The sequence below is a fragment of the Pithys albifrons genome, chromosome 5 (genome assembly GCF_047495875.1).
Source record: "Pithys albifrons albifrons isolate INPA30051 chromosome 5, PitAlb_v1, whole genome shotgun sequence".
NCBI classification, from domain to species: Eukaryota; Metazoa; Chordata; class Aves; order Passeriformes; family Thamnophilidae; genus Pithys; species Pithys albifrons.
In genome coordinates this window covers 28,423,458-28,557,113 of record NC_092462.1, presented here as the reverse complement: position 1 = coordinate 28,557,113, position 133,656 = coordinate 28,423,458, and the positions used below count along the sequence as shown (strand labels likewise).

The 133,656-nt window shown below is 39.8% G+C and overlaps 3 protein-coding genes across 4 annotated transcripts; all 3 read right to left on the bottom strand.

Moving 5' to 3' along the window:
• Positions 1-21,145: 21,145 nt before the first annotated feature.
• Positions 21,146-50,614, bottom strand: CENPC (centromere protein C). Its single transcript, XM_071556044.1, has 19 exons — positions 50,539-50,614; positions 48,210-48,256; positions 47,219-47,280; positions 46,798-46,895; positions 45,645-45,735; positions 45,327-45,543; positions 44,233-44,436; positions 43,158-43,660; positions 41,679-42,507; positions 41,086-41,124; positions 39,808-39,881; positions 38,728-38,796; positions 37,524-37,628; positions 36,629-36,727; positions 33,930-34,028; positions 33,484-33,638; positions 32,969-33,059; positions 31,464-31,533; positions 21,146-21,379 (listed from the first exon to the last, which is right to left on the bottom strand). Exons 1-19 carry the CDS (start codon positions 50,548-50,550, stop codon positions 21,337-21,339), a joined length of 2,907 nt encoding a protein of 968 aa, XP_071412145.1. The 5' UTR covers positions 50,551-50,614; the 3' UTR covers positions 21,146-21,336.
• Positions 50,615-54,832: 4,218 nt separating this feature from the next.
• On the bottom strand, positions 54,833-85,888 carry UBA6 (ubiquitin like modifier activating enzyme 6). Of its 2 annotated transcripts, XM_071556043.1 has the most exons (34): positions 85,792-85,888; positions 85,405-85,530; positions 83,155-83,217; positions 81,615-81,709; positions 80,775-80,803; positions 79,933-80,027; positions 79,300-79,411; positions 78,175-78,255; positions 77,504-77,626; positions 75,199-75,322; positions 73,861-73,964; positions 72,921-72,983; positions 71,806-71,882; positions 71,093-71,159; positions 70,538-70,681; positions 69,809-69,876; positions 69,471-69,549; positions 69,194-69,274; positions 68,745-68,822; positions 67,301-67,482; positions 66,608-66,713; positions 65,939-66,028; positions 65,752-65,832; positions 65,048-65,176; positions 64,112-64,163; positions 63,945-64,008; positions 63,033-63,102; positions 62,310-62,381; positions 61,019-61,136; positions 59,937-60,130; positions 58,685-58,812; positions 57,874-57,961; positions 57,400-57,494; positions 54,833-55,117 (listed from the first exon to the last, which is right to left on the bottom strand). In XM_071556043.1, the coding sequence occupies exons 3-34, from the start codon at positions 83,193-83,195 to the stop codon at positions 54,982-54,984; spliced, it is 3,066 nt and encodes a 1,021-aa protein (XP_071412144.1). In that variant the 5' UTR covers positions 83,196-83,217; positions 85,405-85,530; positions 85,792-85,888; the 3' UTR covers positions 54,833-54,981. The 2 variants fall into 2 exon arrangements, with proteins under 2 accessions (XP_071412144.1, XP_071412143.1); XM_071556042.1 differs by having other exon boundaries at positions 85,405-85,869.
• Positions 85,889-91,659: 5,771 nt separating this feature from the next.
• LOC139671853 (transmembrane protease serine 11E-like) lies at positions 91,660-132,831 on the bottom strand. Its single transcript, XM_071555142.1, has 10 exons — positions 132,614-132,831; positions 124,355-124,476; positions 123,562-123,680; positions 110,871-110,938; positions 107,446-107,609; positions 98,402-98,440; positions 94,848-95,043; positions 93,800-94,059; positions 92,885-93,027; positions 91,660-91,979 (listed from the first exon to the last, which is right to left on the bottom strand). The coding sequence occupies exons 1-10, from the start codon at positions 132,766-132,768 to the stop codon at positions 91,818-91,820; spliced, it is 1,428 nt and encodes a 475-aa protein (XP_071411243.1). The 5' UTR covers positions 132,769-132,831; the 3' UTR covers positions 91,660-91,817.
• Positions 132,832-133,656: the final 825 nt, after the last annotated feature.

The following is a 133,656-nucleotide window of genomic DNA, read 5'->3' as shown; positions in this document are numbered from 1 at the left end:
GCAAAATAAAAATCGATCAAAAGTCATGTGAATTAATCCAAGGTTAATCAGACCTGTTATTAAATCCAACTTCCCTGCCCCATACCTTCAAAAACAGGGATACTGCCCATGTTTTGTCCTCAGCCAAAACCAAATTTAGCTGACTTATCTGCTTGGAATTTAAACAACCGAAGTCTAATCATGATCCTGAAAAAATATCATACAGCTGTTGCCTACACACAGGCAACATGTTAGATGGCCAGAAAGTTTCCAGATGTTCCAATCTTGCTCTCCATGCTGGAAAAATCAAGGCCAAGTCATTGGATTTCAGCTCTCACAAAATCCTAATAACATCCTCAGTGGGTACCTCACCCAATTCCCTTGAGCTAGCTCTGAGACCTTCTGTATCCTGAGTCTTCATGCCAAAAGCAATGGAAGCTGTTGTTGAGAGAAAGAGATGCAGTTTTAGTCTTTCTCTTCTTTTGCTGGATCTGGACCCTACTGACCAATCTCAAAACCAGGAAAGAGCATCGTTGATCCTCCTTCCAAATAGTATAGTTGTGCTGGAAGAAATTTAAAATGCCTTTGACCAGGCAGGTAACCAGAACAATTCTTTGCTCCCCCTTCTATTCCATAAATAACTGTATGCATTGAAAAATAATGCATGGTTGGATTGACTCTTTCTAGCTCATTGGCTGCAGAAAAGTATTTTGAAAATTACTTTAATACATATATACTCAATGGACCAGAATGATTCATTTTGGCACATGAATATTCCTTATTAAAAGCTGCTTACACACAGGTTACTCAAACCAACCATTTTTGTCAATTCTCCGAGGCATGTATGAAATACTATGTAATACATGTAAGTCTGGGGGACCCTTTATTTCTCTTATCTTCTGCTAGTGAAAAGGGAGTGCCTTAAAAAGAGCAGAATAAAAATGGTTACAAAGGAGTGTTGCAGATGCTATGAACTGGCCGAAGAATGTCTGTAACTGGAGCTGAGAGATCACAGAATCAAAAAATATGCTGAGTTGGAAGGCACCCACAAGGATCATTGAGTCCAACTCCTGACCCTGCACAGGACCATCCCCAAGAGTCACACCATGTGCGCAAGAGTATCATCCAAACGCTTCTTGAACTCTGTCAGGCTTGGTGCTGTGACCACTTTCCTGGGCAGCTTGTTCCAGTGCCCAACCACACCCTGGGTGAAGAACCTTTTTCTGATATCTAAACTAAACCTTCCCTTGACAAAACTTCAGGCCATTCCCTCAGGTCCTGTCACTGGTCACCACAGAGAAGAGATCAGTGCCTGCCCCTCCCCTTCCCCTTACAAGGAAGTTGTAGGCTGCAGTGAGGTCTCCCCTCAGTCTCCTCCAGACTGAACAGACCAAGTGCCCTCAGCTGCTCCTCATACGGCTTCCCCTCAAGGCCCTACATCACTTGCATTGTGCTTCTTTGAATGCTCTCTAAGAGCTGAATATCGTTCTTATATTGTGGCACTCAAAACTTCACACAATATTCAAGGTGAGGCCGCCCCAGTGCAGAGCAGAGTGGGACAATCCCCTCCCTCAACCAGCTGGCGATGCTGTTCCTGATGCCCCCCAGGACATGGTTGGCCCTCCTGGCTGCCAGGGCACTGCTGACTCATATTCGACCTGCCAGCAAGCAGGAACCCCAGGTCCCTTTCCATAGCACTGCTTTCCAGCATCTCATTTCCCAGTCTGTACAAACAGACAGGGTTGCCCTATCCCAGGTGCAGAATCTGGCACTTCCCCTTGCTGAACCTTGTATAGTTGGTTATTGCCGGGCTGCCTAATTTGTTGAGGTCTCTCTGCAGGGCCTCCCTGCCTTCAAGAGAGTCAACAGCTCCTCCCAGCTTTGTGTCATCTGCAAACTTTCTTAGTATCCCTTCCAGTCCTGTGTCTAAGTCATTTAAGAAAATGTTGAAGAGAACAGGGACTAAAATGGATGAGCTGGCCTGGGGTGGCAAGCTGGTACCAGGGTCTGTTGTGATAACACAAAGGGGAATTGCCTTAAAACTGAAGGAGGGTAGATTCAGACTAGAAATAGGGAAGACATATTTTATGAGGAGGGTCGTGGAACACTGGCACAGGTTGCCCAGAGAGGTGGTAGGTGCCCCATCTCTGACAATATTAAAGGTCAGGTTGGATGGGGTTTTGAGCAACCTCATCTGTGTGAAGTTGTCACAGCTCATTGCAGGGAGGTTGGACTAGATGGCCTGTCAAGGACCCTTTCAGCTCAAACTATTCTGATTCTATGAATCTGATTGTTCCTACACCATATAAAGCTTCTTGCAGAGGGTGCAGCCCCTGAGGGTGCAGAGACCTTTTGCAACATGTTCCCAAAAGGATCATTTTTCAATGGGATAAGAAAACCTATCCATTATCCTCATCCTCTGCGACAGGTCAGCCCATCCGCTACATGAGACTGCATTGTTTTATGCACTGGGGCCAAGTAGCACCCGAGCAGCCTCAGGGAAAAGTGCCTTAATTGCTGGTAATGCAATAGCTCCACTTAGCACCCACAAAGCAATTAAAAAATGGAATCAAACATTTTCTGGACACACATTTAGGGAGCAGCCGGTTGTGTTGGCATGTTACTCCATTACTTAACCACTGGGTCATATATCTGTAACTACAGATGGCTTTTACATCCGCACCTCTTAAGCAGCATCTGATACCATGACCGAACACTGGCCCAAAGGGAGGGTTGCATTCATTCTGACCAGAAAGACTTTTTTCTTTAAATTAAACAAATCTCTGGCAAGGCACCAAAAAGGTTTTTCTACAGCTTCATTAGACACATGGAAGCAGCCTTTCTCATCTCCAGTGCGGGAAGCACTACCTTTCTGCAATTCAGCTGCACCTCTGTCTTGCAAAGTCCAAGGATTGGCAAGTAAAACAATGTTCTCCCATCAATCTCTCATCAGTGATCTAGGACACCCTCACTGCTTTCCACAGAGTACTTCTAGTGATGTTTCTTTATGATATTTTTCCTCCAACCCCCCTTCATCTGAGTCTTTTCTTCCAGGCATCTCCAAGAAACCCACAGCCGCCATGGGTGGTTGCAAAAAGATCACCAAGCAAGTATTTGCAGTGAAAATCTGCTGCGTTTAATGCTGACACAGCTAGAGTTGCTTACCTGTTGGCTGCACAGGGAAGATAACACAGAAGATCAGTAAAAAGTGCTTTGCTCTACCTGAGCCAATATACCAGCAAGGTCAGTGATAGCACCAAATATGAGAGAGAATTATCTTACAATCAGATCCAGGAGGCATCAACTTACCAAGTATCAATACAAAAGTATTCACATTATGGATCCTGCTGTATGCAAGGCACTCTGTGGCACTGAGAAGAAATGAAACTTTTAATTCCATATTTGAGGACAGGCTTTTCATATTCTGAAAGCAATTGCTCCCAGCATTAAAAACTGGGACATCTCTTTATTTCTCAATTTTCACCATGTTTTCATACACTTCTTGAAAATATCTGTCCTTTCTTTCAACCAAAACTGCCTTCAAAGCTCAGGACGCATTAGAACATAGAACATCAACTCAAGCTGCACCTTTTTAGCAAACATAGTGCTCCCTCTAGCACGGGTGACACATACATGAGAAGGGTTTTCCTTCCTTCCCATACAAATATTCAACTGGCTCAGACTCAATTTGCCTGCAACATCAAGCCTTCTCTTCTCTTTGATTACTCTGCTAACTTCTTGTTAGTGCTGAAGATCATCTCCATACCTTTTAAAAGAAAGTTGGAATAACCTTGGGAATAGAGCAGTATTTAGTGGGGAGAAAGAGGAGCAAGGCTTTAATGTTGAGAACAAAACCAGTTTGAAATCTTCAGTCTAAAGCAGTATGGGAAATGGGGAAGTTCCTGGTATTTTTTTAGAGTTCACTACCAAACATTTTTTCCTTGAAGCTGTGAAGTGGGCTATCTCTAACTTCAGTATGAGGTTCACAACAAACAAACAAACAAACAAACAAAAGGCTTAAGAGGATGCAGGTTTTTTTCAAAGTAGGAAACAGAGCAGCAGTTAGCTGTTCGAAGACAACTCTTGCTGGGCAATGTACAAATCTGTCCCTTAAGTAATACCATATACAAAGTGTATCATCCTTTGCATGACTCTTTCGGTGCTGTGTCCATGGGATCACATATTGTCCTACCACTTGCTAAGATTTTGCAAAAACATAGACAGGACATGGTGTCCCAAATCCCAGTGCAGAGAAATTTCCAAAGAGTCGTCTCTGGTTTGAGATGTTTGTCCAAAAAGAAGTCATTTTGGCCCAGCACTGTATGCTGATCCTTCCCAATGATCAAAGTCAGAGCTGTGTCAATATGCCAGTGGAAGATGGATGAAGGTGATATACTCCTAATATGAATTTGGGGGCTCAGAGGGGCATGGTAGGATGGACTCAGCTCCAAACTGCTGCTCAAAACAGGAATTTTCTTCTCACTGCATCCACCTTCATCCTTAAACAGGTGTTTTTCTCCAAAGCATCAACCATTTTCATCTTATTATCATGTAGAGTTAAAGCTTGGCACTTGGCATATTTCTTCGATTCTTAAATCTGACAAAATTCATCATAGTTTGCAAGAACTGTATAGAAAAGATAGAGAGACACTTTTCCCTAAGATTATAGTTAAGATAGTTTTGTTCAAAGTAACACATTGATCCTCACAGCACATGCTGTGTCTCGGTAGTAAACATTAAAACAAACAAATAATTTAATTTCTAAAATAAAAAAGTCCTTCTATGATAAGATTAAAAAGCAGGTAAGAAACAAATTCATTTGGAAAGACAAAAACAACGCTTAAGGTTTTAGGAAGAAAGCTTGATCTTAGGGGATACATGTGGTCCTGCCTGATGAGATGGTGCTGGATGACTTATCTGGGGCTCATACAAAAATCCTTGGTCACCAGTATCCTCAGTGCCAGCATGAGTTGGAGCCATGCTTTAATCGAGAGCTCAAATAAAGAGCGTGTTTTCCATTGGGGAATCTGTACTCTTAACAGGTTTGAGTCTCGAGGGCAGGCATGCTCCCATTGCAAGCACTTTTCCTAGGGGTAGATAAAAGCCTCCCATAAATAAAGCTTTGAAATCTTCCAGGAGAGGCTAGTAGTACAAATTTGTTCACATGAAGCTCAGCGTAAGCAATAATTCCACAGATTTTTACTAGAAGCAGATATATGGGAGCAAAAATGCATGATAAATCAACATATCTGCCTCTTTACTGGCTTTTATGATAGGCATTAGCAGTAGTGACTGTCACGGAGATCATAACAGCTTTATTTCAACCATGTCTGTAAGAGAAAATCAAATACAGGCAGTTGATATGGTTTTTTAAATATAAACTCTTTCCTCTTGCATTGAAGTGATGATAAAAGTGTTCTGGTAAGGAAGGAACAGGGAAAGGGAAAGGGAAAGGGAAAGGGAAAGGGAAAGGGAAAGGGAAAGGGAAAGGGAAAGGGAAAGGGAAAGGGAAAGGGAAAGGGAAAGAATGGTGCTCTCACTTTGGTGTTTTGGGAGGGTTTTCTGGGAACCCAGGAGTCAGCTGACATGCCTTATCCAGTGCAGAGCCATTGCAGCATCCTCCTGCCAGACAGGGTGTTTTGGGGCTGCTGATGGGAGCACAGGACCCGACGACCTGTCCTTTAGGCTTCTGGAGTGAGTTTTGCTGTTGCAATGTTAATATCACCAGCAAAACACAGTGTTAAATCTTTCTCTGTTGATTCCTTGAATAAATCAGCTTACATGTAATCTGATTATGCATATAATATACACTTATAAATTAAGCAGATAATTGGTAAATATGACTTTGCCAACAAATTATTTTAATACAGGGTTACAGAAGCAGTACTGTCTTAAAAAATGTATCTCTCTTTCTAGGGTAGGATTTAAAATACAACTAAGAGTTTTACACTTCAGCCTAGATCTGTAAGAGTTCATAACCGTTATTGACTTCAATAGACCTGTGGGAAACCAGGCACTTGGCTCTGACTGGGAAGTCCCTGGAGCCCTTTATAAGCTTTGGGAAGAGGAGATTATTTTGTTGGTATCAAAATGTGTCCTTGCATCCTTCTTTAACTGCTTGCTCAACATGTACCATGCAGTGGACAACTTGGTGAGTTGAATGCCAAATAGATGCTTTACTTTGAGCTACCCTTTTTGATTCATATTGTAGGCAAGACTGAAAGCAGTGCCATGTAAGACAGTGAAAGTACACAAGGTGAAAAGCAGTTTTATTCACCATTTCATCTTCCATGGCCATATTCATTGCAATCCCACCTCTTTCAGATTCTCTTGCCTCCCATAAAACAACCCATGGCTACCCTGGAGAATAATCAGACACGTAATTGCAATCTTCCTCTTCCTTCTTTGTGGTTAGTCCTGCAAAATAGTGCTTGGTCCATATGTTGCTGCTGACACCACAGAAATGGTGCTATGGATTAATTACAGCAGGGGACACTTGGAGGGGGGAGCTTCGCATCCATTGCTCTCCCATGAGGTGTGCAGTTGCAAAGCAACCTCACACATCTGCCAGGGCTGTCTAAGAAACTATTAGCCAGTTGCTACCTCCTGTGCTCAAGAGCTGCAGGCAATTTCACAGTAATAGCTTCTCGGCTTCTTTCACGCAGGCAACCGTGGTGCAGAGACACCGACTTAAATATGTATCACGGAATGGCATCCTTAATAGAGGCTTTACAGGAACAAAATGTATATGGGTGATCCACTAAGGCTGGTTGCAATTGACAGCTTTGTTATTGCTCTGAAGATGCATGGCAGGCACTGTGTGCTGGGAGCAGCCACAAGAGTGGACAGCTTTGATTCGTGGCTGAGGAATGATTCCTCAGCCCACCTACATGAACTCAGGGGTCAAATCAGAAGCAACTATGCAGGGAACCCTAAAGAGTGTAATATTATTTGCATGTATGAGGTTTATGTGGCCAGGCTGGGGGTGGGGGATATGTGCTACAAGGGTGGCTTCTGTGAGATGCTGCTAGAAGCTTCCCTTATGTCCAGCAGAATCAGTGACAGTCAGCTCCAAGACAGACACATTGCTGGCCAAGCCCCAGCCCATCAGCTATGATCAGCTGATGGTAGCACCTCTGGGATAACAGTTTAGGAAGGCAGAAAAAGTTACTGCTGAAGAGCAACTGTAGCCAGAGACAGACGTGAGAATACATGAGAGAAACAGCTCCGCAGACAATGAGGTCAGTGGAGAAGGAGGGACAGGAGGTGCCCCAGGTATCAGAGCAGAGATTCCCCTGCAGCCCACAGTGCAGATCATGGTGAGGCAGCTGTGTCCCTGCAGCCCTTGGAGGTCCATGGTGGAGCAGAGATCCACCTGCAGCCTGGGAAGGACCCCATGCCAGAGCAGGTGGATGCCCAAAGGAGGCTATAGTCCCATGGGCAGCCCATGCTGGAGCAGAGTCCTGGCAGGGACCTGCAACCTATGGAAAGAAGAGACTATGCTGGAGTAGGTTTTCTGGTAGGACTTGTAATCCCTCTGTTCTTGAAGGACTGCACCCCATGGAAGGGACCCATAATGGAGCAGTTTGTGAAGATTTCCAGCTCATAGGAAGGACACATGCTGGAAGAGTTCATGGAAGATTGTCTCCTGTAGGATGGAACCCATGCTGAAGCCGGGGAAGTGTGAGGAGTCCTCATCCTGAGGAGGACGGAGTGGCAGAGACAACGTGTGACAAACTGACCACAATTTCACCCCCCTGCAGTGCTCAGGGCACAGGGAAGAAATTTTGAAGTAAAGTTAAGCCCAGGAAGGATGGAAAGTGGGGGAAGATTTAGTTTTATTTTCATAACCCTCCCAGTTACATCTGTTTTCCCTGTGATGGCAATTCCTGAATCATCTCTTCCTGTTTTTATTTCAGTTCATGAGGCTTTCAATATATTTCTTCTTCCCTGTCCAGCTGTACAGGGGTATGATGGAACAGTTTTGATGGGCACCTGGCATCGAGTTGTAGAGAAATAGAGGTGAGTTTCTGGGAACTTGGAGCACTCTGGCTTGCAGAAAAGACCATGAGGCAATTTATTCCACAAACAAAAAAAAAAAGAAGGGAGACTTCTATGAAGCAAAGCTGGGCCAAGTATGCAAGTCACCTACTACAGTCTGACATAAAAATTCATAATTTGCCTTTTTTTTTTCTTACTAAAAGGGAAACAACTTGAAAGCAAAGGCAGTTTGGGTATGTGAATGTGCAGAAGTAAGTTTAAGGTTCATCAGACATGAATGAGGTAAATCATTCTGGTACATGTTGAAAAGTTGATTTAAAACATCCAAAAGCTTAAATGGCACTTAATGCCTTAAGAAAAATACCTGAATCCTCAGAGAAAGGGCAAGCTTTAAATTTTGACAACACCATCAAGATGTGTATCCAGTGCCCAGAGACATCTCCTCCTGCACAGCTTCCCCTTCACAGTATTTGCTGCCCAAATGGAGGCCAAAAAAAAAATCCACTAAAGAACTGGAGGAATGCATTAGTTTGTGTTATTTTCCTGGTCGTCAAGTTTCAGTGATTCAGAACAAGTTGTGATGCCTTTCTGTATGTCTTTAATGGCGTTTGCTCTCAGAGACATAAGCCATAGGAAAGGACAGGGCTGTAACTTTATTTTAAGCCAGATAGGCTATAGCTAAATCTCCTGAATCCCTTTCAGCTTTGGAAATGGCTTTCCCCTATCTCTGCCTTCTACCTGGTGCCTTCACATTGTTTGTGCTAAATAGGGAATGATACTTTTAATCTCGAAAATGCCTTTGGAGCTTTGGAGTGGATCATTTTAAAGTCAACAGGGTTTAAAACACATTAATGAGGGTACTCACCATAAAACAGTTTTATTTCTGTGCGTAACTGATAAACATGAACGTGACAAAGTATAAGGGAAAAGAGGTGGGGAAATAGTCAGGCTTGGAAATGCAAACAAATTGTGGATCCACAGTAAAAAAGGTATGGATTATTATAACACTAAAGCCAGCTGTGAATCTTCCAGTGGAACATTTTTTTTTCCCCATGGGAGAATGCTTATTTGTCTCAACTGAAACCAAATATCCTCAAAGCTTTTAATGACATCTTTCTGGAAAAAAAAAAAAAAAGGCAAACTTTTTGACAGAGCATCCACCTGTATCATGAGTGATCTTCCAGGACTGAGGGACTGCACTGTCCTCTCATCAGGATGCTGTGGCTGCCCCCTTTTCCCTTGCTGCTCCCAGACTGGCTGCTTCTCACTTTCAGGAAATGCCAGAGTATGAGAAGTACAGAGAAAAGTTTGTAATAAAGTGGTAATAGGGTATCTTTCTGGGTATACTTTAAAAATTTTAATTAATTAAATGGGGAAAACAAAGACAGTATGTTTACATTAGATATTAGGAAGGAATTCTTGACTATGAGGGTGGTAAGACATTGGAAAAGGTTTTCTAGAAAAGTTGTGGATGCCCTACCCCTAGAAGTATTCCATACCAGGCTAGATAGGGCTCTGAGAAACGTGGTCCAGTGGAAGGTGACCCCGCCCATGGCAGGGGAGTTGGAACTAGATGATCTTTAAGGTCCCTTGCAACTGAAACCATTCTGTGATTCTATGAGTAAACAAGTTTCTACCTAGAGCTTTATGGTGACAATTTTGTGGCAGGAGACACATGCGCTTTTTTTAATTATATTTTCCTACCTAACAATTTTGAGTGTAAGTTCATGGCTCAGCACTTTGCCTAGTTTATGGAAAATGATAAGTAGTTAGACTAAGCTATGAGAATAACATTATCTTATTGTATAAATTTTTTAAAACAAAAACGGTTGCTGATGCTTATCATCATGGCTTATTACTGTGCAGGCACGGGTAGTGCAAAATAGATGAGGGCAGCAGCAAACAGGACTGTTGCCTTTTAGCAGTTAGAAAAATTAAAACATTTTAAATGGTTTAAAAATTAAGAAATTAGCAGGTCAGGTTAGTTCTCAGGCATTTTGCTTTGACATTTGCCTCTATCAGGGTAGAAGACCTGAAAGCCCAAATACAAATTGCATGCCTCTTAACGGTAGTAAGTAAGTGCTATCATCCGTACTGCACAGGGAAAAAAGAAATTCAAGTCACTCATTTAAACTGGGCACTTGTTTGGTTCTTAAAGATGTACAATATGATTATCAAACAAATCAATAAGCTTTCAGACTTTCTGAATGTCATCACAAATGATTAGGTTACATGAACAGATCTGAGCTCACCCTGCTCTGACCCCAGGGAAAACCAAAGTGCCGCATTTAGAGTAAATGAGGTGCACCTGGCTCAGAAGGATGAATTTTGGTCATCTTTGCTGTCCCCCAAAGAATGTTTATGAAGAGGAAAAGTGGGTAGAGCTGTACCACATATCACCATAGTGATACTCTCCTTTCAACATATGTAGAAATCAGACTCTAAGAGCATAAAGATGCACATGAAAATGTGTTGGCTCTAGTGGACATTCCTGTGGATTTGGGGCTTGTGTAAATGGCACCCACAGCAGGTGCACTGGAAAGGGGAGCCGTGCTCATCCTTGCAACTGACTTCAGAAGTAATTGTCATCCTCACTGCCTTTCAGGCAGTGTAGAGACACTCATCCTGAGTGCCAGAATCTGACAAAAGTTGCTGTCTTCTTGTTGATCTGGCCTTGCCAATCTGAGTCTCCACCACATGGGTCCACTGCAGCTATTCAGGCCTGTGCAAAGCCAATTAATTTTAGGGGCAAAGAAAGCCCATCTCCTCCCATCCTGGTAGCTGCTCTGTCACAGGACAAAAGCAAACATCACTCTGAGTTAGGGATGAACTACAGCTCTCACCAGAAAGTAATTAGCATTAGTACACTAGCCTGCATGTATGGATTTTCTAGATCCCAGGCAAGGAAAGTCCACAGAAAAGCAACGCCTAATATGGATTCTCCAAAAGGAGAGAGGCACTAAGGCAACAAAGTCAGTTCACCTTCATCCCCATTTCAATCTGCCTTAGGACAGTATCAGTGATGTAACTCCTCTGTAGAGAGGTTACTCGAAGTATACCAGAAAAATCAGTCCTGCTTAAAGAAAAAGCAGTAGAAATAATTGCATGTACTCAGAATGAAGGCAAAAAATTATTTCTTGCATCTTCCACTTATTTCTTCATGAAAAATGTTGAAAATAAACTTTGTCACATAATCTTATTCTCTGAAATCAGACACACACAATATTGACCCACAGAAAATCAGGGCTTGAATACTTTATATTTGACCTTTGCCCCTCAAAACATTTTGAACTTTTTTCTTCCTCTCCTGAATCTGTTCAGACTACATTTGTCCAAACTACAGTTTAACAAACTCAACTACTTTAATTTTCTTCTTACAAAGAACCCAGGAGCTATCTGAGTTGCAGCAACTACAACAGTCTTCTGATGGGTGATATGGAAGAGCTGGATTCCACAGCCTCTCCTCCACCAGCCTCCCCTGAAACACTGATGGGTCCCATTAAACCTGACCCAACCAAACCCTGAACACTAAAGTAAAGCACAGCTGTGTGCACATGGCAGGGAGACGTGATCCTCCTGTTGCAAACAGAGCCAGGGCTGGTACCACACCACTGTCAGTCACTATACAAGGGCAGAGACCAAATCCCAGCTGAGATCTGACTCTTTTTCACAGATCTCCAGACTAATATACTGTTTTGATGAGAAAGCATAAAGAGGTGAACTGGGTGAATGTGCCACTGTGTCTCTCTACATGGCAAAACCAAAACTTCTAATCAACCTCACATGAAAAAAGATACACCAAATAAACCTTGAGGCATCAGGAATGAGATGCACTTACTCAATAACTCCAGCAGAATGACATCCTAGTGTCATTGAACTCAACATTCTTTTTGCTATTGAATGTGATGAGATCACAAGCTTTCTTGTTATCATTTTAACCACACTTTGCTGGGGCTGGCTTTGGAGAATCACTGAAATATTACAGTTAGATGAAGAGTGAATTCTTTTATATCTCACTTGAAAAAAAATAAAATAGAAAAACTGGAAGTTTAAAAACAAGATTATTCCATTTCAGCCCTCCAAACCAAAAAGAAAAACAGTTCATATTCAGGAGGTTCTGTGTATATTTGTCAAAACTACTTTATATAGAGGAGGCGGGGGAACCACAAAGAGAAAGAATCACCAGCAGCTTCTCCCAGACAAACTCTCATTTCTGATTAAATCTATTTCTGATGTGCTGGAGGATGAAACATATCAAGTCTAGGAAATAAGTGTGTGAGCAACTTCAAAGAGTAATCAGGATTCACAATGACCTTTTATTCTAGGCAAGCAATAGCAAGCACTATGATGGATAAAAAAAACCCCAAACTAGTGAGAAACAAGGAAATTTGCATCCAGGACCAGCAGGAGCAAAGGGGACACTGAACTGTGCTCACTTTACACAGGGGGTTAGAGTGCCCTGTTATTGCAGACAAATGAAGGGCTTGCATTAAAAATGCATAATTTAATCAAGAGAAAAATTACTAATCAGTTCAAAATATGCAGACCTAATATTGGTTTTTTTATATTAGTGTTATTAAATTCTGCTAGAGTTTCTTATAGAAACACCCAAATGTAAATTAATATAAACAGTTAAGAAAATTACAGAGCCAGCTCAAATATTCCTGCTCATTTGCAAGCATCTTGCTGACTTGCAATATTGGGGATGGCATAAAAGGATTAGTATAAAATACTACCAGTGCTGATCTAATAGTACTTTACCCCATCATAGCAGCTTGAAATGTGCCCTGACAGAGTTGTTGGCTCCAGCTGAATGGGAGCTCAGGATTGGTGCCAGCATATCTGCCTTGGCCCAACACAGAGCAGCCACTTCCATGTACCATAACCTGAGCATATCCAGAGGGCTGCCAGCTCCACCTAAATTCAGTCCATGCTATAAGGAGAAGGAACTTATTCTCTGGACATAATCAGCCTCTAGAATTAATACTTGCCCCAAGAAAAAAGGGTTGAACATTCCTCTTATTTAGCATATTAAAAAGCATTAAAAATATTGTTCTTTTGGGCAGATGCAGATGATGTGAACAGTCATTGCCTCCGCTCAGAGTTTCTTGGATTTGTGGCACCTGGCTCTTCCATCACCAGTGCTAAAGCGTAAGTTTCCCAATTACCATTTTACATGAGGATGAAACAGCAGGGCAGAAAGGGACTGCCACTTGCCAAGGGAAATAGCACTTTGGAAATTAAGTTAGGAGAGTAGTCCAACCCCGTTTTTCATTTGAACATTTCTGATGTGGCAAACTTCAGCAGAGATGTTCTTGTTTTGGAACTTCACCAAAGAACCGGGGGCTCACATTTCTGACTACACACCTATTTTACTCTACTTGAGTTACAGCAAGGGAGTCAGCCTATAACACCAATCTTCAGAATATAAAGAATTATTAATATTAACTTCATTTATAAGAGTGTCTAAAGGCCCTGGTCTCACTGTTTCAAGGAGCATAGAAACACCAGAAAAATTACACTTATATTTTTTCCCCTTGTCAGTTAGAACATAAACACTGTAAACTAGAGATTGTCTCTTTTTGTTTGCACAGCACCTTGTACCCTAACATCGTAATCTTTCAGGTACATCTGAACACAGACAAACTGGCTCACCAATCCACTTCCATCATTTACCATCCATCCTGATTAACTGGGGAGGTCTCAACTGACTGGAGGTTATCAAATGAGATGCCCACCTACGAAAAGGGCAAGAAGGAGGATTTTAGCAACTACAGACCTGTCAGCCTGACCTCAGTGCCAGGGGAGTTTGTAGAGATCATCTTGAATGCCACGACACAGCATATACAGGACAACCAGGGGATCTGGCCCAGCCAGTATGAGTTTATGAAAGGCAGCTCCTGCTTAACCAATCAGATCTCCTTCTGTGACCAGATGACCTGCTTAGTGGATGAGGGAAAGGCTATGGATGTTGTCTACTCAGACTTTGACACCATTTCAGTAAAGCCTTTGACACCATTTCCCACAGCATTCTCCTGGAGAACCTGGCTGCTCATGACTTGGACAGATGCACTGTTGGCTGGGTCTAAGATCACTGATGAACTTAGAGGTCTTTTCCAAACTTAATGATTCTATAATTTTGTTCTAATACAGGTACTGAGCATTTAACATTAACAATGACTTTCACTGACACTGTATTTCATATCCACACATGACAGAAAGAAAAGATGCCCAGTAGGAAAGCAAGAGAAATTAAACAGCATGTGTGACCAGTAATAAACAAAACTGTTCATTTTGCAAAAATAGCTGTAAACTTTTTTAGACTGAAAGCTGATGTATCAGTCTCACTTCCCACTTATTTTTCATTTGGCGTTTTATACTGTATGAGTGTTTCTGACACTGGTCGCACCAGGTGATAAATAAAGCCAAGCTAGATTCCCTCTCCTTCCTTTTTTCCCCCATTTTTGCCAGCTGCTACCTTTTCCTGACTGTAGGTCCTGCACGAACATTATACCATAGCACAGCACACACACGGCCATCAGCAGCATCAGTTAACAGCCAGGAAGCTGCTGCTGCTCTTGGTTCCCTGCTGTGTTACATCAGTGTTAATGAGGAGTAAATAATAATAATAAATCAGCTTCCTTCAGTGGACAGTAAGATGTTCAATACTTGCTGAAGCCACTGGCAACTCAGGGGCGGTTTCCAGAGGCCCCTGCCTTGAAAATGGTGTAATACTGGAAACACCATTTATTCTGGAAGAGCCAGGAACCATACCCTATAGTATAAATTTCAAAGCAGCCCATCCTGCCAGATTAGTAAATCCACTGAAGATGGCAGTGAGGGGACACTCACCCTCAAGGTTTACAGCCTGTCTCATGCAGCACATGCCTGGGTTTGACCTCACCTCTCTAACTAAAGAAGTGCTGCAGCAGAGCCCTTCTGGCTTACAGGGTGGATCAGGGCCTTGCAGACGCCAGTAAATCTTCACGGGCTCATGGGTGTGCCCCAGCTCAAAAGGTTGCCTTAAGCCATGACACCACGTGATTAGAACTGGCTCAGGCAACCCTCTGAGTTCCAATCCTGCCTTAGTTTTGCTTCCTAACATAGCAGCATATCCTTCAAAAGGAGAAGCCCAACTCTCTCTGAAGTCAGGTTTCCCACAAACCCCAGAGAAATCTTGCAGGTTTAGGAGCAGCAGCCAAAGCACAATGCTATAACCAAGCCCAGCAGCGCAGCCTAACACATGCCACTCACATGAGAGCCCTGCCATGCAGCAGAATCCTAGCAAAGCTTCCAAGCAAATACACCAAGCAGCACCTTTGTCTTGCTGTAAACATTTCTGGATTTAACCAATATTTGAGGCAGTGTTATTCTTCACTGATTTGAAAGGGAAATCATGGGGTAGTTCCTAAGCCAACAAACATTGTCCCAGATAGCTTCTCCTGTCTGTGACACAAAGCTGGCACCACCATTCTCATACTTGAGGACTTATGCTGGTCTGGCCCTCCCAGTAGCTGTATAATAGAGCAGTGGTATTACCCAGGACTGAGTTATGACCTGAGGAGTCAGGAGACAAAGGTACTCAGGCAGAACAATCTCAGAGTGGGGGACAGGACCCCATTCATCAGCTAGAATGGAATATCACTGGCTTGGTCACTGGTAAGCATAAAATTTAGGAAGCTCCCCAGTAAAACATAGTAGCTAAAGATGTATCATTTCCCTAAATTCTGAGAAGTCCAAAGCACTGATATTACCCATTGTTTCCATTGCCTTTTGGTTGTTCCTTTATTCCATGGAGGTTGCTACATAGTTAACAGCTAGGAATTGAAAACGTGGAAGGAATATGTAACAGCAAATCAAGAGGACAATTCTTTAACTTTTTGAAGGTTTTGGGGGAAAAAACACTGGAAAGAAGACAGCAATTGAATTTCACTTCATTAGAGGAATAACCATTTCTAAAAGAAGATATAATCATCAAGATGGAAATACAACAATTCAGCAACAGGTCTGAAAGGGAAAAAAGGATGGGGCTTTCTGCTGAAAGCCTTGCAGCAGCCTTGTCCTGTGCTTCATTGGCCTCTAGTGGAAAACAGAAGCTATGTCTTCCAATCACAAAACTTAATTTACAGAGTATAGAGGAAATATACCACTCCCCATGTAGCGCTTAACAACATACCTGATCAAGGAATGTAAGGCATGCGATGAAAAAGGAAGACTATTCTGCATCAGCTACATACAGAGCCATGGTTTTGCTGTTATTCAAAGAGACTGAGTTACATATTAGTTCTTTCCTACATATGATGCTATTCAAGCAACCCTCTTAATTGTCTGCCATAAAAGAAATAAAAGTTTTACCTGCAGAGGCACTAAGTTTGTTGACTTTTGCGCCAGATCAGCACCATTCTATGTGCTCACTGAAAGTTAATGCTTGGAGCACTCAGATTGTAGCAGTTTGGCTATAAAGACTCTAAAACAAAGATTTCAGTTGCTATCTTTTATAAACACAGACTCTCAAAATAAAAACATATGCCTGCATGGAGCAGGCAGTGACTGCAACAGCAGTTCTGCCTAGGTATAAATTTAGCAATTCAAACCCCATGGTTCCAGTTTCCATGGATATAAACAAGACAACACCTCTTCTCAGTTAATTAAAATACAAACCATAATCAAAAGAAAGCACAATGCAGGATCACAGCAATAAACCTCTAAGAAGGTAAGACAGTGGAGGGCAGTAGGCTCAGCACAGAAATACTGGATAACAGACAAGAGCAAGACATCTGTTGGGCAGAGCAGAGCCCTCAAACCAGAGCCAGCTAAATCAAACAGTGCCCCCAGTAGAACTGCACACCAGCATTGAGCAGGTACCTCCTGAGCAGTGCAGGGATGCAAGGTGCCAGCAGATGCTGGCCCTCTCCAGCTGAGTATAAATCTCTGTGCATACCTCCAACAGCTCTGTAAGCTTGGCTTTGGTTTCCTCCCTCCTCCTTCTCCTTTTGGAGTCCAGCGTGACACAGCAAGGTTTGCTCGCTGGGAAACAGCATCTGTCACAGTGGCCTGGAGATGGTGGAAGGCAGATGGCACCACCATCCTTGGAATGGGCTACTTGGCTGGCCTTCAGTAGAGGCACAATCCTACAGTCAGCTCCAAGGATGTACCTTCAATCCTGTGCAGAAGCTTGGCCCTCGGGAGCCATGGCACACAGGAAAAAGGGAAAGAGCAACAAGCTCTCTCAAACCTAAGAAAAAACTTCTTCAAAACACATTTTCAGTATATTTTGACTGGGGTTTGTGTCCTGCATTTATTTTAGCAGCTTCTGTGCTAACCAAGAGTACAGGGACATGCTTACAAACTTCTTTGGAGGCTGAACCACCAACAAAAGTGCAAAGAAACCCCATGCTGAAACAACACAGCACTCATTCATTCAGAGCAAGGTGATGTCAGTTACACAACAAATCTGAAAAAAACTACTCTTGAAAGCCAAGTGCAGTCTTCTGACTTGTTTTGGTCAAATTACCTGCTTTCCCTTCAAGGAGAGAAGGGAAAAGACATCAATGTCCAACAGCCATCATGCTAATACTTTTTGAGTTCAGAAGTGTTCACATCCCTCCTACCCTGTGTGTCTGTGAGTGTGAGGGAGAAATGTAACCAGCAGCAGGGAAAGCCTAGGCAGTAAATACCAGGCTACCTCCTGCATGAGTTTCCTTGGCTCAGTGCTGGTTCCAGTCCTTTTTTTTTCTGCAACATTTAGCAGAGTAACCTAAAGAAGCCTGATTTTAATACCATAAACGTAAAACAATCAAGCATAGGACTTCAAGCCCATGATTCTCAGGGCTGGCTGAAGTCTCCTCTGCAAATACGACAGTTTAGTTAGATTTACTTCCTTCTTGAGGAAAGAAAAAAAAAAGGAAAGAAAAAAGATTAAATACAACCAGCCTGAGCTGAAAATGGGCTTCTCTCTGCCTCTTGTACAGATTGGGATCTCAGAGCAGTAGAAAGCAATATGATGGCAGCAGGACTGGTGCACGGCAGAGCTTCACCAGGCTAGGGCAGCACCCGAAGCGAAGCAAGGATATTGTGGCACAGGAAAGCTTTCCCCAGTGCACAGAGAGGCAGCCAGGAGAGAGTTCTGCACCTTGTCCACTTTTGTCTAAATTTCTTAGGCTGAAAACCATTTGTCACTGGTTTGATATATATTCTTTCAGTTAAGCAGGTGTAAGGATAATACCAAGTTCAAAACAGACAGAAAAACTAAAAGTCACCTGATACTTAACAGACAAGTTAAATCTGCTTATCTACAGAGAAAAGAAAATCGTTTTTTAGTAACAGCTGAATGCCATGAGAAAGCAGTCACAGTTGTGCACCAGCAGACCACATACCAGCGTGACCAAGTGGCTTCCTGCAGGAGAGAAACTGTTTAACTCAAGATGCTGAAAATACATAAGGGACTCAAATTGCAAAATAAACACTGAGCTGCCAAAGATGTATAATAAATGTGACTTTTAATAATCTCTTTACCACCACTCGACAATGTGAAGCTTCTGTGGCTGCTTTCAAGTCATGGGTCCAAGCGTTTGCCTTTGTGTTGAACACATCTTGGGGCACAAATGAGCATACAAGCTCAGAACTGGTTTGGTAATCGCCGGGCAGTGACTGTGGCTTGCAGCACGTGCTACGCCCGCAACTGGGCTACAGTGTAACCTAACCACCAGCACCTTGGCTTGGTTCAGGCCTCTGGATAACCTACCTCCTGCTCCTGTGCAGTGGAGAAAGCCAGATGGCTTGGATTAATTTTTAATACCAGTGCTTCCTTTTTATCCTCCAAGATGGAAAGATTTTATTTCTCTAACATGCAAGAACAATTCAGCTTCAGCTTCTGTTGTGCCCCTTATGAACTGTGCACCTTGCCTATCACTTCTTAGAGCTCCTTTACCTTTTCAGACCTTCCAGTCACATGCAAACTTCAAATAGTAGAGCTATGTAACAGACAAAGCTCCTTGTTTCCAAAAAGCTAATACTGGGTCACTGTGCAGATTTTACTGGAACTGCCCTCCTCCTGTGAAGTTATGTCTGAGTCTAATTGGCATAGGAAGGGCAAATGTTCCAATTCTTCCTGGTCAAGGCAGGTAAAAGATGTATTAACAATCTTCCTATCAAAATACAGCTCATGATCTATGTGATTATTGTGGTTTCTGTCCAATGCATTAGTTTGAGCCAATTAACAAGAAACTGTGACAGACTGTTCTGGAATAAATGCTGCAAAGAAGAAAAGCAGTAACCATTCCTGATTCTGCTTGTCTGGCCACGAGTGCAAGGAGAGCATGACCCTGTCTGAACAACTCAGGGTAAGGAAAAAGAAACCCCGGATCCAGGTCCTGCTCAAGGGATCCCATAAAGCAGTCTACACAGCTGCTGACCAGAACAGAACAGTGCTCAAGGCACATCAGGTTTGGGCTCTCTGGAAGACAGCACTGCCCTCCCCTTCCCATTTTGCACAGCCCAAGGACACAAGTAATGTGGACACAAGGCATGCACTCACCCAGCACTCAGGAAAGGCCACAGGCAGCTGAGCTGTAGAGCCAGTCTCTGCTGCTTCAAGTAATGGTAAACACTTACTGGAATTAAGGTAGGGCTTCAAGAACGATGAAAACTGCTGCCCTTCAGCAAGGCTATTGCTAGCAAAATGCTAACCTGTGCTCCTTGGGCACAGCTGACAGGAATTAACATGATAAACAGAGCTCCCAGAACTTTCCAGGAGTGGAAAACCCCTCTTGCTCCCTTTCTCTGCAATGTTTACATAACTTAATATACTATCACTCATAGCATAGTATGCCGTTTTTCAGAAGACTTTTTCTTCACCCTCTCACCTCCAGGAATTGTTTTAATACTCATCCAGACTCCCCAAGTTTTAAATGCTGGGAACATTTAAAAGTACATTTAACCCTACACCACTTACCTTATAACAAAAGCAGTGAGTGCAGATGAAGCAAAGACACTTTAAACCCACCACTACCAAAATGAAACTCAAAACCAACCACCCAGCCCTATGCATAGGATGCTTGAGTTTAATTTGGATATTAAGTAATTCCTGGGGAGACCTACTTTTACTACTCGCTGTAAAGGTTTTTGAAAAAATGAGCTTGTTGCTATGGAATTAATAATAGATCTATGCAGACTGGTATCCCCAGGAGAAATAGGGAAGGCAAAAATATTAAAAACTGATGCTCCTGGCAAATGAAAAACTAATGGACCACTTTTTGCTGAAGGGATGGGAGGTGCTTTTATTTTATTTCACTGAAACATCATCTTCAGCTACATGGAAACACCTTGAAAATTTCACTGAAAATGTGGAGGAGAAATCCATCACATACCAAATATCAAGAGCACTGAATGATCGCAGTGCTGTAGCAGAACGTAGCTGGTTATGATTTACTTGAAAACCAAAAGAATTCTGCACCAACCAGAAACTTCTGTACAAGTTTGGCAGGAACACCAGGGATTTAAACTGCAACAAAAGCCACTTGTCAACTAGGAACTTTGTTTTTTTAAATCTCATCCGTACTGGCATCTGAGGTTCAACAGGGCTAAGTGCTCAGGGGAGACCACCTAGCTCTTCTCAACTACCAGAAAGAAGGCTGTAGCCAGGTGGTGCTTGGTCTCTTCTCCCAAGTATCAAGTGACAGGACAAGAGCAGATCGCCTCAAGTTACACTAGGGGCAGTTTAAATTGGATATTAGGGAAAATTTCTTCACTGACGGGGTGGTCAGACTTTGGAACAGACTGTTCAGGGAAGCGGTGGAATCACCATCCCTGGAGGTATTTAAAAGACGTGCAGATATGGCACTTGGGGACGTGGTTTAGTGATAGACTTGGTAGTGCTGGGTTAACAGTAGGACTTGATGGTCTTAAAGGTCTTTTCCAACCTTAACACTTTTATGATTCTATCCCATGAAAACTATTTTACTTTCCCACTCCTTTGAAAGTTTCAATAACTCCAAAGAAATAGCTGGAACCTTTGAATTAGTGACATCTTTGAAGCAACTCAACATAACTCACATTACTTATAAATATTTACAAGTCAAACTCATGCAATTACCTGCATTTTCAAAACCACATGGAGTGCTAGAAAATTAATTCTAAAATTATTTAAAATCAAAGACATCAAAACTGACTTTGCACTAAATATTTATTGATACAAAAGAAAATAATTTGTAACAAACTATGTATTTACTATTTACACAGAAAAAGATCTTTAAGATCAATGAAACGACATGCCCCTAAAACTGGGATGTCAGATGAAAACGTTCAGTGTTCTTTAGAACTCCTTTTCATTAGATGATCTCCAATTTTCAGGTGAAGTTATGCGGAAGAGGTATCCAACAACATACTTCTTGTTTTTTCTCTAAATTATGAAAAGAACAGAAATTAGTTCAAATTAACACAGTTAAAAATAGGGCTATCTGTGCCATAATATTGGGGAGATACTAGACAATGAAGTGGAACACCTGTAGTGTACTCACAGCAGCAAGGACATCAGACCATTTGTCTACTCTGGTGGCAAATCAATAAAAGTATTAGTATAATTTCAATTATGCTCAAAAGAGCACATTAGCCTAATTTAATTTAACTAACAGTGGTCTCTGACAAACAAGTTTATCTGGGCAAAATTCAGAGCTGTCAAAGGCACACCTGGTTGTGGAACTAACACTTGCTCTGCGTGCATTTTCTTACGCTATTTCTACTTCGAAATGTTGCATTCTGTAAAGGACTAAGAGGCCTCAGTAGTTAATGTGCATGTGAGTTTCATGTTGTTTTTGTAAAAATCTTCTGTGTATTTTAATTCATTTAAACTCAGGTTTACACAAACAGTCCCCAGTCTCTGGTCCACGGTCCTGAAGGTCACACAAAGCTGCTGACAGTAGGGAAAAATAACCAAGAATTAAAACAGTTGCTGACAGAATAATGTCTGATACAACTCACCACATCAAGTGACAGCTGAGGACTGCTATTCCACATGGAGTTACATGGGAAAAGCAGCCACTTGAAGCCTGGACTGCAGAAGATGCCAAATTTTCAGCCTGGTTTAAAGCCCACACACAGAATGAAGACTGCTGTTAAGACTTGTAAGTGAAAATAACAACCCACTATCAAAGTATCTTATTGTGAAATGCTTTGGTGTGTACGTGCCAAAGATTGTTAGCTAATTCCCCCAAACTGAACAGCTGAATTCTCATCAAACCCAGGTATGTGGGTCTGTCTTACAGGGACTCTTTAGAGTAAAGATGATAAAGAGAAGTCAAAGCTGACAGCCGTAACATGACTCAGTGTGCACGTTTTGCCCTTTACTATGGAAAAAGGGAGAGCAGTGGCTGGTCAACAGCAGCCAAGTGACCTGGCACACCCCACACTCTCGTTGCCACAGGGATGGCCTGCTGTGTGACATGGAAAAGGCTGCTCTCCACTTGAGGTGTACAGCATAAGGCTCTTCCCAAAACAAGCATGAACTATATTTATAGAAGGGCAGCTTCCACAGCATGGGAGTCTCCAAATTCACAGGATGGCTGAGGTTGGAGAGAACCCTTTGGAAGTCATTTGGTCCAACACTCAAGCAGGACCACCTAGACCCAATTGTCCTGGACACAGATAAGCTCTTTCCCCATATCCAAACTTCAGTCTCCTGATCTCTTCTGTAGCACTTGTCCTCTCCACAGCAACCACACCAATAATAAGGATGCCAAGTATGTACACAAACATTCTGATGTGCTTTGCAAATACACACTCCCTCCCACGGCACTAAGTAGGGTAGAACAGAGATTACATGTTCTGAACTATGTGGACAGAGCTGTTCCATATGGAAATATACGTCAAATGAGCTTGGCAGTTCTCAGCTCCATCTTGAAGAGAAATGGATGAAACTGATCCTGAGGGGCCACCCCAGCTTTACAGCTCATTCAGTCTACACTCCCTCTTAGACACCACAGAAACATCAAAACCAGGAAGATTACCTTCTTCTGGCACTTACCAGAAAAGTAAAGCAGAAACAGGGTGTGAGAAGGCACTTACATCCACACCCCCCATCAGCAGCAGTGGGCATGTGCTGCCATGCTAGACCTCTGCGCCAAAATCAGCTGGTTGCCTAATGGCATTCCCACTGGTAAGAGGAATGAAGATATAAGAACAGGTGAATGCCTGGACTAGCCTGCCAATACAAAATCAGGGTATGGCATGGTGCCTAAGTGATGGCAGAACCACAGCAACATTGTGCCAAGGCAAAGGAAGTCACTAGCACACTGAATTAGTGCTACAAGAGGAGCAAAAATAACAATGCTACAATGCTCTGGGGTAAGTCTAATCATGGGGAACAGTGCTGGGATGGATTATTTCAGTGCTGCAAAGCCAGCCTCAACAGATGGATGAGGTTCAAGGGCAAACATGCACGCCTGAAGAGGTCCTTAGTACTGCTTCTGCAGCCATGAAAATGGCAGATGATGACAAAAACAAACACCTTGCCAGTGACATCCTAAGTCGACTGATGCAGGAAAAGTTTTTGATTTTTGATTTTCACATTTTATAGATTTTAGAAGTACTTGTAACTGTAGTAAAATCTAGATTTAGTGTGCTAATATTTCTAACAGCTTAAGTTCAAGGTTTATACATGCCAACCTCTGCCACATATCAGTAGCTCAAATTCTGTTACTTGTTTAGACTCTCTTCAAGGTAGAAAGCTGAGGAATATCAGAAAGGCCTGCAGAATGAGACAAACATGAGCCAACAACCTTGGGTCTAAGAACACTGGAAAAGCTCCAAGAGCCCTATGTGTGCTGAGGAAGAAGAGAATGATGAAGACAGGGTCCCACTGATCCCTAACTCAAATTCTGAGGTGTGACCAGGGGCAGGACGGGGCTGGACTGAGAGATGTGTGAACTGGGGATTGGGTAGACAATATTATAAAAACCATAGAAATCAGTGTTTGGAGCACACGTTGATATGTATTCCTGTGGGCCCTAGGCCTGATATTAAAGGACTTTCACTTTTTATCTTATCCCACACTAACTTCACTCAGAGTCCTGCTTTGCTGGGGTCTCTCACAGCATCATGACCTTCTTGGGAATTAAATCTACACAGAAGTTTTTCAAAGAATAGAGGCCAAAGAAAGTTTTGCATCACTTCTTTAAGAGTGAAAATTGGGAGCTTTGCCAGACCCTGTACAAAACTAGCAGAAGAGGTAGCAAAGGAACCTTCAGGCACAAGAACACCTGGAACTGAGTTTAAAAAATTACTCAATCCTTGCAAGCAACAAAAAGACAGAAACCTTTGAAACCTTTGGTAAGGGAAATGCATCCAAATAGGGCAAAAATAAATAGTTTAGGCAGCAAGATAAAATATGAAGGAGCAGACTGAGACTTAATACAGCAGCTGAGGTGAAACAGCAGCAGGTGAATGCCACATTCCACAGTCTGCTCCAAGGGGAAGGAAGTAGGAAAAAAAAAAAGAGGCAAAAGTGCACATTGGACAGATATTTCAAGGAGACAAATGCCAACTCGCATAGAAGGACACAGTGCGTCACAGCAGCAGCATGTACACATGGAACACCATGAAGAAAAGGAAATTACTATTAATGCTTTTATTAATACTTAAGGAGACCCCTTAATTGTAATTTCTGAAATAATTCCAGTTCCAGATAACCGCACCAAAAAAAAAGTGGACATTTAAGCAAATTTTTAGCCCATGCTAAGTCAAATTAATTGAGAGAGGTTCTACACTTCATTAGCATCGCGATTCAATGGAAATGAGCAAGGAGGGATGCAGGAGGTCTGGGGCACGCACCTCATTTACAACCCTCAGCATCCCACCAGAGATTAGCTTTGCAAGCTTCAGTAGTCCTTCAGAAGAGAATCTTAATTATTTTCAGTAAAAAAAGATACTACTGTTACAGGTCCCTCTTTTTTGATCACAAACCACAAGTATGTAATGCAGCATGGGTGCAGGACTGTGGTGGGTGGACCCTGGTGGGATGCCAGGTGCCCACCAAAGCTGTTTTATCACTCCCCTCCCTCAGATGGACAGGGAAGAGAAAACATAGTGAAAGGCTCCTGGGTTGAGATGAGAACAGGAACAGATCACTCACCCATTACTGTCACAGAATGCAGGAGACTCTCAAGCTCCAGTGCCAGGAGCATTTCCACCCTCTCCTTCTGCACTGACCTGGGTCTCCGCAGGGCTGTTTCTCTCACATATTCTCACTTCTCTCTTCTCTGTCCATAATTACTTCTGCACAGTAACTTTTTTCCTTCCTATATACAATATCACAGAGGCATCACCACCATCTCCGATTGGCTCAGCCTTGGCCAGTGGTGTGTCTGCACTGGGGAAGACCGGCATTGGCTCTGTTGCACACAAGGGAAGCTTCTGGCAGTTTCTCACAGAAGCCACCCCAGTAGGCCCCCATCACCACTATCAAAACCTGGCCATGCAAACTCAATACAAGGACATAAGCAACAGAACCATTTCATGACAATGTGAAGATTTCTGTGAACTTCAGTGATGTGAGCAGAAGAACAAAATTAAGCTATTCTAAATTCTTATGTTTTCCTCAATGTAATTTGTTTGGAATGTTAGGTGCTAATGCAGACTCTGTATGCCACAAAATGAAGCAGCAAATAAAGAAAATGTTCAAAGTTAGTTTGTCTTTAAAACACAGTGGGGCTTTTTCAGTACCCAAAATATTGTTCCAGTCTGTGTTCCAATTTATTCCTGCAGCGACCTCTCTGCTATGAATTACCTTAAGAGTGTACAGTAAAGCTCAGTTGCTCATAAGGCAAATGTCTGCTTCTACTAATATGAAAATCAGCCATAATGAAAGGCAGACAGCATTTGCTGGATGCAAAAAGGTCTCTGCAATTATCACTTAATTGTCCTTCATGGGCAAGTACTGGGTATCTCATACTTTCCCCTTAAGGTTGCTCCCTTCTTCAGCACTTTTCTTAACTGTCTACTTAATTGGTCTTCCTACTCAGGCTTAATTGTAAATTTGTTTTGATGAATTAGCCTCAGAGCTGACTTGGCATTAACTGAAATACAGGAGAAGTACTTGGTTTCTTCAGTGTATAGGCTACTGCATCCTAGGGGAGCTCGTTCTTCATCAGCAATAAAATTCCAAGTTCAGATTGTGTTTGGTAAAAACTTATTCATTTCTTGGTATTACCACCATTGTACTACAACACAAAACTGTTGCTAATATATAAAAAATTATAAAATTCAGTAAGTTCAGGCCTCTTTTCGGGGGATTATACATCATGCTCATTAGCTGAATCCTGTAGCTTTACATAAGATGACATAATGCTTTTAAGCCCAAGTGATCATATCAGTACTAGAATCCCAAACCAAGAGTGTAGGTTACCAGCAAGACACCTGTGTTTGCATGGCACCAACAGCAGAAAATGTTTCCCACACCAATTCCTTTCCAAAGTTATAAGCTTCATTGAAAACCCTTTGCATAACCTAGACAAGCCAATCTGCAACACCTTTGCACATTAATATAGGTCTTCATTATGTTTGCACCTCTCATATCACTCCTTTCCTCTCCCTCCTTACAGCATGTTGATTCCAGAAGATACCCACACAGCATTATCATGCATCTGCCACCTTGTTCAATCCTCATTTCAGATACTGTTACTGAAAACACAAAAAGGCAACTTTAAACACAAAAAGGCAACTTTAAACACCAGGACAATGAACAAATTTAATAAGCTACATGAAACAATGTACGTTAACAACTATCACACCTACTTAAGAAACTTCCTAAACAGCTGACAAGAGTACTGGAATTCTTCAGTTTTTAAAATTTAAAGTCCTTAGCTATCAAGCTGCAAAAAGAAGTTAAAAGTCTTATACTGGACATTAGTATTTTTTCCTGTGAACGCTTTTAGACTTGCATCTCAACAGTCAGACTGCCAAAGTAAATACTTTGCTTCTTCCAGCTCCTTGTTTCAATCATTGTTCCTCTTGTGCTCCAAACAAGAGACAATTGCAGAAGAAGTGTAAAGTACATGTAGTTTTACAATCTTTTTTGTGCACCTTTACTTGGGCACAGAATGTAACTGAAGCAGATCACATCAGGAGCTTTGTGGGTGGGCTTAAAGACACAGGGCAGCTCTGGAAGCACACCTTTCAGTGTATTCCTTTCCTAATAATCTGCAGCCAACTGTTTTGACTGATCATCAACCACTGTTTTCACAGTAGAACCTAGGAATCACTTTGGTTGTCAAATCCTACATGAAGCTTGTCCATACAACCTGAGCAAAATTTGGCTTTGAGAACTCTTCTGATTGCATTTGTGAACATCTATGAAGTGACAGGATATTTTGCAAAGGAAATGTACCAGCTCGGAAAGACTAAGATATTCAGTTACAACAGCTGTCAATACCATTAAAGAGGCACGGTCCATGCTCTTCAGTTAGATGTATCATCTGCAATCAATCACCACTTAAAGTAAATCCTGTATAACAAAAGACATCATGCAGAGTCTATACATCAGTAAAAATGTGAGAAATATTCCTGTGAGCTGAAAAGCCTTTTCAGCTATTACAATATGAGGAAATAGCTCTTTAGGTTTATTGCATTCTCCAAACGTTAATTTAAAATCATTTACAGATAACCAATTTAGCTGTGTACTTGAAAAAGAGAAGGAGCTGTGTATGTGCCTCAGTAGTTTGTTTTATTGGTCCTCTTTATTCTTTTCTGTAATTACTCATCTTGCTATTTCCTATTTTATGTTTACAGAGTTGTACAAATATGCATGGGCACATGCATCTGACAGTTCTGCAATCATTCTGCTGCTGCTTTAAGCTGCTGTTTAATAAAACAGGAACAGTTTTTTAACCAAATGAAACTACAATAAGATAGATTTGCAAAAGAACCTACTAACCTGTAATTTTTTTAAAGGGGAGTCAAAGCTTTCAAAATTCTGACATTTTATTGTGGTGGGACTCCTCAGTTGAACTCCTTAAAACAAACTTTGGGATGTTACCACAGTATCTCCTATAGAACAAACGTATCTACTAACATGAAGCTGAAATATGACTTGGTTTTTGTTTTCTGCTCTCTCAATTACTGTTGACAGAAAGCAATGAATTAATATACTGAAACAGGGATATCTTCCAGGAACAGTAGGTACATCTCACAGGCAGCAGAAAAGGCTATGTCCCTTAGACAACAACGATCCCAACTTCTCTCCACAGCGGGTAACACTGGCAAAACAGTGTCAGCCTAGCTTAACAAAAACCTGGCTAAGCTACAGTAGCCAGTTGAAGCGAGATTACTTGCCAAAGTAGAAAATACATTGGAAAAAATAATCACACATATGCAAGAAGAAAAACACTATTTCTCACATTTTAAAAAGGCTTTTTTATTTGCAATATCCAATTTGGCCTGATGTACACAAAAATGTAGCCAAAACAAGACCAGGCAGAGGTGAAACATCAGCTACTGCTTCTGACTAGCAACTGATTACTGACTGGCACACTGCACAACTCAGCAGCCAGTCCTGGAATTCAGAATATTTTCCTGCACCTCCCGACACTATATTCAGGCTGATAACACAGAAGCAAATTTCATACAAGTGTCAAGTTGAAGAATAAAATTTTAATCCAGACCAACAGTGAACATTCTAGCTCAACTCAAATCCTGTATTGCACTAATATTTTAAAAACCAGCTCTGAGCAAGGAGCTGCAAATAATACAACATCCCTGTTAACAAAATTAGCAACATTCAGTACCAAATCCTACTGTATGTGGCAAGTGTTTTCATCTCCTTGCAACAGAATTCAACTGAATTTATCTCCACTTGTAACATACTCTTCTTCCTCCCTTTCAAAAGCCAGACCCTAATGAACACAGAGGCCGAGAACAAACAGCTGTGCTTGAAGCCCCATCTACTGACAAATAGTAGAAGTGTTGTTTAACTACAGCAATATTCCAGAGAACATCCCTCGGCACAACTGATAATGCTTCTGAAAAAAGTGAAACACAAACATTTTGAGATGTACTCCAACTACACACTTTTCTCTGCAAGTTACACAGGACTTTTCTCCCAAGAAAGGGACTGGCCAGAAAGCAATAAAACCATTCAGCCTAAAAAGTTACATACTTTATCAAATCCACTCTTTTCTGCTGACACTCCCAGACATAAAATTAGGAAAACACAAACTGACATACTGACCTCAAACCTGCACTTGAACATCTGCACTTTTCCAGCCTGTGTCAGGAAAAGGTCTGCATGTTACTTCCGTTAAAGGAAGCATCCTGAAGGACATATTTCTCATCACTTACTCTTGACCCAAAAGAAAACACAGTCAAAACCTTGCTTTCCAGTTGAAGTATAGTGCAGTGGGGGAAGACACATCAGTGCCTGACATGACATTGGTAATGTATCACTTCTCATCTGAGCCCACCAAATGAAAACAGGTCACATCACTGGCAAGCAGCAGTCTGTGGAGCTCTGTCACATTATCATCCACACTTTCCTTTAGGGCCATGAGCTCCTTAGTCCACATACACTGACTAACCCTGAACAAAGCATTCATCCTTCTGCTACCCAATCTGCAGACAGGTAAGAGAGAAGAAAATATGCATATTTTTGTTTTGAACTCCTTGGCCTTTAACACAACTGAGAAATTTTCTTGTTCTGACTTTCAACTGGAACCAATAAGCTGGTGGGACCAGAGACCATCGTATCCACGGCCTGACCACTGAGAGACATGCTTGGGTTAGAAGCAGAGACTTTGGTCTAATGCTGGCCCTCTACTATTTTTCCAAGTGGCAAATTTCCATACCTCAGCAGGCCTGAGGAATTGGAAGATTTAAAAACTAAATGTTTTAATGTGTGTAGGATCCCTTCAAACAGTGGAGACAGCATGTGTGCCCATCTGGTAGCTGGTATGGCTCCAACACAGAAAGGCCAGTATTTGAATCTTACTGACCTTGAAGAGACCAACCCAAGCCCAAAAAATCAGAAAAGCTGCCAACATCAAACTCATATCTAGTAACAAAATGACTTTTTTTTTAACTCAAAACATTTACAAAAGTTGAGAGCAAGAAAAGAAAGTCCCTCTCTGTACTCTGAACTCTATCAGTAAATAGTTTGTATTAAGACAGAGACAGAACTAAATGGCAAGAGACACATTCCTGTTTCATCTTGTCAGAGGTACACACAACCTAGCCATGAATGAAAAGATATCACATATTTTCTACCAAGTATTTCCATTGTCAGTCTATATGTGTACAAGCCATAGCAACTACTGCTTGAAAGAGAATGACAAGAAGTATTATCTGAAACTCCCCGACCTAAAGAGTTTTTCACAGAAACATGGTAACCAGGACCTTTCACAGACACACAAAGTTAGTGGGCAGCTGAAAGCCAATTCCTTTTTCCTGCTTTAATGTATACTCTAGACTTAGCATAAAGATTATGGCCAAGACTATTTACAAGATCAATACTGAATCCTCAAGTCCTTAAAAGTTCTTGATTTCCATTCAATTTTCCTTATCTCTTTCTCTTTGAGTACAGCAGCAAGCTAGAAAAAGCATCCTACCAGAATAGCTGTAGTTTATCCTTATCTTCAGCCAGAAGGAACCTTAAAGAGCTTTGGAGACAAATGCTATGTATACCATCTGCTGTCTAGACTTGGCTTCTGGAGTATACAGTATAATTACAGCTTTCCCAAAGGTCCTCATTATTATCGAGGAACACAGCAAGGAAATCAAAAGGAGTTATTAAAGTAATACGTTTGGCAATGACCTATCACTTACACAAAATAAAGCTATCGGCAATGATCAGAGCTAATCAGGCCACAGCTTCCATACAAAAGACACAACTGAAAAGTCCCGACTTAAGAGCTCCTATTTCACTATTGGAACTGGAGGCAGGAATCACACAGCTGCCAGGCAGAGAAGAAACACCTGTCATTAACATATTTAGAAGGCAGTTGGACCCCAGCACACAAACATTTCAGCAGCCCATCTCCCAGACAACAATAACTGGAATGCAAACAACAGGTTCATCATTTAAATAGAGATTATTCTAAGCAGTTTGTATCAGGCAGTTGTTAAGACTATCTATCAGATGTTAGCTCGAGATGTCAACGTTTTTTTCAAGTGCTAAGCATCTTCAGAGAGATTAAGCATATTGATACAATTTGGAACAATAATACACCTACATATTTCATGCTTATATCTTTCTGTCACTAGATGGCACAAGAACAATAACTGCTGCAGAGTGAGGCCCTTCAGTACCTCATTTCAGTTTGACAGCAAACTGGAGTTCTTTTGGTTTTGTTGTAAACTCTTTTTATGTTGATTTCAGCTGCTCTGTATCAATTTGCAAAGTTAAGGTGGGAAAACTCCAACATTTTTTGTATGTAAAAAGAACTTCAGAACATACAAAAGCTTGACAAGCGTTTCAGCAAACTCTAAAGAAAGTTCTTCACCTGACTTTGAGTTGTGTGAAGACAAGAACACTTTCTTCATTGAGAAGATTACGGATGTTGTATTCATTTCCTACAAATAAAAACAGGGTAAGTTTTTCTTTAGGAGCCACTAGCAATTTTTCAAGTCCTGCCCTATCTTCAGCCAAGTGTATTTTCATTTTGTATATTTTAACAAAAGGAATATTAGCTCCTAATCTAGGATGTCATTGTTACAGGCAGGTCACTGCATTTCAAAGAGATTCAAAGGAATACACCTGGTGTCATCTATTTTAACCTGTAGTAAGAATAAAGTGCATCTTGGCTTAGAAGATCTTTATTGAAAAGAATGTAACAGGCTTGAGCCCTCAGCAATCAAAACCCACAATAAAACTTTAAGGTGAGGGAATTTACTTTAATTTATTCCTATATGAACTATCACTAAAAATTGCACATGAAAACTTAACTGCAGATCTTCACTTGAGATTTGCTCACTAACATGCCCAAAAAAATAGAATCATCTAATAGGCTTTGAACATTGGGACTGAGCAACATCCTAACATTCACATAGAGCCACACAATGACTTACGGAGATCACCTGCCACAAACACTGCACTGCTGATCCAGTCATACTGAGACCAGCCATGAAGAAACAGGCAGGAATGGAGATAAAGTATAGATCCTTATGGTCATATGAAACTTTCAGCATTTTATATAATCCGCTTTCTCAAAAAGCAAATGACAAAATTGCCTCTGCACACGCCCTAAAGTTTTAAAATTAAACACAAAAAGAAAGCTTCAATTGAACAATGATTGTTTAATCAGGATGTTGTACTGAAAAGTTAACAGAAAAGTGGGCTCATTTGTAATTTTCTAAGACAGCCCCTTCACAAGAAAGCAGTACAAAAGCTGTCTACTGCTTCATTAATAGCTTACCTTACAAGTACTAAAAAATCTCCTGATTAGAATCTTAACCCACTGATGGACAGCTTCTCATATGGAATTCGTGTCACTTTTATATCAGAAGTACAAAATTAGGTCTTCAAATTCTCAACAACCCATACGAAGTCATGACTCATTCAGCAAGACATTCTGTACCTTCTATATATCGAGCACAAAGCATGTGAACTGATCCAAATGGATTTTCATAATTTTACATAGAAAAAATCAGCAAGCAGATGATGACCAAAACAATTAGCTCCCGCTATATTAAGCTGCCTGTCTGTGATGTTTCCCCAACATTACACCTTGTGACAGAATCAAAATACCAAGAGAATTTACTCTTAGAACTTGGTAGTGTCATCAAAACTTTGAGGCCAATGTATACAAACACGCAATCTATGAATCTGTGTTCAACAATTAGATTATCATATTCATTGTTGCACCACATTCTGTTCTCCATAATCCTACACTTTCCCACTCTCTATTCAATCTTCTCTCTTTAAATCATTCAGTTTGGTTTTGATTCCTAGCATGTTAATTCCGTCTCAACCATCTCCAACAAATTGGTTTTAGACACATGTACTGACCTGCTGGAACATAGAAGGAGTCCCCTGTAGTCAGATAATACGATGTCTTATGTATTGTAGTGATAATTTTGCCGCGGACAATATAGAAAGCCTTAATGAAAGCCAAAGAGTTCTAAGATTAGCAAAGCTTCCTTTGCAAACATTTGCACACATGTTGTAACAAATATATAGACCCAATTCAGCTGGCAGAGCTGCAAACCCTTTTTTCCCCACACTGCTGAAAAATATGATGCACAACTCAAAAGGGGGATGGAGTCATCTTACTTATTTTGATACTCCCATCTTCCCTGCAAGATCCAGACAGTAAGTGCACATGGACATACAGATTTATCATGAAACAAAGCAGGGCCATGTGCATGTGAAGTACCTCTAGGAAATGATTCATTAATATTTATTTGCATTATGGGAGGGAAAAACCCTGAAAAACTTGTCACCTTTGTAGGTTACTTCCAACTGCTCTAAGATCTCCTGTCTGCATAGCCCATTTTATAAAAATGACAGAAAAGCACACTTACTATTGTATCCATGTGGACAAACTGGTATCCCTTTTCTTTAAGTGGTTTCAAAATCAATCTACCAGTTGCAAAAATGGATGTATTCAACTTTTTATGTATTTCTACTGCTTCATCTTGGAAGAAGCAAGCATGACAGTCTCCAGTGTTAATACATTCTACAAAAAAAGTCCAGGAGATTAATATTAATACTATCACATAATTGGTCTTGATACTTGCTCAGTGCATTACATATTGTTTCAGTGCAACACCTCCAAAAGCTGGATTCAATATTTAGCTGAAAAATCACAACACTTTGTGTCTCACTCAGAACTTTCTCCAGAACTGCAATGAATATTTGAATGCTCACCTTTTTATGCCCAATATGGCATGAACAATTTTTTTTCTTATCAGTCTAAACATATCCTATGTAATTCAGAAAGTCCCTTGGTCACATCCCTTCAACTCACCCAGAAGTACCTCCTCATTTGTTACTGGGTCCAGTACAATGGTTGGCTTAGAAGTATCAGCTAGGTTGTGATCCAAACTTGCAGGTATGTCTCTTTCATCTGAGGAAAGAAAAGAACCAAAACAAAACCAGAAAAACAATCACTATGTTTTAAAAGCTTAATTATTTAGGCATAACTTTTCCACAATTCTAATGTCACACATTCTGTACTTGAACTTGTTTCAATAAGTGACTAAACTGACTGAATAAACTTCCTTCAAATAAAAGGCAACCATCCACAATAATTCCTTGAAAATGCATTTTTTATTGAAATAATTTCTCTGTGTAATAGATGAAGGCTCTCTAAATCCTAAGGAATTTCCCAGGAGAATGTCAACAAATTATCCTATGCTATTAACAACAGTATTTACTCAAAAGTATCTGTATTTTCAGCGAAGTGCTTTTCCAGCAACAGATGCTGAGAGGATATGAAATACATGATGAACTATGAAGAATAAATTTGTTTGCTTTTACTTCCTGCTGACTGGCATCAGGAGACTTAAGAGATAAAGCATTCAAAAAACTAAGTGCATGTCCAACTTTCCTTTTCTCAAGAAATACCATTACAGGAATCTCACCGTAAGTTGTCAGTCTGAGAACTATTTCTATAACAAAAAGGATACAATAAAAAGGATTTTTCCAGAGAAGGAAATAGCCTAAGAATTGATGATAACCTTATGCTTTTCAAATAGAAAAAGAGACATTGGAGAATATTCACAACAGAATAAATATCCCAAACCTCTCTTGCAGAGTTCTCTTAAGCAGATAATTTTAGCTCTAAGTGCACAGGAAATTTCTTTAAATGCAGTCAGAAGCAGCATGCTAAAGGCAAGCTGTAGAACTCTGTAGGCACTCATGGCTGCTTAAATACCCTTACACCAAGACAGTCAGGGGTAGGAAGAAAGTTGCTGCATTTGAACAGCTTTGTTCCAACACAACCATCTCTCTCTAAAAAGAAGTAGCAACAGGTGTAACTCTATAGCTATAACAATAGTTTTTTTATTGTATCAATAACACCTAAGAATTTGTGCTAGAAGCTGACAGTCCTTATATGCAGCACTAAAATTCAAGGATGTGAGCGAAAGACTTCTCTGAGGATGAATGTTTGTTAGAGAGGAAATCAATCACTTCCAGAAGACAGTTCAAATGCACCTAAAGCAACCAATAGTTCTTGTAAGATACAACAGGAACAGTCACTACCAGTTCAGGTTCACATGGACTGCAAATGATTATATTGTAACATAAAGTGTACTTAGATCAATAATTGATCTAGACCAGGATCTGGTCTCCCATCAGTGGCTGAAAGCAAGTACTCCTTCCACCCCCAAAAATGGTGTAACAGAGCAATGGCACTTCCATGGTACACCTTTCACTTCTAACCTGGAGCTTACAGACTTTATATAGAGCTGTTAACAGTTAAGTCTCCTGTTAATGTATCTAGTTGTTGTCTTGAATCTACATAAATATTTTTATCCACAATATTCTGGGGCAGGAAGCACATAGTAAGAATGGCCACCTTATTCTGCTAAAGAACCCAGCTCTCAGTATCTTCCTGCCACATCTTCTAGTTCTTGTGTTTAAACAAAAAATCCCTAATTTATTTCTATTCCCCTTCTCCATGTCACTCGTGATTTCATAGGCCTTTCTCATCCCTCCACAGTACTCTCTTCAGGTTTAAGGATTCTTCACTATGTAGTTGCTACTCATACAGAAGTCCTTGCATGTTTTTGATGAGCTTTCCCTGAACTTTCTCCGGTCCTACCACTTTTCAGTTAAAGAATAAAATTCACATAAAACACTGCAGAAAATCAGAAATTTGTACCAACAGTGACTGTTTTCCTTATTTCCCTGATGATGATTTCAGCCCTGATTTGTTTCAAAACTGTTAGAACCATATGACATTTTCCATGCTTGTTAGCATTTGTTTCCTTAGTTCTATAACTTCACAGGGAAATACTTCAGTTTCAAACATAAGCTCTAGAGACAGTCCCCATAAAGAAAGGCTCTTTAGCATGAAAACATCTTCCAGATTCCACAGCAAAAATAATATGGCATTTGAATTTAGACTCCCTTTTCTGAACACTCCCTACATTACATATTTATTTTCTGGTCACAGAGGCTCCAGAAAAGCTTCCTGCTCCTCATTTTTTAAACACAGATTTAGTGCCCACTTTGAACCATTCTATGCACTGTTCTTAAAGCTCTCTCTTCACCTACCACGTTGTGGTTTTGTAGTTAACCTACAAAAGCTTGAGACTCTACTAATAGCATATGCTGCCTTTTTAGATGTGATATTACAGGTATGAGTAAAAATGACCACAAGTTTTCACACCTTAACTGTGCACACCAGCATCATGATCTGAACACAAACAGAAGTACAGTTTATTTCCTTCTACCTTGCTTTAAAGGCACAACACTGCTTCCAGGTATGTCCTGTATTTCTATTAACATTTTTACAACAAGAATATACAGCATTGTTATAGATACAGTAAGAACAGGGTTTTCCACATCAGATCACATTAATATATTTGGTTATAAATTTATTTTCACCCAGAGAGAGAATCAAATGTTTACAAGAGAAAAATCTTACAGGAACAGAGTATGTGATTACAGATAACTACTCTTTTTAAGTATCCAAAGGAAAAAGGTCTACGTTCATACTTGTTTTAATGGTTTTCTTCTTGTGACACTCCTTCCTCTGTTTACTCTTCCAGGGAGATTGTGTTTCTGGATGCACCACTCCACTAATCATAAGCCTCCCTGAAAAAAAAGGAAGTTAAACGAAGTTCACTAACTCACAGTAACTTTAAAAGAATGCAAACTTACACAACCAACAAGCACTTCAAATGAGAATATACTTCCTTGATACTGAAAATTTCAGACAGGTTTAGAAAGTCAGAGCAAACCAAAAAGCTTTTCAACATTAAGTATTTTGGAGCGCAATGCAACTTGAGATGTTTTGAAAATAATTTTATCAAATTTCAGTCACAGAATATTTCAGAAAGCCATGACATGAAAGTCATTCTTTAAAACAAACTATCAATTTTAAGAACACAAAGAAATACTATTTTCAAGCAAACTAACTGATTAGGAAAATAGCAAATTAGACTGAACTGTCAGAAAAGAAATCCAAGAGAACAAGATGTATTTGTTCCCTTACAAAATTTAACACTGAGACTCGAAAAAATATTACAGTATCTCCTCTGGAAAATAAGGAGAAACACTCCAATGAAACAATCCAGCAGATTGATTTATAAACAAATCTGTGATGTAATAAACCTACTAGTACAGAGAAACCATTCTGCTCCTTTCTACACAGTGAAGGTAAGCGTAGGTAACATGCTCTGTTGATACTGTTTTCAGCTGACACAGGTGTATCAGGAGAGAAAAAGACTACATGGAAAGGTGACTAAATAGCCAGAGAACAAACTCCTTTAAAAAAAAACAAAAAACACAGTAGTAAGCATCTCAAAGCTCTCATGGCACAAGATCAACCCACAGACTTGACTTTACTAACCCATCAGAAGGAAGCAAAGAAGTATTTTGGAACTAATACCTGAAGAGCTCAGAGTATAGTTTATGCGCTCGCCTCTCCAGTATTCCAGAGGTCTTAGACGTATCCTTTTTGTCCGACGAACATTAGGTGTGTTGGAAGGCATTACTAATTTGAAAGATGAAATAATTCCCATTAAGCATGAAAGGAAAATTTAGAGATGGAAAATACTAAGCATAATTTCCTGGTTTTCTGTATCACAAGGGGATCAGCACTTCCCAGCTGATATTATATCACATTGCCATCATGACAGAAAAATGGGATCTAAATATTGCCAAAAGCCTTCTTTTGCATACATCACGATATCATTCTCTCTTTTCTTAAACAATCACCTTACTGACTTTACGTTAGATTTACTTCTGTGTATCTTAGTGAATCACTGAGATCTGGATCTTAGGAGTTCAAGTACAAGGACAGCAAACATGCTACAACTTTGAAGACAAAGCTCTCAACAAAGACTAAGGACCCTGCCTAAATCTAAGGGATTTTATTAGCAACAGTGAAAAGGCACTGCCTTGGTTATGGCAAGGAGAGTGTAAAAGATCGTATATGCAGCCTCTTCTCTTCCCGATTCAGGAGTCCCATTTTCAAAGTCCAAAAAAGCAGCACTTCTGCCAACAGAAACTCCACACATTTCCAATATTTCTCAGATATTTATCTTCAGACGCACCTATGACACAGTCTCACCTTTCACGTTGTCTAAGCTGCCATATGTGAATACACTAAGATATGATATGTTAGTGTTGGTAAAAAAGAATAAAAGCCCTTTAAGGGCTAAGAGCAAATTAGTCAAGAATATTTGAATGTTAAAAACAGTCAATACAAAAAACTCACTGAAATAGTTTTTGAAGGCAGGCAACTGAAGCGTTGTGCATAAAATAATAATGAAGGCAATAAAAAAAACAATACAAAACAGACAAGCATGGGACTACAATCAACTGCATGCCCATTGTTCCATCCTATCAGCACTCAGATCATCACAGAGGGCAGGTTATTTGCACCCTCAATTATACTACGTAAACCTTATTCAAACTCTTACTGTTCTCACAGATCTGGAAGCTTGTCTTGACTCAATTGCTTAAGAATACATACAGTGAAGGTAGCTCAATGTACAGCTGCAGTGCCAGTCTCCTTCAGCAGTTTACATTAAGCTGAAAATGCACTTGCATTTACACATTTAGATTATAGTATTTTAAAATAACCTTACCTACTTTCTGCCTTGCTATGTCGTCTGATAACAACTCTCTCAATTTATAATTCAAGTCTTCAGAATTATCTGTAAACACATTCAAAAACCCACCATCATAGGCATTTACTATTCCTGACTTTTATTGAATATTAGAAGCAATCAAAGGTAACAAACTGAAGCCCCAACGACAGTGTTCCCACTGAAACCTTTTGCTATAAACATATATGAAACCCAATGTAAATAAACAGTATATCTAATCAGTTTTAAAACAGAGTAAGCTTGAAAATTAATGAAAAATATACATTCAAGTAAATATTCTTCAGACCTACTTCTCTTGATAAAACAAACATTGGCAAATTATAACTATACACATAATTTTATTGATCAAAGTGCAAGCTCATTCAGCTTTATATCACTCAAACCTCACTTCCAACCAAACTTCTTACTGGAACAGGCACAAAACCAGGTCTCTAAAGAAAGCATTGCATGAACTAATAACTTTGACATATTCACTTTTGGCTCTAAAACACTAATGAAAAGACTTTTTATCTCCAGGGTTGATGTTCATTATTATACAACATGAGCAACTAACTCCTACAGTGAAACTTAAAACCAAAATCAAATGAATAAAACAAACAAACACTAAAAAAACCCACAAAAAGTCCCAAAAATAAACCACACAAACCAATCCAAACAAACAAAAAAACACCAGACCAAAATATTCTTAGGTGAACAGGCCATGACTCCATCAGGCTCTACAATGGGTCCAGGGTGGCCTGAGGTGACTGCATATAGTACCGTCACATGGCAACATATCAAGCTGGTACAAACTGAGCCTGAAAATTTTGTTCAAAGTATTTCTGAGGGATAACTTTATCCTGGTAGGTCTGATGCCAAACCATGGAGGGCTTGTCCTTCCAAAGCTAACACAACCTAAAGCTGGCAATCCTGTACCACTTGGACAGAAACATAACCACAGCCAATAAATCTGCACTTGTTCTGGACAAGCTGAATACAACAGGTATTACTGAACCATCAGTTACAGTTTATAAGAAACTTATACATAAAATGTAAGAAAGTACCAACTTTAAACAATACCTGAAGATGCATCATCCTGTTCACAAGACTTACTGCTGGAAGCAAATTTATCACAGTGTTCTAGAACAGGCCCACTGCAAAGGAATAGAAAATATACCTTCTTAAACGTGTTAAATGTCAAAGGAACATCACAGCATTACCAGGAATAGCAAATTTAAATTTTTATCAGATCATATGGGCTGGGTTTTATTTTTCTTTTAAACACCTGTCTATATTGATTAGACACTAAAGCAAATGACTGCTAGTTAGAAATCACAGGCCTGAAATTTGTCAACTGATCCTCTACTCAGTCATCAGGCAGAAAAATTAGTGTTCACATCTCTAAACAGATTTCACTAAGCTTTTTCTTTTTTTCTCCCTTCCAGAATAAAGAGATCTTCTTCTGTAGCATTACCTTTCAAACTGTTTTCCATATATCATAATTACAGAAGTGCTATAAAGAAATGTTTTGCATACTGTAAGGAACGAATAGTAAAACAGTTTTCATCTGTAATGTGTATTCTGTCACAAAATCTGCCCCATAATATGACAATAATCTACATGTGTAATTCCACCAGACATTCTCTAACAATCAAAGCACGGGTAACAGGACTTCTCTTACAACCTTAGCATCAGTAAGTACTCTTAACCCTTCTTCTTCCTCCACCTGTGGCTGCGCTTCACTGCTTTTACTGTGCCACTGAAGTTCAGTTGTTATTCAACTAAACTCCAAAAGATGCATTTCAATTATCTACATTAGCATACACAACAAATTTGTCCAAATCTGCAGTAGGCTCCCTTATAACTAAACACCCCAAATTTTTCAGCAGAATGACTGATTAAGAATTCAATAAATTTACAGATTGCCACTCCTGTTTGCTTTGTTATTAAGTTCCCATTCCACAAAGGGAAAGACACATGTCCATCCACGTTCACTAAGTTTGGATTGTAGATACAGTTCTATACCCCACTTAACAGCAACTTCATTAGTACAGCTTTTACTAGTTACAGGAGCACTGGCGTTTCTGTTCCAAAATCACACACTAATGTGGAAGGAAGCCTCAAAGGAAAAAAATCCCCAAAGGCAAGAAACTTACTATGACCCCTTATTCATAACAGGAAGAAAAATTTTACTCATTTGTTAACTGTATTAGCATAGTATTTAAAACTCTCAAGCATGAATCACAATCCTTTTCTACCAGGTGCTTCATTGGTAGAGCAGTAGTATCAAACTGTTCTGTCTCAGAGGGTCAGAAAGTGGGATTAAATTCAAGGTTTTCAGACAACTCAAGAAATTACCTTTCATAATTCAGAGACTCCTTAGCTGCAAAAGAATCTCTAGAAGAGAAAAAAGTGAATCTTAGTACATTTAGTGTTAAGTCAATTTTACTTAATGAAGGGAACCTTTAGGTCAATAAATTTTACTTGCTAAACAAAATCATAAAAAGACACTAAAAAAAATTAAAGAGCAATGCAAAGAACAATTATTATAAACTAGTTTTAGACTCCTTAAACTTTGTCTTTAGATTGCCAATTATTAGAAAGTTACTTTCACAAAAATATATACAGCTGAAGAATTAAATTCTGTATTTTCTAAATTTAATTTAAAAAAGTAACAAACCTGACAGTGAAGGTACTCTGTGGGTGGTGGGATTGTGTTAAACTGGATCTGCTATGCAAATCTCATGAGGACAGTTTAACCAGCACAAGCTTCCTCATGTAAGTCATTAGATTTGGCACCCACATTTGAGAATTGGTTTGTCTGTTAACAATTCAATGTCTGAAATTATCGCATAGTTCAATTGGGCCATTTTAGCTTAAAAGTTAACAGAATGTGTTTAATTATCTGCCACGTTATACCACACTTGTAAGGAATCACATAAAAAGCTTACTCTGGTCCATGTTGCCTGTTAGGTTTCCTTTTGTTATTTTTGATTTTTACATCTGATAATTTCTGGGTTTTATTTGCCTTGTCTTGTACAGAAGAGCTATCAGAATCTGTTTGAGACTCAGTATCCTCAGGGCTTGGGCAAACAGCTTTATTGGTTCTGCGACGAACCTTTTTGGGTATCTTCCCTGAATACTTAGCTGGCAACCGTTTCTTGCCAGAATTCTTCACACTGTCCATGGGACTCTGTGGTGCTTTTACAGGAGTTTGGTTATTTGCACCATCAGGTGACTCCAATGCGTGCAATACATTTTCACGCTTTTTAGACACAGTCAACTTCTGATTCACAGGAGTCTCCAATCTCTGATGCAAGGGTGTGGTACACACATCACTCATTTTTACAGGATCTCTTTCAAGCTTTTCTTCACCAGGTTCATTGCCAGAACTCCCCCTTCTTTGTAATCGAAGATTTTTATTACTGCTTTTCTGGAGAGATTTTTTAAGCCTCTTCTTTGGACTTACTGCCACTTTCTTAGCTACTTTAACTTTTGGAAGTTTCGGCTTATCTAAATGCTGAGAAGCTTTTGAAGGTGACTGCAGATTCTTGGAAGACTTGAGAGACTTTTTTGGAGACACAGTCCGCTTTTGCTGATGCCCAGATGAGTTCACAGACAAATCTTCACTTGGCAGCATCCTTGTTTTACACTGTCCTGCATCAGATACCTCTCTTTCCAATCCAGACCGTGATATCAGTTCTTCAGCTTCTGATTCCCAGGATGTGTTCTTTTTCTGGTTTGGAGAGTCTTGCCAAAGTGCACCCTTTTTAGTCTTTCCTATCAATACACAAAGTATTTGGACATTAATACCTTTCCCTATTAAACCTGAAGTTACAAATTGACATCTGAATGCATAAAAATAAACCAAAGAATCAAAATAGGAAAACAAACAAAAAAATGTATCACAAAACCAGGTTTTTCCCTGATGGCTAAAAGGCTTTCTCTGAACTACAGCGTATAAAAAACTTTTTGGTGTACTTCAGTATTTCCTAACAGAAATAAAGGGGGACAGAAATGTTTCATTTAGTTTGCTTTCCAGTTTTCAGTGTTTCCTGCTACAAAACCTTCACAAATAATTCCTAAAACCCAATCCCTTTCAATTCAAAGCACATACTTTAACCTACTTTTTACAGAGAGAAGAGAAAAAGTTTGTGGATACTCATCTTCTATGCCTGCTCTTAAAAAAGGTGACATTGCTAAATTAATTTTTATGTGCTAACAGGAAGGGCAAAGGGGGTGGGAAAAGAGTGAAAGCACTCTGTCTCACTGCTTCATATACATCCAAATCTAACTGTGCAACTGAAACATCAAAAAGGAATCCAATAATGTCTCTCATCTATTTTATTATAATTTCCTAATAAAACACCACAAAATAATCCAGCAATATTAACTGGAAGGAAAAGTCTAAGAGCTGTTAAATAACTTACCTGTGTAAGTATTCTTTTTGCTTTGAGATTTAAGAACATCTCCTTCACCATCAGAGACTGGATCCGGTTCTGACACTCCTTTGAAGTCAAATGCTCCAACATCCAAATGATCCAGTCTCAGTTCAAGAGCTTCAACCTGTGCTTTTCTGTTCTTGCCTTTCTTACTCTGTGTCTTCTTTTCAGAGGGCTGAGATTTAGAACGAGGAGTTGCAGAGCCGCCTTTCTTACTCTGTGTCTTCTTTTCAGAGGGCTGAGATTTAGAACGAGGAGTTGCAGAGCCGCCTTTCTTACTCTGTGTCTTCTTTTCAGAGGGCTGAGATTTAGAATGAGGAGTTGCAGAGCCATCTTTTTTTGATTTTTTGTTCTTACTGGGTATTGAAATCCAAGAAGTAAAAGATGCACCACCTGATTCATCAATTAAAAATTCACATTCATTTTCAATTTCTGTATCTTGGTCTTTCACAGGAGGAGGTGGTGATGGGGGTGATAGCCAGGTTGAATATCTACAGAAAGGAGGGACAATGATAAATGATTTTGGGCGGTGGGGTAAACTGACTTTCAATCTTTCAAATCAAGTAGTAACTCCAGAACACCTAAACGCAGTACAGAACATTCTCTGGAAGAATTATTATGAAGTTCATCATTTATTGCTCTTTAAGGTTCCAAACAGAGCACAAGGCCTGCTTCTTGCTTTGGACAGATGCTGGACAGTCAAATTCCTATGTAACCAGTCAGATCCAGATTAGCTGAAAAAGACTGCTTGCTCTCTGAAAACTTCAAAAGCACACAAGGTTTTCCTGAATCCTCCAGCCCACCAATCAAAACATCTCAGGCTCAATCTGAAACACGATTCAGCATACTTTTTTACTGGCAGGCAAAACCAAGAGCACTGTTAAATCCTAACAGCATAAAATTTTGAAACAACCAAATACTTTCTCAAGTGGCATTTTTAAGTAATGTTGGACTACTCCAAAACACGCTCTCAGACTCTGTAGATAAAAGAATGTTGTTCCAGTATTCAGACCCAGGTTATTTTAATAGCAAATCATGTTCCATATTAAGTCTCAAAACAAACCTCTGTCGACATGTTCCTGTTGCGACAGCTGCTAAGAGAGCTGAAGAGAAAGTCTTCTCTTTCTGCACAGAAGACGTAGCAACAGGTTCTGTTCCTCGTGCAAGAACAATCTGCTCATCTCTCCCAGTCTGAGGTCCTTCCAAATGTTCAACTTCCCCACAGCTCTTTGCTGCAGGAGGCGTATTCCATCCATCAAAACACAATCTGTGTATGAGAAACAGCATTCAAACATACTGCTATAAATCTTCTGTGCAAAATAAAGTATGGTGAGGATGAAGAGATGCTCCTGCTGACAGTGACTCACTTTTTATGAGTGAGGTCCCCTTTGGTAATTTGCTGGAACACAGTTTAGAGCTGTGGTACTTCCCAGCCTAGTAGCAAATGTCCAAAGGCAACAGAGTCAGCTGGTGATTCCTGATCAAAGTGACGGCTGCTCAGCAAGACAAATTCCTAGTTTTAGGAGAATGTCCTTCAGAAATTGTCAGATTTCCTAGACCGAAGATGCAATGTCTTCCCAATCTCACTCCACCAATGGGAGTCCATGGGATCAGTGTCAGTCCATCTCTATGATCTACCCCAGACATTCAGTCCTCCAGGACAGCAGAACTGTGGCCAGGACCACTGGCCAGTACAGCAGTTGGCCTTCAAATTTTCCAGTGAGGAGATAAAATCACAATTCAAGTTGATCTATTTCGTATAAAACATTTGTATATTCAGAGCAAGAAGAATGATAACTGCTCATTTCTACTTTGAAAAATTCTTGTTAACTTCCAAGGTCAACATTATCAATAGGATTCACTGAAAAAGTTTAGACTATTTGAGAAGCTGATACTTTGGTGAACTTTTCAGCAGAGTTCAAGTCTATTTTGACAGACTTCTACACTTGCATACTCCAGTTATCACCAGAATATTTAATAAAAAATAATTCTGCCCTTTCTAAACCCAGATATGGAAATTTTCTAAAAAGCTTGGAATTATTTTTTATGAGTTCACAATCCAAACTCATAATTTATCAAAACCACTGTGGTAATTTACCCTGAGGTGGGGGGAACACAGGCATTATAACACTCACAACCATGTTCAGCTCTACTTACTTAACTACAGAAGAACTTTTTGCTTTCTCCACAGGAAAAGGTGATCCAACAGACCTGTGATCATCCTCAGGGTCCAAAAGCCTGGCAGGACTTTGGCAGAGTGCTTCAACATCTTTTAATGTACTTTTTTTGCTTTTAGACACAGGAGACACTGTTTTTTCAGGGGCAACTACATTATCATGCGTTGCAGTCTTCAGGGGTGATTCGCATGGCTGTCCTGCCATATATATAGAACAGGTTTACTTCTACTCAAAACCTTACAAAAGCTCAAGAAATAATTACAAAAAAAAACTTTAATTCAATAAGAGCAGGACCAACCTCTGCTGCTGACTGGTGTTAGCAGTGATGTAGGTGAGGGTTCTGGAGAATTACAGGCTCTTTTCACAGAGTCGGTTGATCCTGCCTTTGACTGTCATAGTTGATAATGAATAATGAGATAAAGTAAAACATTTGATGAAGCAACAGTATTTTGACAGGATTATAAATTTCTATAGAATATGATATTATTTCTTTCCCTTGATTCATACTCATGAGAATCACTGTTCTACTTTAACTAAACACTTCAGCTTTCTGTCATGCACGTCTTTCTAAAAGTAACTGTAAATTTCAAACAACAGAAAAAACAGTGCATATAGTAAAAATCTACATGCAGCTTTAAACAGACATCCTGCTAGTCTCCAGGCAAGCTATTTACTCTTTTCATTAGAATGAATTAATTTAAACAACTTAATTCACCTTTATGAAGACAGATTAAGATTTTGCAAGAATTGCTTTGACATTATATGGTATTCTAACATTCAACTAAAGTAAACAAAGACCATCATAAAGGATCCCTGTTGTAAATCCCGACATTAACGGAAATCCTATTTAAAAAAAAATAGAAGCAAAACATTAAAATTAAATATACAAACTAGATTGCTGGCATCATTCTCCCAGCAAACTCATAAGACCTTCAACTTGTTTCCACTCTTCAACAAAGATACAGATATACAAAGTTAATGCACAGATAACTATTCATCAGGAGTTAACAAGTTGCTTTTATATAAGCATCACCTTTCCATTTTACTGTCCAACATTTAGCTAAGAACTGTGTCCGTATATCTAGTAAAGTGAACAAAACCAAGTCCAGTGGAGTCAAAGACAGCCATACCCACCACCAGTAATAAGGCAGAATGCTCCAGTCTGAGATCATGAGAAATTTAACTATCCTGGACAAAAACCTGAAAAGCCTTTCATTAGAAAAAAAAAAACTAGAAAATAAGCTATAAAAAAATCTAGTTATGGAATATTTACTGTTAGAACACAACAAACTAAGAAAAAAATATCAACAACAATTACAGATGGTTAAATGACAGGCTGTATACTGTTACAAGTAGCATATGGAGCTTATTCAATGTTCACACAGAACTAAAACCTACAGAACTAAACATGTACTCAATGCTCCACTGTGACACTGCCATAACTAACTTACCCTTTGGCTCTGCACTGAAGTCCTTTTCTCATTTTTGACAGAATGAGTTGAGAAACGGGTTACATTTGGAGAGGTTATTGTAAAATCATTGCTGCAACCTATGAAATAAAAATGATAAATATGAGAATCTTGAAATTGTCCAGTTCTCATTTATTTTAACAAGTTGCTGAGGCTAGTTAAGGTCACATAAATCCAAATAAGAAAGGAATAAGCTACTCAGGAAAGATTACCTTTGTAACACAGCTAAGATACAGTTTTAAGCAGGTAGGACAGGGGTGCTCCTACAAATCCAGAGAAAGACTTTATCTCTTTTATCTCTATTTTTAATTGCTATTTACTTCCCACTAAATATGATACAAGGAAGAAATTGGTTCTTTTTCTTTTACCTGAAAATTAAGCAAAACATGAAATAAGACCTTACTTTCAAAACAATCTTGTATGAGTTTCAGTACGTTTTGACCTGGCTGTACATCAATCTTATTTCTAGAAAGAAAAGGGAAAAAAAACATTTTAAATCAAGATATCCAATGTTCCTATCCCAGAAATATTAAAGCAGCAAAGTTCTTACTTCCCAATATTTTAGATCATAATTTCCCCCAGCCCCAGCTCTAATATATTTTTATCTACCATTTTCATGCATAGATATCTGCAAAGAAACTTATCTAAATCAGAATACCAGGGAAAAAAGCCTCACTACCACAGATTATGATGAGTATGAAGAATTCTCTCCACACACAAGAAAACACACAACTACTGCAACAGCCCTGAGGTAAGAGAGCTTTGGGATGAATAGAGTCTCTCTTGAAATAATTATTTTTTTTAGGCAGAAGTGAGTGATTCACTAGGCAGACCATATTGATCAAAACCAGAATAACACTAAAAAAGCCATGGAGTGTTACATCATTATACACCTTTAAAAACAGCTAATTTAGTATATTTGGTAAGCTCATGAAATGCAGGTCTAAAATTAGATTCCAGTAACAAAAAGCTCATGGACTTCTGACATGCCTTTAAAGAGTGCTACAGCTCTGCAAATACTCCACCTCATCTCTAACATTTACCAGGCAAGGCCCCAATATGCTTGAACTCTGTGTGGGCTTCATTTCTCCATTTCTTGAAAGGCAAAATATCTGCACAGAATACTCCTTCCATACTCAGGAAGCCTGGCTAGGGATACCTTAAGTATAGGTACACCATAGTTTGCTGCCTCAGCAAAGGAATGCAAAGGAAAACCTTGGGGGTTTGTGCCCCAACAGTTTGCTCCCTCCCACCACTAAGAAATACAAGAAACTTGGGAAACATCACATGGCCAGTTTAACAGGATACACCATATAGCTTTGACATTATGCTCACAGATAAAAATCCACATGAGCTTTCCAGAATCGAAGAATAAAATTTTAAATGCAAATTACCCTCCTCCATGGCAGAATCTTGCTCTGTAGTCTTTTTTTAAATGATTCTGTGAAGAAATAAGAATCAGTTTTTACTCAGCATAATGACACTTGACAGAAAACCAAGAAAGCAGATCTCAGGGATTCTCAAACCATCTTGAACTAGGGGGAGAGTGGGAATTACTGCAGCCCTCTTTTTCTTAGAATGCCATAGTAGCTATAACCCCTGTAACAACTGCCAGAAGTTCAGCTTTCCACAAGAACCATCAGAGCATCTGTTGCTTTGAAAGTCAGAGAGTCTTAGAGGAGACTTCCATGACAGAAATCACAGAGAATCTAAGGATTTGGTTAACATTTACAAAACTGTAATGACTAAAGAAATGATCTTTTAAATAAGGAAGAGAAATGAACTACCACAAACCAGGCTAGGACATAACCCTACAACACATCTGCTGTTGTGTGTTAACTGCTCACATGATGATTCTTACCCTATGTTTGTCACAGACATGACCACACTGACAGGCAGTGAGAGCAAATTGCTGTGCCATGGTAGAACTACAGCCTCCATTAATTCCTTCTCATACACTTGTAACCTGAATGTAATCAAAGTCACTCAAATATCAAACGTGACTCCAGTCAACTACTACCACAACTAGAGCAGGAATAATTCAAACGGCTGCATATTATCAGTGTTACCTTCTGTTCCAACAAATGAAATATAGACCCGGACTTGGGAATAGGCAAAGGCTATTGAGAAAAAAAACAGGAAGAAAGGGCAAGAAAAATTCAAGAGCTAAGGAGAGTGCAGTATTTCACACATGTGACAGGAAAACATCTCAAAAAAAGTAAATGTTTAGCTGAATTAAGAAACAAAACTAACAGAATACAACAAAATCTTTCCTTTTATTCAGTGCTGGGAACATGGGGGATAATTCCACCAAAGACATGTTCAAGGAGACTTCTGTGTTTCCAGGTTTATATACTTAGTTACAACTGAAAACTCCTCCCCAAAGTTAAGCACTGTATTTTAAGTGACTCTTTAACAGCTTTAATGGACTGCTCTTATCTCTGCTGCTCTGTATTTAACTAAAAAATGTTACAGCTTCAAGCCCCAACCTAGACAGCTTTTCTGATTTACTTCTTACTGCTCAGCTTCTAATCTAAACATGGCTTTTGTTTTACTTCTTAAAGTTCATCTTACAGCTACAGGGTTAAATTCCTCTTTGTCTTTTTCATGGTTAAGATAATTGACAAACTTGCTACAAGCTAAAATCAAAACTTAATACAAAATCCCATATGATTTTATGGAGAACGGATAAAATCCTTCTTGAAGGGTCCTTGTATCATAGCCAAAATAACACCTATGAACTCCTACTCATTCGTGTAAATTTTAAAAGTGAGTGTGTGGAGATTATCTAGTCCTATCACAATAGAATTCAGTACATTTTTCTAAAGTTTGCCATAGTGACAGTACTTTGCACTTCTTTGCGATTCCTCTTTGGATACTACTTCTGGTAACAAAAATAACCAAAACCACATATGGATTGATTCACTGCAAACTTTCAACATAAGCTTAACATGGCAGGAGGAAACTCCAGGTCACACGGGAAAACAACTGACCAAAAGCCATCACCTCAGAAACTGTACAGAACCACAGCCCGCAGTCAGTCAGGCACTCGGGCATAAACTTCTTCCCTGGCAGCAGAGTGCAGCACAATCCGCTGTCTGGCAGCCTTTCGCATTAAAGAGATTAAAAACTCCTGCAACGGACCTAAAAGTGCTTTCAACAGTTCGTTTTCATTGTTCTCGTGTGGCGCTACACATGCAGTTTTAACACCTAAGAAGAGCACGACTCTCGCATGCCTGGACGAGTGTCCGGCTCTTCACGGGCCCCCTCGCTCGTGGAAGGCGGCTCCCCAGAGGCAGCCTGAGGGGAACGGGATCCCGACACACCAGCCCTCGGAGCACAGGCGTCTGTGCCAGTAGCCCCGACCCCGGGGAGCGCGGAGCAGCAGCCCCGGCCCCGCTCTCCTCAGGGAAAAGGGGAAGACCCCAGAGTGAAGCGGAAGGACGGCCCCGTCCCTCACTCAGGAGCGCGCCGTGGGCCGCGCCTCCGGTGCTACGGAAAGGACCGGGCGCTGCCCACACCACACGGACACGGACACGGACACACAGACACACACACAGACAGACAGACACTCTCACACACACAGACACACACACACACACAGACACAGACACACACACAGACACAGACACAGACACACACACACACACACACACACACACACACACACACACACACACACACACACACACACACACACACGCCGCTCCCGCGCTCTCTCACCAAGGCCGCCATCCCGGCCGGGCGTCCGCGCACCCCCCACGCGCCTCTTTCGAGCGTCCCGCCCCGATTGGCGGCGAAGGCCTCCGTTTTTGGCGCGCGCGCTGCGGCGCCTGCGCAGTAGGAGCGGCTGTCCCGCCCCGCCCTTCCCTTCCCTTCCCCTCCCTTCGGACACTGGCCCGGCTCTTTCTCCACTCGCGGGAATCGTCAGTTTAAATCCTCAGGTTTTCAAACGCTACAAAGCATCCACCGTCACCAAAGGCGCTGCAATTCTTTCTTTAAAACGTTAGTGAAGAGCTCGACTATGAGCAAAAGATCAGGGGCTTGAGACCATGAGGCTGCAGTGCCTCAGTGCCTGCAAAACGCTGCCCCAAGATACAGGGTTTAACTGCTGCTTTTTATCTCACACTTGTGACTGGAACACCATCCCTGTTCTACCTGACCACCTAGGGGAAAGCCCACAGTGTTTATAAAAGTACAACATAACAAGTTTGTGCTTTCTTTTCATGAAAATACTTAGCATCACTTTGTGAAGCTGGTGCTGCTCCACATACATCAGGTTGGAATTGCAGCTTTTCCTCTCTATGGAATTGAAGCTTATGTGTTGCTACAAGAAGTGGGAAGTTAATACTTCTTTGCTGTATCTCACTTTTGCCATGCAATATGACTGACTGCAGAGCAAGACACTTCTGCTGGTGTTACCAATGCTGTAACTCACCACACCTTTAAGCTTAAGTCTTTCTTCTCCATGGATAAACACCTGCACTAGCTTCTTCATCAACCACAAAAAAGATACATTTGTATGAACACTCCAAAGCTCTCTGGTCAAAATTTATCAACCTTTGGACAAAGTTTTATACTGATGCACTCTGCTGCACATATGCTTTCTGTAACTGTACAACCAGTGATGAGCTAATTTCAGCTTTTGGCTGAAATTCAGCTCTTTTCTTCAAACAGCTGCCCTACAGCTACATTGTTTCAGTCACAAGGTAAAATTGACAACATGAAGATCATGAACTTAACTAAAACCTTTGCTTGTGTTTGATAAGTCAGACAGACACACAAACACTTTGCCTACCTCAACCCACGTTATTTCAGGATGGGAGATGCCATGATGAGGTAACAGGGTTTCCACATTCACAGAGGCCCAGCTAGTGCCAGAGTTGTTCTTTCTATGTAGTCACTGCTCTTGAATAGCTTTTTCCTTTTTTTTCAATAAACATTCACATATTCATCCTCCATAGGAAATGGGTGCAAGAATAAGATGGAAACATCTACTTTTTACTCATGGTGTAGTAAATAAAGCCTTAGATGATCCATCAAATCCACCAAAGCAGTCTTGTTAACAGTAGCAAGATCTTCACACCAAATCCTTACTTCTCCTAACACTAAAAAAACATGTTGACTAACCACAGAAAACAGCTGAGCTGGGTGCTAAATGTACAAACATGTACATTTTGCACGTACAATGTACAAACACATACATTTTGCATATACAAACATTCCTGCATCTATGTTAAGAATGCTAGAAATTCAGGGAAAGCTACTGTAAAGATGAGCAAATTCTTCAAGAAAGCATTTGAGTAAGAAAGTTCTTCAATGCTGATATAAAACTTCATCCCTGCAAATCAATTGCTTTCAAAGAATAACATTTTGAAGGAAAGGTATTCAGAGTGTTCTAGTGGAAAGACAGTTCTTCAGTGTTGCAGGAAGACTGCTAGCTCTAGCTGCTCCACAGGTACAGAGCATCAAATGGTCCTAGACAAACACAAGCTCTTGTTACAATGAAAAAACAAAATAACCAACCAAAAACCCCAAACCAAAACAGAAAAACACCAAAGAAAAGAAAATGGTTCTCAGATTCCAAGAAATGCTACAAGTCTGTAGCTTGGTAGCACTGGTAGTGACAGTGCTGGAAATCTGGAGGACCAGCTCCTGAAAATTCACTTGCCCAGTTTGATTGAGCCCTTTTAGTGTCATCATGACAAGCATCAGCTGAGATTTTTGATAAAAAGCAGGAACAGATTGAGAAAAGGGCTGTATCAAACACAAATTCACACTGAATCAGCTCGCTCCACTGCACAACCTTCAATATAAATACATTCACTCTCCATATCAACAGTTCAAAAAATGTTTAAAGCATGAAAAAGTTTTAATGAGCCACTTGACATGCACAGTTCTTCTATATAAAGTCCTCTTGATGTTATTAGTTTCAAGATTTAACCTAGATAATTTATATCCAAAAATTTTAAAGGTCTGCTAGCAAGTACCTAAAGACATTGTGCATTTCCAATTTTTCCACAAGCAACTTTTTAACTGGGCAGAAACCATCCACAGAGCAAACACCGATTCAACAGATACACGCAATAAGAACAGCACAGGGATACAGCCATGTCTGTAAATTCTGGCTGAGATCCCCACCAGCCTTGACCCACACTTTTTGACAAGGGTCTCAAAGTTGTATGTGTTGTCATTAATAAAAGACATTGTAACCATTATATCTGAATGTTTACTTTAACTCCTGAGGAGAGTCATATGGAATTCTAGAAAAGTACTGAGACTTTACTATTTTTATATGCTGCTTATTTCAAAAGCATAAGCATGATGTCAACACCACACTAATGTACCAGAGTATACTTACTCTTAGTTTTGTTTCCCAGTCTCCATTTGTGAGAAGTGACAGTGTTTTCAACTTGATCTAAACCTTTAAGTGATACTCAGCACTAGTGACTTCACTTAAGAGTTCAGATTCCAATAGTGGCACAGTGAAACACATTTTAGTTGTTATTTAGAAGTGGAAACTTGTTGTCTGCTTGTGCCTCCTCTGCACTCTAAATTTAGCCACCTTCTCCTGTTTCACAAAGTTTCTCTAAAAGAAGTTCTTAAAAAACAAAATGTTGGGTAGTTTAAAAAACAATATTATTAATACAGAAAATTATATCTATAAAGTAGACCAACTGGAAAATTATATACACCTTCCAGAAGACATCCCACACATAAGACTGAATCCAAAATATTGAAATAATTGTATTGATTCCAGCTATTCAGTTCTGTACATCTTGGTGTACAAGTTCCCAACCTAACAGGTGTTATTCCTGACTACAGCTGAGAAGGGGAAAAAAGTAAAATTCTGACCAACAGTGTTCCTTAAAAGTGAAGATATCCATGAAGCTTTATAAATGATGATTGAGAATAAACACCCAAGTAGTTAATAGCTTTTGCAACAGCTACAGGATACAATGTGCAATTACAGTCTCTAAAGCTTCAACACATGAAAAGGTTTTCCAGTTTATAGGTTTGTATTCTAACCTTGCCTCACTCTACCATAGTGGGGAGGAAAAAAAAACCTACCAGCTCAAGTACCCACTGTTTAAATGATAGAGTTAAATGATGTTTCTGTAACACATCTCTGCATCACTGTAGTAACAAATCTAGTCCCTAATGACTTCTAGTTAAACAAGATCTTTGACTTCAATATCCCAGTAACTGACCAATGATGATAAAAACCTGTGTTCAGCGCAACTCCAACTTGTGCTGTGGGCATGTGTACAGCACAACCATTCACTACAAGAAAATGATGCCAAAAGGAGTTTGGTGTCACAAACATCCACAGACATTTGCTGTTTCCTTCCTTTAAAGTCATAATGTGCTACAGTGATTTTAATTTGGCAAGGACAGAAAGGCTTGACCACATTTTTTCTTACTTGAGGACAAAGTTTTATTGTTGAAAGTGTTAATTCAGCTCTCTAACAGGCTTTCACTTTCCCCATATTGCAGTATTCTGCAAAGAACAGTCTCAGTGCAGATAATCAACAATCGCAACTCTGGACTTCATGGGAGTTTTGACAATTTACACCTGCTCCGTGTTTCCATGTTGAGACTGACAAGATAGCTGCTCTGGCTACAGCACCACTAACCACCAACCACACAATAAAGCAGTTTGTCTGCTCATAAGTGGAAGTTTAAGCCTTTTGAATAAATTAAATCTCATACAGATGGCAAGAATGAAATTCTTGTTCGAGAATTAAGTAATGTGAAACAGAATTGAGATGTTCTTAGAACACCAGGAGTATCATAAAATGGTGGTTTTCCCATTTTTTGCTCTCTTCTCCAAGCAGTGCATAATTTGCATAAAGGGGCCATTTGTCAGGTTCACCATTCTTGTCTTCAACTCCCCACAAATCAATACAAACCTTGTCTTTAAGGTAAGGACTGTACTGGACATTCCATCTCACAGATTGACCAATCCTCCTTTGAGCAAAAGGTTTGAAGAAAACAGGAGCAGAAGAAACATAAATCCAGTTTGTCTTCAGTGCAAACCACTGATTTTCACCATTTAATTAAGGCTTCACCAAAAAGAAATACATAGTACCATCTTTAATAGCTGAAAATTAGCACACTCCTTCGAGAACAAATAGTCCATGCGTGACTTTTGTGTCTCTACCATCAATTGTCTTCCTGAACAAAGTAGTATCTCACTGGGGGCCCTGGTAGGTCTTCCTCTCCATCGGTCTCTGGAGCAAATGATACTGTCAAATCCACATACTTCTTATCAGCTGATGGTTTCACAAGCTTTTGCATCCTATAGAGAAATGAAGAAGAGTTTGTTAACACACCAGAAGGAGAACTGGCACTGAAAATTTAGCGCCAGACTAGGATGAATTTCAGTGCCAGCAATATGTACTGGCCCAACATATTACAGACTAAATTAAAATGGAGAATTAAGGCATCTTTAAATTTTGACATAAAAGCTGGATCTCCATCTGAGATCCAGTAAACCATATTCCGTTTTCCTAACAGATGTTGCCCATTAGTGAGCTACTGCATCATTCACCAACAAGTGACCAGTACAAAAGAGAAGAGCACATGGCCAGTTTCAGATGGGAATCCTCACAGATGTAATTTCTCTTTGGCATCCTACACAGGCACAAGGCCAAGTTAGCTTTCTGTATAGGATTTCAGTCAGTGAGGAGGAGTAAGTTTTCTGTCCAGCATAAAAGCTCATTTTAGTACAGCAGGAAGAAACATTCCACTGCAGGCACCAGATAGTAAGTTCTGATGGAAAGTACTTCTATTGGGGTTATGATGTTAAGTCCTTGAATTTCAAAGGTGAATAGGGATGAGGGGGAGAAAAAACGCCAAGAGCTGGGACTTCTTCCTTGAGGATCACAATGTGAGTTAGAACTATTGTAGGCATGTTACGTATTAGTGCAACTTCTGCCCTTTGCTCTCTGCAATCTCAAAAGCTTCAGCCATTGCTTGAAAGTTGCACACTGGAATACCGAATAGGTCAGCCAACCTCACTTCCATCACATATCTGTAGATTGCTCACAATTATTTTCCTGCTAACTTGGTTAGCATAACCTAACTGGTTCATGAGACCAACTCAAATGCTAGGAGGCTGGGGGAGTACAGTCACTCATTTCTATTCCTCACAGGTCACTCAGAGAAGGATTTCCCTTCTGAGTATGCTTTAGTATGCAGGTCAAAAAGCTGCTTTTCCCAAAGTACTTGTTTCCTTGCAAAAACACAAAGTATTATCCTCTTCTCAGCGGAGATAATGAGATCATTTTCATTTGCATGAGGAAGCCCTAAGCTACAGAGCAAAGCAGATAACTATGTTTCTAAAACTTGCTTTTAAGGAGTATGCCACCAGTTAGTGCTGCAATTCTGAAATGAAGAATGAGTCTGGTAATGCTTGTCATATTACAGCAAGATTTTAAGCAACTTAAGAGAAACATACACACAAGAAAGGGTTTGCTGTGCAAATACCTTTTGGGACTGTTTGTAACAGAATCCCAAATTGCTGCTACTACATGGAAAGCTTGAACCAAGCCTCAGGGTAGTAAGAAATCCTGATATTCACAAGAAGCTTCACACCATACCTTTGGCTTCATTACACACCTCACTCATTCAAAATTATTTATACAGCTGTAAGATAAGGCACATAAACAACTTCTTTTTAAAAGGCTGTAAATTCTCATCTCAGTATGGTAGGCACTCTAAAGGTAGCACTAGCTTACAGGCTCTTCTTGGGATTTTGAAGTGGCTTGCTCATACTATTTTGCCTTATACTGCATGCTGGCAGACCTTCGAAACAGATCTGAAGTACTGATCAATGCATCCACTTGGTTCAGCAAAGCCTGTGAACACTGACCAGCATACATTTCACAGGATCTGTAAGGAACACATTTTGAGCTAAAGTAGTTTAATCAACAGGTTTAAGGCAGAACTAAACCTGGGTGAGATTCGGCTGGTAGTCTGCAAAGGCCTATCAGTCAAAAACCAATGCCCTGCCCTCACATCCTGCCAAGCTGCCAGTCTGTAATACCTCAATCTCTTGTCAGTGAGCAGCACTGCAAAGCCTTGTGAATGTTGTCATTTTTAAAAGGGCTGAGGTGATACAGAATCTGAATGAATTACTATGAACAGAACAGACTTCCAGAAATCTTAATATGCAAGCAATATATTAACTCCATCAGAGCTAAGTTGCTAAATATCAGCATTAGTTTTAAGCCAATTTCAAAAGGTTCTAAATTGTTCCACTTGAACCAGAGTATGTTCTTTCACCCCCAAAAAACCACCTTACTGTCAGACTTCTTTAGTTTTCTCATTCTAGTATTCCTCAATTAGAACAGCATTTTGGAAGTCTCCTGTCTTCATTTATAGAAGTTAATTCACTTTCTCTTTTTTATTTTATTTTCTTTTTCCAAATTAAAGAAATTATCTTTTTTCTTTCCAAAATATTGATGACTAGCAACCACTCTGACAGAAAACACTGCTGTCAGACACACATCCTTATGATACAACCAATAATTTGCATGTGCACTTGCATCCCTCGACCCATTTTCCAGTTATACTCACGTGAACTTTAATCTTTTTATATGGCCTGGCATCACAGGAACATAAAGCATTTTGACTCCTTGTACAACCATAGTTGGTTCAATTCCGTATTTCTCCTGGAATTCACAAATTGAAACTTCTTAAAGGACTAGAACAGCTGCTCAAGCCAGCAGATACTGCTGCTGCTAATACTACAGCTAATTATTCAAATCCACAGGATCCCAACCAGAAAACTTGCTAATGCATGGACAGTGACAGCAGTTTTATTAAGATACATGTGAGCCAAAAGAATTAACAAAGAGTTTGAAAATAGGCTTGGATGTGCCTACTTAGAGATACTCCCATTGACATTAATTATTATTAAAACTATTCTAGTTTGAACAGTAACTTGATGAAACAAAAAAAAACCAACCCAACCCAACCCAAAGCAACTATCCAAAACAAGAAATCTCTTTCCTCTTGTCTTCTACTAATCCAGTACAATAGATAACTTACTCTGACAGCATTTATGAAGTCCAACAAAGTAAAATCCTCTTTCCCATAAATTGTCCACCTGTCCCAGATGGTAAATGAGATCCCATTTCTGTTTTAAAAAGTGAAAGGTTGCTTGTTACTCTAGCATGTGAACTCAGGCACTTCCTTTAAATGTGTATTGAAAAAATGCCATGTCTCCAGCAATGTGCTGTTTTATCTTGAGCAAAAATCTCTTCCCTCTCTGCTGCTGTTTCTCTAGCCCTCTGACCTTGCTAAGCACAAGACACAGTAATAGCTCTAAGTAAACATGGTACATGCCAGTGAAGTTATGAGCTTTCAGACCTACTGAAGAATGGTCGTGTGTTGAGTAAGATGCAAAAGTGTGTCCAGGATGTTTCCTAAGAACAATGCCACACATCTAACTTGTCCAGATTTTTAAAGCCTCACAAGTGAAAATGAGGACAGATGAGTATGTGCTGCATTTTCCAAAGTTCTTGAGCAATGCAGCATTAAGAGGATCATTTACACCTTTAGCAGTATATAGTAAATGGTAACAAGAGTTTGATGGCAAGCATGGAGTGATTCATCATCTTTCAAGTTTAAACAACAACAAAAAAGTTTTGAGTCTCTATAATGTTTAATTGGAGTATGGCCATGAACTGTAGTTCTGTAATAGCTTTGCATGTGAACACTTAAGACCTTAATCTGGTTATCTGTATTTAATAACTACTATTCAAACTTCAAACTTTTTCTAATGGCTCAGTAAGTTCTCAGCATCAATTAGCAGGTTTCCAAATACTGCCCTTGCCCCTCTTGTCACTGTCCTTCCTACCTGATTTCCGTTCTTCTTACTTCAGCAGTTTCTGTAAAGACCATTACAGGAATGGCTAGGTTAAGAAAACAGTTCTTGTATGCATCAGCTGGGTAGCCACCTACAACTTTAATGAGTTCCAGTGCAACCTGCAGTAAAGAAGAATTTAGGTTTTAGGTTCTGTATTATCAACACAAGTGTAGTTAAGAGGCCAGCAACTATAAAGAAAGTTGCTAATGAGATAAGCTTTTGTTAAAGCAGCAGAATAAATAATATCCGGAACTGCAACCCACTATGCCACAGAAATAAATTCTGTTGCTGCCAAGGGAAATACTTAAAACATTCAAAGTGTTCCTAATGTAGGACTATTCCAAAAATTATTTCAAGAAACCTCCACAAAGTGTGAAGTTCTTTTGAGATGTGTGAACAGGAACTACTACAGAACAGATCGTCTTTACTCTTGGCAGCGGCACTCTGATGGAAGTTAGCATTAATGGCAGAAAACAAACCAAAATGCTGATTTCCAACTCTTTGTGTCCAGCAAATCAAAATAAAAGCACCAAAGGCTTATCATGTTAAGGAAACCTCCCTGTCTGACCCTTCAGGAGCTACTCTGGAAGTCACACTCCATCACCAGAGACTTTAAGTGCTGAGGCCGAAGCACCTTCACAGCAGGCAACTTCTCAATGGGTGCCCCACTCAACTCGATAGCCATCCCACTCTCAGAATCAGATAAGGTTTCCTCACTGGCTCAGCTTTGGGTTTCACACAGCAGTGTCACACCTCTGGTTCCTTTAAGTAATTTTACCATAGTGCAACAAACAGAGTAACAGCTCGAGCTGGCACCTCTGGAGAGGGACCTTGAACAAAGGACTACCTGGGCCTTTGTACCCTCACAGTCTGTGTGAACAACAGTCTAGGGTCTTCCAGCTGAGTCCTCTCACCTCCTGCTGGGTCTCTAGGTGACCAGTTACCTGGCTGGAGCCACAGGTCCCCTTGCCCTTTGTTGTGCAAAGTCTTGCCTGGGGCTCTCACCACCCTGAGCTCAATCTACAGCTGACAGTGCAGCTGTACACTGAGCTACCTGCACTGGATATGCTCCTCAGCAAGCACATCTAGAACCAAGCGTGACCTTTTGTATTGGTACATGAGAAATATATCCGTCTCTTTCAGTGAGGCTTTGTTGGGGTAGCACTAACTGATGCCCAGACAACAGTGGTTTTAGTCAAGAAACAGTAAGAGAAAGAAATATGCATTTAAAGAGCATACTCACCAGCCCTGATACTGCAGCAGTAGCTGTTGCAATGGCAGGAATAATCTTTCCTGCAATGCGCTTTGTTTTGAACCGATCTGCTGGTTCAATGTTGTACATCTTGGCTCGCAAGTTTGATGCTGCTGTTATGAAATCTATATGCCCATTACTATCATCATCCTTTTCAAAGGAGATGGGCTTCATTTGCAAGTCAGCTGCTCGTTAAAAAAAAAGTAAAAATTATTATTAGAGAACTAAACATAGTTTATAGGAACCAGAATCTTAAGAAATCAAAAATCTCACATCCTGGAACTTGGTGCCTTACTTGTTTCCCCTATGCTAGAAGCAGAAATGCCCCTATCAATACCACTTGTTAAAAGTAATAACAAAATACAACAGAGGTCCATAATTTTATATTCCTTGCAACACCAGGAATAAATTTTGGACAGTCTGGATGTGTCTTATGCTACAGTTTCATCCTGTGAGAATTCCCTCTATAAGCTTTGTTTATCTGCAACCATTTCTCTATGTACACCATGAGAGTCAAGTTTTGGGTTTACACTCCATGGGATTAGAGATAAATTAATCTTTCTCCTGTGTGTTCACAAGGGTAAAAAAGCTTGCATGTAGTTGTTGTCCTATGACTTCTTCATGTGGCCAGGCACAAAAATAGGATCTGAGAGTCTTCATCATATCTAGAAGATGCTGAGGAAGATTCTTAACAGACTTCACAATTAAGGATAATTTCAGATTGATTTCAATAAGTACTAACTCTCAGCCTTCTCATACTGAAATCACTTTCAGTCCATCTGGAACCTAGCCAGTACCCTTTCCCTCCTTAAGAGTTCAATTCCCTGCTGCTCCCTGCTCCCTATCATCAACACTGTAATTGCATGCAAATGAAAGAGAGCCCTAAGACTTGCAGCAATCTCAGAAATACAGAAGCATAGGGTAATGTCAAGCAACAGGACAGATATCTGCATGACACTTCAGAAAGCTTTAGACACCAGCTCTGCTTCTTGCAGAATTACAGAACTGGTTTATCCAAAGACCAATGCAATACATTACTAAGCTATGAGGTTTCAGAAATTTGCACTACTCACCTTCCAGAGCTTCATTGGATAGTATAGACTTTTCCAGCTGGAAAATAGCATTTCTTTCATCCTCACTGCTGACTGGAATATGATCTGGTTTTCTTGCAGTTTCATCAGTCTGTACAACCTGCAAGTGCGTGCAGTGCTTGAGTAATAAAATACATGAACTTCATACAGCATGAGAGTCAAGTGTACTAAATTTCCTGTCTTTCCTGCAGTCTTTCCTCCCCAATTCAAGAGTAACATACATTTACTGCAGCAAGTCCATCCAAGGGCCACAAAGATCATTAAAGGATTGGAGCATCTCTCATACAAGGAAAAGCTTGTGAGGGCTGGAATAGTTCAGTGTGGAGAAGACAAGGGTCAGTGGGATCTTATCAGTCTGTATAAATATCTGATGAGTTGAAAGTACAGAGAGCACAGCCAAACTCTTTTCACTGGTGGCCAACAACACTACAAGGGTGTAAGACACAAGCTGAAGCACATAAAATTCCCTAAGAAACATACAAAAATACTTTAAAGATAAAAACCAAACAAAAACACCCCAATCAAAATTGTGAGAATGATTGAACACTGGTAGAGGTAGCAGAGAGAGGCTGTGCAGTCTGTTCTCAGACATATTCAAAACCCAACAGGACACAGTCCTTGACAACCTGCTTCAGGCAAGGGGACTGAACCAGGTGGTCTCTGGGGATCTCTTTCAACCTCAACCAATCTGTGATTACATGTCAAAACATCAGTTTGTCCACATAAGGCAAGCATTCATGAGACAAGTGTTAACACTGTGCAAGACAATATGAAAACACACTGGAATATTTGCTAATTTTAAATGATGACAAATGCTAGCCACTGCACAATAATGCTTAGGCTATTTTGAAGTTAACACTTAAAAAATAAACATAAAAGTAATGACACTTCCTTCATATTAGCCAGAAATAACAAATCGACACTAGTCTTGGATGGCTTTAAAGTTGCTTATGAGTAAAATTTTACTACTTTTACTAAAATAACATAGACTCACGTAAACTTAAAAAAACCTGCAAAGTTATAATTACATCCATGCATGGAAAACAATGCTAAAACAAATCATTTGAAAATGCAACCCTTTCACTATTTTCCATTTAGCATCTGGTACATAGATACCATGGCTGTACTAAGTTAAAGCAGTCCTATATATTTCCCAAAAACACATTTTAATTTGTGTTTATTTCTCATTAGCATTAATGCAAGAAGTAGTTGGAAATGAGGGACACTGTTTGTGAAATATTTTATTTTTTTATTTAAACTAAGTATCACTTACTTTGTTTGAAGGCCTGAACTCTGGTACCTTCACAGTTGAAATAATACTCAAAATAGTTTCCTCTGACAAATCCTGTTATGGTTTTGAAGAAAAACAATTTAAGTTTCCATCATCACAAAAAGATTGTACATCCAGTAGCATTTCAAAGAACACCAAACTCAAAAAATCTCACAAATATTCAATGATGTTTCAGTCAAACATCATCATTAAAACACCAAATGACATTTCAGTTACCACAGCCAACCAGAGTGGTGTAAAGTGCCTAGCACTTAAAAACTAAACAGAAGTGTAAACATGACCTACAGAAGATCCAATTAGAAAAGAAAAATGGTAACAAGAAAAAGAAAGTGTAAGCTACTCAGAGGCCACAAGTAGTTAAAAAAATAACCCCAGAGCATAGCTAAGACACTTAATAAAAAAATGTCTAAAAGACATCTCCTTTCAGTTCAGTAGCTATATTGCACAGGAAACAGGTGCATCAGAATAATAATTCCCAAGTTCAGTGCTTATCAAAAATATTGAATACACCACTCATTTCTTCTCCAGATTAGGGACTTAAATACAGATGAAGAATGTAAGCAGTGCCAGTGCTGAAGCACAGTTTACTTCAAGAAACACTTTAATCAGTTCTTGGAAAGAACTGACAACCAGACATCAGGACAAGACTGAATACATAGAGACATCCAAGGTGGGTGCTGGGAACACTCTTACAGTATGGATTACCTTTTCTGTGAAAGCAACACAGTACACCGTTGCAAAGAGTTTTGCTGCACTCACAATGAAACCATAGTGCCTAAAGAAAAGATAATTTTTGATTGTTTTTTATTACTTCAGTTGCCCAAAAGTTTGTAATCATAAGAAATCTCAAACACATCTTTCAGTGCACACAATAAAAAACAGATGGCACGTTTTGGGTGACTCAGAAGGTGTCCCCAAAACTAATCAAACTTTGATTAGTTTAAGAGTTATTTAATGAAAACCAAATTTTCTTAACCTTTGCAGTCAGGAAAACAACTACTCATATGACAACACTATGATAATAAAAGGCTTCACCTTGAAACTACTTTGTTATTTGCCATGACTTTAGTTTTCCCTGAAATTAAAAGAGGTGATCTTGACAATTTTCCAAAGCAGGTGTACATATGGAGCAGATAAATGCTTTTGAGTCCTTCAACAACATCAATTTTTTAAATTATCTGTAATACCCAAGCCATCTAGATCAGACCCAACTGGTGATGAAGAAGGGGCTCTCCACTAGGTCATTTAATTGACAATTTAATTTGGTACATCTTGCATTTCACACTGGGAGACAATGCGGGCAGGGGAGGTATGACAGCGACAACTCAGTAATTCTGTAGTTCCAGGGGACATGAAACAGGTGGTTCTAAGCCATTTCACATTAGATGTTGTCAGAACTTCCCGCAGCACCCTCCAATCCTATTAAACTACCTGTATTGAAAGTATGAGACAACTCACCAAATCTCTCACAGATTTGCAAGACTATGCACTAACACCCATCAGTATGAGTCCAAGTTCTAGTGCTGTAAAGCCACTGCCTTGCACTTTCTGGCGTAGAGTGAGTTTTATAGATGCTACAAAACATCTCTAAAGCATCTGTGGCAGTACCATACTTACAAAGGATCACTAAATTCAAACTTCACTGGGAAAGGTGGCCTCTTTGGTGATTGCCAAAACAAACCTGGTAAGAAGAGATACTTAAGATGAAATCCTAAGGAACCAGGAACAGCAACACAACATACTCCGTGAATTCACAACAGGCATAAAGTGGCATTTGTACTTACTTCCATCCTTTAATCGTGTATCAAGGGGAAAGGAATGAAGGAGCTGAAGAGCCTAGAGGAAAAGTCAGAGTAGTTTTAGTAATTTGTCATAGACAGGTTGACATGAGCTCACTAAATCAAACCTTCTTTTCAGTAATGACATGAAATCTCAATACATTCCAATATATAGCTGAAGTAATTTAAAGAGTTAAGAAAATTCTAAGATGACTGTGTCAAGATGGAAAGCTTAAAGACAAGTACTACCAGACAGAGTGACTTGCCCATTCATTCACAAAACAAAGACGACAATGTCACCTCATCTGTACAAAGTCCAAGCAAGACACTAATTCCAAGACACAAAGCATTCCCCCCACGCTGTTGTTACTTTAGGATAATTGCCTATGAATTCAAAATTGGGAATGCAACATTTTATCAATGTGACAATTACAAGCAGAGCTTTCATTGGCATAGACATATTTATTAATAAACAATGTCATGATCACATCTTTCCTACAAAATTACACACATAATTTAAGCAACACTGTGGACCAGATTCTCTGAATGACTGGCTGTTATTTCAGACAATCTTTGAAAAAATCAGGGTTACGAAGATGAGTTCAATAACAAAGTTTAATGCAAGAAACAAAAATCTGCTGTCCTAGTAAAAGGCATCTGATAAATCCCGCTACTTTGGAAAACACAATACCTAGTTAACTGGAAAATTGCCAGGAAAATGGCTTGGAGACTACTGAACAGAGCTACTAGAGTGAGTTAATAAACCAGACCTAGAAGTGCTACAGTAGAAAGAGATGCAGCACTTTTAAGTTTCAAGTACAGTTCGTTATTTATGAAGAAATGGAAGTGAGTGCAAAGACTTGGATACCTAGTTATTATGGCTTCCAAGTTTTCTAAAATCCTCACCAGTCCAGTGGCACCTCATTTACAGGTCTTACCTACCTTATGGCTAAAGTACTTCTCAAATTTTACTCTTGCTAGTTCTACACATTGACTCCAGCTTCGAGGTCTTCTACTGAGTGTTTTAATAACATGAAAACAGCCTTCTAAGCTCTCTCCTGATTTTATTCTCTAGATAAAGAAACATAAAAATGTTAAAACAGACAAGATTCCTTCAAATCCAGTCAAACAGTAAATATGTTTTTAGGCAAAAGGAAACAGAGGGTCACTTTGTGAAATATTATTCTTTATGTGTTTATGTGATCCTCTCCACTGGGTTTTTTCCCAGGTGTTGTAGTCTACTTGATTTACTTCCACCCAGCCCTATGTACTACTGGCCATTATAGACTTATAAGAATAGACAGTAAACCATTGAATATAATCTATTACATAGTTGAATTTACTTCATACTCAGTCTGCCTCTCATTTTTTCCAGATAGTTACACATCAGTGTGGCATATACTAATCACACAGTAGCAGTGCCTCAGTCTTTCTGATACTTCTATATCATGTAAAAAGCTAGAGAACCTTTTAATTATAACACACACCAGAAATACTGTTCATCTGATTATTAGCTAATGACTTGGCCGAATCGGTCTTCTGAAAAAATTCAGAAACTAACCCAAATCTCACTGAACTTAAATAGAAACAAAATCTGTAAAGCAGTAGTTTAAACCCTGTATTTTACCCTGGCAACACTCCCTTACCTGTAAAACTTCTTCTGCTGATGGATAGGTTTGCCAGAATTTGTTAAACAATGAAGGCTTGTGAGAAAATGAACTTTCGAACTATAAGATAAAAAAATACGGCATTTTGCAAGAAGTATATCAGATCCCCCACCTTTCCAAATACACATTTAGTTATGCTGAATCCCAATAAGCTTATTCCAATTACCTTATCTCTTGCCCACTGTATCGTATGCTCAATGGCAGCTGGGAAAGACTTCAGGGTGCAAAAAGGTATTTCTTCTTCTGGGGGATCACGCTGTGTTTAAGGAGTATTGCATGTAAATGCAGGCTTATTAAAGTTTATTGCTAATAATAACTTGAGAACTTTTAGACTATTATAAGTTTAAAACTCTGCTATTATAAAATACAAACCAGCTTACTTATGCTTAGAAATTTGATTTACAAACACTAACATTATCATTTCCTCTTTATGGATGATGCCTCTTCGGTATCATGAAGAATAGTCTAAACTCAACACTAGAAAGCAAAATTGAACTCTGAAACATACACAGGTGAGATTGCCAACCAGCTTTTTCAAGATGTGCAATGAATTTCTACCTTATAAAGGCAGTTTTTTAAGAAGTTACACAGAGGAATACTGCAAGAGCTTGAACGTTCTTTCTCCCCCATCCCCATTCAAACTGAACTGCTATGTATGCTTGTAAAAACTGCTCAAATTTTATTTCCTATGAGCTTTGCCTTAGTAACCAAGGAAGTAATTATTTCCTTCAGCCATTCAAATAGACCACTTTAGACAGACACACTAATGATTAGGGAATCACAGGGCATTTTGAGACTAGCTACAAAAAGTGTGTAATGGTCTTAAAACACTTACATGACTATTATAGGACTCTGTCAGATGGGGCACAATAACTTCGGTATGTCCTTTCGTTCCCATAGTTCCAGAGTCTATAAGAGGACGCAGGTTTGCTACACAACGACTGACATGGAAAGATACAGACTATCAGCATAGAGTGTAAACACTACGCTCTTGCTTTGCAGACTTTACTAGAGTGTAACCAGAGTTTCCTCTAGGCATTTTCAGAAGAGTGGAAAGCTTATGGAAAATTCAGGACATGAACAAATGAAATAATAAGAGCTATTCAAGTTAGATCAGGATACCATAAAACTGAGCGTATGCGGATTATGAACATTAGAAATTATTTTTAAATGTAAGCATCTCTACTTTTAAATTTAAATATATATTTTTATGCATAAATAATTCAACCTTAAGACTGCCACAGTATTCTCCCCCTCATCAGAAGTCAACAGCTATTCATTTTCAAGAACTCACTCCAAGGCTCTCTGCTATGTGACCAGTTGCAGCTGCACAACAGCAGAGTTGGTTTCCACCATAAGTATAAATCTCTTCCTCCCCCTAGGCTGCATCCTTATAAAGTAACAAGGTAAATCTGAGCAATTTCCTATTAGATCTTACAAGCAGTTGCAGGACAGGAAGATTAAGAGCAGAAAAGCAGAGCTCATATGGAACATGAAAAGCAGTCCTTGCTTCCTTTCCACACCATACCTATCAATGTATCTTCTTGCTTCAACATTGTCCAAAGCAGTTACAATCACATCTTGCTTGGTATAGAATTCATCACTGTAAGTGTTCTCAGTGGCTGGACAAACTTTATTAATATCTGAGTCAATCTTTACAGAAGGATTGATGTTTAGAGTGGCTTCTGCTGCAGTATAGCTCTTAAATTTCTGAAAGTATGAATACATAGATATATATTAACAATATGGACATAAAGAACATTTGAGACACAAGTATAGACTTCATTTGCTGATCAAACAACAATTCACTGACAAAAATGTTAGTATGCAAAACATACAATACAGGAAATTTTTTAATCATATACCTCTCTCACTGATAAATATCTTAACACAGTTTCATTTTTATTTAAATTACTGTGTCAGAGACGATATGGTGAAAGTGCTTAAATGGTGCAAAGGTTTATTGAGTAACAAAATGATGCCACATGCTGCCTCTCACACTCTCAAAATGCCCTAAGAAAGGAGCAGTTCCTGACTGTCAGAGGACAAACTCATTAGTAACTGTGACCATGTCTATGCAGCACAGACATCAAACACTCGTGAATCATCACATTACTGCAATGTATTCCACACAAACCCAATTTCAGAAGCTAAACTGAAACAGAGTTCTTAACCTACCTGACACTTCTAGCCACACTACATTCAGTTATCTAGGAATCAGCACTCAAGACAGTGTGGCTTCTGAAAGCTTGCAGGATTCAACTTCCATTTATCCAAAGTGTAATCTGTTCCCAGATTTGCTACACATAAACAGGAGGCAGAAATTTCAGCTGCTGGGTATTGGGCAGGGGAAAACTTTTTCCACATTGCTGTCAAGATCTGAGCCACCTTTTTGATTTTGTGCTGTGTTTCCAAGTACAGGAATGTTCTCTCTGCTTCTAAGGAATTAACAGCTATGTCACACATTTACAGAATGTACTATTTTTTTTCAAAGTTATTTATCAGCTTAATGAAGACTGAATTAAGTCAGAAGATAGAAATTTTGGTGAAGTTCCATTAGCAGTAGCACTACTGAGCTTTATTGAGAACAATTCTGCCAGCACTGTCTATTTGTTTTTATTTTCCCTGAAATTTCAATAGTATAGTAAAGCAGTTCTGATGCATAAGAAGCTGCTATGGGTTAATGTAACATAGCACTCCTCATCTGATTGTCAAGTTTGAGATGTTTCATTAGTGAAAGACAGCAGTACACACTCAGATTAGACAATCCAATTTTGCTCAACTAGTTCTAGTGAGAAGTGGGATACCATTGCAGTTTTCTAGGTATTGTTTTTAAAAAGCCTGGATTTCATTACAGCCTTTAAGCCTTTTCTAGACAGAAGCACAGACACTCACAATTCAGCTCTCTATGGCAACACAGGACAGGGAAACATGACAATAGTTCAGAAAATTTACTGAATAAGAAAGCCTACCTGTATGTGATGAGGCCGAAAAAGAAACTGCCTGTTCAGGTTGGATTTCTCTATCAAGTCTGGATCTGTAATTGTAACCTAAGTCAGAAGCGACAAAAAGCAACAGCCGAAGTTACAATTTAAATGTAGCACTGAGCAATGATATTGATGCAACATCTACAGACACTTTACAAAACAAAGCATTGCTGTTGACATCAGCTCTGGCTAACAGTTCTGCCTATCTCAACTGATTAAATTTTGCTTTAAAATCAAAATACAGCAAGACTGCTGTGTGTTCTGTTTCTCACTGCACACTTCTTTCACTCTATGCCAAGGCCATCGTACCCTCTACATAGAGAACAACCTGAAAAAAAGACTTTGACTTTTCAGATTTTTAGCAGTTTAATTATTTAACTATTCCTTGTCACATTACTTTTTAATAAGAGAAGTGAAGTTAACAGGTGACTTACCAATCCTTTGTCTTGCCCAGTACCAACACCAAGAAGTGCAAAGTTTTTTAGCATTTCACAGCCTATTGCTCCACAGCCAACCTAAAGAAAATTACAATTTTAGTCAGAAACATAAGTGAAAAGCATGGAAACAAGTACAACAGGTAAGTCCCATTAAAATTTTGGACCACATATTCTGCAGTGGCACACATCAGGGCTGCTCTCACTAATTTGAAAACAGTGGACATTAGCTGTATCAACAAAGCATTTGCAAAAAGTGTGTGTCAGTCATACTCACCAAGAAAACATTCAAATCATGGAGCTTCTGGGACAGAGAGTGTCCAATACAAGCTCTCAAGGCGTCATACCTATCTCCCCTATGCAGGCACAGGAGACAAAAACAGGAGACTAGCAAGTTGCCATTTATCACTGATGCCAAACTGTACATGAACATAACTAAGTCAGATGGAATCTATCATTCCTGTTGCTCCCATGCTCAAACAAGATATACATTCTAACCCCCAAACCTGTCCCACCAGCAAATGGCATTGAATTAAGTTTAAAAGACATCTTGGATCCCTGCTTGAGACTCAGGCATAAACAGTACGTAAGGTAGCAGACTGTAGTTATATTTACCGTGGAAGAAATTCTTCAGAGCCCACCTTCTCGAGAGGTGTTACAATGTCTAACACATCTATATAGAGCTGGAAAAAAAGAAAAAAAGAAAATAATACACAATAAAAACCTGTGAAAAACATTCATGTTATTTTAATTTAAAAAACTAACTATTTTCTCTGAACAACAGTCTAGAAATCTAGAAGCACTAAGTTTTTACTGTCAGTGGAGGACTACAAAGCATTTGGTACCCTACAGTTTACTTCATAATTTTAGTGGACAGGAAAAAGCATCTGGACACAGAAGGGAAAAAAATCTCACTCAAACAAGCAAGGACAGGCACGGTACCCTTCCAAAGGTAACTGTGAAGACTGTCAGGTTTTTTAATCTAACTGTACTCTGGTATTTATCCTCAGTTTCAAAGTACTGCTCTTATGTACAGTAGCTTAAGCTGGCATCTGCCCTGCATCACATCTTTGCAGCCATGCACTGACAAGCCAATGCTCCCTTTCCCTTTGTGAAAAAAACAATGTGCTGTGTGAACTCCAAATACAAAAATTTTAAATAAAAATGGCTGCACTTTTATTGTACACATAAAAACACTGTGCTTTTTCTAAATTTAGTCTCCAGTTTTTTGGTTATTTCCAGGTTATAAAAGTTGTTTAGGTTATTTTCATCATCTAGCATTTATACACAATTATCTATTCATAACATGTCAAAATAAACATCCAAAAACAAAGAGAGCCTTACCCACTGCTGCAATGGAGAAAATTTTCCTGTTACTGCTTTCAAGACTTCCTGGCTAGCAACACCACCCACTGCTGCAGCCAGAGGAGGCAGAAATCCCTGAGCAGTCCTAGACAGCCATTTTACCACATCACCATTCACCTGAGGCTGAAAAGTAAGAGGTAATAACAGATTTATCCCCTCAGTTAGCAAGTCGGTACTTGATAGTTTCACAGATTATTGTTCTTCTTCAGTAAAAGACAGGCAAATTATTTCACTCTGACTAGCAAAAAAGATTCCAGTCAAGACAGATTCACCATATACCTGGTATTTGTCATCTGCATTTGTTTAAAAACTTGATTCATATAGCCACAGGATTCAGCCTTCCTGTCAGGTGAACATTCAGTTAAACCTGTGCTGAAACACCATTCTGTTCCCTTGCACAGCCTTCAGAAAGCCAGCTGATCCATCTAAAGATGGATAGAGAGACCAGAACAAGGACTGACAACTAAAGCATGACCTTAAGACAAGTAAATAAGCACATAAAAAAAATGACTCATAATGACAATGATTCCTTACTTTGTTTTCCAGTGTTTCACTTATAGACATGGCTATTTTCAGCATTTCCTCGGCATCCTGAAGGCATCTAGACACCAGGGTAGAAATAAGAATGATAAGTCCTTCTAGAAACACAACCCATGGAAAGAAAAAACAATGGATACAGTAGGAAGAGTCTGGGAATTTACAGTAAGAATAAAGATGTAATTCTAAATGTTAGGGTGAGCTCGAGAACAGGAGTCTCAGTGTAAAAGCCCATGTGTAAGTACAGTCTTAAGATTTATACTTTGTAAGTAGTTTTGTTTCATTTAGCTCAAAATTATGCACATCAAGAACTACAGCAGAATAAAAAATACTGAAAATGAAAACCAAATCACTTACATCTTTTTTAACTCATAAAATACGAGATAAGTCAGGATCACTGAAACAACTTTTCCATATTAATTCCAGAAGGTAAAAAAAAGAAAAAAAAAAAGCAGAGAAGGCCTTCTTGAAGAAGCCTTTTCTGTCTCCCTGGGCCCATAAAGTGTTATTGCTACATCAGGAAAGCCCTGTTACAACACCCAGACATGAAATAAGCAACATTTTTAGTTTCATTTTCAACTTTTCATTTCTATGTGGTGTATTAAGTACCAGACAGACAAGGCATCCTGCTGCATAACAAACCAGAAACTACAATAAAAACAAAGATCTGTCTGATTCAAGGCTTAGCAAACACAAAACTGCTGCATTACCCAATGTTTGGTCCACGACCAAAGTTCTCCTGGAAGTGGTTCAAGGCAAGCATGGCAACATGGACCTGCAAAGGTGTCTGTTAAGACAACAACAGCTGTTTGTCAGCTACAAACTGGACAAAAATGAAGGAAACAAAACCAACTATTTGAACTCTCCTGTTACTATTTCACTTCCTTGTCTCTTAACCACAATTCTCAAAAGAAGTTTTTTAATAGCATTAAAAAGGGAATTTGAAATACCTTACACTAATGTTTTTACAAAAAGTATTACTCAGTTGCAATGCAATACCCTTCAAGCACATTTAGCACTCACTTCAACTAAGTCCGACTGAAGAGCCCCCAAAAGAATTTCGTGCTGAAACTGGAAAATGCAGTTTCTTCTTTCAACTAGATATCATAATTCATTGAATTTTCCCAAACATCAATAACAGAGCCCAGCATTAAGCATGAAAAGTATAAATCTTAACAGTTAAGTCAGACCTTATACTGTCTAACAAACAAAAAATCATTAGTCAATATTTTTAGTTTAAGATTTTAATAAGCTGGAGACTTACATGCCTTGTATGTCCATAACACTTAATTAAAACTGTATTAGAGGCAAATACTGCTAGTGTCTTCTCAGATTTTAAAAATACCTCTGAATCATTTTTTTGAAGAAACAAAAAAATATTCTTACACTATTAATTCCAGTTACCAACAAACCTATCATCACCTTTTTATGATTATCCCAGCTTTGCCAGCAACATGCTATTTTAAACCAAATATAATTGAATACAGGAAAAAATAATTTTGTCACTTGCAAAATTTCCACTCCCCTGAATTAAAGACTTATCAAACCCTGAGATTTTAACCAGCAGAGATGGCTGAGCTGTGCATTTACAATACACTTAGTGCAAATTATGGATAACAGGCCTCTACAGTGATCTAAACAATAATGTATATTCTTTTGTGTGAGTACATAAACTGGTACCTCACTTTTACTTCACACTTTAAAATGGTATTTAACTACTAGAGAATAGTTAGGAAATTGTTTTATTATAAGCATAAAGCTACAGATTACAACATGTAGCTTTAATATTAGAGAATTTATGCCCAAATCCCCACATGCTAATTACCTCAGGCTTGCTAAAATCTGCAACAAGGCATAATGGATTTGTTATCTGCTTCTCCAACCGTTCCTGGAAAAATAGAATTCATGACAACACCATACTACTTAAGAACATAACAGTTGCTACCACCTGACAAAACAATACTCTTTCTGAAGAGACTAAGAAACGTATCTTTTCTTACTTATGTTTTCTTTATTATTAATAAAAAAAGATGCTTAAAATAATCATCTACTGCAAGTTCTGTCTATCAAAAAAGGTCAGAGAGAGGTTTCACACCCTAATACCAAGACTCATCTTTAAGCAGGTATGATTTTCGGGGTTGTCCTGTGCAGAGTCAGGAGCTGGACTCCATGATCCTTGTGAGTCCCTTACAACAACGGACTCTATGACTCTAGGAAACTGCTCTGAGATCAGTTACCAGAGGTTTCATTGGCAACTGGCTGTTTGCTTGTAGAACTTCCCCACTCAGGAGAAACAGGAAGCTACTGCTTCACAGAGACAAAATACAGTGCTGTGCATTCTCACATCAGAAGCAGCTGGTCCTTGCTCCCAGCTTTTTAGAAGAATGCTTGAGGGCAATCAGGATCTACATTCTGTAGGCCCAAAAAGACACAGCACCACGAGCATTGCAAGCCCTCTTACACAAACTCATCCAGCTGTCTCTTCTCAGGCAGCCACCAAGAAACCACATATTCATAGACCTTTATGAAGTCTCCAGCAGTACAGGGATAGGCGGCCCATAATTATTTTTTTTCTCTATAGTGGTAGGTAACTTTGAAATATTTCCTATTCTCTGTGGTTTAGTAAATCAGTATCACTATTCTCATACAAAGAAGTTAGCATACACCCAAATCACTGGTAACAAAATCACATATCTGCTGAACTCTGCCTACAGTGCTCAGATCATTAATGCTCAAGAACCCAGTTATGTCAAGTATACACTTACAAAGTAAAACATCTTGGGAGTCTTCACTTGCACAGCTATGCCTCCGTGCAAGTAGGGCTCCATTTCTGATGTATCCCCAATGCTGAAGGAATAAGGTGACACCACTGAAAAGAGAAGAGAATAAACAGTGCCTGATAATTCAATGTGCCACTGGATGCTACAGTTCTGTGTACAACAAAGTGAGGTTTCACCAGTGCTTATGGTGCTGCAATTTTTTAGTGTGCAGCCTTGCTTTGAAAGCATAAACACAGCTGATCCTCCTAACAGGATTGTCCCTCTGCCAGTTTTTGGGTTAAAGTATTAGTGTCACACGATCTGTTATGAAATGAGCTTTTTTAAGTGGCAGCAGATTTAACAAGAATTCTGATGACCACAGCTCTATAACAAAAATGAAATCAATCACAGTTTTATTTACATTGTGCACAGCAGTGTCCAGAATACTGCTCAGAGTAGGATTTTAGCCCTGTGACTAGAACACCAGGCAATAAAAAAGGGCAGTTGGAGCATTTTGTCACATCTTCCCCTTTATACACATGAAGCATCATTCAGACAAAACAAGAAGACACAATAATTGTTACTTCATGGAAAACTGAAACCAAAAGCTAGGCCATGATTAAAAGGAAGGAACTGACCACAGCATCAGCACCAGCAAAAACACAGGGGTCCAGAGAAAATACGATTCAACCACATGTTTCAAAGGTATTGTTTTTTGTCTCAGACTGCAAAATACTTAAAAGCAACCAACCCCCACCAACTTGCTCTCTCTTTTCCTTTAAACAAACAGGAATTCAAATCTAGGAACTGGGAAATTCTTCAGCATCCAAAGGGAACCAAGCAGTATGCCTTGAGACATGCATGAAGCAGAACAAAGCAGGGTGGACATAAATCATGGAAATCATTTCAAAAGCATGCCTAGAAGACAGCCATGTCAGGACATCACTGTACACTTATTTTGTCACCCAAAAAAACCTAAATGGCAAAAAATGACAGACTACTATCCAAAACCATGACAGAATCCCAGGCATTATGGGACCCTCCAAAAACCAAACCAGTTTCATCAGCCAACTAATAATGATCAGCTCAGGGGATGCCAACCAGGTTCCACTAGCTAAGCATTTCCACTGGCAGGAATTAACTCTTCAGAGTTCAGAAAGACTTTACTTAATGTAAATGGAGTCAAGACAACAACAGGAAGACCTTTTGCACCAAAAGGCAATTTTTTTGTGCAAGCTCACTGGAAGTCTGCATAATCCATCACTCTGGCATCAGTAACTAAGACTACAGTGACCTAAACCAGGCCAAAAAATAAATACCTTACAAATGAGTCAGCAAGTTTACCTGTTATTCGGTGTGTGGATCCATTTAAGCATGACATTCCATTAACTTCCCGAAATGTTAAGAACTGTCCTGTTTCAAGCCTGTGTGGATGATTTTCAAGGCAAGTGACAATACCAGGATTTGACTGAAATCAAAAATGGCAAAGGTAGCAAGAAGAAAAGTGTCTTGCGCTAAGGAGTCATTTTATTGTAGGCACATAGCTTTTTGTCCACTGAAACTGCAGCCTCTAATACTTTTTACACCTCATTTCTGACACAGCAAGAGTGTTACCTATAACAACATTTTCAGTCCTACTATTTTCAGTTTAAGTGTTTCTATAGCACACATTTGGTCATTTTCACTGTTTATAATTCTCAGCATGTTCGCAAACTGCATTTGTTATTTCTTACCAATAAAACTGTCCTGTTCCAAAATAACAGTAAATTTATCTCTTTTTTTCTAAACCAAAAATAGACTATGCATACAAAGCAATTTTCTCAGGCATTAAGAAATAAAGTCCTTTGAATAGTCCTTACTACTCCATGCTTCCTTTCTGTCTGATCTCCTTAAAAAGGACACCTCAAACTCATTCTTGAAAGTTGGAAAGCTTACAAAGTTTGACATCAGCATACAGGAGACAGCCTCAGCACATCATGAACAAGCTTACACTTGCAGGAATCTTGGACAACTTCTAATCCTGTTAAAGGATGTCATGCCAACCTCCCATGCAGAGATACCTCACTGCAGTTTGGACAGCTCATCAAAACCTTGTGGTGCAGCTCAGGCTGTAACTTGCAATCAAGCCTAGCCTATAAAGTCTCCTACCATCTCCTCCCGAGTTCCCAATATTAGAAAGATTTCAGTTAAGTAGCATAAAACTTAATTACAGTGGACCACATTCTCTGTGGCAAGAAACAATGGCAAAGGAGTTGACAGGAAGAAAATTCATCTCTGCTTTAGGGACAGAGTGCCACCTTGATCCTGTCTACAGAAAAAAGCCACTTAAGGGTATTGAGCTTTAATTTACATCAGTTTTACACTTCAAAGTGAAAGCAAGGTACAACTAATTTGAAGTACCAGATTACGAAGCACAGGATATATATATATAAATATGTATTCATTCCTAGGGCGGTCCCGTGGTGTAAAGGAGAGCACTCTGGACTCTGAATCCCAAGGAACTGAGTTCAAGTCTCAGTGGGGGGACCGTCCCCTGGCAGTTCAATGCCTCCCTGCCATCTCATCCCGTCAGATCTCGGATGCTCAGCAGGGTCAGCTCTGGTTAGTACCGGGGGCTGTGACAGTCCTGAGGACTTCACTGTCACTGTCCAAGCTCGCTTGGCCATGGCAGGTGGACCTTAGGACTTAAATGGTGGGGCCAGTTCCACTCACGCTGTGCCTCACCTAAAACATCCACTGCGCAGGCTGGAAGGGCACACCCACGTGGGGAGAGCCCTGCCCAAATCTTCATTCACAAAGTCTGGCCATACGTACATACATACATTCATTCCTTGACTTGCTAGGTAATCAGCACAAGCCATGAAACTCAACTGTGTACTCTTTATGTAACAAATGAGAACAATCAAGTCATCCATTCTCTTTTAAAGGCACCAAAGAACAGGCTACCCAAATCATCATATCATGAGCTTTAATCCAGAACAAAACCAACCAACATGCTATACAACCCCCTCTAGTTTTGTTAATATTACATCTAGACTGGACATAGGACAAAAGATTTGCTGCCAGATGAGTCAGATGACTGTAATTCTAGAGTTGAAAAAGTGACCTAAAGTAATCTCCACTTATAAAACAAAAATACAAGATCAAATGGACATGCTAACATTCTACACTGGAAGCATTAGCAATAACATCCTCTTCTCATTGCCTCTGCTTTGGTAGGTTAGAATAAACCCCTAAATTTCTTTTTAAAACAAGCTCTCAATCCCTTTGACTATTCCAGTAGTCCTCCTCTATACATGTTGCAGTTTCTTACAAAAAGAGCTACTTTCATGCCTATTTCAGGGCTTCCTTAGAAAATTTATCCTAATTCTACACGTAAATTACATCCCCTTCTCTCTACATCTCATTTCTTTTTCTTTCTCATTCTCCAATTAAAAGGAAAAATTCAGTATTATCATGTTACATAGCAAATAACAATCAGGAGGCATCACTACACTCTACAATGTTAGTTAGCATGGTTGATTTCGACTGAGACACAAGAACAAAGTAACTTTGCCTCTAATACACTGCCAATTTCAAACTGCTTTTTCAAATAGCCAATAGCAAGTCATTATAAAAAAAGTAAAGCAGCACAACTTTCACCCCTTACTTGTGTTATATTTGAAATGAAGATCTCCTTTGGCTCCTCTCCTGTCGTATCCAGCACTTCAAATTCATCACCAAAGTCACAAAACAAACGTGAACATACCCCATATACATCTGCACTGATAAACTACAAGAAAAAGTAAAAATCATGAGTATCTCCAGAATAGCACAAGTCAAAGGAATGATGACTCACACTAAACCCTGTTGAAGGCTAGCAGGTTTAAATTCTGAGGTGGAAACCTGTCGTGTGTACCCAGGCCACTAGGTACATAGCACAGCATTCACAACGGACTTTGAACTTGCATGACCATTTCTGAACCCATACACAAAAAACAGGAATCACACCAATATGCAGTGAAATATTGCCATTTCTACTACTGTTACATTCAGCCTCAGCATGTTCTTCAGTCTCAGTGCATTCTTTCAGAACAATTATGAGTTAACAGTCAAAACTATTTCTTTAACACATTTTTTTTTAATTAAGAACCCAGCTATGGGGATCTGTGCTGGCATCTACATAACACCAGACACACATACAGAGTGGCAGCAACGTATTCCCACAACTCCTACTGCCCCATCAATATGTCATCTGATTCTCCATTTTTGGAAAGAACATGCTGGATGTCCAGAATGCTCACTTCACAGACTACTCATGTGTTTCACTTTTTCTATTACCTTAATAGGTGGTTGCTGAGCATGACAGAAGTCATTAATCTTCTTCTGCAGCAACAGACTTACTTCAGTCAATATGACACACTGTGAACAAGAAGAGAAACACTTGTAAGACACTGAAAGCAATCAATACTTTAAGGCTATGGAAAAAGTAATACTAAGAGTTACTCAGGTATCCTGACTCCTATCCCCCATGTATAGCAGAGACAGCAGTCCTGGGGAAGTTTTCTCATTAGAGAAAAGTTGGTTACTGCTCCACAAGTTCTGAAAACAAAATCAGTAAGAACAGGAACCACAAATTCTCCCTTTTTTTTTTAATATGGCTGTGAAACTCAAAACCTAATTAGAGTATTTATCAAAGTAGTTATGGATAATCTCAGCAAAAATGTAGATCTTCAATTTTAAGATAAAAGCCAGCAAAACAGACGCAAATGATACTCATCAGTGCATGCCAAGAAGTCTGCACAAGCTTCAAGTACTGTTGTTCATAGAATTGTAGACATACAATTTCTACAAGAATTCTTTTAAAATCTCAGATAGGACTGGGTTCCAGTTATACATGGCTTATTGTAGCTGGGACATTCAGAAACTTGTTGTGTTTGTGTATAAGTGCCAGCCACACAGCAAAGGTTCCCCACTGTTCTCCTGCACACAGGCAGGAGAAAACAGACTGAAAAACGGCAAACATCCTCACTCCACCACAGAGGCACTTATGTTTCATTAGATACATACATAAATGATCTTTCTAATTATACAGCTTGAGTTTCTACTGCCTGCAATACAGCAGACAGAATATATGTAAAGCATCTGTGCTATGCAGCTGCAAAAGAAGGTTATAGTTTCACCTTCAAACAAAAAAAAATGTACGACAATCCCACTTCGCTATTTACTGTAATAGTAAATTCCATAAGCGTCATAAGAAAGTGCTGAGAACACAAACCCACTGTTTCAGCCTTGGAAAAAAACAAGCACAGCATTTTCATTATACTAAATGCACAACCTACATCTTTCTTTACAATCACCTCAAAATGTACTTTAAAGTTTCTCATTTTATTTACTTTGATTAAAAAAACGCAAGTTATTTCTTCTGAGCAAAATACACATACAACTGCTTTAAGAGTGACATACCTGGTACTGCTTTAGAAAAGACAGATCTGTTGTTTCATCTAGTGGCACAGTTGATGCTGCTACATGGACATATGGATTGAGTTCTGCAATATGATGAAGTGTGGCCTCAGCCCTGAAAGAATGGCAACTTTCAAAATTTTTATATATATACAAAATTGTATTTTTAATACAGAATTTCATACCACATGGGCCCTATAACAGTCTCTCACAAAGTTCCCTGGGAACAGTCAACTCTTTTATTCACACTTAAATTCCAAGCAGGTCTGAGGAAAACAGCTCTGCTTAATACACAGTGGGATACACTGATGGTCTGGTGTTATGACTGTTGTCTAGTCTTGTATGGGTGGCTGAGAAAGCCCAAGGAAAAGAATTATACTGGCCCCCACTATTCAATTTACATTACAAGTCCGCAATAGCAGGAAGTGAGATGTGTGGCTCAGAACCCCAGTCACAATCTAGGGACCAATAGCTGCCTGGGCACTGTACTCAGAGTCAGCAACTCCAGACAAAGGGTTTAACAGGTATTTGATATGTATTATTAACTCTTGGACAAGGAAATGTTACTTTTGACGTTGATGAAACTATGACTACCAGTCAAGTTCAGTCCTCCCTCACTACAAAGACTTCACAAACCTGTTCCTTTGACTAGTAACATCATCTTCATGGATGAAGAAGTTGATTCCCAAATCCCATTTTGTGCAGTGCCTGGTGTCATGAACTGTAAGAGCCTAGGAAAGTTCAGCAAAAAGCATTTACTAGAAGAAGTGTACATGGTCACAGCATCCAAAAGGATGGATTAAGCTCCACATAAAACGTTAGAGGACCAGCACTGCAGATTTAGTTGTAGCATGTATAAGAACAAGGTCTTATGACCTGTTTCCCAAGAAAACTCTTACTGTTTGAGAGACAGAAACACATCTCTAATATACACTTCATTAAGCATTTTCCTCACAGTTTACAGTGATGACAGCATTTAAATATCAAGGATGATTTTTGTCAGACTGATACGGAGGCAACTCTCATCTGTAAATTAACGGACTCAAGCTTTTTTTCTACTGGAAGAAAGAGTTTTAAGAGGCTTCTCTAATAAAACTAATCCCAGCAGCACAAAAGGAGTTGTTAGATTAAAACACTCTACCATTCTAACATCTATACGAAAGGATTCTGGTGGATGACAAAATAGGATAATGTATTTTGAATAGCTTTGCTTTTGAGTTTATGCCACACTATTTAAGAGAAGCCACTTTGTACAGAAGGATTCAGTATCGGATCAGCAGCTGGCTAAAATATTCTATGAGCAAGGGACATTAACATGAGATTCTGACCATATCACTAGAACTTTAAGGTAATTGAAAGTTTTCATCCCCAGGTTCTCTAATGTTTTGCAATCCTTCTATTGAAAAATGGATTCAGAAACTTGTACCTGTTTCTCATGCTCACCCAAGATTACCAAAAAATAGAACTGTTTTACATACCTTTACCCCAGCCAGAATGATATTTTTGGCTAAAACAAAACAAAAAGAGAATGAGAGACTGTTGCAGGTTTCTTGCAAATTTGTGATTGGATAGTTATGTAGGTGGAAAATAACAGTATGTAATTTTTAAAAACTTCATTGCGTAAGGTTTTTTCCTCTTTTACATTTGGCTCAAGCATTCTACAGCACCACTGAAAGCAAAATAACACGAGCAAGGTTAAAAAGGCTCTCTACAGTTATCATTTGTCAGCTGTTCATTCCACAATTGTGATTACACAGAAACTAAAGACAATAAACTGCAAAATCACGACTGCTCTGGCAACTGATGCAGAGAACCATTACAGCCAATTGAAGGAGTAATACCTCAGGTAGGAACCAGCCAAGAAAGTCCTGCTCATGAAGAGTAAGGGAAATTGCACCAGGGCAGTATTTTTCACCAAACTGTGCTGTTCTCCTACCTCCCACCCTCCCATTTCCTACACTGGGAGAATTTGGGCTACAGCTGCTCTTGTATTACATTCCTTTATACTGATGCCTAAAGGAGTAACTTGGATTATTCACTGTAACCTTCACCCAAGACACAAGATTTTGGGTAAAGCAATCTGATCCATGGGAGCACATTTTAAAGTAAAATTTGAAAAATTGTTCTAGTTAAAATGATAACTTAAGTCCAGGATCCTGCCTGCATCTGCTATATTAGTCATACACACCATGCATATATAAATTCACTCAGATACTTCAGACATGCTTATTATATTTAAAATTAAGGTTTACAAGTATTCTGGGATAGTACATTCACATACACTTAGTATCTCCTTAAATAAATGCTATCTAACTTACCAATCTCCACACCAAGACCGCCTATGCCACTCAGGAAGACATGGGACTGAGCCATCTTCTGCATTGCTGTGTCTCCAAGAACATATCTCTGACGACTACAGCAGAGATAAATTCAGACCAAAACAAGAGGGAAACAAAGTCAAGAGCATATTAAAGCAAGTCAAGAATTCCCAGTCATTCAAAAGAAAAAAGTTCAAATGTTTTCAGTTATTCTATCATCCCAATAAGACTCCAATCTGCAATTGCAAGTTCTGCAGGTAAGTATGTGTCATTAGCGACACGTACACACTTTACCAGCCCTCCATCCAACACACAGCTGAGGACATACCCTGTGGATTTGAACTCTACAGCACTTCAGAAAATAAATGTAGATCAAATGTAATATTTGCACTCACAATCCATATAGTGAAATGCATTTAGTACAGAGCTTGTCAGTGACAGGTTTTAGAGAAGATAAGTAATTTATCATTTTAAACCAGTGTAAAACTTCTTGAGGATAACAGGCTCTTGGAATTAACGACTCAAGACACAAGCCAGCAAAAGAATTGTTTTCTTATCAGAAATCCTCAAACCAGAGACCTTTTGTAGTCAGATCCTGAACTCTGAAAGACTCCTAACTTCCAACTATACAATTAAAAACACCACCTTTTTCATTACAGAAAAGCATAACTTTCATGAGACTACTGCCAAAAAGTAGAGTGATACATATGACACCAGAAGCATTGTGCTAAATTAAAGAGAAGCCTCATTTGTTCAGCATACATGTTGGGGGTTTTTAAATTTAATATACAAATAAGCTTTTCATCCCACCACACTGTCAGGGATACCATTTGTTCCAGTAGAGGTTCTCTGAACTCTTGCCACGCCAAGTGATCTCAACACACCACTAGCTAACAAATGAAAATAAAACTAGTAACACCTTTTTTTTTTTTTTTTTTAGATCTACCAAAAAAGCCTAAAAATCCAACACTCCGAAGTCTGGAGGATCATAGAGATACTGGCAAAGACTGGGGAATGAAGGTGATAAACAACGTAACAGAAAAAGTGAAAAGAAGGTAATGAAAGAAGATGAGGAAGAAGAAAGAGAGGAATATCTACTTTGTCAAAGCAGCAACAAGCTACAGGCAGAAAGAAATAAGTATTATAAATAGGAGAAGTATTATTCCTGTTTTCAAAAAAGTACATTGGTGTTACTGGAACTCTGTACAACTCCATTGTATTGACCTATACTATTTACTGTTCAAATACTAATAATGGTCAAAAAATATCCTTTATGAGACCAAAAATGGAACAATTTTAAGAAAAATGAATTGCATCTTCAACCAGTTCCCACCACTTAATTAGCAAGAAGTGAGTTCTGTTTCACTGGCTGAATACTTTGAGTTTTTTGCCTTAGAAAAGGCAGGGCACAGCAACACAACTACCCACACCTTTAACTAACCGACAGCAGTGTTTTCAAGCCTTGTCTTTGACATTACTGCATGCAACATAAGTGTTCCTGAAAAGACAGAAGCAACGCTTAAAAATCAGACGTACTTACCTATACAAAGCATCATCAATTTCCATGGAGTCTGCTGCCATGATGAAATGTGATTTGTTTGAACTAGAAGGGTTACAAAAAGAAATAAACTGGTTACATTGGATGCAATTCACAGTTGGCACCCCTTCCCACCCCAAGAAGTTGTTCATCAAAAGAACTAAAAAACACCAAACTGATGTTAGGTAGGAATCACTTTGTACCTTAGGAAGACTGTAGAAAACCACAGCACTTAGGTAATGAAAACACACAGGAGCCAGAAGACAAGAACCCTAAATCCTCGATAAATACTTTCAAAATACAAACATGTATTTTAATTTCCCCCCGGAGGAAATACAAGACTTATTTCTTTTATTTGCCACAGTTAGATTTACTGAATGTGCAAGTTCATTCTATATTAACAGCTCCAAGCTGATCAATGTGCATCTACCTGATCAGTAGGTTTTTCTGCAGGTAGGAGATCCCCGAATTACAAGAAATAGGCATTTATGCTGCACTACTTCTATGCTAATTGAAAATCCTTAGGAAACAAGTAACTGTTTTAGCTCACTGAAGAAATCAACACCCAAAGATCTGAATTAATGCAATACTTAGCTAAGACACACAGTTAAACAATTCAATAGGATTTCAAGAAAAATATAATTTATGCTATTGAGGCCTTCAACCATTAGCAAGGACATTTGCATTGTTAAGTTGGTGATAACAAAGCACCAGCATTAGGAATAAACTGCCTCTGGGCAGCTTGTTTCTTAAGCATGATGGCCGGGAATTGGTGCTTCCTGAACCTGGCAGGTGACTGCCATCAAATACAGGATGAGCAAACTAGACCCCATGTGTACCTTCCGACACAACTGAAGTTCCAGGTCACACATCTTATTTCAACTCCCTACAAACTGCCTTGGAAACCAGACATAGCTGACAACTTTATTTCCTGGGACATTGAAAAGCCCAGACATACTAAGGAGTTTTTGCCTTCGAGAGCATAGATACCTTAAAACAACTTTCAAAACATAATTCTGATTTACTGTTCAGGTGGCTTTTGCAAACATTTTAACATTTCTGAAGCATAGCACCTGCAGCCTGTCACAACTTGGAGGCTGCAACATTCTGATCCAAAATTTGTCGGTTTGATTTTTAGAAAGTGCTGAAGCAGCACAGCAAGACAAGAGTTACACTGGACACAAGCCACAGATCTCAGCAGTTAAGCTCTTCCATAGTGTGGTTACTAATTTCTACACATAAGCTAGCACAAAAGACGATCAGCATGAGCCACTTCCATCACAATCTACACCACTCCAGTGCAGCTCCCATGTCCTTACACAACAAGGGCTGAAGATAGGCAATGTCCCTGTTACTAGACCATCCTAGGACCCAGATCTCAAGCCAGAGCCCAACACACCTCATCTTACAATCCCAGGCTTCAGCAGAAGCCTTCACTACAGCCAGTGCCTGAGACGCAAATACTGGAAGCTCCACTCAGAGCAAGCTAGCATCATCAGATCAGAGCAACAATTCCAGGAGTGTTCTGCTTCTCCACAACCCCCCTCCACAAACAGCACTGACATTCTGGGCCTATCCAACACAAAACGAGCGTGGTAAAAGGGTGGGGAAGGTGATACACGCCTGGATAAAAACACTCAGCTCCCTCCACTGTGGTTGCTGACAGCCAACTCAATGCGTGTGCCCTCCCAAAAAGTCTTTTATAAACAATTAGTCTGTGCGATCAACCGGCAAGTGAACCTTCACCACCTGTATCACACAGACTCTCGTCTGACAGTGGCTCTTCCCATGTATTTATTAATTCCCTATTCTCCCCTTGCATTCCCAGTTACAGCACTGAGATGCTCCCAGTACAACTATCAGGTACAGCAAAACACATCCTGCTGCAAGGAGGACTTAATGGACAAACTTTGGTTAATGTATTCCCGCATCTAAGTTGTATTTCTCATTTTAGTTTAACCAGCACTGAATCAGTTTCAAATAAGTGAAGGTAAAAAAGCCATTCTAACATTATGTCCCAGTTCTTACCCAGAGGCTCAACATTTATACACTTGTCTATTTCCTTTTAAAAGCCAACGCTAACAGTTTTAATGCCAGGTTTGTATTTAACTGTGTAAGTAATGTCCTTAATTTTCGAGAACCTCAACTATCTCTGCGACAAACGCAGGGACAAACTGAGAAGGACCAAGATGCTCTTAAGAGCAGCGAAGGCACAGGAGCTGTAGCGTGTGCTGTTTCCACGGTGTTCCTTACCTCCGATTAGTGCAGGTTGAAGCAGTGGCAATTACTTGCTGTTCAGCACGCTGGGATGGCAGGGAGGCCTGGACTCATCCCACCTACCAAGGGTTCCAGCGGCCGACCCCAGCCGATGCAGGCTCCCTATTCAGTCGGTGGAGAGACAAGAGAGAGAACGTTCAGACAGATCCACAGCTGCTGCCCAGGTGGGCTAATGAAGGCACACCGACAGCTCGGAGCTCCCGCGGCGAGCGCAGACAGTCCCCCGGCTCTGCCGAATGCAACCCGACCCGGTGCCAGCAGAGCCCGCGGCTGCAGCCCCCACTCCACGCTCCGAATCCCGGGACTCCTGCTGCGCCGGGCACCGCCACTCGCCTCGGCGGCCCCGCTGTCGCCCGCCCTCACCCCGCGGCGGTCTGGCGTGGCGATCCAGGCCCGAGCGCGGCCGGCGGCGGCGGGGGAAGAAGCAGGAAGGGGGTGGGAAGCGGCGGCGCCGGTGCCGCGGCGCTTCCCCGCCTGCGCCGACACGAGGGGCCGGGCCGGGCCGGGGCCGCCCCTGCGCCCGGAGGAGGCGCGGCTGGGGCGACATGGCGGCGGTGACAGCCTGCTCTGGGACGGGAAGCTTTTAAAAAGGTCACTCTTTTTTGTCCAAAGAGTAACACAGCGTTTTGCTAACGCAAACAAACAAACAAATAAATCAATTTTCTTTGGGTTCAAGCGTGACCGCTGTGGACGATGAAGCGCGCTTGTGGCCCTGCTCCTGAGGTACCTGCCTCTGTGTCTTGCAGGGGAGCCAAGCTGGGAAATGGTAGACAGTATCCAAAGCCGCAGAAAAGGCTTGGCAAAGAGTGGTCAAAAACAAAGTTCTTCCCATGTTAATGTGGTATATAGGCTTGTGGAAACATTTCCTCTTGGTTTTTTTGGTGGCGATTAACCAGGAGAGAGCAAGCTGCCGCCGTCACGGCGCTGCAGCCACGACCACCCCAACACTCCTACAAACCCAGCATCTCCCCCAGACTCTGATTAAGATCCCAGCACTGCCCGCCTTCCCATCCTGCAGTTAAACCGCCCTTCACCTTAAACCCCCTGACTTTGCTTTTGTTAACCTTGATCACTGGGGTAGGCAAAGGAGTTTATACAGTTCCTGATGCCATTAGCATTATCTTATCTAGAATGAGAGGGATCCCTGCACTGAACAGGGTCCTTTCATGAAGCATAAACAGAATAGTCACCTTGTATTTTAAGACATTTATAACTTCGGGGAGGGAGAAAAAAAAGTCAACCAACCAACTACTGCATCCTATAGTATGCAAGGAGGAGAAAATATTTAAAAAACACGCAAGCTCTTCATCTATCTCTTCTTTATCTGTATCTAGACATTTGGAGAACTTCCAAGGGTCAGAAAACCCAAGTTTTGCCCTCTTTGTGAGCATCCAGTGCATTATTTTGGCATTGAGCTCTCTCAAGTAGAGTTCTAGAAACCCTCAAGATTTACACCTCAGTTCAACGACGCACACAGCCTTTGTACTGAATCGGTAACAAACACTAAGAGCAGCTGGACAACACTGTGCTCGTTCAGACGGGCTATGCCTTGCCAGGAAGAAGGTGGAAGTACTTGTCTGCTCCACTGGTCTTTTGACGAGCAAAAATGGGAGTTGTGGGCAAATTTCAAAGAACCACTAGAGGGCACCAGAAGTCTGAAATGCCGGACGGAGAGACGGGGAAAAGGGAGAAATATTGAGGATGTCGAATGTAATCCTTACCAGTAAAGGAATTGATACTAAAACTGGTATTTGCTTTGCAGCTTTTTCACATAATACATTTAAAAATCATAAAATACAATCACTACTTCAGTTATTTCAATATAGTAAATTCACAGAGTGCATGTATCTAGTGAACGGAATCTTTGACAGGAGTCCCTGTGGCAATGGGTGCAGTGGGAAATGCAGGGGAGTTAAAGACTGCAAGAAAAGATCAGCTTCACTTTTTTTGGTTTCTTGGCTAATTTTTAGTCCTGTCAGTGATTTTTGCCTTTAATTTTTTTATTTCTTTCCTTTAAAATGAACCTGTTTTTTTTTTCTTTTGAGGTTAAACTAACCATTCTTACTTTCATGAATTTAGTCATCAAATGTGTTCTGAAATATATAATAAAAGAAATCTGCTACCTATCATCTCTCTGCCAAGGTCATTAAATTTTTTAGGATAACAATCCATTTCCATATAGTAATTTCTCATGAACGAGATTTTGCACAGTCACAGCAAACACTGACAAGCCTTTTGTCCAAGTGGAGAAACAGCAACATCCAGTTAATTCTCACCTAACTCTTTAACAGTAACAAAGCCAAGACTGACCATCAGTGCAACCATGAATATGGGCATTCTAAGACAAATTGCCAAATAAAAATGGACAGATTCTGTTTGCCCAAGCCAAAGAAACTGGTTCCCAAGTGTATCAATTAGTTGGTGTACTCAGGAACCCTCTAGGTACCAAATCGAAGAACTTTCATGTTTTTCCCTCATTTTACAAGACTGCAAAATTTGAAACATGTGGAGCCATTTGGCTTTTTCCGCTTAGCATTCTTTTTAAAAAATACATAGAGTATTAAAATCTTAGTAAATCTCATTAAATTAAATAATTTTAAAGGGACTCCCAACTCCATATTTGTATCATGTTAGAGTCAGCTATAGCTTTGGAGGCTGGCAAAAGGTAGGAAGTGAGCTGTCAGTTTATTGAAGCAGTGCCCAGCATGTGGCTGTGGCCAGGAGAACACCACCACCTCCAGACTCGTCTACTCATGTTTCAAGTCTCTGTAGTTTCAGCTTATGTGCACCACTATAGGTTCATTCTGCATGCAAGTATTGAATACCTGTACTTTAGAGACAGTATTTTCAAAATGAGCTGAAGCTGAAATAACTGTAAATCTCCTTTCCATCTGGTGGGAAAATGCAAGCCACTTTCATGCTTTTTTTAAGTCTTCTAATTTCCTGACTTACATTCTTTCACATTCTTAATGGGGACTCCAAAGTGGGAACTTGGGGGGTGATGGTACATTTGTTTCCCTGATAAATATAGTTAATAAGCAAATAGCAGACAAAACTCTTGTGTTTTTTTCCCAAAAAAATTGTTATATGAAAATACTAAAGCAAACACAATTCAGTTTAGCACACAGGCCTGTTCAGAAATTATCACAAATCTAAATCAATATCCTTCAGTGGGTTTCCAAACATCCTGCCATAGGCTATGGCTTGCCATCATCTCTTGAAGGAGCAAGGTGCTGACTGGCAAGGCTTTGTCTCCTCTTTTTCACACAATATGTGGTGTAGGAGTGTTTGGATGGCATATTTAGAAGGACTCCAGCTTCCCAAAGGGGTGGGCCAAAGGATCTTGTCACTTAAAGGTGCTCTAGCAAGTGACACCTTCCTAGAAACCATGTTAATAATGTTGATAAATCCAGATAAACAAAGGCATGAATTACATAAGTTGATTTCACATTGAGATGTGCTTGAATGCATTTCCAAAAGCAAGAGCCATCTTTCCATGCTCATACATCTCTAACACAGGCTAAGAGTTGCCAGATAAACATTCATTGGGGTAAATATTGACTTTTGGCTCTCAACTCTTCTAATTAGCTAACAGGAATAACAGATACAGAATTGAAGCTTCTACAAGCTTTAGTTACATAAGGCATCCTGATGACAGATTGATGTAATTCAACCAGACCTGCTCACGTGATTAGGCCTTGTGCAATCATCCTCTTCTTTCTTTCCTACTTCTGCTCCAAGCTGAAAATCAGCATTGAGCAAGCCTCAAACAACTCAATTTGAATAACCAGAAGTTTGGAACACTTTACCTGATGCTTTAAATCTACCTGGGAAATCTCAGGAGAATTGGTACCAAATGCATACACCTCCCCATGACCAGTTTCCAGGAATACAGTATCACAAAGCTAAGGTTTTTTCCCAAGTGCCGAAGCAAGGAGGTGAATTCTTGGATGAAGCTTCAGATCCATTCTCAGATTTGCATAGTGCTATCTTAACTGAAATTCACCTCTAAGTGTTTTAGAAAAGCAATGTCCCACCTTATCTTTGCTGAAATATCTGTAAAGCTCCAACCACTGTTAAAAACAAAACAATTCCTAGGACAGGAGATGAACAGAGAGCTGCAGTTTTAGAATAGTTTTATATAAAATAAGGAAGGTGAGTCTATTTTATTTCATAATCAAATTTTACCTTGATTATTATTAAGCAAAAACAAAAGGACAGAAAAGGATCAGTTGTTTTTAAATACATTTAATGTTATGAAACATATTGCTTTTATATTGTCTAAATCCTTGCTAAATCTAAACATAATTATAATAAAATGGTTTTTAAATTTTTTCTTTAATCACACAATATTATCTTTGTTTTATTGCAGAGCAGAAGACAAACAGAGTCATCATAAATAAAACACTGACATGGAGTATAAGACAAACCTAGGCCAGACAGTTTGCTAAAAAGTTTATGAAAAGTGCATCTGGCTGGCTCAGGACTCCCTGAGTAAGGTAGACATTCTCCCACACACCTCTTGGCTGTTTAACCTCTCATAAGAAAATCTGAAATAAAGGCTGCCTTTCTCACTTTAAAGGTACTGCATACGCATGTCTCTTGCATTGTGAGGTAGGAACCAGTTTCTCGGGCCTCACCTCTTTATTGTTGCCCCTCCATTTGCTATGCAAAAAGATAGATTTAGGTGCAAAACAAAGCCTCAGCTATCTATGAAAAGAAATGACTGTATACTTTCTATCACAGTTCATCAGTTGATTGTAAGGAAGGGCACTTGACATGATTTTCACCTTATAAGCAATAAGAGGCACAAAAAACTAGATGTAATTTTCTTTCCAAAGGATGCTTTCAGAAAAAGGGGACTTGAACACTAGAAGAAAACAGAGTTTTCAAGTGACCTAATTCAAAACTTCATGAAGTTTCTATTTTATAACTGAACCCGGCTTAGAGTAAATTCTTAGTTGAAAAATAGCAGCAACTCAAAAGTGCATAAATTAAGAACTTCATCAATAAATTAAGGAAAGAGATCTGCTGGATCTAACTATCCTGCTAAGTGCTCCAAGATCCTTCTCACTAAAAAAAGCAAAACTAATCTAAAACCTTCAGTAGATTTCTTTATGAGATAAGGCATCTTGTCTTTTACCAAAATTCAAAAGATATACAGAAAGACTGGAAGGAGCCCAATAATAAGACAATCCCCTCCTCCACCACCAAGATTTAAATGTAGGCTTTTCCATCCATATGTAGACTTGTAATTCAGGGTATGAGTTTTCAAGAAATGCCAAACATCTCATTCCCAAGGATGTTGATTCTTGGAGAGCTTGCACAGTAGGAAAGCAGAGGAGAAATCCAGTCCTGAGCAGTGGGGGAGGCAGGATTCTTCAGCAAAATTTTCAACTGTAGTAGGTGCCACTGTAGGACTTCAGTTTCATTCATATCTCATACAGATTGTTTGTTGTGAGTCCTGCGTTCACAGCCTAAGCAGTCCAGTGGCCATTCAAAGACTGCAGGTGACAGTACTGGAGTGACATTTCGAATCCTGATATTGAAAGCCTGGGCTTGAGACAAACCTCTTCCACCAGCAATCAATGAAAAGTCGTGCACAGAGGTAGGAAAACTGCTTATCTGGTGTGTAAGGATTGCATTTACTGTGAAGTTCTTACTGGGACTGTTCTTTAATATGAAATTACTCTTCATCCTCATAAGACATATTCATATTGAGGACCATATTCATTCATGGCAGAGATGAATCCATCAGTGAAGCAAGACAGTATCACTAATTGCTTTCTTTGAAGTGAGATGGTTTCCACTGGCTGGTATGCCCTTGGAAAACATGCTATTTCTTGAATAGTAAAGGTAGTTTCCAGTTTATTTGGGGTTCTTTTTCCTTTAACATAAAGGTGAGTATCCAGGGTCTCAGCTGGAGTTGGTACAGATGATAGCCTCTAACAAGAATAATAATCAAGGGTTCACTTTGCTAGAAACACAACTGTGACATCGTTTGCTTCACTGGAGGAAGAAGGTGCAGCTGCAGACCTTGGCCATGACTGAAGAAAAATTTCTTTTTTTTTTCCCCTGGAAAATGTTTGCATTTATAAAGCAGGTAAATTGGTAGTGCTAAAATGTTACTTTAATGACATCACTCCATAATTTGTGAGAAAGTGAGAAAGTTTCACAGCTCAAAGATGAGGCATACAATCTCATGTTTAGCATGAATTCAGAAGGGGATAGGACCTCTGACAGCAAAGATAGCGCTTGCTGCAGGCTAAGGTTGCTTCAACCAAAACTACATAGGAATATATATATGCTAAAAAAATAACTTTTCATAATTACAGACAAATATGAGTTACGCGCAGTCTATGTAGTTAAATCCTTTTTTTACTTTGGAATTAGATGCCCGTTTTTGAGGTAATCCAGTCACGAAAATAAGTCACTCGTGTGTAAACTCCAGGTTTGTTTGGTTTGGCACATTCGTCTCCCCAGCTCACTATTCCCACGAGGTACCACATCTGTCTAGAGTCTGGAGTAACCAGTGGTCCCCCAGAATCCCCCTAGAGAAAGAGGAAGGAGAAAAAACATTTAATTGATCAGAAGAGAAAATACAATTCTCTTCACAGACAGGAGGGCCTATCCAGTAAGTGAAGCAAGCAAGCAGTGTTTCAAGAGCTGCCATTTGTGCAGTATCAAGGCTGTTTCTGAAACTTGAGTTGGAAGTCTGTGGCATTTTTCTGTCTACTATGGGACCTCCTGACATCTATCTCCATAGTTTTACAGTTAAAAAAAAAAACAAAACACCCACAGAAGAGCATCTTTTCTGTACTGTGAAACACTGCTTCCCTCCTGCCATGTCTTTTCACTCATACAAAGTAGGAAAAATACAAATAAATACAGCAACCTAAGCCACCAGGAACCTTTTCATTTCTTCTTTTTAACAGTAACTGCTATTCTTAAAAGAAATTATTTTAGTCACAGGCAGCAATAACATTTCAAAAAGGAGCTTGGACCTCTGTTTTGCTTGGAGCTTTCACCAGGAACTTGGTCTTCCAATTAGATAATATCTCCCTAAGATGTTTACCACTTCCACAGACTGAATTCAGATACTGTTAATAGCATGACATAGTAATAATAGTTAAACTGGAAACCTTACAGGCTGAAAGGCAATCCTTACACAACAGACCAAATTGCAGCGTTTGCAAACCTGTTTCCTTCCCATTCTTTTACATTTAGCTTCCTTATAGTTCTCTTTGTTTTAAACAGTTTTCCTGAGCCAAGTCTGTTACCAAAGAACACATCATAACAGGTCTATTATGAAATAATACGGTCCAGAATTTCATTTCAGTGGGAATTTAATTTCAGTTCAAAATTTAATTTAAATTCAGTCAATTATGACTTGGTCAACCAGATACAACAGTGAGGATTGAAATTATGTTCCTTTCTGATTTTCAGCTACAATTACCTGACAAGCATCTACTCCTCCTTCCAAATATCCTGCACACAACATCCTGGGTGTTATGTCCCCATCATAAACTTCTTCTCTGTTGCAGGTGTTTGAGTCAATAAGTTTCACTGTTGCTTCCTGAAGAGTATTTGGAGTTGGACCTAAGAGAAAATATAGTTTGGGTATTTATCAACAGAATTACTTGGCAGTAGTTAAGATACAGGAAGAGTGTTTAATGGTCTCTTTTGGAGGACCAGCTTGACTTGTTTCAATGTAGAGGTTTTACTTGTTCATCAATCTAGGTTAGGCCCTTACAGAAAAAGTACATAGAATCACAGACTCACGTGGGGACTGTACCACTAAGACAGAAGTAATGATTGCATGGTACATAGGGCCTTAAGCGTAAAGCCATGTATTTTATACATGTTCCATATAGTACCATGGAACACAAATTACCTACCAATTTGAAGAAATGATACAAAATTAAGACATCTTAATTCCACTGCCAAATCTACTCTTAGTGTGACCGGGTAAGAGTGTGAGCTTGGGTAAGTTGCAGATCAATCAGTGCATTTACCTGAAAGCCCAGAGGGATCTTTAACTTCTGACTAGTGCTGGGAAAATAATTTTAGATGCTATATAATCACATGCATGGTTGAACTACCTGTCTTATGAATTTACAATATTAAATGGAAAGGCTTGGGAAACAGAACAGGCTTCTTCCTGATTTCTGCTTCAGTGGGATGGAGTTCTGTCCACTCTAGTTTTAGAACAAGAAACTGCAGCTTATGATTAAACAAAGCTATTGCTTATAGATAAAGCATTAGGTTTGCTGCCATATAAAATCTAGCTTCAGAAGTGATATCAATTCAGTAGCAGATCAGAGCCACTGTTTATGTACCATGCAGATCGCCTGGTAGACTCTGGACTCACCATCATTGGTAAGTGCTCCCCAGCCTGTGATGACAGCGTCGATGTTGTAGGGAAAAGTTTGAGATGGCTCAGGCAGACAGACACGGTGTATACTACTTGTAAACTCAACACGGTTAGAGAGCTGCACAAGTGCAATGTCATAATCATGTTCTGGGTAGAGGTACTTTTCATGAATAATAATAGTCTTGACTGAACGCTTCAAGCTTGGTGGCTTCAAAAGAGCTCCAAAAGTAGCAGTCCACTTCTGAGGGTGAGTCATGCTGAAAAAAGTAAGAGTACTCTTAAGTATTTTGCTGTAAATATATGTATTTGGGACTTTAAATTTGCTGAGCACCTTTTTTATGAAGCTCCTTCAAGCCAGCACCCTACTAGATTCTTACAGCATCCATCACTTTCCATAACAGTGTCTCCCATAGAACTGTGGGCTCCCCAAACATGCTCTTGTACTCCTCCTCTGCTCCTTGTACCTCAGCTAACCATTGTGTGGCCACAGGCTGTCGTCAAATCAAAAAGCTCTTCTGCTAGAAAACTCTTATCTCCTTTATTGTTTTTGCATGTTAATAATCTGTCCAATTAGCTGTTCAATCTCACAGTGCCCTGCAGCTTCACAATTGCCATGGTTGAAACAAAGAAATGCTGGGGATGCATGACTGAATGGAGGGGTAGGAGTATTGGATGGTACCTGCTGGTATCAGCTTGCAGTGGCAGCAACCTCATTGTAACACGAAGGAGTACCTTTAGTAAAAACATGTAGTGCAACAGGAAACAAATACTCCACCATTTCAGTCACATTACCTTTTCTGCTTTTCTTTGCTCAATATGCCAAGTGACTATTGATTTCCACCCATACAAGTGCCAGTTCTGCTCCAAGGGTCAGTCTTTAATTTCTTATTGAAACATTCAAGTGATGGGTCTGCTTAATCCTGACTTTTCTCCTCCAAAATTGTTCCTTCAGGAAAGAATCAAGGGTGCGGTGGAAATCTGGAAAGCCACACAACTTGATACACAAGGGGCACATTCTGCTGCAGATTCTAAGATGGGAACTTACTCTCTGAAGCAGTGAGCTGCAGATACAAGCCACGTATTGCTGATGAGTGTTGCACCACAGCGATGGATGTTGTTGTACTGCAAACTAGCTTGCCATGGCCAGTCCCCGGTCTCTGCAGAAGACAATCCACCAACTATTCGCAACGATGATGATTTTGCCATTGATTTGACTGATCTATTCTGCCGTAAGCCACAGACTGTCAAAAAGGAGAGTGTATTAGCTATTCTTCTGTTTAGTATAAATATTCCTACCAATAGCTGTGAAAACATATGTAAAATTACACACCATCTAGGTTCTCTAAAAGTATTGACATCAACAAGAAAACATACTTTCCACCAACCCCCCAGATCAGAGCTCCTCATGCACAACCCACTCTGTTAGAAGCCTGAATGAACAACTGACTATTATGGAAAGTCATGATGGTCAGACATCCAGGCTTAGCTGCATGGGCAGCCCAATTCAGGAATCAAAACCTTCACCACACACCCAAGACAATTCCCCAATACAGGAATTCAAAACTTTAATGTCCCAGGTAATTTGTCATTAGGATAAAAAATAAAAAAGGAAAAATCTAAGATGGGAATGATCCAAGACATCGAGTTTTACCATGCATGCACACAGATTACATCACCAAGATGTCACCTGGAAATAGGCAACTGATCATTGCAATCTGCAAGTGAACCCGGAGAGGCACTTCAAGCAAAGAGCATCACACTACTCCAATCAGTGACAACAAAGGCGGATACCTTCAGCATGGTGTACATCCATGACACAAAAAAAGTATTATCATGCAAATCCAAAGAGAAATTAAAATAGCTGTAGTTTCAGCCACTAAACCCAAGATATTCAGGAGCAGCTGAAGCTCATGAATAACTTCAGAAACTTCCTCAATGAACAGACCTGCTTCAGCAGTCTTCTCCCATCCAAAAAGCATCAAATCCATCTTACCTGGACCAACACCCATTAGTTTTCATCCAGGTCCCAATTTCAGCTAGACATTAGAAAGGTTGACAGACAGGACTATCACAATTCATTGAAAAAGAGACAGAGCTAAGAATTATCGCATAGTAACAACACAATCCAAACCATTGCACAGCTTGTCTCCCAGTGATTCAGGAGGGGGCCAAAGCAGAAATCAGTAGTAAATCACTGAAGAGCTGCCAGCCCCAGGGCCCTTGAAGTCCTCAGAAGCAAAACACTGGCCCTTTCCTGCTCGGACCTGCACAACATTATGTTAACACTACTTTGTAGTCAAAAGTGACAGGAATACCACAGCAGATTGAAAGCTGTTCATAAATTTGGAAGAAAAAAGAAGTCACACAGCAAACTCATGGGATCAGTGTAGAGTCTACCCTGTTCTGAGATTTAAAACCACAAAGAAGAAAATCAGTGAAATCTAAATCTACCTGTCCAAAAGTTTTGTGAGAAATACAGAATCCAGAATATACCATAATTGATAAGACTGTCTGCACTAACATTTTTCCCTTCTGAAAGCTATTTGTAATCCTCATCCTAAAACTGCACAATCCTATCAACCCCCTGAGCAGTCAATGTTCAAAACACAGGGGAAAAACCCGCAGTTCCATCAGTGCCCCAGAATACCAGCAATGAAAACAGACCCAAAAAGTGATGTAGTTTAATCTTCCATTAGTTGGCAGCCTGCTGCTAAGGAACTGATCAAACCTTCTCAGAGTTAAAAGAAACCCAACTGGCAAGAAAAGATGGCTTTTTTATCACCAAACAAGCTGACTTCCTTCTCTAAAGCTTAAAAATATCTCTGAAACAAACTAACCTGCAGTACGTTGAGAAGACCAATCATATTTTCACGTATTTCCATGAGGAACAACTTTGTGCTGTTAGTCATTCCAAATTCCAGAACAGTTTCATTATAATCACAGGCTGATGTAACTTCTATATATTTTCTTATCAACCAACCTTCCTTCCTTCCTTCCTTCCTTCCTTCCTTCCTTCCTTCCTTCCTTCCTTCCTTCCTTCCTTCCTTCCTTCCTTCCTTCCTTCCTTCCTTCCTTCCTTCCTTCCTTCCTTCCTTCCTTCCTTCCTTCCTGTGCATACTAGCGAGAACAACAGTCCCATTTTCTGAGAGCACACAGAAAGCCATTATTCCAAACTCTTCTGTGTGTACCATCCTACCAGCTTTTGGGGCCCTTCTCACTCTCAAGCTGTGGTAGATATCTCTGCTAAGCCATCATCCTTAAAACACCAATCAAACAACATGCTGGTGGTACATGTATGTCTGGGTGTAAATCTCACAACTTAATGAGTGTATAGGAAAATAACAGGGAGCAAGGTGGAGATGAATTGTGCTACAGTATCCAAGACAAGCATATATGAAAGATATTCTGCAGTTGCTGTTTCAAGATGCAGTTCTAACACTTTATATCAGGTAGACTGTGCAGCGTTGGAGGGAAGGGAGAGATCTCTGCTTTCCCCTTGTCCGAGGGTGTGCAGAGAAGGGAGACAAGACCAGGAGTCCAGCATTTTCCTACAGTAGACAGAGTTCAGGGTGTCTGCCCTGTGCAGGCAGGATTAGACTTCACAAAATATTCTATTTAAGCACATGTTTGAATCCATTTATATTAAAGACTGCTTTTAATTGTAATCTGCTCAAATATAAAAGGCACTCAAATCTGTGATAAGAACTCTCCTTCCTTTAGCACATTATAATACAACTTTCAGTTAGCTGCTGTGCCTGACATTAAAGCAGGCAGCTAGCCCGAAGCAGCAAGTTCCATTATTTCTTGGAAGTCTTCCTCACTCACTCAATTTTGCTACATATACCTAGGAGTCATCTGAAATATCTTTTCCTACAGAAAGTGGCTTAGTCGCTGGTTGTCCAAATACACAATTAAGCAGACACATTGTAAAAGGTCTCACTATTACCAAGAGCAACAGGATCAGGCTAGTAGATGAGCAAGTGTCCTGAACATTACAATGCTCAGCCCTCACTGGCTAGGTCCTGTGATCCTTGATGACAGGGTTTACATTTAAGGTGACACCTTCCACTTTCCAGACCAGCACTGCTGGAGGCAGAAGTGCGCCACAGGCACTTATGCAGCAGGACTTATGTGTCTCCTCTCTGCTCAACACTGGGAATTTCTATAGAGCCCTCAGCAATTGCTCTTTTCTCACTGTTTGCTCTTTTCTCACAGAATTGCTGATATTTTAAACAGAAATAACATCTCACTAACAAAAACCAACCAAACAAACAAACTAAAAACAAAACACCCAGAGAAACTGACCGGGGAACTCTTCAGTGGGTGTGGATGTAGACTTTTTCTAGAAGGGATTTTTACCTCATCAACACTATTTTCAAGCCAGTCTTCCTAAGTATCCCAGAAGACACTAATAGAACAGGTTTCCTTGTGACTAAGCAGGCTTTCTAAACACACAGTTCATCTGTGTGAAGTACAAAGTCATATTCGTTAGACAGGAGGATAGGAAAAGGCTTTTAAGGGCCAGGGAAAGTGCTCAGAGACTCTTACTGCTAATTTTAAAAACTAGGGATTTCTGATGCTTAAAAAAACCTCACTTACTGTCGTTGAAGAGGGCTTCTGCTCTACTCGTCTCCATACCTGAAACAAACAAACAGTCAGGGTAAGGCCAGGATAGCAGAGACAAGGTTTCCCTTCTGCATTGTTGCCCCACTCTACAGCTATGTGAGTATAGGGCACTACAGGAGGCATTGCTGAGGGGGCTGCAAGAGAAACCAGGGGAACTCATATGTGATCACATTCTTGTGCTGGCTGTTGCATTTCTCTCTGCAATGCTGCTTCTCATTCTCCAGCCAGTCAGTATCCTCTGAGGAACAGGCACTCGTCCTGCCCATCCTGCTGGACCCTTATGTTTCTGGAGGGGAGTACAGACAAAACAAGATCCACAATCTTCTTGGGTAAAAGTTTCACGGTGGAAAGTTTTGAAGCTCCATTTTTTTGTAAAAAAAAAATCAACTGGCTGCATTTTACACCAGTACAAGGGCCAGAGGATGTCTGGTACTCACTCTTTGCCCTTCACTGCAGCAATGCAAGCTTTCAATAGCAGTGGCTCACTCTCCTTTCTCCTATCTTATTGGTACACTCCTAATACTAAAATAGAGAGTTAATGGCAATTTATTGAGTGGCACCACACATTCTAGCAATACAATCCCTCCTTTAACATGCAGGTTGTATGTTTATTGACAATACAGTTTGCTCATGCTGATAATAACAAGCATTGGCTATAGGTCTAAGTCTATCACACTCATTCCAGAATGCTGTTTTTCACTAGTGCTACCATTGTAGTTTTCTACATTCAAAGCAATTTTTAAAATAATACTAATAAAAACCCTGCAGAGTTTCAATACATTTTTTAAATAATATAGATTATAATTTAATTTAAATTATATAGATCCTTGTACAGCTTCAAAAACTTCATATTTTACAGCCGGATATCTTTTCTCAGCAGGTTCCTGTCCTTATCCACTCACTTAATTTCTCTTTGCTGCTATACAGAATAATATACCAGTTTTGATCCAAATCCACATCAAGTCAGGAGGAGTCAGGTGGCTCATACTTATTGCCTGTTGGGTTTGTATCACGTGTGTTTTGCTTGCGGGCTTGACACTCCTTCAGGTATGCAGAGTGAACTGCCTGTTTGCAATCCTCCAGTACTAGACGTGTACTCATTCATTTCTTAATGTGACCGTAAGCAGATTATGATAGAGAAAGAAAACAAGCAGGACTCCAGTACATGCACAGCTTGACTGCAGGGAATGTCACAGAATACAGGCTGCCATATGTGCATGCAACTGCTGCTTCATTTTATACAGATGGGGGATGACTTAGAATTGGACATTTTTTTATAGCAATACAGTCTTATTCACTATGGACAGGAATTGTTCACATAAACTAAGTTTTACTGGTGGGAAAGCAACTACTTGTGAGGTCCCCTTTCAAGTAAAAGTAAAAATTCTTATTTGTACTTTTGTAATTCATATGAAGGAAGGAGGAAAACACTGAAAGGACAAGTACTTTTGCATCTCAGGAACACTAGTTGTATTCTGTGAATTTCCATGGATAATATGGCTGGTGCCTCCAAGATTCTTACATCAAAGTGTAATAATACCAGAGAGTAAAAGCTAGGCCAGCAAAATGATTCAGCAGTTTTACAAACATTACTGTTTGCTGAGCTGTGCTAAGGATTTGGCTACTTCACCTGTATGTTTATATTGGTAAGAAGTACTTTGAAAAATCTGGCCATATTTGTTAATTTCAACTATGATGAGCATTCAATGTATTCTGAGAAATTCATACAACCTTCAGAACTAGCTCATCATTTGAGTCACTAATACATTATAGATGGAAACCGGTAAGAAACCAATAAATGTAATACACAATAAAATAAGATGTTTTGCCTTTAAGTGCAATATTGATAACAATGTTTTTTTAGCTTTTCTCTGGGTGGAGAGGCATTTACCTCATAATACCTAATTATAAAGCCTGCAATCAATTATTAACACTTACATTATGTTGCAAAGCTCATCGAGAAGACAAAAGGAGCAACCAGCTTGTCCAAGTGCAGTGCCGGAAGCAATTCAATTGGCATGTTCTCACTGCATCGAGTTTTGCTGTGAGTCACACAGGTGTTCTGCAAGGCACCTGTCTATATCTCTGCTAGCCTTTTTTATGAGGCATCTAGAAAAAAGTACAAACTTCACATGGGCAATATTTTACCCATTGCTTCCAGTCGGACCAACTTCTGTGTAATTGGAGATATAAGCCTTCCACACACACACTTCAAGTATGTACAGCTCTGAATTTCTGCATGTTTTATAGCAAATCCCTACTACGCAGCTGATGTACTATCCTACCCTCCCACAACTGAAGGAAAAAGGCCAGTGACACCTGTCAGTAAATTCAGTGCTGTATTCACTGGGGTAGGGGCATTACTTTGATTTTAAATAAGCCATGTAAAATGCCCTGACCGCATATCCCACACTGGGAGCTGGAATACAAGTACTAATGAAAACACCACAGCAATGGAGAAAACCTCAAAGTAAAGAGAGTTTTTAAGAGGTGAAAGCAGGTCTACTGTTGGGCATCCATCATGCAAATTAGGACAGATGAAATTAAGGTCACAATACCTAAGACTCTAAATCAACATCCCAAACTCAGAGCACACATATATGTTTGGAAACCTGATTTAACTGACACTATTTTCAGATAAGTTGAGCTCACAGTAGATCCCATCAAAAGCAGGAAACGCTTTGGTTACATGATACTGCTGAATATCAGGTTGCTTACAGGCTTACCTTGGTAGGGGCTTGCCTGCATTTGTTACTGGCTTCACACTTTGGCCTGGTCAAGAGCACAGCTGTTCACACTGTGCCAGCCAGCATGTTGCAAGCCCTGCCCTGAAGCAATCACTTGTAAGGCACGAGAGACAATTTCCCTGCCCTGCTCATTTACTAGTTGCCCTAGTTGTTTGCACTACCATGAAAAAGCATCAATTAGTAACAATTAAAGTGTCATTTCTTGTCCCAACCATATACAGCTGCAAAAGGAGTTGTTTGTGCCACATTTATGAAAACAGCGTTCAGGCTTCCACTGTAAACAAGAACTAGTTCCACTTGAACATGCATTGCCTACCTGTGAAATGGAACTAGCTATTGAATTCAAGCTTGCTTAATGTAAAAAATAAAACTAATATTTAAATTAAAATCACAGCAATCTATTGAAAAGCAGCTTAGGGATTCCATCTTTCAGAAGAGGGCTCTGTTCTCCAACTGGACAAGCAGTTTTGTTTATATAGTTATTTTGCATATTTAGTAAACAGAATAACTCTAAAAACCACACACACACTTAAATTTTTAATTTCTAACTAATGAGAACAGTGACTTGCAGTTACTATTTAAGATAATAAATTATCAGTAAATAGCTCTTTTACTCCACAATGTGTGTGGTTGAGCAAATGTGGAAGGAAAAGGGGAGTAAGCAAGAACAGGAAAGCATCTTTATTTTGGTAACCGTTTATATGCAATAAGCCCATGGAACTATTTGGCAACCATATAAATGTCTGCATGTTCACAGTTAACTGCAGAGTGAATGTGGCATCTTATCTCTGAGAGATTCAGAGATCCCTATGGAAACATCTGCTCACTTTTCTCTGTGTCTCAATAATAGCAGTGTCACTGCATCTGAAGAATCAGTCTTGTATCCACTGCCTCATTTCACTTTAGCCACATAGTTCAGTGTTTATATTAGAAGGAAAATAACAGGCAGAACTCTGTGACATAAGTGAACCAGACATTATATTGACATTGTACAAGTAAGGCGAGCAAATGCATTATAAGGGGATATTATGAATTTTCAGTGTAGAAAGGGACAGAAATGGCTACAAAATTAAAGATGATAAATGTGTTTTAAAAATCTGATGCAGCTTTACCCAATTACATAATTTTTCACAGATGCTGATTCCCTAAAGAACCTTGATTTTCTTTGAAGCTTTCCACATTGATTTGCTGTATGAAAACTTCTAGTCTCAAAAGGCAAACTGCATGCTCCATCCTCTGTTGTCTCAAGTTCCCACATCTTGCTTGTCTAAACTGTTTTTTCACAGAGAATGAACACAAGGTAGAGAATATCTTAAAAGGGGAGAAGAGGGAGGAGAGGATTGTAAACATAAAACAAATAAGAAAAAGTATGTGCTTATATTCTCGTAACACATTCTTGCACATGCATTTGACGCACAGCTTTGTGAAATGCACCAGGGAGTAGAGGAAGATTTTTTTTTCCCACTGTCCTTTGCCACATTTTAGTAACAACTTCCTTGAAAGGAATTCTCAGCTGCATCAGGAACAGGGGGCTTACCTAGTTCAGTGTTACATAGGATAACAACAGTGTTTGTAGGCAAAAGAAGGATCCCTGGCAAGTTTCAGTAGGTCACCAACCTGGGCAGCTGAGAAGAGTGTCACAGAGCACATCTGTCCTGCAGTGCAGGCAGAGGTGGGGATAATAGCTCTACTCTAATGCTCTTTAATTATAGTAAAGACTACTAAGATCTGAAGTACTGGGGAGAAATGGGAGTGAGAGCAGGAAGCAGCAGATTCAGTCATGTTCCAAAAACTGTACCCAAAAGGAACTGCAGGAATTTCCTGAAAGATGGCAAAATAAGAGCTTTGTGCTCAGCAGAAAAGGTATGCTCGTGTGGTTATGTAGTGCACACATCCTAAAATGTCTCCCCACTAACCTTCCAGTATTCTCATTGCTTTCTCAACAGGAATTACCTCCCCAGAGTTATGTACCCTTGTAGAAGTAGCAAAACATGGCTTAGATACAGGTGATGCAATTCTCATTCCTTCAGCAGGGTAGAGTAACCTGGTAGAGACAAGACAAATGCTTTGTGCCTCTGATTGTCCCTGTCACTCAGCCATTCCCTCCCTACTGATGTTCACCAGACCCGTCCTCATATCTATGACCCCTCCACCATACCTAATCAACCACATCTTAATTCTGTCCATGTGGCACACAGAAGGCCATACATCACAACATACTTACAACTCCATCTGGCTGTCCTGCATCCCAAGGAGGGATCTGCTATGTACCACTTCTGTGGCATGAATCCAAACTGATACAGTTTTTAGCATTATTTTTCGTCTTGACCTACATTTATGCCCCAGCTGCAGTCAAGGTCTCACTACAGAAAGGGCAGCCCAAATCACTTGCAACCTCTGCAGGCATAGCAAAGAAAGTGAAAAATATGATCTAAGTGAGAAAATCAGTTAATGTATCTGGGTCATCTGAGAAGTCAGGCCAGGATGACTTTCTCCTTAATTCTGTCATCACAAGTGTGTCCTTGCAAAGTACTCATTTTAAAATACTTTTTAGTCCCTCCCATTTCAATTTCTAGACTATTAGTGAAATGTACCACCTTGTGCCAAACTAGTGGCATCAAAGTGGAGGAATATCATATCTCCACTGCTTCTCACCATACAGATGCATGTCCAGTTCCACTTCCCCAGGCTGCTGTTGAGGCTGGTAAAATACAAAAATCCAGACTGCTATATACATAATTTGACATGGAAAATTTCTCATCAACCCTGTCAGACAATCATCTGCATGTCTCCCACAGAGGATTCGATAAAGAAGTGAGAATCTGTCTGCTGGGTTCTGTACTTTGTAGCTGTTAGGAGCTTTAGCAAGTCACAGATTCCAGATAAATAGAAACAATAACAGTTGACTTGTTGATCAAAACCAATTCATGACTCATTGTTCATGGTCAAAACTCTTGGCTGTGCAACTGGTGAGAATACTTCCTACTCACTTTCAACAGTGCCAGTGATCTTGCAACCAGCTGCTTTCTGACGTCAGAAGTTCATTTCCAAAAATACATTTTGGGATCCTTCCAACCTACCTGTCAAAGGGAAATAGTCTGGCAAGCTGCTCTACACTTTATTTCAAAGGGATCCAGGCTGTCAGGTGACTCTATTTCTAACCAAGAAACCCTGGGGAAAATAAATCAGCCTTTCAGGAGTTCTCTTTGGTGCCAGAACTATATAGAGGACAACCTGCAACACCTTTTTGTAGTGCCAGTGGAAGAGCAAGTCCTAACATGGGTGTTTCCAAGTCATCTGACACTTTGATATCTCATTTTAATGGTCTTTGTACTGCTGTTTAGAGAAGACAGGACTTAGTTTGCTTGATTCTTTACTGAAAAAATATTTGGGCTTCTAGTGGGGTTTGTACACAAATGCAAAGAGTTCTTTCAATTCCTATTTTCTATCAAAGTCAGAGGGAATGTCTGGATATACGCTGTCCTTGACCAGGGGACTATGATGTCTAGATAAATAGAAAGTAGGAACTTCAGTAGTAATACATCTGAAGATACCCTGATAGAAATGTATTTTTGCAGCCCTGTGTAAAGAATATCTACTGTTTAGTGAGAGACAAAATAGAAACAGTATCAAGTTGTGTACTCCTTTAAGTTTTGCACATTTGCTATTTTTTCACATATGTATGATCAAGCTCTCTTTTTGAAAAAAAACACAAAACCAAACTAATAAAACATCGTCAGTGTACATTTTATCACCTCTTTATTCCCAATCCTCAGAAATGCAGAGACAAAGCAAATTCTATCCCTAGTTTGACAGACTGCTTAATGTTGTAGTGGTGCCCTGAACTGCAGCTCAAAGTCCCAAGTATTATACCCACTTTAGAGGAGTTTGTTCGAGCTGATTCTCAAAGCAAATACTTTTGAGTGAAACACAGGTTGAGATGTGGCGTTGAACAACAAGATGATTATTTCAGGGGAGGAAAGCGTAAGGAGGTTTCCTTTATCAGACTCTCCCTAGTATACAATATAAATATGTGCCTGACCTGGATTTGTTTAGCTAGCTAGCTATGCTTAGCTAAACTGAGCTATATCATGCCCTCTAAATTAGAATCTTTTGGTAAGGTGATAACGATGAACAGGTTAATGATTTTTTTTACTAGCCTTGCCTCAAGATAAGCAAGGATTCCAGCTGGCAAAAAGGTACAGTGAAGCAAGATTTAGAAAGGTGTCTGCAGAGCATGGATACATTTGGGGCTTTTTATGTTTCCTTTGTTTAAATATTAATGGAGGACAGGATATTTGAGAAGGGAAGAAAAAAGTAGGACATGCATAAACCTAGATTCTTCTTTGGACCTCTAGGACCTGTTGGAAATTTTCAGTTCTCCCTGGTGTGAGGAATAAGACAAGTTTTATAAATGAGACCTGCATCTCCTCTAAAAGCATGGGAGCGTTCCATTCCATGCTCTTCACTTGAGTCAGCCTGGTTTTCTGAAAAGGCAACACCAGCAGGAGCTTGCCAAAGCCTCATAGCACTGCTGAAATCCTGTTAGCAAAGAAAGATCAAAAAAATTTTTGAACAACCTTTTTTTGTTGTCTCTTAGAAATGTCAAGGTATTGTTTATGTTCCTTTGTGTCACTTGTAGCAGTTGCACAATGCTAGTCCAGTAGTGAGTAACTGACCTGTGCAGCCAGACCTTATGACTAGGCTGTGAGAGACAAGAAATGCAACACAAAGTTTTTCACACAGCTTTGATAAAGTAACACAGAGATGCCATCTTTTACTGAGACTAAATAATTAAATTTAAATATTTAATATTTAATATTATATTAGCAACTAGCTACAAGTGCATTACTGTAACAGCCCTGGTGCAGTTCAAGCTCAACTAAAACAGTTTTGAGTCACTTCCCACATACATCAGGCTGAATAAAAGCAGCTCATCATATAACTCAATAAGATCATAGTCCTTTTCTAACAAGCATTTTTTTACTCCTTCCAATTTTGTCCTTTATGTAAGGCACCAAATTAAACTGAAGATTCAGAATTCATTAACCCATGACCTGACTGTTTAAACACCCCTAAAATTCTTTTAATGTCTCTGATGCCCACACACGTGTTTTTTTCTGGGAGAAATTGCATATGCACTTTGTTGAACAGGAGCTACTGGAATATAAACAAATGGTGATTCCTTGCCCAGAGGGATGTCACCTATCATCCTAAGTCATTCCAATGAGGGAGACTGGTTGGCCCATCAAGAAACAATGAGTGTGTGACAACTCATATTTGAGTTTCATTGCTTTACTACAATGCAATGTGCCCAGTTAAAGCACCAAGAGAGAGAACAAGAAGTGGCTCCTCCTTATTTCTGAGTAGGAAGAAGTCTGGAATGATCCAGCATGGAATCTGGCTCAGGTTTCTTGTTCTCTAAATACAGCTGTCTAGCCTCTGCATATCTCTGCTGGGTTAAGTAGCCTAGTGTGGAAAAGCAAGCAGCAAGTATCAACCCTTGTACTGTACTGTCACCCTTGCACTTTGGAGTAAGCAGGTCTGCAAAAACAAATGGAGCGGGTATCCGACCCCTCCTGTCAACCAGCAACTCATTCTTTAAAAGTCTGACACCCAGAAAAATTGCTGACTACAAGGCTTAGACTGTAGTCTAAGCCTGTACAAAAATTCAGTAGCAGATTTGAACAGTGGAAGATAATGTAATTTATTTTCATGTCCTGAAGATGCAGATTACAAAGAAGGGGATTAGAATCCCCAGATGAGAAGTCACATATATAAGAACATTTTCCCTTCCTTTCCCTTTCCCCTGGGAAACTTGCAAGGATTTTCATCCTTCCACCAAATATTATTTTTTCAGTGCATTGGCTGTTTCCCCACTGTCATCCAAGTATACTTCCTGCACTTTCAGGCTCCTCAGAGAAGCAAAGACCTAGGGAACATGCCAATGTTGTGTGCTGAAGCACGGTGGTAAGGCTCCTACTCATTACCATGACAGTAACATAAAGTTGGTACTGCAGTTTGGAGGAGGGCTGACGCTGTACTGCAAAGCCACAAAACTGCTCCCAATTATCCATATTTATGACATTTTTGAAAGACTTTGGTGAGGGAAGGGGAGGTTATACATTGCTCCTCATTTTGTTCTAACTTAATAGGCAGGAGAGACTGTCATTCAGACTCAGTAACAGCTATTATCAAAAGGGGAAAAATTAAGTCCCATCTATCAGAAAATTGCAAGAACTACCTTCAGAAGAGATGTAATATACTTACTTGAGATGGTAGAAGATCTGACATTTATTCGCAAAGGCCCTGTGTATTTTTTCAGGCCCCTCCGTAAGATCCTTTGAACTCTTTCTCGCAATGCTTCTCTACAATCCGTGGAGGAGAACCAGAATGTGAGCAAAGCTTCTGCCATCACACCATCAGCATCTGGGCTACAAACCAATGAAACAGTCAGGTTACCTTCAGCCTTCTGCATTTCTTAGCTTTTATCTTAGCTCTTGTAGCAATGGCAATGTAACATAAAGCATTAGATACGTTTTCAAACATTTGTACATTTTTGAAAGAATGACTTTCCAAAAGAAGGACTTTCCAAACTAAATCCAAGCAAATGCTGAATAGTCAAAGGCATCATAGGCTAGAAGAAGTCATGATACTTTCTGTGAGCAAATGGCCAGATCACTTCTATAATGGAGTGTAAAAAGCAGTCACTGGGACATGCTTGGGACTATATGCTTGGGACCACATGCTTGGGACATGAGCAGGAAGGAATTAACTGATTTGATTGCAATTAAAAGCTGGATACACAGCACTTCACAAATATCAGGTAGATGATTAACGGCATCAAGACAGACTTTTCCAGGGCCCTGTACATACACAGAATAAAAATTTCCAATCATCATCAGAAAGGTACTTGAGCAAAGGGGAAAGACCACACAACCTAATTCCACTACTGCAACCTCTTAGAAGAATGTTCCTGATAATCTCATGTTGTGCAACAATAAATGAAACTTGGCAGCATACCCACAATCTATTTATTACAGTCAGAGAGATGGATCACAAAAGGGGCCTTTAACACCTCATAAAAATGCAAGTGGCACTCACACTGAGACACACAATTCCACAGTTTCTTTATAAGATTAGAGGAAAGCAAAGGGAGGAAAATCTAATAGATTGAATTCACCTGTCAGTAGTATTTCTTTTTCCTTAAAGCATCAGATACTGCAAGAGATGGATTGCTAGACTAGAAAGACCAAAGCATCTATTCTGGCATAGCGAATCTTGCTATGTGCTTGTAGATGGCTTGTCTCTGGTCATTACATGGGGAAGATAAGAGCCTGCACCAAGAATCTTCTCTCCTGTGCCTGCTCCCCCCTTTCTACTCTGCCTGCTCCCCCTGAGCCAAGAAGCAATGAACCACAACAGGTGAAATCACAGTTACTTCATACAGGGCAAGAGCTGCAAGCAGGTTTTGCTGTCTTTAGTTAGGAAAGGAAAAGAGAGGATGGCCCAGTTATATCTCTGGATACTGTCTTGGAAATTTGTAATTACATAAAGGAAAAATGTATAAAAATAGAAGACAAGTAGCTTATACAGAAATCATGCAATCAAGCTATGATCTTTGAAAGAAACACATACCAAACTGAAACAGACATTCCTGATATCACCAGTGAAGGGAAATAAAAGGCCATGTGTTAATGAACACACCAAGGCATGCCAAGTGATTCATAGCTGAGCAGAAAGACACACTCCTTGCCTCAAGGATCTCATAACTGAGACTGAGTGGTCATACATCAACTTTCCAACAGACTGTTTTTTTCCATTTGAGCCAACTTCAGAGTGATTGCCACTCTGTTTATTTTCCAGTTATTATCTGATCCAACTGTGGGTGTTGCTCTGCATTTATGAGGTGTTCCCTCACCTCTCCCCCCACTCCTCTTCCTGTGCTATGCCACACTGGAATTACCATATCAACTCTTGCAAGCACACCACACCTCTCGAAACCCTCTGGTAAGTACAGCCCACCTTGAATCACTTATTGTATTGCAAAGATCCAGAGCCAAAGACACCCAGTCAAGATTAGTATTGTCTCTCTCAGTGAGCAGTGAGAATTATTACTAATGCATTATTTATATTGAGCCAAAAATATGCACAGTGCTTTCCAAGTAAATTCACAGCAATGACCCTGTTCAAAAGAACTTGCAGTATGATCACTAGAAGAGACATAAAGCTTGTATATATGAAAAACCAAACAAGCTTTGGCACATACAAGTCTTGCATCCAACACAGCAAACATCACAGTAAGTACCTCAGTCTGTTCTTGGGAACAAGAATTAATGAAAAATATTACTTATCCCTACAAATTGGCCTCTCAGATCCTTAAATCACCCTGTCTACACTTGCAACACTCTAGTATCAAAAATATCCCTAAAGCTACATTCAAATAATGATTTGCATGTAACTGGGGATTAAACAAAGATAAAGGAGGAGGCAGGATGTCACAAACCATGCAAGAGCAATGAGAAATACTTTCAGAAGAATTAGATCTTTAGATCTTATTAGATCTTAGTCTTGCAGCTTTAGCATGTAATGATGAAGAGATTCAAGTTTTATTTGCAAAGCAATGGGCACTGTCACTCTGGAGCAAGACTTTAGTACTATAATAGACAGTTATATAGAAAACTCATTTCCAGCATTCAACAGTGGTAAAAAAAATCAAATGAAACATTAGGTATTTGACAGTAAAAGAGTAAAAAATGCCCCACATTGCTTATTGATAATCCCAACCACGGGTCTGACACCTTCATCTCAAAAGGTAGGAATGGCAGACTTGAAAGAGATAAGAACAGGATGGCAAGAAACAGTTCCCGTGAAGAATGGCTATGAAGGCTGGGACTTTGAAATGGAAAAAAAAAATTGGATCTTAAGGGATACAAGAGAGAGAAGGGATATGATCAGAGTGTCTGGTATCACTAATTGCAATGGAGAGCAGGGGTAAGAAATCAACTTTTCATCACCTCTTCCAGCACAAGAATTAGGGACCATTGAATCATCCAAAGAATCATTGAATGATTCACAAGTAAGTCTACTAAAGGACTGAGGTGCATGGATTTAAAGAGTCCAGGAGACAGTGGACAAGTCCATGGAAAATAACTCCACCAAGGGCTGCTAAACAAACCACGACCACTTCAAGAAATCCCTAGTGGTGAATATGTAGAAGCAGGGCACATACCGAGAAGCAGTTATCACACATGTCTGTTGTGCTGCTGCCATCCCTGGGCACCTACTTATGCCCATTCTTAGAGTCGCAACAGTGATAAGTGGAACCTTCTGAACCAGCCCAATTTCACTTGATAAGCCCAGCAAAATAGCAATAGTAGAAGTGACATCTGCATTACAGTGAAGGAAATAGTTTTGAAAATGCTTTTAAATTTTTGATAGCTTTAGTTATATCTGCTTTATTAGGTAAAGCTTGCTCAAGATCTGAACGCAAGCTTGTATAGAATTTGGATTGACTGAAGTTTGTCTTCTGCATCAAGATCCAAAAGAAGGGCATGGTTCAAAACAAGATTATGCTCAATCAGGGCTTAGGCTTTGCTCTTAAATACAGTACACTTTACTGAACCAGGTCTAGCTGGGTTTGTTGTAAATTTCATTTTATCTCAGCTGCTTGCATTTATTATAATCTCACATACCTCACTCTGATTAAGCGTGAACGGATGTATTTTTTCCTTAAAATGGAATTGTAAAATGTCTTGTCGATCTGTTGAAAAAAGAAAAATATAAGATAACAACAAAAAAGGAGGGAAACAGCAAAAGGAGCATTCAGAAAACAGCATTCAGTTATAAACTCAGAGTTTACAGAGGCAAGAAATGTGATCCAGCCCAGCCTCTACATAACGTTTGTTACAGACCTTTCCTAATCATCTCCCTTTTGGCCTAAGGCACATCATAAAAAGCATGTTCGTTTTTCTAAATGTCCTATAACTACACCAGTGTGCCACTATCATGCTGCCTCATCCACTCCCAAGCATAATGAGAAATATATAAACATCCTTGGAACACACTGCTGCAATCTCTCAGAGCACAGCATCCTAAAGATGGCCCACAGAAAGGATAGAGCACCCTATGCTCTGGAGTGCACTGACTGTCTTGTAGGGGTCCTTTCTGATACAGCATTTATCCTTGGTTCTATAGAAATCTATGGCAAAGCTATAAATTATGTCCCTCTATCACTGTTGTGATTTTCCACATGCTAGAGGAATTGTCAAGCAATTCTCATCAGAAACTGGAAATCTAGGACTCATAAGGAATCAATCTCCAAATGACATCTTTACTGGTGCCTGCTTAACCACATCCTGCTTTATGCTGAATGTCGTCTCGGGATTGCGTGATCAGACTGAGACAGCACAGTGTGATATAACAAGGCATGAAATTCTGCCAGGAATGGCTCAGGATCACTGAAGGATTGAGAAATAGCAAAGTCACTAGTGAGTTATGCAGCAACTCCTCCTATCAGCAAGACTCAGTAAATTGAATATATCCTGTAAACATCAAATGCATTACAGGAAAAAGTACATAGGAATGCTTTACATCATGCAAGTAGTCTTTTTTGTAGTTTTTAGCCCATAAAGCTGTCTGATTTAGCCAAGTCTCAAGTTTTTCTGTCTTCCAAAGGAAAGAATAAAATAATGGTTCTCAACCTTCCAGTATGTTGATATCTTTCAGATACGGAAACAAGCATGGAAACATGAAATCTGGGGTTGATTCCTCCCAAGGAACACAAAGCACCTCTTTTCCAGCCTTGGCTGTCATGACATGGAGCCTCATATCATTACACAGTGATATTAAAGCAGAATAATTTCAAGATGAAAACTGCACATTTTATTTTTAAGGTGATTTTAAGCATACATTACTAAGAAAAAAAGAGAAAAGTTCTTAATTGTTATACACTGAGCTGATGGTTTATCTTGCTGTTACTGGCAGTTATCTGCCATTACTTTGGTATTTGGAACAGACAACATTCTATGGAAAAAGATATGTCAACTGCAACAAGATACTGTGTATAAGCAGAACATGCTTTATGCAGTTGCTTTGCAGATTGCCAGCTGCTACCACTGCATTTTACAAAGCATACTGCTAAAAATAAAGTGGTTTATTTTCTGTAACTCTGCAGCCTGTTCCACCACAATCCTTCTTGGTTATTGGAATTATTTGCCCTTAGACAAAGAGGGGTTGTTTTGTTTTGCTGTTTTTAATTATAGCATTTGCTTGTCATTTCTGTCACAGTGTTAACTGCTTCACTAATGATTGTGTAAGCAGAAGCATGTAGCTAAGCAGCACTGCCAGCTTTGTGGCACACAGTCTTTGACAGCACAGCCTCTGAGAACTTTTGAGATCTCTGGGACAGGGACTTCTTTGCAGAGTGCTTTGCAATCAAAAGAGAGCCCTGAGCTTGGGCTGAGGTACACCTCAAGCTTCTACATTGCTAACAAGTAAAGCGAAAGCAGACTGACTTTCAGCTTGTAACTGAAGAGGGCAAGAATTTGCAATCCCTTGCAAGGGAGGGTTAAGTCAGTGTGAGATTCCCAAATCCTTTATCTCCTCCTGACAACTGTGTTTTCAAGGTACCTGGACTATTTCAGATGGCAAGTGTTTTTGCTACACTTTCCATCTACATTTCTGCAGCAGGTACATGGATCTTTACTTCTGTCGCTCATTCTCTTGTGTATCTTTGTTACAGCCTAAGCAGCTCATATGATTCTGGTTTTTGTATTCCCAACATATTCAGCTTTCTCCTTTTCTCCTCAGCCTGGACCACTTCCAAGGTGTTCCAGACAGTCTGATCAGGAACACCACATGCTGCAGCAGACACAAAGACTTCCAGTGGCATCTGACAAAACACAACTACACAGAGTGTGCTTTTTACAAAAAGACTCTAGGGAGTCCAAATGCAACCGAACTATCTGCAACGAACACTATTTTCAGAAAAGTCAGTCCAAAATGGATGTTAGTTGGTTCTATGGAGTGAACGGGAAGCATAAATTTAAAATGATACCAAAATTACTGAATTTGTGTTACTTCCATTCTCTTTCACACTTTCATGTGTGAATGGAAAGTATATACTTTTCCCACTTGTCACTATCTTTCCAATCCTTAAGAGTTGCCCTAGTACTACATCACCAACAGATAAAGAAATAACTGGAGGGTGGTTTTGCTTTCAATGAGCTTTGCAGAGCTTTAACCCCTTCAAACCTGACCTAATATTTTTCACTTTCGTAATCTGCTGTGTCTTATCAGGAAAGAAAGTCTAGCCAAACCTCTGCACTATAACTCCTGTCTCTCACCTGCTAATGAATTCATTTGAGAAATATGACCCAAATTTCTTCTTTGCCTCAACAATGATTTTCGTAACCTAAACTATTAACAGTTATCTTTATATTCATACAGACTTTATGTAAGAGGAAAAGATATAGGAAGGTGCTTTCAGATAGTAACTTTCAAAGATGTTCTGTATCAAGTTTTTACTGTTCATCTTCTGGTAAAGCCTTTCACTCACATCAAACAGTAAACATTTATCTCTTGCCTGCTTATAGCTTTCTTTTCATCTTGAGTCACAATTTTGGAAGCAAAAGCAACTAGAACATTGTCCTGTAATCAGGTAGGACCTGATCCTGCTTCAGAGAAGCATGTATATTCATTTTAAAGATTTTTATTTGATTACAGCCGCTCAAAAGTTACACTGTCATGACCAGATCTGTTAAATTCACTACTGATTAAGTGCATCTCACTTATTTTTCTGGGCCTTGTCTAGCAACAGCTCAATGGTGACAGCTGCTGCAGGCAAGGTCTGTGAGCATTTTTAACCAAGTGCCAAGCCTTGCTCCTTTCAACTGAACAACATTTTCCTGACAGCCTTTATTTTAGCATTTGTCGAAACAATATTTTCTTTAAGCTAATCTTTGCCAGGTAGTTTAGCTAAATGACATCTGGTATCTCCTCAGTTTAATTTCATATCCTCTATCCTTTTTACTTAACTTCTCTCTGTGCATTATAATTTTCTAAGACAAACTGTACTGCCCTCCTGAATGCTGGCCCATCCAATACAGTAACTAATAGTGGCTAGCACCAAAGATGCAGAAAGAGGGCAAAATATTCCCACCTGTACAAGCCTAGCCACAAAGTAAATTCTTCCTTCTTCCTTGCAGCCACAAGTTACTTTATACCTTGATGAAGAAGACTTCTTTTCCTATCCTGTCTTGAGTAACTCCAGATCTCACCATTATGCACTTTTTCTTGTGTTGCACCATGTCCAACCCTCTGAGGCCTGTAAGTAACCTACTTAATCTTTGTGATTTCATTCACCCAATATGTCTTGCATCCCTGGGACCCAAATACCCTAAGCTCTGGAAGGAGGTCACATGTGACAGGGGTCCTGTTGCTCTGGTGTAGTATGGAGCTGACATGAACTGGGCTTGCCTAGATGTGTAGCTGGGTCTGGAAGGGACCCAGCAAGGTTGGCTGTGTCAAGCCCTTGCTTTCTCCCACCACATACTGCTCTGCCACTGCACACAGGGTAACAGGATTTATCAAAAAGTTATCTTAAATCTAGTTTGATAAAATTTTCCCCTGAAATATTTGCTTAACCCACTGAAATACTTCCATGGGATGATCAAAAGCATTTAGTAGGTTTGGGAGCACAAATTCTCTTGTTGTTCAATAGTACTGCTTTTTTTTGCCTGCTGCCAGTTTAGTCCTTCAACAGCTATCCTCATACTACATTCTTCCTCTTACCCCAGTATCTACTTGGAATATAAAGCCTATTATTAGTGATTTTCAGAGCTCTTTGACCGTAAATGTCAATTGGAACATACCACATGGTTCAGTGGCTCTCCCCGGTTTACAGCATAACCTGCTGAGACCCCCCAGAGCTGCCCGTAACACAAATCCAGCAGCAGCTCCCTTGAGAATCCGAGATTTTTCCTGCCCTGATTGCAACTAAGGGGTTGAAGGAGGACACAAGGAGAAATACTGACAGGGGCAGAAAAAAAAAAAAAGAACCTGGCACTGCCCCAAAACAGGCTGTGAACATCACACTGCCCTTGGAAGCACAACAGCCCTACAACCACAGTCCTTGCCAGAGGTAAAGAAAATGGACCTGAAGGAGAGCAAGTGTAATGGTCCACATGCCTCCAACAAGCCAGAAGATCAGAAAGTTGCCTATCAGAAACACAAAGACAGCATGTGTCCTGACAGGCAAGGGCTGTGTGTCCCCAGACGTCTGCAAATGGTATCACAAACTCTTCATGGGTTTAAGTTGATCAAGCTGCTGAAGCTGAGGGGTAAGTAAACACTGACTGCACAAAAAAAGGAGCTCAGTTGGCTGGCTCCTGGAGGCACCAGCTGCAAAAGAGGAATAATTATCCTTGTACAGTAATTCCTAAAAATATTGGTCTTTAGGATAAAAGAAATTAAGAGGACTAATACATGGGATAACGTCAGGATTTAAAGTACCATGCTTATGCCTAGTGCAACCAATTTCAAGGGCATGTAATGACATGACTGCTTCATTATAGCCATGTGTATTAATGACAGCTGGAATTAAGGTCACCTAAGTATTCCCATTCCTGCTCCCTGCTGTCAATTATCCATAATTAGCTTCCTAAAACTTTCACACTACTACTGAAATTTTCTCCACTTAGGGAGGAGATTTTCCAGCTTTTGGTGAGAAAATCATGTTTGGACATAAAACAGAAAACCACTTGTGCCAATATCCAGAGAGAGCTTTGTGTTTGGTGTGTTTTCCTCCCAAATAGTATGCTTTTCCCAGGAAAATGACTTTGTGCCCTCTGGGTGTTTTAAGAAATACTCAGAGGTAAGGAGGTGAAATACAAGAGTAAATGCCTCTTATGAAATCTAAAGAAGATTGTTGATGATGTATTCAGCTTACAAGTGCCCAAATGCCATCAACCACACCACTTCAGTACTGAATTTGGATTCTCACTTTTGACAACACCAGGTTCTAAGCAACCACTCTCTTGACCAGTCAGATTTTGATCAGCAGTTCACATCTTGAAGCACTTCATTGATATAATTACCTGCAAACAATGCAGTAATTCTGGATTGTGGGTATATAATTAAGATAAGATTCTACCCTTAATCATACACACTATCGATAGCTGCCCTTTACTTCATTCTGAATTCCTTTTTCCAGCTCAGGTTCATATCCATTTTCCTTGTGCACATTTTATTGCTTTAAATGACACACACTGGATCTGAATTACAGTTACTTATTTATTGGGGGTGGGGTGTATTGTGATTTTTCTGAGTTTTTATATGCTTATTAGAACTTCTGCTTTGATGAACCAAGAAAAACAAAGGAAAAATAAAAATCACCTTCCCTGCCAATTACTTGAGAAAATTATATTTCATTAATAAGTCAAAGTATCAAATAAGTTGAAGGATTGCTGAATTTAAGTGGGAGAAAAAGTTGGATATTAGGCACATTTTTGATAAGTAACCATTTCATTCTGTAAATTTATGCAATTTAGGTGGAGCACACCAAGATTTTGAGATCTTACAGGTGATGAAAAACACTAAGCTACAGCTTCATTCACTGTACTGCATCAACTCACATCAGATTTGAAAATTATTCATATTTTCTTCAATACTTTTTCAGTTTTCTGTGCTACTGTGACCCATGGATACAGGAAAAACTGGAAATAAAATTTAAAGCAAGAAAGCATCTCTGTTATTACATCAATGAAACATGACAGTTGTATTTTTCTTCTTTTAATTTCAATAGAAATTCCTGGGGAAAAAAAGCATCTCAAGTGAGATGCAGGTGTTTTTTCTGAGTTATTTCCTCTCTCAGTATACAGCACTTCATCTATCCATTTCAGGCCACACCTGTGCATATACATATTGCTAGTCGAGTGTGCTGTCAACCTCTAATTCCAGAGCAAAATAAACAAGTTGCCAGATTGTCATTTTGGCCACTGATCCATTTCCATTTTTCCTAGTTGGATGAATTACTGTGGAAAATCCTTTCTACTTTGTTTCTAGCCCCAGCCACCCATAGAGGGCACCCCAATTGTACCACTCTAGTCCAAGAACAATGCTTCCTATTTGTGAGAACCGTTGCCTTAAAATTAAGCTTATAAAGCAGAAGTTGTCAAATGCCCTACATTTATTGTAGTAATTTTTTTCTCAAAATGATCCCTAAATATATTTTTTCAATAGATAAAAGATTTTTTCCCATTTAACAATATTGTTTTTCAGAATAAGGTAAAATGGAGATCGTTATATAGAAGTCTCAAAAAAGCTTTGTTTAAAAAACTTCATTATTCTGGATTTTGTACTATAGATGCACCTGTAAATAAAATTGTCTTTAGTGATGTAAAAGAAAATCTTTTATTAAAAACTCAGTTCTTTACACTTCATATTGATACTAAGTACTTGAGCAAGCACATACAAAGCCTAAGAAAGCTAGGGTTTAAATAAGGACTTAGGATTTACATTTTGGGATACTTATCTGAAAACACTACCAATTCTCTTTTGAAATTTATTACAACCAGGCACATTTTTACTCAGTTTAGTCTGGGTGCAGCAAGACTGAAAAGTCCTTGGAAAGACCTGGCTCTGCAGATAACCATAATTTCTGTGATCTGGCCAATTTATATTAAATTTTCTTTTGTTTCAGGGGATGAGAGAGGAAAATAACTGGGTTTGGGGGGAAGGAGAAACATCACACACAGCAAATGAAGCTACATGATACTTGTAGATACTTGTAGTTTTCCATTTGCTGTAAAAATGGGAGTCATACTGGACTCCCTTGAACTTCACCATACTCCCTTCTCTTGGGGCATGTTTAGTTATCATCTCAAAAATAGTTCTCACAGTCCAGTCTACCAGAGGAAATAGTCTTTAGGAGTGTTTCAAAAACCTGCTGCCTTAGAGATCTGCTGCTACTGAATTAACCTCCCAGCCCAAGGACCATAATGCGTTGATCAAGCAAGCCAAAGGCTTCTGAGCTTTACCTTAACACCCACATGGGAGGTGTGACAAATACACCTCCTGTATAGTTTCAGCCAGCTTTGCAGCTAGCTCTTGGCTCTAAAGACATTTGTGTTTCACCTCCCTGTCTCTCCCAAATACACACACACTTCTGCTCCCCAGGAAGACTTGAGCCACATCTGAGCCCAAAAGACAAGTGCCATAAAAAACAGCAGTCTCATCTGCTCACTCACTGGTGTTGGTGTTCTCAGCTAGGCTTCCTTTGAGTTCAGCTTAGATGGAAACCCTAGGCAGTACTTTGACTGACCCTTTGGCCCTGCAGACGTGACACTAGCTGTTCACAATTCACATGATATAAGGTATTTCCCAGTAGTGGGATGACTGCAAGCTTATCCTGGGTATAAAGCAGAGAGTCTTTCCATTACAAACATCCTGTTAAGAGCTAACTCTTCCACCAAACAAGGTTATCAGGTGTTAAAACTATACTTTCCATGGAAACATAAATGTCTACATGGGAGTAGACAATGCAATTCAAGTATGGAATGATGAGGGTAAATAAAATCCAAGTATGCCTAAGAAACTAAGCAGATCCTTTCCTGATTACCCATAAGCACTTGAAAAATTCTTTTTTATCTCTGGGGATCTCTTCTCAGATGCTGAAGTGGCTTTATGGATTTGGCCTTTCAACTCTTTCTCCAACTTAGCTCCCTGTCTGCCCAGGGACTGGGAAATTGTCCTTTGGTCATAACTGAATTTTGGTGATTCAGCTGAAAATCTGCATCACAGAAGACAAATTGAACTCCCATTCCTCCCCACTGGTGTCCTTCAAGGTGGTAGCCCAGAGGGCAGCTAAACAGAGGCATTGGATTCAGCTGAAAAGCCCTTTTTGTGAGCCATAAAGCATCAGGGACAGTGCAGAGCTGCAGTGACCTGAGTACCAAATGCTGCACTTAACAGTCCTTGGCATCCTCATGTACATTGCAACACAAAGAACACAAGGAGATTGTGTGGGGAGGGAAGTGCATGGCTCCTGCCTGCTGCTCTGTTTCTTCTCCACCCCATTCATGGTGAGAGAACTGTGTTAATAACCACTAAAATGATCATCTCCCAAGGGAGAAGGGTGCCTCTTTCCTCAGCAGTTCCAGTATGGGACTCAGCAGTGAGCCTTTCAACCAACCAAGAACAGGCACAGTCATCAGAACTGTTCTGCAGCATTTTCCTGTGGTATCACAAGTGCGTCTGCAAGATCCAGTAAAAACGTTGTTTCTAAATTAAACTCACACTAATTCAGCTCTGTCAAAGCAAAATGTCTGTTTCTAGAAGAGATGTTCTGACACACAATAGTGAGTCCTGAGGCAAGAATTATTGGTGAAATTCCATTATTCAATAGAAACATTTGGATAGGCAATAGTTTCCCAGGGGACGTATTCAGGTATCGTTTTAATATAATCCGCAACCACTCTGCCCAGATCCAGCCTGTTCATTCTGTGTTGCTTTCAGATGGTGGAGGGATGGGATAGCCCAGGTGCCTTGTGCATTACAAGAAACAGGAGAAATCCATGCCAGTCCATTTCATGGCTCAAGGCACTCAAAGAGGGAAAACAAACACCTTGCCTCTGCCCCAGCCACCCAGCTAGCCAAGAAGGGAACCACACTGGACTCATACCTGAGGAACATCCATCCACCCAACTCACAGCCTGGCTTACAATCACATGTGAACAGGAGCAAGTAGGGGATAATGGACAGGGCATAACCTCCAAAGCTGGGAAGGGGTACACTGTCAAACACAAGATTCCACAGAGTCACATGGGCTAAGACAGGGAGGAGCAGTCTGAGAGCAGGGCTGAGAACTGCTCTGGCCAGAAAAGGAGACAGGGAGATAGTGTCTGGGAAAGGAGAAGGGTTACATAAGCTGTCCTCAAAGAAGGGAAAGCCCACAATTTCTAGGAGAAAGTATCAGAAAGTTATTGCAGAGGCAAAAGAGAGCTAACAGGTGCATGGGCAGGGCAAAGGCTGGTGTCTGTTTCTATTGAGCAAACAGCCTTGTAGTGAAGGATGACTGCTTAGTATCCACCTCTCTCTCACAGCTAGAAACTTGCCAGCCTTCAGCTGAGACAATTTCCATTGAGATGGGCTTGGTCATACACTCATTTCAAGCTCTCCTGAATGCTCATCTGTCTCCCTTGAGATGATGTCTTACCACACTGGACACAATGCCCCTGTACCCCTCTTCCTGCATACAGTGCAGTTAATGCTGCTGCCCAGCGTAGGCAGTTGGGATCATCCCAGTCACCCAGGTCTATCTGGCTGTCTCAGCTCCCTCCACACATTGACGTGCCAGAGAGGCTGAAGAAGCAAATCTTAAAGCAGAGCCTTAAAAACCAACCCCAAGGTGCTGTTAGTAAGAGGGTAGTTAGGATCTCCATGGTATTCCTGGGAAATTCAAAATAATTAACACATTTTTTGTGGGAGAAAGAAAAAAAACCCAAGTCTGGTGCTGGAGTTGGAGAAAACTAGTTGGTAAAAATTGTGCAGATCAGCCACACAATAAGTGAGCCCACTATAAAATAGAGGCTCCTTGGTGAAGGAGCTGTAAGACTGTGACTGTGCCTTTTTTCTCCAGTGTAAGAGGGGATAGTCTGGCACACCACACTTGGCAAGGGAACAAGGACTGGTCCAACTAGAAAAATAAGGAGGCTCTAGTAAGCTGGAATATCTCTTTCTTCAGTGACATTCAGTCAGGTCTGCTTTTTCAGGAGAGCTTAAAGAGAACTCTTACAGCCACTTGCAGGAAGCCACTCAAGGAGAAAAGACCTTTCATCATCTGTTCCTCAGTCCCCCCAGCTCCACCCCAGAAGACATTTTCCAGACTTTCCAGTCAGCCCTGAGATGTTGACTAGTACACCAGCTTCATCAGCTCTCTGGCATGATCTGGCTGCATTCCCTCCCACCTTCAATGAGATAAGAGTCAGGAATGTTGTTCACACAATGGGTGTTACTATTCAAATCTGGAAACCAAAGCAAACACCAAGACCTTTCCTGCCAGTCCCAAGGAAGGCATGGTATGACTTCCCTATGGAAGTAAACCCATTTTTCCTGGTGAATCATCAACTCTGAAAAGAACTCCTTTCAGGGACATTCTAGAGACAAAGGAAGAAGTCTTCATCAGGGAAGGGATCAGAGAAGGGAGCACTTGTCAGGGAGTTGCACTAACTCAGGTAATTTGAATGCTTCTGATTATCAGAGATGATTCACTTCTGTTCACTTTGCACCAAGTGTTGAGAAAGACATTGCATTTATCTTCATTGACTCACTGTTTCACAACATGAACTTAAGATATTCTTACTACTACGACAATGGGAAGGCTTGGATATTCAAACCATGACACCAACCAGGGAAAGACTGCAAAGGATTTTGGTAAATCCAGACAAATCAGAAAATGTGATAAAGAACTCAACTGTCTCCTCCTTTATTAAAAAGATGGTGTGAAAATCCAGAAAAGCAAAATGCCGATATTCTGAGACAGTTGTCTGTCAAGATCAAGAGGATATGTGTGTGTCAGGAAAGATTGCTTTGATTTTTATCACTACAAGATGAGTTTTGCTATTATAAAATCAGACTTACGAGGAACATACTGTTTCATTGCTGTATAGAGTTGCTTTCAATAAGCTTACGGACAATTGTTAATCTCACAAATTCTTGTTAAATGGAACAGCTGGAGCTAAAACCACAAAAAGTCAAAGATTATGGCAAGGACCATTTATATGCGGTGATAGCAAAGAATTCATAAAATTTGAGAGAGGAATGTAGAATTTAATGGCTAAATTAAAGACAGTTCTTAAGAAAAGTCACAGGAATGAAGGAAAGGCAACATAGTTCTGTGTATGTTTGTTATGGTGTTCCTTATCAGGTACAATTAACGTGCTCTGAAATAATAGTTCTCACTGCTCAACCAGCACTGGTATTTACTGTCACTATTGGAAGAACTGCTCAACACCCAGAGACAAGACAGGGTTTCTAAAGCATTGGCTTCCACTCAAGCATCTAAATTGATATCCAAGTTCAGAGGAAATCTGACTGCATTAGACACTATCTGAAAGAAATTCCTAGCTAAAGTGTCTCTGCCAAAGATGCCACTTGTTTTAAAAAAAGAAGAGAGAATGGAGTGGGATAAAGGGATACAGCTGTGCTCAATGAACCGTTATTCCTCAGACTTCTTCCACACCCTGCCTTCCTTCCTGAGCAAAGCACAATGTCTTCTTGGTCAGGGAGAACATTCCCTCTCCAAGGTCCTATATCACAAGTTAAAAGCCTACAATTATTAGGTAATAGTTGTAAAGCACTAGCACCTAGGTGAACACAGCTTGTGTAAGACCCTATATATAGAGATATGCACCAGAAGAACATCTTGGGAAATATGGTATGGTCCCCAGTAAGCAAAGAGGGCAGAAAGAAAACATATGTGTACAGAGAAGAGGACAACTTGACTAAGATCTCTGAGGCCCTCAGCAGTGGAGCTGTGAAGAGATGCTAGAATTGCCAGATCCCTACAGAGCACTGTACTTTTCCAGAGCAATGAACACCACAGCACACATTTTGTTGTGGACAAGTGACAGGGCCCTAAATTAAATGTTAGTGAGGAACAAAGCATTGATTGTCCTATTAAGTGGGTATCTGTGCATGGTTGCCAAATGGGAGAGGTAAGAGATATGCATCAAATTCTGTTGAATGAAACACAAAAAGATACAAGCACAATCACATGCTTATTGTTGTATAGAGGTGAACTCTGTAATTAGCATCTGTGGGGTAGTGCCTCAAAGAGAAAACAAGAAAGGAAATTGCAATGTGTCTATTTATTTCCATAGCTACTGTATGACTGAGAGCCACTCAGCAGCCTCTGCTATTTGTGGGAGGGTTTCCCAACAAAACACACCAAAGGCACAGGAAAAGGGCTTGCGTGTTGTTTTCTCAACATACAGTAACAGCCGAAGAGGTAGAGTTCTCCATCCTGTAAAGGAGAGGGTGTAAAAGTATGCTTGCCTTAGAGACAATGGGACATAAAGTCAAGCTCAGGGCAGGGAAAGAGAACACATGCAAATGATCAGTAACATAGGAGGAATCTGACATTATTGTCACTATTTACTTCACCGCTGCAGGGATAGAGAGAGGTGTCACACTAGAACAGATAGAGTGAACAGTCCTTGGTCTGCCAGGTGTGATCACAACTCTCATGCTGTCCATTTCCCAGGTCTGCTCACTATGAGGGCTGAGGTTACATCAAACACCTGTGGTCTAAGAGTGTGCTGTTCACATTAATGACTCTTGTATGATCACAGTCCTTAATGGAAAGGCACAGCAATCCAAACTTACCAGTCTCTCAACCCTCTCGCTCAGGTCTCTAAACCTTCCTGAGGACTGTCTGGAAAATTCATTATTGTACCGGATGTTGGTGAGTTTTACATTGGCACTGTAATAGAACAGCTTCTGATCTGTAAGGGAAAGAAGAGGCACAGGCAATACTCAAAGCACTAAGATGTATGAACTTTAGAAAAACCTAGGGTTGACTGATATCCAGACATCTTAGGGAGTGGATGAACCTTCACCTGTATCCAACACATTCAAACACAGCTTCCAAAAGCCAGGAACCCAGGAGCAAGCACTCAACTGAGTTAGGTGATCTAATCCCAGTTTCCCCAATCGTTACACTTGTGGCCAACCAGCAGCACTTTGGGGCTCACACAGGATCACATCTTCCTGCTGAGTTACCTTTCTACCTGGCCTGCCAACTCAACACCAAGCCCAGGCAGGCAGCTGCCAGTGATCAGGGAAAGGGAACAGAGAAACACCACAGACAGACATGCAAGAAGGCTCTGTTTGTCACTCATGTAAGAGAAACCAGAAGACTTGCGTGCTGACTTCGTCACAGAAGCAGATAATGAGAAAAATGTGAAACAAGTGAAAGCAAGTGAAAGCCACCAGAAACCACAGCCCTAAACCACCCTGCACAGCAGGAAATGTTCCTGAGATCTGCAAAGATGCTAAATGAGGAAGGAAAGAGAGCGAGCTTTAGATAGACTGGTGAAAACTCCCAGCACAAAGGCACAAACAGGCACAAAGGAAATGTACAAATCATAGGAACAGTGATACATTATGTAAAACTTACCATATGCCAGAAAATAAACTAGAACACCAATGGTGATAGCTGCTGCCACGGCTGTTCCAATAACAATTACAGCAATTTTCCAGGGCTCAAGATGTCTTATTTTGATGGCTGACTGATGAATTCTGGGGAAAATTAGGAATAACAAGGGGAGAATATTAATATGAGATTCTTTTCTATTTAAATCCCCCCACCAAAAAAAAAGATCAGTGATTATTCCTAGCAATATTAATTGATGTCTCACCCAACACCCTTGAAAACGAAACCATGACTCAGGACTACTTTGAAATAGATGTTGGGATGTGCTAGAAGTCAAAGAACGCAGACAGGTTTGGAGGTTTGTGTTTTTTTATTATTAGGGCCAAATTAAGTAGAAGTCCCACTAAGACTCTTATGTGATCCCAACTATAAATTTGCAAGAATAAAAGTAATTTTTCAGCGAGGTGGTTTGTATAGTACATATCTATACATTATCCAAGGTGCTCAGTCCATTTCAGTCTTCAAAACAGAGCTGGACAAAAAAGAGAAATATTTCAGAGGGCCAGACCATGCTTCCTGTTTTACTCAGATTGAATCTAAAAGCAAAAACAAGCACTGCTTGGAGTAGTATTTGCTGAAGTGGTAGAATAACAGGGAAGGGCAAGAACATATGAGCAGACATAGGTAGGAAATCTCGACAAATACTTCTCTCTGCTTTGCTCTTAATTATAGATGCTAATCCAAATTAACTCAAGGAAGGTCAGTGAACAGTCAGTATTATAGTTAAAAAAAAACCCTGCCTGAAAAGAAGTTGGGTGCAGCAAATTCTGTCTTTGTCTATAAGCTCAGAGACACCTGAAGATCCTTAAAGTCATTTCTCCATTACATTATCAGCCATTACAAAAACATGGAACAGGAAGCCACGACTTGTTAAAGAGTTCTTCATTCTGAAGTCAGTTACCTCACTCCTGCGGACATGCACACCTTCAGGTTAAGTCATAGTCTACCATAGGAAAGCAGGCTGCAGGGATCCTCTCCTGAGACTGTAAGGCATCTCAGTGAGTTCCCAAATACAAAGTATGCATAGCTCGCTCCCAGAACATACATCCCATGAACCATAAGTTTAAATACATTAAAATAAGTTAAAATAATTGCAAGCACCACTGCAACTGTGTGCAGGAAAGAGACAGCAAGCACACTGTGCACAGTACATAAATACCAAAGCAGGTTCTGATATTTCATTCTAATTCCACTGCAAAGCCTTACAATTACAGTGTTATAACTTTGGCTTGGAAAACAACTGACTAAGGCCAAATATTTTGATATTTGGTGGAATTAAAAAGGGAATAATAATTTGTTACTCAGATCTCTTGAGACTTGTCCTGCATCTCCTAACTAGTGTTTCCTTTCCTCCTGCTACCCTGTGAAACAGCTATTAACCTCTCATCAAGTTTAATTCAAAATGCATCTGAGAATCCATAGCAGAACAAAAAAAAGCAAAAGAAAAAAAGAAAATTAAAAAAAATGCACATTAAATAGCCCTGTAAAGAGGTCAGAGAAGAGCAACTTTAAAATTATTTCTGAGACTACTGTATGGAAGTTGACGTAGAACTTTAACTGGAAAAATGAAAAATATGCAAGTATAAATAGTCAGGACTCTACCTCATTAACAAGAATATTTCTAACTACTAGCTTTTAGGTGAAACCATAAAGTCAGTGGTGAATTCAACTTTAATTTTTCATGTGTGTTTGTTCTTTTATTGTTTGTTGGAGTTTTTTCCCCACCACTCCAGCTAATGGTCTTTTGCATGGCTTACATACTTTGCAAATGTGTCTACTATGTTTGATGTGAAAATAAGTTACAAGAAAAACCACAAAACAAACAAAAAACCACATAAGACAACCCTCTCTTGTATTCTTGTAGGTAGTGTAATTTAAAAAGCAGTTGTCTTGATTAAGTTGCATAGAAGGAAAACACTCAGAAGGTCTTTCAGCTATAATGATGCTGGCATAGCCCCAAACCAAAATGCTGGGTTGGAGAAGCCCATTTGAAAGACTGAATGCCACCTCTGCACCTCAGTAGGTGAGCCTGAAGGAATTACTCTCATCATATCAGTGAAACAGCAGTTTCAGGCTAGAAGTAACATGACTGGGACACAGTTAAATAGAGTACTATAAATTTGAAACATTTTCAGCATTCCTTTTTACATAGAGTAACAGTTTTTATAATTCTTATTCTTTATTTCCTCTCTTTCAAGTTCCATGTTATCATTCATCAATGAGAAACCCTAGTCCCCAACAGTTACTTACATGTGTAATTTTACTCTGACATGTGACCTTCACTTAATTCATGAAAACTATTTGAGAGCATCATTTCAAAGAGGCGCAGAGCGGTCCTAGCACCAGCTTCTAAACTGAATTTCCTGAAACAAGAAGCTGTTTGATAAATGCATCTTAGCAAGTTACTTAATAGGGAGGCAGGCATTACTGTTTGGGACTTGGATGTCTTTTTTTCTTTTTTTTTTGTCTGAATTAACTTTCCTACTTCCTTTTACATATAAATATGAAACACCTGTTAAATTTTATTCTCCACTCCTAATTTCTTTTAAAAACAAAAGGTATTTTTTACCAAAATATCCTTGATTAGGCTGTACTATCTGGGTGTTTCTCCATTTGAATAGACATGCTGCAGACCAAGAGGATTTCAAATCCAGGTTTTCAAAGATATCTATGAGACAAACCCACAAAGGTAATTGAACTAATACTTTTCCATTCCCATTAACTTTGAGCTTTATTGCTGCTTTGCTTTATCTCCTGATGTTCATTCCTCAAACATAAATTATTTTATCTGACAACATGTCCCAGTGTGAAAAACTGGATGATACTTACAGGGGTTCAGTACAAACAAGAGAAGTAATTATGCCAGAACTGAAACAGCTTCAATTCATTTAATGACCTGTCAGGGCCTGAGTACTCTGCGGGGAGCTGGTAAAGTTCAACAGTGGGAATTTATTTTCTCAAATCAAGAGTCAAGCAATCTTCGCTAACTCCTTGGGAACTACCTTCCCAAATAAGAGGGAACAGGTAATGTACCCTAGAAATGCACAGCAGGATTAAAAACACCCCAGCTGGGAAGGTCACTGAAATTCTTCAGAGTAGAAATGGAAATGGATTTTAAGCCTGAACCAAATACTTGAAGCTGAAAGCTTCTCACTGACCTCAGAGGGCTTTCTGACAGGGTCCCTTCTGCCTGCAGCTTAGGTGGTACTTCCCTCTTCCACAGAAACTCTGCTCTTTCCCAGATAACTGTGCCAGTGCAGTAACCTTAAACACACTCCAGTCAAAGACTAGATTTCCTCTCTTGTCAAAAGACTGCCAAGTCCCAGATTAAGATTCATCCTATGTGGAAGAGGAGTGAAATAGTTGCTGACAGAGAGAAATGAGAAAAACTGATATAAAATTGCTCACGCTGACATGATAATTTTACTAGATTGTCCTCTTTTTGTTTCCTAATAATTCTAAACACTGTCTTGTTTTTTTTCTGCTAACATTCCGCTGTCATTTTTCTAGAAATACCCACTGAGAACTTTTCTGAACAGTGGTAGGTGATCTGGAGTCCTACATTCTGTACCTTGGTTCTTTCCCATCATACAAAAAGAAGCCCTCCAAGAGCCCTTTTCTCAACAAGGACCTCACACCCATAAATACAGAGCCAGAGGGATCCCCCCTACTATGCATTTTACAAGACAGACATAAGAAGGATGCAGTTAATTATGTCTGTCAACTTCTAGTAACAGCAGATTATCAGGAGAAAGAAGTGTCTCAAATCTAAATTAAAAATCTTATTTAGTATCCTAACTTGTTTTTTTCAGAGTGCCATTCAATAAACGTATCATAAACACTGCATTAAATAATTCATGAGTGCACTTGCTTCACTGTAGCCTGAAACTCTTAGTTTACAAAATTACTGCCTTTTACCTATTGAAATTTATATTCCCTTCTTGCAAAGAAGCAGAATTACAACTGCCTTCTATGAGTCAAAATGCCTGCTTCAGAGGAAAAGCCTCAAAGGTCTTCCTCACCAGGGCTGAAAGCATGTGTGGACACCTGTGGAACCCTTCCATTAACTGCTGTGAGTTTCGTATCAGAGACAGTGTCTAGCTAAGTCAGCATGAACCAGGAAAGACAGCACAGGCTCTGCTTTGGCATGCATGCACTGACAATGTCTGCTCAAGAAAGGTGCTGACAGGACAGACGGCCAAAAAGCCAAACCCAAAACAGTCACCTGGAGATGATCTCTTGTGGGCTATTATGTGTCCTTTGCTTTTAGTCCTAAGAGAGGAATGCTTAGATTGACAAATTTTCTCCACTGTTTTAGAATGCATGTAGTACCTTTCTCTTGAGGTGCTTTGAGAAAAAAACATTGATAAAAACCTCTATTGGCCTTAGCAACAATTGTAATACACAAATACACAAATAATAGGACAGTGGTGTGTTTTAATTTGTTAACAAATAAATCTGTTAAATGGTGTGTGAAAATTATACTTAACATCACTCCCAAGGAATTCTGCAAGTCCGATCTGACAGACCAGCCTTTCTGTGGTCATCATAGTTTGAGTGCAGCTGTGACAGTTTATGTCCGCTCAGAATGTTACCCAAAGTATCCAACTTCCCCTGTAGTTTGGAAGCTTACATTTCTGGATAATAATACATTTTTCTGCATTTTACACTTCATGTCCTAGTTTTTGATTGGGATACAGCAAATTTTCTTCCTAGTAGCTGGAAGTAGTAGTGCTGTGTTTTAGGCTTAGTGTGGGAATAATGTGGATAACACACTGATGATTTAATTGTTGCTCAGTAGTACTTACTGTAAGTCAAGGACTTTTCAGTTTCCCATGCTCTGGCAGTGAGCTGGTGCAAAAGAAGCTAAGAGGGAGCATGGTCAGGACAGCTACCTTAACTAGTCAAAGAAATATTCCATACCATAGAGCATCATGCTCAGTATCATTTTCCCCTGAATCTCCTCCCCATCCCACTGTCTGTTTGGGGTGTGAGTAGCTGCATGGTACTTAGTTGCTTGTTGGGGTTAAACCACAATATATAATAAACAATTGCTAGACTGAGATGCTGTAATTAGCAAAGTATTTTCACTGAACAGAGATGGACAAATTTTTTCATGGGAAAAAATGTTGTTGAAATTCGAGAAAACTCTTTAGACAAGTGGTTCAGCTGATACTGAAACCCGAGGCAATTCTGCAGCAGCAGAGAAATTAGACCATTTCCATGTTCAGTTCTGCATAAAATCTGTCCCCCTGTTATCACCAAATCTGTCCACAGACCACATGAAGTCTTCAGATTGTCTTGTATCAGAAGCACATGAAATTAAGCCATCCCAAGCTTTATGTTAGCTTGGTTTCATTCAAAATGAAGATCTGTATATAATCAGAAACACAAACATGAAAGGAGTATGTGGTGGAAGCAGAATGCCTTGATTTTAAAATCTTATGGCGACTCAAAATGCTCAATCAAAAAACTGCCTGTGAAAAAAATAAATGAAGCACGTCTGAAACACCCTCTACCAGGAATAGCAGAGGCCACAAAAGATGCTGGGTTTACACCTGGGCTTGCTCAGAGAATGAAAATGACTAGATTTTAAACCTCTGAAGAAGGTCTTGTCTCATTCTTGTTTTCCTGTCTAAAATGGCCAGAAACTGAGTGAATGTGGCAAGAAAACACAAAAGGAACCAATTCTCTATGAGTCAAATCAGGTGTGGTGAGCCCCAGAATCAAAAATGTTTCAACAGGGTTTCCTGAACTCAGGATCTAACTCTGGGACAAACTGAGCACAAAATAGGTTTCTGTTTGGCAGCATGCAGGAACCACATCTGCCTCCTGTAATAATCAAGGTCAACTCCCACTAATGCCAATGGCACATGAGTATCCTTGCACCAGGGCTGGTATCTATTTCCGGCTACACCTCAGCAGTCTGTAATTTGCGTTCATATTGCCCATCTACTGCATTACAAATTGGTGCAAGTGCCACTGCATTTCCACCTGCATATTCACTTTTAGACTACCATAGACAACACCAGCTACTCTGTACTTCACCCTGCCAGGGCACAAGATCTTCACAAGGAAGTTGCAGATAGAACACCTCACTTGTGTCCAAGACTGCAGGACACAGCACAACAGAGGAACAAGACCAACAAGGCTGTCTACTACCCTATTTTCCTTAGCATCTTTGCTTCCTGAAGGATTTTAGGCAGCACACATTCCAGCTTAGCTTGAAATGTTCTGAAAAGAGGCACCTTGGAAGTGGATAAAGCTAATACTGAAATGCCCCTCTTATAAGGGACTAAGACAGAGAAAGATGAGCTCAAACAGCAAGGCTTACAGCTCTATGCTCAGATTCACATCCCTTACCAGCAAAAAACGCTGGACATCTAACAGATTACAAAGGGGCTTTGATTAAGACCATGCAGTTTCCATCCCTTCACAAACATGTAAATATTTAACTATCCAACTCAGAGTTTCACTAATGTATTTTAGATTTTATAATAATCTAAACAACCTTTTAAACAATTAAATTCTTTCCTAACTAGGAGGCAACAAAACTGTACTTAGATGTTGTTAACTACCCTCTAGCACACTGTTATCAAAATTATTTACCCCACTGTATATATCAAGACATGGCAACTAGATTTACATCTAACGAGGAAAAAAATGGCTTTTCAATTCTGTTAGGCAGAGAACTCTTACTTAGTTTTCTCTCTTTATTTAACATTCACAAACTGGTATTCACAACTGATGAGGACTTCTTCCTCACCTGACATTTAGAGCAGCATAACTTTTAATTTATGGATAATAAACAGGGTAGAGGATCTTTGGGTATTGAGCAGGGTACCCCTGAGGAGCAGAGAACAAAAAGCTGAACTCAATCTTCTCCTGGCAAAGTCAACACTCTATTGACTAACATGATACTGTTCTCACAAAATGAGAATAAAAACAATTAAGTGTGCATGAAGAATAAGTGTTTTCCATCCAGAAACTCTCTATTTCAGCATGCCCAGAAATTATTTAAAAAAACCCAATTTTTAAAAATACTGAGTATGGAAAAAATTAGTATCTTGCAATTATTCACAGTCATTTGCCAAAGTCAGTGTCAGAGAAGAGACTAATATTGCAGTCTTTAACAATCACACAAAAAAATTCAGCCATCAAGCCAAATCATTAGGATTTTAAAAAAAATATTTCTGATTATTTTGGGTTTGGTTTCTGAGGTCATACTTTTAAGCTTTGTCAACAACAAGAAAAAGAACTCGTGGGAGATTGACTATCCCCCATTGTCACATGAATCCAGAACCCAGTGTGTTGAACAGAGGTGACAATTCAAAGAGGTTTGCTGTACATTGTGACCCAATCCCTGCTCTGACCCAAGAGGGCATAGTAGAATGTTGCAGCTGGAAGACTTATATTTTGTAAAAATACTCTGAACTTCCAGCACTGTCTTAAATATTGTTACAGTAAAACAAAACTAAGGATATCCAGCATATCTGACTGCACATAATACTTTCAGAAACAAAACACCTTGTCATTACTCCCTAGAAATATGGCTTCTTCCTTAAAATACAAGGGTCAAAACCAACATGATCAATGCCTATAGTATTCCCCTTCTGTATCTGTGTTGCCATAATGAATTGAACGGGGATTTTTTGCAGAATATGTGGGAAATATTGTTACAACTAGATGTGACCAAAACCTATAGTTTCCAAAATCATGTTACTAACATTTGATTTTGACATGAAAGAGCTTACTGGATTCTGTACTGATGCAATAAAAGCCTGCTGGAGGCAGGATAAGATGACCACAGGGAGGACGGGTAAATGTCAACCTGAGCCATCACATCATCTTTCTAAACAGACAGCAAATCATGGTGCTCCTGACCATGGCAGGGAAGGATTTCCCTGAGCATTTCTCACTCCAGCCACATGATACTCTTCATCCAGACCACAACCTCCAATACCTCCCATTCAGCCTGCAATTTACTGTTTAGCTTTCCCTCTATCGCCCCTTTTCAGGCTGAACATCTCAGAGGGATCCATGATGAACCCTAGGTCTCAAAGGATGAAAGATGCAGAGATAGAGCAATGAGCTCCAAAGTCAGGCAACGAATTTCTCTCCTGCATCTATGTCCTTGAATTCCTAAACCTTTCCCATAGACAGTATTTTTTACCACCATTACACCTCCAAATTAGACTTACTGAGTTAAAATATGCCACCTACTTTTGAAGATCCCATGGCAGGTCCCGGTAGGTCTGGTAGCCTTTCTGACCACCAATGAAGGCTTGACTAAAATCTGGACTGCGCAGCGAATGGTGCTGGAAAACGCATTGAGTGGTGTGACGGGAAGGGAAAGGTGTTGAATGAAGATCCTTCATTGAGGCACTGCTGGCGCAACACCCAGCACTCTGTGGGTTATTGCAAAATGAGGGAATGAACTTCAGAATAAAAACAAACAGAGGTAAGCATGGAGTCGATAAGGAGACTGCAACCTTCTGATCAGCTCTTCATCAAAGAGCTCCCTAGGCAGAGATGGACTGAGCAGATAAACCGGCCCAAGCAAGCCTTGTTCTTCACTACAGCAGAACAGGAATTGCGTGAGATTTCCCTTTTCCAGCACTTCCTTTCTGTCCAGCTTTTATCCCTAGAGCAGGCCTTCTGAGCAGCAGCACCTTCCACCATACACTCACTGTAAAACCCTCAGGGGAGAGGCACCACTCTGACCGCGATGCTGTCACTTGTCTTCTGAGATAGCAACACAAAAACAAATACAGACATAAATGGCTTGGTCAGCCAAGCCTGATCTACCTCGGTGCTCACTCATCCACAGCTGTCCTGAACTCCCTTGGCATCAGGGACAAGACAACTATAAGTATCCAACCTCCTAATTACATGTTAGTCATTTAATGGTTGGCATAACCCCGCCTGTGGAAAATGCTTACTCTGTGAAAAGGTCCACCAATCTCCTTGGAATTCCCTTCTCCCAGCACAAAAGTGTTTCTTCAGAGCCAGCTGGAAAGGGGAAAAATAAGGATTTACTAGTGAGAAAATCTGCACTTGCATCTAACCAAACCAGAAAGTAAAGTCAACAGAAACCAAAACCTGATTTTCCAATGAAATCTCAAGATTTCAGTTATTTTTATGGGAACAATTACTATCCTCCACAAAAACCTCAGCATAAAGGGAGGGAATAAAAAAATGAACAAACAAACAAATAAAAAAACCCAAACAAACAAAAAAAAAAACAAGAGGAAAATTTTACCTGA

What these genes read in the sequence shown, in the direction of transcription:
- CENPC (XM_071556044.1), bottom strand. An exon ending in AGATTCTGCCATGGAGGAGG is followed by an intron (nt 47,281 to 48,209) that starts GTAATTTGCATT and finishes TTTTCTTTCTAG; the next exon opens with AAATAAGATTGATGTACAGC. An exon ending in CTCCTTCTATGTTCCAGCAG is followed by an intron (nt 31,534 to 32,968) that starts GTCAGTACATGT and finishes TTTTATTTGTAG; the next exon opens with GAAATGAATACAACATCCGT.
- LOC139671853 (XM_071555142.1), bottom strand. Translation starts at nt 132,768, where the DNA reads ATGAAGGATCTTCATTCAACACCTTTCCCTTCCCGTCACACCACTCAA. An exon ending in AGTTTATTTTCTGGCATATG is followed by an intron (nt 123,681 to 124,354) that starts GTAAGTTTTACA and finishes TTTCCCTTACAG; the next exon opens with ATCAGAAGCTGTTCTATTAC. An exon ending in GAGGAGTAGATGCTTGTCAG is followed by an intron (nt 91,980 to 92,884) that starts GTAATTGTAGCT and finishes CTCTTTCTCTAG; the next exon opens with GGGGATTCTGGGGGACCACT.
- UBA6 (XM_071556043.1), bottom strand. Translation starts at nt 83,195, where the DNA reads ATGGCAGCAGACTCCATGGAAATTGATGATGCTTTGTATAG. An exon ending in CTGGGCAAGACAAAGGATTG is followed by an intron (nt 68,823 to 69,193) that starts GTAAGTCACCTG and finishes CTTCTGACTTAG; the next exon opens with GTTACAATTACAGATCCAGA. An exon ending in TACAGTGGGCAAGAGATAAG is followed by an intron (nt 65,833 to 65,938) that starts GTAATTGGAATA and finishes TTTATCTTATAG; the next exon opens with TTCGAAAGTTCATTTTCTCA.